The following is a 144,179-nucleotide window of genomic DNA, read 5'->3' on the forward strand; positions in this document are numbered from 1 at the left end:
ATGCCCCTATTTTAGGTAAGGAGTGCTGGCGTGTCCGGTGGTTCTACATTCTTAAAAGTCTGCCTTTGCGGTTAGGAAGTTGCTTTGTCTCCTCACACAGAGTAGACATCTGCTTTATGAGCGTCTTGTTCACGTGTAAATCAAAAACACGTTTAAGGCTTGTTTGATTGGACGAGTCTCCATTCAAGGTTAAATATTTGCTCTGCCTCCTTACCCCGCGGGAGACATGTGTTTGCGAGCGTTTTGGCTTGCATGGAAATCAGAAAGATGTTTAAGGCTTGTTAGGTTTGAGGAAACCTTTTGGAATATTCAAGTTGGAGAGGGAGAGGGCATGTTTGGCTCCCCCAATTTGAGCGCTTTGCACGCGCTTAAATCACATAGATCCTAGAGGGATAGAGGGATTAGAGTAGCAAGTGGGAGGGTATTATATGTTTATTGCCACTTAATATCTCTCTTTTTCTGTGTATTTTGTATAGGCAACAGTGGCCTCAATGAGAGTAAGAGTGTTTTATTGCTCATTGAAATTCATACTAAAGGAGCTTCCTCCATCGACAATTATTCCTGTGGGTTCTATCTTTTCACCAATTTGAAGGTTAATGGAGCACTTTTTATAGTTCGCATACAATGAAGATATCTGTTTGTTTATCACTGGAATTTTGGCACCTTTTTATTGATTGTTGCAGGTGCTGTACCTTCCTTTATACTATTCATGCGACAGTGGTTGACTGCATAACGGACACAGGTAACTACTATAATTTAGAATTGATCGCAATAGGACTGTACTATACTATATACAGGGTTTCTCTAATGGAAGATGTGGCCTTGTTGGTAGGTCCCTGTCGAGTGATTTGAAGGGATATACATATTTATATATGATCCTCTACCCCCATCTCCGGATTATTCAAACTCCTTTGTGGTCTGCCGGGAGTTTTTGCTCGTGAAAAATAGAGGTATTCTTACAACAATACCCTAGAGTGAGAGCTTTCATTGGGTGTTGAAACATTATTTTGAATGTGTGAGTTTGTGATATGGGATGACCTGTGTAATATCACCAGGATATCAATGTTTTACAGTGGGTGCCATTAGTAATGTGTAATTCTTATTTTTAATTTTCTCCATATTGTTTAGAGAACAAATTGTGGCTGGGAGATATCGCTTTTCCTGCAGAAGGTGGTTGTCAAATTCTAGTACCCACCGAAACACGTTGATGCTTTACAAGATTTGATACACTAGATCTCTGGGACATTTGTTAGTCGGTGAGAACTAAATATAAGAAATATTCGGACGTAGAACAAATGATTTGTTACAGACTGTTTTTTTTAACGACATGATACAACTGTCTAATGTATTCTCCCGCTGTGTTGTCTGTCTAATGAGGGTTTATTGACTATGAAATACTGTGTGATTTGTTTAATATGATGTATCTTTTTTATGCTTTCTTTTAATGGCATCCAACAAATTGTTGTTTTTAGTAATGACATTTTCTGTACTGTGTTTTTTTAAAGAATACATATTAAATTGTTTAAATAAATTTCACCAACACTGTGTATATATATCCACTATTTTTTAACTTAAATGTATGTTTTGGTGATATTGATTGAATATTGGTGTGTGCGTATGGGAGTTGAGTCATTGGTCTTGCCAAAGGGAGTTTTATTACCAGAACATTGTGTACAGATATATAGTCTGCTATATGCATTGACTATATCGAGTCCACTGCAGCTATCTTTTGGCGGACAACATTTAGGTCACATTATTTGTGCCAGGCGATGTTCTGCAAACTATATTCTAATACCAGTCATTCAGGCTATTGTTTCAACTAACTGCAACATGTATGGCTTTTAGGCAGTCACTTTTATAAAAAGCCTGCTGAAAACAGCACAATTTGGTACAGTCTTGTTGAGAATTTGAGATATTCCTCCAGTACCCCAGGGCTTGACTCATATGGTCCGGGCTTGCTTGCTGATCTTCTTGCTTCGTACAATACACTCTGTATTTTACGACTGACCTGATTCAAATTTCACTGTAACATGCAATTAGTATTAAATTAAATAGTGACTTCTTTTCATTGAGAATGTATAACAATATCTTTGTGTGATCACTCAAAATTAAGGGTAAATCTGGAAATACTTACCAGCAGGACAGAAACAACCAGATTCACATTTCTTCATGGCATCAGGTCTTCCTATATCGGAGCAAGTGCCCTCGTTGATATATCCACACTCCTGATACTCCATATTGAAGGAACAACTAATGGCTGTAGCGAAAAGAGGTAAAGAATGATCAGGGACTGCTTTAGATATTCATTAAATATCATAACTCATTGGCCATGTACATTGGAATTTATAGTTTAAATCATGTTTTTATGTGTATGCAGTACAGTGTTCTTGTAATGTGCCACAAAAATATAATTAAATGTTTTCATCAAATGCAAACCTCTGGCCATATCTTGTCACAGAGCTCCTAACTTACAAACACTTATTGTGACAACTTAAATCAAACAACAACAAATGAAGAGGGACACTGATTCTATAAGGTACATCTTATGTAAAAATCTTCTTACCTGCATTGACACAAAAGGTGTTAGGATGACACGGCAAAAAAGTCTAACCACTGGCAATCGCTCGGGGTGGCATTCCAAACCATAATGTTTCACCCACTGTGCCATTATTCACAAAGTCCCACGCAATTCAGCAGTGACCTTGCTAACCATGGGAACAGTCCATCCCAAACTGCAAGAGGAGGCCCCCAACCAGAAAGGATCAGAAACAAACCCAGACCAGTTTCAGTCTTGTTCGGCCTCATCAGTGAGGTTAGCTTGGATCCTATTGGCACAGTGAGCAAGGAACCCACGTTGAGCATACCCTTGGCCACTTGGGGCATAACATCAATGACACACAAGGAGGAATGCTTGAAACAAAGACAAAGTACTGGAATCTCTCAGTGTAGCTTTCCAACTCATCACTTGGAGCAGGTTAATATTGATTTGTCTAAGGCATGCCTTTGGCTCGAGTGGCACAGTGGCTGTAAAACAATGGGCTGGAATGCTACCGCAAACAATTGCAAGTGGTTAGACTTTTTCAGAAATTCATCCCACACCGTTTTGTTATTTATCTTTTACCAACACCATCAGTCACACATTTTCTTTTAAATGAAGGACCTATTGCATAAAAAAAGATCATATATGCAGATTAAATTGTGTCATTATGTGATCCAGAGCCACTGTCATTCTAACTAAACTGAAAACAATATTTAACTAAAACAGGAAATTATCTGAATGCATGCTTCAAGAATCACAAATCAGCAATGGTTAATTTGTTGATGGCTAGGGCCCAACCCTTTGATACGCCTTTTTTTACATTTAGGCAGTTTGCTATTCATAACTCCCCCCCCCCCCCCCACAAATAATAAAAGACACGTTTTTATCCTTCTGCCCCCTTGCCCTTATAGAGCAGGGAAAGTAAAGGTACTGTGAGTTGTGTTTTATCTTGGACGGGCTTGAGTAATTGGTCAAAATAATGGTGAAAATGTATTGTGCAAAAGGTTTGATTACTGAGATTGCCCCTTTTGCCTGCTTTCAGAAAACAGCATAGAGGAAATGTTAATTTTATTGTCTCCGTTTTTTCACCTTACTGAGTAGTGGTCAATATTTCATATGTTTAGAGGTTTACCAATCTACTAATAGAAACAAGCATAAAAATCTATTGGTAAACCCAGACAGTTGTACATTTCTGAAAAATAGATGACATTCTTAATTCAGCAAGTAGTGATATGTGTAAATCACTCAAGGTTTTCCCTAAAGAAACTGATTGTTGAATTTTTTTAATAAAGGGATTGAAAGTGGAACAAAAGAAAAACAGTCAGCAGGGTTTTAAGCTGTAACTTTTAGCTCTGGAAGCTGATCGACGTAGGGAATATACTACATTGTTCATTATCTTCCCAATCTACTTCCCAGGTGGCAGAAAGACTGAGGGGTGCAATGTGTGGTCTGAGGCAAGAGGTGTCCATCCTCTTGACCCTGTTAATTTCTTAGCCTCACTGTTGTTTAGTTAGTAGATTGGGCAGAAAACTTCCCAATTTCAACTCCCCCAGGGGGCAAAAGCAGTCTGAAACCTGAGGGTAGGGTTGTGCAGCCTGATACTAGGGCGGCCAGCCCCCACGCCAAATCATTTTTTATTCATAGCCTTGGTATTCCATGGGGCAAGTAGATTATGGATAAATGCCCAAACTGTCTTTCCAGAGGGTAAGAAAGACTGTTTGGATGACAGTGATCAGATTCAGCCTGATACTAGGACAGGCTGGTCCTCCGCCCTATTATTTTCTATCAATATCCATGGTGCCTGGTGTGTTTGTGAGCCGATAGAGTGGATAGATTGAAAGTAACCTCCCTAGCTGTCACTTATGGAGGTAGAGTGGCTATGTGAAACCTGGAAACGGGGGTTATGGCTCGGTGATAGGACAAGCCTTCCCAGGTGTCCAGTGTGCTCTCTGACAACTTCTGGCAAGGCAGACTGAAGATAAACTCCTCGAGCTGCTCATGCTTAGTAGTGAAGGAAGCTTGCCTGTGATTTGTTTTTTTATTAGTGTCTTCAAAGGGCTTGCAACCCCCTGATTCAAGAAGATTGGAGGTAAAATTAATGTTGTCCTAGTGTGGGCAATATCTATTCAAAAGCCATCCTCCTGCAGTGATCCATGATCAGCAATCCACAAAGGTGAGGCACCAAATGCGTTTGGTTTCATTTTTAATAGTTTTGCCATCCTGTGCAAGCTCGCCAGCATTCATAATACAAGAACTGGCAAAGCCTATAGGTCTCGTCTTAGATATCCATTGGCTCAGCTAATGGCTTATCATCATGCTGTATAGCAACAAAGCAAATACTATTCAACATAAAGAAAGGTTTTTGTAAAAATAAAAATAAAAGAAAGCACAACGATGCAGTAATTTTGAAGGCATGTGCATGCTTAAAACACTCATGAGCACCCACAAAATGATGCAGTCAAGCAGCTGTACCAATGAGTTAAAAAAATGTTAATGGGGTCCAGTAGTAATGTGTAGCAGAAGAGCAACATGGAGGTAGGCTGGGGTGGTTACAGAAGCATGCAGAGATGAATGAGAGCAACAAAGATGGGTGGGCATAGGAGGACACGAGTGGAAGAGGGCAACATGAAAGCACAAAGAAGAGAGACCGATGCAGGAGGGACAACATCTCACAGGTAAGAAATTAGGTGGGCGACAAAAGCACACAGGGAAAGGAGAGCGACACTCAGAAGGGGTAGATGAAATGCATGAGGGAGACAGTTTGTGTACATGGACTCTCAAGGAGTGTTTTAAAAAAAAAAGAAAAAAGTAGCTTCTAAAAGGTGAACAGTGGAAGGATACAAGTGCTTGTGTCAGGCTCCATGGGAGGGCCAAACACAAGAAGAGGAAGTGAAACCTGCATGCACTGATAAACGAGAAGCAGGAAAATTAGTGTACTGATGAAGCCGACTAATGGTAAGCACTGGGTGGGTTCTCAGCCCTCTGTAAGCTAAGAAAATGTTTCTCAAGTGACAGCACATGTACTGTGTCAGGCTAGACCTAAAAAGAGGAATGTGACTACTTGGGTCAGTTCCATGGTAACAACCTGTATTGTTGTGTTTTATTGGTAGTGTCAATGGCGGCATCTCAGCCTGTACCATAGGCCTAGTCAACCCCACTCAGTATACCACACCTGCAAGAACAGCCATGCAACAAAGTGTTTGTTAGAATCAACCACTCACACATTAACAGGGACTTCCTGTACTCCACAATAGCTGTCCATTGTGGGATCTGTTGCTATTTTCCCGACCTGGCCCTTGTCCAAGAGGCCTCTCTCACACCAGAAAAATCCCAATCTTCCTCTCCAGGGGGAGCAGAAATACTATTTCTGGTTGGGGGCATGGCCTGATGTCAAGGTTGGCTATCCCCTCCCCATAGCAGCTCAGGGCATCCAACCCACCACACTTCACCCCACCACACACCCCTCATTTTGCTTAAAACATGGGTTCTAGTGGCCCATCTAAAAAAGATTCCCAAGCTGGCATACATTAGTGAGAAAGGGAGATTCTCTTCTTTCCAATGATTCCTTTCCCATCTTAATTGGCAAGCATGCCCCCAAGCACTGGGGTACCATTAGCATAACAGATGGATTCAATGCCCTTGACATATTGATATGACCTCTACTTCAGTAGCTTCTGGTCTAAATCACTTCTGAGATGGAGATCACCACAACAGCATCCAAGATGCTAACCATTACCATGTTGCCAGTGGAGCCTTAATACTTACCAATATGGATCCTCCCACTCCAGAATCATTATTCCAAAGGACCACCCCAGAAGTACTTGAAAATGTATTAGCAGCCTCAAACTGTTACTATTTATTTTCTCAGAAATATATCATCTTTTTTTTTTTAAAGGCCAGGTGCTCCTGCCCTCCTAGAGTGTGGTGGAAAGTGAAGACCTTGAGTGGGGTGTAGAAATGGCATGGGAGAATGTGCCATATGGGGAGTCTAATCCCACGCAGCCTAGCCCACTCCCTATGTTAGCACAGATTTTGAAGAGCTAGCTTTTATTACCCCACTCACAACCTTGGACATGTGGGTGGAGCTGCCGTGCTGGGCACCTTACATTTCCCCCAAACACAGAAACAGGGGGGGGTAGGGTAGAGAACAAGACTTTGTTTTTGAATTGTAGATTTAATTTCACTCTGCTTCCTCCTTGCACAGGACTTGTCTCCTATCTGTGTACCAAGCAACTCCCTTGGATCAGAGAACTTCCTCAAAAGTACCTTGAAGGTCTCAAGGTAGAGTACCATCCATGCATTTACCCTCCAAGTCCCACAGCCTCCTGGTTAGCCAACTGCAGAACACCTTGGGCAGCAGAAGTCAGGGTCTCCCAGCTTCTGGATGTCACACTCTTGCAGGGCCAGTCCACAGCAGATCCAGGGGAGACCTAAAATATCCTACTGCCCCCAGCTGGTCGATACATCCACTGTACGCCAGAGACTCTAGATTTGCCAGCACCACTGGGCCTGAAGAAACAAATCCTAGTCCCTAGATTCCATCTTCAGTCTGAAGTCCTTGAATACATTCTTTCAGCACAGATCAGATATTTCTTGCAGGCGGGTATTCCTCTGGTTTCACTTCCCCCAGATCTAGACTGCTCTTAAATGTCTCTCCCTTGCTCAGGGGTTTTTAAGTGGGGTTGGTCATTTCTAGAAGGGATGCAACTATGCCCAATTCTAAGGTGACACATAGTCACTCCACACATGCCCCAACCCTCTTGCACAGCATTTTTTGACATTACATAAGGCAACTTAAAACTGTCTTGTGAAAGACCTCTCTCAGAGTCTGCAACATTGCCACTAAGTGCCACAGATGCCTGCTTTCGTCCCTCCAAAACTTTAGAGAAGCCCCTCCTGTGTTTGGCTTCAGAGGTCTGGCTGTTCCTCTTTGTCTCTGTGGGAGGCCAGATGCAGTGTGAAATGTAATTAGGAGACTGAGATTAGATCCCCACTCCTTCCTTTCCAAGAAACAAGCCCATGCACTGTCAAGCGGCTCTATTGTGGGGACAGGCCTTTGATTCTCCAGCTGACTAGCAGAGTAATTGCATGGCCCAGCAGGGGAAACAAAGGTCTGTAATCTAATTAGAAACTGAGCCCGAAAAAATTGACATATCTTGAAGTGCCACAATGTGCCCACATATGTGGAAATCAATGGCAAATCTTCCTTCGGAATCATGCTTTACAATACAACTGGTTAATTTACTTAGTCTTGAAGCCTAGCTATGGCAAACCTGTAATTTAATGTATATTTGACACTTAGGATATAATACAATTAAGCAAAGAGACTTTTGAGTGATCATTACAGATATATATACTCCCATTATTAATGCCCACCCATATCACTACGCCTGCCCAGATCAGCACCAATCCCAAAAGGGTCTCTTCTGTGACAGGCTACTTGTGCATAGATACCGGGCACACACTCAGCCTGTACATGCACATGCATATGTGTTCATGAGAAACCAGCCCTGAGTCTCCAACCCTAGCTGCGCAGTAGCGGATCTTATCTTAAAAGGCAGACACAGGCGGTTAGCCCTCCAATCCATTATAACAGAGATTACACAATTGTATATTAAAATGGTATCACATTTAGTAGCATTTTAATGTGTTTTATATTTATACTTTCTTTTAAAAATTGAAATAGAATAGTAATATGATAGACTTTAATATTATAAATATTTATTATGTTATTATTTTAGGGCTCTGAGGTTTAATCGGAAATTGGGTGTAAAGTGTTTGTTAATGATATCTTAATTTATTTACAAAGTATTATTTTTAAATGTATTATTGATTTGAATTGTTATTATTGAATGTAATAAATTTGATAATTTGAAAATAAAAATAAAATAATTGTGCTTATTAATTTTGCTTTGGATAGTTTTTTAAGTATTATAATTGTATTGTATTGAGGGAAATTGCGTGGGAAGACTAGTAATGATAGGAAGATTTAGTTATACAAATGATATTGAATATTAATGCTATTTTATTTAGTTTATTGTAATTGTTTCAATTGTCATAAATGTGTTAAACAGAAATTAAAACTTTAAGTAAATATGTAAATCTATATCGATATTATTTTTAAAATAAATGCATAACATTATTAAGGTTGAGATATATTTCATTTTATTTCCTTTTAGTTCTAAGTTTTAATAAAATCAGATATCATATGTGCACACAAATAATAGTTTTTTGCAAAATGCCCATAACATTAAAACACCATTCTTACAGCTATTTATAATTTTGTTTACTGCTATGTTTATATTTTCTAATGTTTAAAAATGCAATATTTAAAACAATTTTTTAACAACTATAAATTTGATAAAAACATTATCTGGAAAAAGAATATCCATGTCATCTCCCTAATTGTAAATACTTTACTTTTCCAAATGTTTGTTGGAGGACTAGTAATTATGCTCCTCGCTCCAAAGATATGTGCACTTTGCCTAATGCTAGTAGGAATGGGGTATAATAGCAAATCTGCCCACCCAATGAATGCACTTTCCCCATTGTAAGTAGGCCTGGGCCAAAATTCCGTTCCATTCGCGGAAATTGCGATATTTTGGCATTCTCGCGTTCCGCGGAAAGCGCGAAAATGTCAAAATTTCCGCATTCCGCAGCTTAGCGATAATTATTTTCTTGCTCGCGCTGTAAAACAATACATTCTCGCGCGCGCGCGATCGCCTTACCTGAATCCCTGCGTTCCCCGACAAGTTTTCTTGACCCGGTCGCGTTCTCCACGAGATGTTGGATTTTGGTAGCCATTTTGCGCTGTCTCGCGAGAGTTCGCGGCCGCATTCAAGTCATTTTTCACGCGATCACGTCATTTGTCGCGCGATCACGTCTTTCTTCTCGCGATCATGCACCGCGCGAGTATGAGAAGATTGAGATCTCGAACATGTCATTCTACATCGCGAGCCAGAGAATGAGGACGCGGGCACATGAAATCGAACGCGAACAGGAGAAAGAGACCGCGAACACGTCATATCCAACGCGACAGGGACAAAGAAGAGAACGCGATCATATCGTTTTTGACACGCCGGCGGAAGTAATGTGAAGCTGGAGAACTCAACAACGTAAAATTTACAATTTGGAGAGGAATATCGGCTCTAGCAGCATGAAACCATCTGCAAATACTGATTTTGGATGAAAAGAACTCCTTACATTCACATTTGGCTTTCCTTTTTTGTGCAAGGAGTCATTTTTTTTTTACAAGGTGGAGAGAGGGAGGAAGTGACACAGATTCTCCAACTTCCTGTTCCTGTCCAGCAGGCTCCTCCCAGTGCTTTGTCCATCTCCTGCTCATTCTGCCTTTGGATTTGGAGCTGGAAAGATCACTCTTTTTGTCTGCTGCATCATTGCAATTGGATTTCAGGATTTTTGGAATAGGATATTTTACAAGTAAGTGGTTGTTGTGTTTGATTGTGGGCATTGCAGTTGTTGTGTAACTACAATTTATTTTTGATAATTAATTATCATCATTCCTTTTTGTTTTTTAAATTTATTTTAATTTTGTGGGTTGTAGTAGTAGGCCCGAGCTAGCCATGGGCATGGCCTCATGGGTGTGTGTGTGCATGATGAAGCAACTGTTCCTTTTGTTTTTTGAATATATTTCATTTTCAATCACATTTAGGGCATGGATGGCATTGGATTGAGTTGGGGAAGTGTGTTTTTTGGGGTGGCCTTGCTGATGTTGTTGGGCCTGGACATGTGGCTGGTGGCCATTTTGAGGCCTAGGCCTGCAAGCTTGCCTGGCCTTGTCTGCCAGCAGGCCTGCTTTCATCCACTGCTACCAGAGCAGGTAGCCACAGCTTTAGTAATCTACTGTTTTCTGTGTGCTCTGTTGAATTTAGACATCATTTAGGGCATGGATGGCATTGGATTGAGTTGGGGAAGAGTGTATTTTGGGGTGGCCTTGCTGATGTTGTTGGGGCTCGCCATGTGGCTGGTGGCCATTTTGAGGCCTAGGCCTGCAAGCTTGCCTGGCCTTGTCTGCCAACAGGCCTGCTTTCATCCACTGCTACCAGAGCAGGTAGCCACAGCTTTAGTAATCTACTGTTTTCTGTGTGCTCTGTTGAATTTAGACATCATTTTGGGAATGGATGGCATTGGATTGAGTTGGGGAAGTGTGTTTTTTGGGGTGGCCTTGCTGATGTTGTTGGGCCTGGCCATGTGGCTGGTGGCCATTTTGAGGCCTAGGCCTGCAAGCTTGCCTGGCCTTGTCTGCCAGCAGGCCTGCTTTCATCCACTGCTACCAGAGCAGGTAGCCACAGCTTTAGTAATCTACTGTTTTCTGTGTGCTCTGTTGAATTTAGACATCATTTAGGGCATGGATGGCATTGGATTGAGTTGGGGAAGTGTGTTTTTTGGGGTGGCCTTGCTGATGTTGTTGGGCCTGGCCATGTGGCTGGTGGCCATTTTGAGGCCTAGGCCTGCAAGCTTGCCTGGCCTTGTCTGCCAGCAGGCCTGCTTTCATCCACTGCTACCAGAGCAGGTAGCCACAGCTTTAGTAATCTACTGTTTTCTGTGTGCTCTGTTGAATTTAGACATCATTTAGGGCATGGATGGCATTGGATTGAGTTGGGGAAGTGTGTTTTTTGGGGTGGCCTTGCTGATGTTGTTGGGGCTCGCCATGTGGCTGGTGGCCATTTTGAGGCCTAGGCCTGCAAGCTTGCCTGGCCTTGTCTGCCAACAAGCCTGCTTTCATCCACTGCTACCAGAGCAGGTAGCCACAGCTTTAGTAATCTACTGTTTTCTGTGTGCTCTGTTGAATTTAGACATCATTTAGAGCATGGATGGCATTGGATTGAGTTGGGGAAGTGTGTTTTTTGGGGTGGCCTTGCTGATGTTGTTGGGCCTGGCCATGTGGCTGGTGGCCATTTTGAGGCCTAGGCCTGCAAGCTTGCCTGGCCTTGTCTGCCAGCAGGCCTGCTTTCATCCACTGCTACCAGAGCAGGTAGCCACAGCTTTAGTAATCTACTGTTTTCTGTGTGCTCTGTTGAATTTAGACATCATTTTGGGCATGGATGGCATTGGATTGAGTTGGGGAAGTGTGTTTTTTGGGGTGGCCTTGCTGATGTTGTTGGGCCTGGCCATGTGGCTGGTGGCCATTTTGAGGCCTAGGCCTGCAAGCTTGCCTGGCCTTGTCTGCCAGCAGGCCTGCTTTCATCCACTGCTACCAGAGCAGGTAGCCACAGCTTTAGTAATCTACTGTTTTCTGTGTGCTCTGTTGAATTTAGACATCATTTAGGGCATGGATGGCATTGGATTGAGTTGGGGAAGTGTGTTTTTTGGGGTGGCCTTGCTGATGTTGTTGGGGCTCGCCATGTGGCTGGTGGCCATTTTGAGGCCTAGGCCTGCAAGCTTGCCTGGCCTTGTCTGCCAACAGGCCTGCTTTCATCCACTGCTACCAGAGCAGGTAGCCACAGCTTTAGTAATCTACTGTTTCTGTGTGCTCTGTTGAATTTAGACATCATTTTGGGCATGGATGGCATTGGATTGAGTTGGGGAAGTGTGTTTTTTGGGGTGGCCTTGCTGATGTTGTTGGGCCTGGCCATGTGGCTGGTGGCCATTTTGAGGCCTAGGCCTGCAAGCTTGCCTGGCCTTGTCTGCCAACAGGCCTGCTTTCATCCACTGCTACCAGAGCAGGTAGCCACAGCTTTAGTAATCTACTGTTTTCTGTGTGCTCTGTTGAATTTAGACATCATTTAGGGCATGGATGGCATTGGATTGAGTTGGGGAAGTGTGTTTTTTGGGGTGGCCTTGCTGATGTTGTTGGGGCTCGCCATGTGGCTGGTGGCCATTTTGAGGCCTAGGCCTGCAAGCTTGCCTGGCCTTGTCTGCCAGCAGGCCTGCTTTCATCCACTGCTACCAGAGCAGGTAGCCACAGCTTTATTGATCAAGTGTTTTCTATGTGATCTGTTGAATTTTTAGACATCACCTTCCTGAGAGTGTAGTGTGGCTGTACACAGTACTAGTAGTATAACATAGCTCTAGTTAAAAAAAATTCATAAATGGCTAGACTATCTTTTGTTTGCACTAGTACAGTACTAAGTAACTGAACCACAAAAACAAATGCAACATTTCACTGATGTTCTTCTCCTGTCTTCTTTGCTTTTAGGTGCACAAAAGACAGAGTAGGAGGTGTCATCGGCATCACCTGGCTACCCGTTGTACTGCCAGCCAGACAGAAGTCCTGCTGCGCATCACGCCCACGTGTGACCAGAACTTGTTGTGCATCTGCCTCCTGCCAGACGTCGGAATAAGATGGCCCCAAAGAAAGGTACCAGGTCCAGTACCAAGAAAGTTGCTGTTGAGAAGAAGGAACAGAAAAAGGAAGTGCCATTAACCACGACTGGTGGTGTGCCGGCCAAGGTTTTTTTTGGCACCAAAGCGTTGTCCGGGAACCAAGCTGGGAGCAGCACAGCGGTCCAGCAACCCCACCAACCTAGGCCCAAGGGCTTTACTGTCGCAGAGGTAGCCAGTCTACTAACGGGCAGCGATGTTGAAGAAATGTCATTACCGCAAAGTAGTACACAATCAAGTTCAACGCAGGCGCAAACTCAGCAGATCAGTGTGCAGCCGCCGCAACAAGAACAGCAGCAGCAGCCGCCGCAACAAGAACAGCAGCAGCAGCCGCCGCAACCAGAACAGCAGCAGCAGCTGCCGCAACCAGAACAGCAGCAGCAGCCGCCGCAACCAGAACAGCAGCAGCAGCCGCCGCAACCAGAACAGCAGCAGCAGCCGCCGCAACCAGAACAGCAGCAGCCGCCACAACAGCCCACCATAGTAGTTGTTGCTCCTGACGTAGGGGCATTTCAGGAAATCGAGCTTCCTGCAGACAAAGCGGAGCGAAGTCAAACCACTGTTTCAGAACATCTATTGTCTTCCAGACCACCAGCAAGGAAAAGGAGGCTTAGTCCATCATCTTCTTCTTCAAGCCCCGCTTCTGATGATCGTGATGACACTTGGGTCCCACCAGCTCGGTCTGAGAGTGAAGTACGCCACAAGACATTGCTTCTGAAAAGGAAGGTCCCAGAAAAACTTAGAGTTATGGAGGTAGATGTAGAAGAGGGGGGTGATGATGTTGATGAAGACGAGCCAGTCATCACGCACATTACTCCCGCCCCAAAGGGATTGGAGACCGACATTCTAACCCTATCCAGAAAGGCTGCTACTGAGGGGGATGTAGCACGGATCTCACCAACACAGGTTACACCACCACTACCTCCAGCTGCCATATTTTCCAAGGCCCGGCAGGGACCTACATCCAGCTCAACCACCTCAGTAGGAAGTGGTAGTAAAAGTCACAGTGTAGGTGGACAGGGTCACATATTTTCAAGCACCCCCTCAAGTTCATCTGGTGTTGAAAGTGGCACATCCAGCAGTGCCAGAAAGTTCTCCTCCCCAGTTTGGGACTTCTTTTCTGTTAGCGCCAAGGAGGAGAACGTTGCTATATGCGCAATTTGTCGGCAAGGTGTTTGGCGTGGTAAGCTTGGTACAAACTATGGTACCGGAGGACAAGCAAGTCATCTCAGAATACACCACACTATTGTGTGGGAGGATCACCTACTTAAGTTAAAAGAAAGTAGGAAAACTAAACCCTTTGAAGTTGGTCAGGAATCAGGGAGCGATATTATTGTGGTGGCAGGTGAAGAACAGGGAGGCATTTCTAGCCTTGTCTCCAGTAGTGCAGTCACTGCAGTGGTAACGCCCACATCCTCCTCAGTAACTTCAGAGTGGCACCGCAGTAAGAGCCATACTCAGAGTGTGGGTGAGACACCAAGGCGACCGGCGAGTACCTCAATGAGACAATCTGTGTCGTTGAGCCTTAGTGGGTTAATGGCACCACTAAGGAAAGTAAGCCAGCCTACCATTGACAGCATGTTTAGGTTGGAGGGGCAGTTCCAACGCAACCACCCAACGGCACGATTGTACAATGCGAAGCTGGCTAAAATGTTAGCGCTGGACCTTCTTCCTTTTTCATTTGTGGAAGGGGTGGGTTTCCTTGAATTTGTGTCTGCCATCTGCCCGAAATGGAAAGTTCCAAGCCGGTCCTATTTCGCAAGAATTGCTGTTCCGGCACTACATCATGATGTGCTGGAATTGGTTGGACAACCATTGCAGAAGAGTGCTGTGCACAATATCCACCTGACAACAGACATGTGGACCAGTTGCCAAGCCACAGATTACATGTGTATCACTGCACACTGGATCTCTTTTGTGGGGGTTAAAGATCAACTATCTGCACGAGGTGTTGTTGACACAGCTGCGATTTTTGAAGGTACTCGGAAACATGCAACTGTAGCCATGTTCGCCATGGAGAAATCTCATACGGCTGAAAACATTTTAGAAGAGTTTCGCACCAAGGTTTTGGAATGGCTGCAGCCCAGAGGGCTTGGTATTGGTTTTGTTGCCACAGACAATGGCAGTAATGTACTTGGTTCCTATTTCAGGGTTCCGTGTTTGGCACACTGCATAAACATTATAGTGCAAGACTTTCTGAAAAAAGAACCCATAGTAAGCAATTTACTGTCCATCTGCCGAAGAATATGCACTCATTTCAGCCATTCTTTTAAAGCTCGGAAGCAGCTCGGAGGATCATCCAACGTGACCGTAGGATGCCAGTCAAGGCACTCATCCAGGAGGTGGCAACACGTTGGAACTCAACGTATTACATGCTTGATCGTCTGTACGAACAGCACAGGTCACTCAATGATTATGTCTGGTACAGAAGCAGTGATGCTAGTGTTAAAGGCATGACCCTTCAGAGGGAGCAATGGACCCTAATTCAATGCCTCACTGAGATGCTGTCTCCTTTTGAGGTCTTCACACGTGAAGTCAGCAAGGAGGACTGTACAATGGGCCAAGCTATCCCATTGTTGCAAATGCTAGAGCATGAGCTGAATAATGTGTCTGAATCCTACAAAGGTGTAGAGGACAGAAGGCAAGCCCATGACTTGGTGGAGAGCTTATCCAGGCGCTTATCAGAAAATGTAAGGATACAAAATAAAATTTTGTCACAAGAACATTACATTTGTGCCACAATTCTGGATCCACGTGCAAAATTAGGACTATTCCGTTCTTTTTCCGACACTGATGTTGCCCGCTACAAAAGTTGTATAGCTGAAGCAGCCATCAAGTTTGAAAACGAAGGGCTGCTAATTAAAAGCCCGCCACATCAACCCACAACAAGTACTGATACTGAAGCAGGCCATGCAGAATCAAGTGCAACTTCGTCGGCTGAGGGCAGTGCGGTTGGCTCACAATCGCAACACTCACCATCACCATCGACTACAAAAACATTAACTGGATCATTCGGCCGAGTACAATCATTATCAGATTGGTATGTAAAGATGGGCCTTAAGCACAGTGCTGATGCACAGAAAAAACAGCACAAAAGCTTACCAGCAGCAACCCTGAACATTGAGCGGATGGTCCAGGCCTATCTGGACGACCCAACAGAGGTGTACGTTGATCAAAACCCAGTGCAGTATTGGCATAGGAAAAGGTCTGAATGGCCACAGCTCAGCAGGCTGGCGATAAGCTATCTGGCTTGCCCTGTCGCAAGTGTCTCTTCCGAACGTGTTTTCAGTGCTACAGGTTCCATTGTAACCTTGAGAAGGACCAGTCTATCTCCCAAAAACGTGGAGAGGTTAACAATGATCAAAATGAATCAGCACTTCATACCACCGAATTACACAATGCATGAATCAACAGAGGAAGATGAGGACAGCGGCTCAGGTGACGGAAGTATTGTGTCAGATGATTACCTACTACTGGAAGATCCCCCAGAGTTTGAGGACGAGCTATACTTCCCTGACAATTAGGCTCGCACTTACTGTCTTCCTCCCTTTTTTCCCCCTTTGTTTGTGTCTGTTGTTCCGGTTATAAACTTGTGAATCGCAACCAATGCATTATCACCGTCTTCTAATCTTCTAATTTAAGATACAAGTTTCAGGTGTCTGCCATTTGACACTACAGTCCTCAGAATCCAGCTCCTCCGCTCGATCATACTGCATCTCCTGGTCAATTCCATTTCCCTCATGAATGATGATTGGATGATGGTAACAACAAATTCAAACTTTCCTCGTCCTTCCAAAACAAGTGGACCATGAATCTGATGACTTCTATAGCTATCCTCCTTCAGAGCCGAGAGAGACTGGCCATTAACTGAAAATAAGATGCAACAGGTAATGATTGATGCCATGCATTGTCCGCAGAAAAGCAGACTGAGTGATGTAGATTTTGTTGTGTGTGTTGCGCATGAATGAATTGATGTAATTGTGCACTGCCACTAATCAACATTCTACAGAACACACTAATTTTCCTCTTCTGGCAAACAAGAAATGTGTACTTCTCCTGCATCTTGGTGATACATTGCTTTTAATTCAATACAGGAAGGGGACTCACTCAATCTGCGCAATGCAAATGACTGTGACTTAACAGCACCGTCCATCATGATGATGGCGAAAGAGACGGCCTGCAGCGTTAACGAGATGAGATGCAACAGGTAATGATTGATGCCATGCATTGGCCGCAGAATAGCAGACTGAATGATGTAGATTTTGTGGTGTGTTGCGCATGAATTGATGTAATTGTGCACTGCCACTAATCAACTTTCTACAGAACACACTAGTAATTACTAATTTTCCCCTTCTGGCAAACAAGAAATGTGTACTTCTCTCCTGCATCTTGGTGATATATTGCTTTTAATTCAATACAGGAAGGGGACTCACTCAATCTGCGCAATGCAAATGACTGTGACTTAACAGCACCGTCCATCATGATGATGGCGAAAGAGACGGCCTGCAGCGTTAACGAGATGAGATGCAACAGGTAATGATTGATGCCATGCATTGGCCGCAGAATAGCAGACTGAATGATGTAGATTTTGTGGTGTGTTGCGCATGAATTGATGTAATTGTGCACTGCCACTAATCAACTTTCTACAGAACACACTAGTAATTACTAATTTTCCTCTTCTGGCAAACAAGAAATGTGTACTTCTCCTGCATCTTGGTGATACATTGCTTTTAATTCAATACAGGAAGGGGACTCACTCAATCTGCGCAATGCAAATGACTGTGACTTAACAGCACCGTCCGTCATGATGATGGCGAAAGAGACGGCCTGCAGCGTTAACGAGATGAGATGCAACAGGTAATGATTGATGCCATGCATTGGCCGCAGAATAGCAGACTGAATGATGTAGATTTTGTGGTGTGTTGCGCATGAATTGATGTAATTGTGCACTGCCACTAATCAACTTTCTACAGAACACACTAGTAATTACTAATTTTCCTCTTCTGGCAAACAAGAAATGTGTACTTCTCCTGCATCTTGGTGATACATTGCTTTTAATTCAATACAGGAAGGGGACTCACTCAATCTGCGCAATGCAAATGACTGTGACTTAACAGCACCGTCCGTCATGATGATGGCGAAAGAGACGGCCCGTTAACTTAAGATGAGAAGTAACAGGTAATAAATGATGATAATTAATGGCATGCATTGGATACCTGACTCTGAGCTATTGGTCTTTGTGTTTGCGTTGTTTGTTGTGCACAAAGTGATGTCAAAGTGTACTAGTGTTAATCTATCTTTCTGTACACAATAAAGAATGACTCAAGTCAGTAATATTTATATTTCTACTCTTGTTGTGTTATAAAAATTACACTTGTACTGCAGGCCGATCTTCAGTCAGTAGAAGTATCAGAGCTGATGATGAAGTCAGGAGGATGTTTCATGAGTGGCATAAAACGGAAAAGCCTAAAGGTAAACACGTGAACCACAACCACAGCACACCCAAATGTCTGTGTAGAAGTTGAATAGAGTGTAGCGGTGGGATGACTGCAGTGCATTGATTTTACTAACTTTAACTGTAAAATGCTATGTCTGGAATGGATAATGTGCTTTGCGTTTATCCAACTCTTTGAGAGAAAAAAAAAAAGGACTCTAAAGTGTTAACGTAGGATGTGCTAATGGTAAGCACTGTGGGCCTGATCTCTCCTGTTACTGTTGAAGGTCTATGCTGGAAACAGACTACAGTAGAGATGATGCATATGCATACATGCCACCTCGGAAAGTGTTCTTGTTGCACTACACCATCACTTGTGCATTTGTTTTCACTTTCTTTCTGAATATCCCCTTTGGTTTTCAATCTAAAATTACAGGCCGGGCCTTGTCCAAAACTTTGTAAAACATTACAATGCATATTAATTACCTTACCAATCAATCACCTTTTTATTCCAGCCGGGCAGTGGCGAGTGGTGAGGCGACACACCCAAGATTGATGGACGAGAGGAGCAAGAGGAATGCCGAGATGCAAAAAACCAGTCCATATTTTTGACCAGGATAAGACAGTAACAGTATCCACTTTTCACTTCTTTTAAATAATTTGATTAATATCTTGTATACATTCTTTACAACAGTGTGTTCTTGGAGTTGTTGTTATCAATCATCATTACGTTTGCTCTGTGTTTACGATTCTTCACTACCAATATTTTAAATTTCTATTTGCTATCTGTTAAAGTATTAAGGCCGGAACAGAACAAGAAATAGAAGTGTATGTAATCCGGGTCTCATCATGCATGCATTTCCTTTTTTATACCTTAACATATGGAATGGATATGGTATGGTAGTCTTCAATGATTGTCGTTTGTTTGTCTATGTATGCATACTGTTTTTCTATGTCAAACCTTTCCCAAAATCCCCCTTCCCATCCAATCAACGGACCCTAACCCTCTTCCCCCGGGCTGTGTGACTTATTGTCGAGGTGTAACTAAATTAAATGTACACCAATACTTAATCACACACTTGCTGGGGCGGATGTGGTGAAAGCAACACTACTTCAATTTCAATGCAGAGCGATGATCTTCTTCTGCTTGCCCACCCATGAGTAGGATATTTCACAGGTTATTTTATTTAACAAAGGAACATATACCTCAGCATGAATTGCCGGCATTGATTGGATTTGTTTGTTGTCATTCCTCATATACAGCACTAACTGTTAGACTGTAGGCATAGCCAAGTCGACAAAACTATAGTTTGTAACTCTGTCTAGTAGGCTATCCTCATAATAACCAGCATTCAGTTTTTTTGTCAAATATTTGAGCATATAATTGTTGCTCGGTAAATTCTGTGATGTACTTCATTCAACTACTCCTCTAACAGTCTCTCAAAGGCGATTGACTATCTCCTTTTCTTTTTTTGGAAATGCTGCCACCCTGCCAGTGTATACTACTACTACTACTATACTACCACCACCACCCCAATCATGGCATGTATGAAAAAGGAAACCATCTTCACCATGCAGCCAGTGCTGTGCCACAGTTGGACATAAACATCAAGCACCGGTAAGAGAGAAGTTTGGGGGAGGCAGAATCAATAATGGACATGTTGTCAATGATGTCAGTTTCAAACACCACTCCAAAGAATGCATAGTAGGACCAGTCAATGAGTGCGGTGTGTCGCATCTATCTGTTTGTGTCTTATACAGTCAGCAAATTATTGAAATCAAACACACGCTATGGGCGGCCATGCACCAGCAAAGAAACAGTGTGATGTAAAACAGTTACCCCACCTACAAAACATTAACAACATTGCATGTAACATAGAAAAATATATTTAATTGACCCTAACAAATAAACTAAACCCACAAAAGCTAACCCACCCACCTCCCTAACCCCAACGACTGTCCATAGAAATAGAGAACGCCCAAACGAGTCAAGAACGAACAGGAATTAAAAAAGGGGCAGTGACAGGGACTAACTGGTGGGGCGGGACTGGAGGAGGACACGAATCTGGTCCTCTAAATGGGCGACGCGGCGTCTAAGGCCGCGGCAGTTGCAGCCACAGTGGGGGGGGGCACCGGAGATGGCACGGTGGCGGCGGGCAGCCGCCAGACGGTGGCGCAGTACCGCTGGAGGGCGGTGGCTGGGGCCCGGGGCACTGGAGGAGGCTTGAATTGCTGCTGCAGTCTCCTCCTCCTCCTCGGCTAGGACCACCAGCCGCCGGTATTCATGCTGGATTGCCTCCAGCTTCCGGCGCCGTGCCTTGGCGGCCAACTCCTTCCGGTTGATTTTCGGAGTAGCTGTGTATCAAAAAGAAAAAGCAAGACAATTGTAAAATATAGTCTTAATAAAACAGTAGGACAAGGTAATTATTTACACACATAGTGGCATGGTAGAGTAGCACTATAAAATAAAGCACAGTAGTACATAACATTTTAAATGTCGCCCGTCCTTCTTCCTTCCACCTGTCTTACACTTTTTAGTTGAACAGTGCACCAGGTGCTCTTCTCCATAAAACTTTCAAAGCGGAGTTGAAATCAGATAGATGAGGCCATTGGTTACTCAATACTCTGGCTCCTAGTCCTATACCAATTAAAGGGAATTCTAGTCTTCTAGTTCACTCTTCAAACGTCCCCAAGAACTCATACTTACTTACGACATCGGATAGCGGGCGGACTTTGTCCGCCCGCCATCCGACTGCTAAAAAAGGGTGGGGGTCCCGTGGGGACAATTAATTAGGATGATGCGCCCGGCACAGTGGCGGGTGCACCCTGTTATTTTAAATTTAAATTCTGGTTGGCTTTGCTGAAAGCAATGCTAAAATGTTGTGCTGCTTTTCCAAGCACAACATGACGGGCCTCGCACGGAGCCTGTCACGTTTTGCTTTGAAAGTCGGGGGGGTACCATAGCATCGGTAGGTACCCTCCATGGGGGCCCCCAAGCATACTCTGCAATGTGTGCATGCCTTTCCGTGGCGGACGGTAATGCCGCCACGCAAAGGCATTCCAAAATGCAGATTATATGGCTGCCGGTGTGGTGAGAGAGACACCACCGCCATATTGAACCCTTTTCCGCCTAGACATGTCTGAATATTTTCTACAGGGATGGCGGGAGGTTTGCCCCTGCTGTGACGGCAGTGAATTCCAGCCAGCCCGGCGGGGGCAATACGCCCACCATCCTAATGGGGCCCTAATTCACAACTTTACAGTATACATATACATACAGTACACCTTTGCAGTGAGTGTGCTGTCAAGTTCAACAATAGTTAAAGATTATGAATCTAACTTACCACCGCCTGCCACTGGTGCTGCCACTCCCCCTCCGTTGCTATCTGCAACTGCCGCATCCTCGCCCTCTGCGTCGCCTTCGCTGGCCCCAGCAATGGTGGTCGGTAGTGCGCCTAGAAAACATTACACATTTATTAGGCAACATATACACCTCCCCCCTATTGATCAGTAGCAAGGTTGAAAAATGAGTTAATACTAACATAAATCACTAGTACAAATCAGGTAGTAGTAGAGTAGACACTAAGTTATATGATCATTGTAGCATTTGCTTGATTAGCCCTAGCCATGCACATGTGACGTTACCTTTACCTTGCAGCTTCTTAAGACACCTTTGAGCCCACATGACCTGCCTCACACTGCTACTGTCTAGTCTACGCGCTGCGTACAGGCGGTCAACAAACATTAACAAGCCACTTTTTTAGGAAGAACTGGTGTACTACTGTTACTGTTAGTCCATATTGCTTATCCATAGATGCTACACTTTTTGGCACGGCTGAGAAATGCTTGCAAGTTGCAATATACTAACGCACACCATTTCATTTTTCGCATTACAGAGGCAAGATTCGCTTCTACGAACCAGAGCTTCTGAACGATGCACCAACTACCAGTACTAGGTTCTTCTGAGGTGAGGGGTCCCTTCACTCACATCTTCATTTATAAATGTATATAAACTAAATTGCTATGGGATGGTGGTGCTGCCTTCCACCACTTCAGTTATCATGATTTAATTCCCAACTGTATAAGTGTAACAATGTATATTGTTTTAATGTTATTGATTTGCCGGTTGGTGCTGCTAAGAAAACAGTGTACAGACCTTCTCAAATCGAAATAAAAATTTGAAACTTACATAGACTTTGTGGTATTTGGTGTGGAGTGGACTAACTTACACGATTGAGCAAATTAAAGTAAGGGTGTGCATGTGAATAGCTTCCACGACAGAGGTTGGGTGTGTTAATGTTCTGGGTTGTCTACTTGTTGGTTATCTTGGGGGGAGGGTTCCGAGACCTAATAGGTATGACAAGACAGTACTATAGTCAAGCAGTGGAATTGTGGTGGGTGCGGAATTTCTGATTGAGGTGTGCAAGGAAGGTCCAACCTACCATCACCAACATCCTATTTTCTGGTGCAAATGTATGTGCAAGATCCCTACAACAGTTGTATGTCCTATAGGGTATCATATCAAAATATTAAGAAATCTGGTAGGGCTGTTGCTGTGAATTTTCAAAGCCTAAACATCAACAAGAGTAAAAAGTAGTACAAGACAACAACCCAACGGATTGTATGAGCTACTGGTGAATATGAGTTTTATATTACAACCTTTCACAAAGAGTGGCACTGGCCAACTGGGCAAGACTAGCTACTACAGTACAGACAGACAGACTGATAGTATGTAGTAGTACTCAGTCATCATAGCGGAGGCAGGGATAAGCTTTTTGAAACCGTACAGATCGAAGGATAATTGGTGGTAAAAAAATAGCATTTGGAAACACACTATAGTTCGGGAGAAATGGGGCAGTAAAAGTTATGGAATAAGAAATATTATTAAAAACAAGAAGACTTACTGGGGCCAGCAGAGGAGCCCTCAGCGGTATCCTCCTCGTGGTGTTCCTGTCCCGCCGACTGCCCAGTCCCTGCCCGTCTGCCCCTGGGTGCTGATGAACAGGAAAGATATAAGAAAGAGACAAACATTGATGGATGGTGTCAACTTAAGCAAATACAATATTTTTCAACAACGGTCAAAAAACACTTATGTAAACAATTGCAATAACTACATTGACCGATCTCATCTGGTCAACATGTAATATCGGGGGATTCGCAGTTCGACTACTTAAGTTACTATTTATCAACAGTAATCCATTCTTCCATTCTGATTCCAGAAAACTAAGTTACAAGTAAGCCTAAGAATTAGTACAACGTACCACCCAACCTAGCCCACCTATTACAGGCATGCCAATTGTACATTAAGTATGCATTTCGACTGTATTCCTCAACAATGTGTATGATCCAATCATGGAGGACACATGAACATGACTACATTTTTTGTATACACCAAATTTTGGTTTGATTGATGCTGATCTGCTACTGCTAAGTAACTGCAAAGCCTACCTCCACTCATTGAACAAACTAGAAAGGTTCTAAAGACTGGCGTACTAGCAGCACGTCACGTAACTGAGTGAGGGGGGCATCACGCATACCACTAACCAATTAGAAGCTCATACAAAGTACCTAAACCTATGTATCAATCCGCCCCTATCTATTAGTGACAGGACAAAGTAAGGAGTGGACGTGAGTCACTGTAGCATTACGTAACTTAATTTCTCTAAAATAAACTCGTAAAGAATCACGCTAAGCAAGCGCAAACGGAAAGCTGCAAACAAGTAAGATTAGTAGTAGCGCAAAAGAGCACCTGTGTCATAATCACAGAAGACTTTTAAACGTTATTAACCTGGAATGTATTGCAAGCAGCAACATTCTAGCTGGTTGGAAGGAAAAAAAGATATTCGCAATATATAACATAGAGCAGAAGAACAGACACAAAGTTGTAATAATTAAATAGGTACTCACCAAGCCCCGGGACCTCCACTCCTAGCAGGTCCAGCAGGTCCTGCTCACGGTCCAGGATGTCAGACCACCGGTGCGTCAGCTGTGCCTGGGTGCGCCGGACCCCAGAGATGCGCGACACTGCCCGGCGCACCTTCCCCCACCGCTGCCGACGCTCCCGGAGGCCGTACCCGGACCCAGGCCTGCCACCTGCTGCCAGGGTTGAGGGGAGGTGGCGCTGCACAAAGAAAATTAGTGCAGCCAACTCTGCCTCCCCAAATAAGGCCCGTGCATGCACCCCTTGTGGGCGCCGCCTTCCGCAAGGAAGGCGGTCGCGGCTCTGGCTGCGCCGGCGAACAGCCCTGCCCTTGGACATGGTTCTGGGGACGGGGCGGGAAAGAAAAGGTAAAATAAATAAAGGAGTAAAGGAAATAAATAGCGGGCAATACAAAGAGAAAAAGTAGCTAAAAAACAAAAAAAAAGTACACAAAAACCAAAAATATAGAGGCAGGAAAATAGTTAGAGAAATAATAAGTAATAAAGATCCAAAAAAAGTGGCTATAAACAAAGGATTGAAAAGATTTAGGGAGGATTGAAAATCAGGCCCCAGAACCATGCAATAGAGTGGAAAACAAGATGGCCGCGCCCGTTGCGACCACGTGCGCAAGTTCGCGCGATATTTTCTCCCTGAGCAAGCAAAAAGCAACGCGATCAAGTAAAAGCGATCGCGAACAGGAAATATCGACCGCGAACATGCATTGCGCGACCCGGAACAGGAAGTAAACAACGCCAGAGGGCGGGACAAGTGAAAACAAGATGGCCGCGCCCGTGAGCGACCGCATGGGTAAGTTGGCGACCCGCGAACACGCAAAAAATACCGCGAACAGGCGGCAAAAAAACTTCCGCATCTTCGCGATATTTCCGGCGTGTTTGCGGAGATTTTCTGCATTCTCGCGATAATTTGCGGAGGTTAATTCCGCAAATTCCGCCCACCCCTAATTGTAAGTAGGAATGAATAGTGAATAGCAAATATGACACCCTCCTGTCCGAATTAGCCAATTAAATGCACTTTACCCAATTTTTGTGAGACTGGAGTTAAAATATAAAATCCGTTTACCCCCCCCCCCCCAAAATATATATAAGTGATTTGTAGAATGCTGGCAGGACTGGAGTTAGAATAGTACATTTTAACCCCTCACGCCCAAATATGTTCACTTTCACCAATGTTTGCAGGATAGGAGTTGAACAGTAGTTCTGCTTTCCTATGAATATATTTGTGCTTACCCTGAATGTTAGTGGACTACAGTTGAATATTAAATCAACCACCACTCCCCAAAAATAATATATGCAATTTGCTAATGTTAGCAAGTCTAGAATAAGATATCTGAATATGACCCTTCCCTCCTCCCACAATCAAAAACAGTTTCACAATGTTTGAAAAACTCGAGTTACAACAATAAATCTGACTCCCTTCCCCCCATATATATGCACTTCCCTCAATGTCAGTTTGTGAGAAATTGGCTTGATAGTTGACTGGGGTGTGAATCCTGATCAAGCAACAGCCACAATCCTGGGTAGAGTGAACCACAAAAAGTCACTAAATTGGCCCTGGGTAGCTTGGAACAAAAAACAGTCAGGATTAACTAAGAGGAAATGTGTAAATTATGTATGTAACACACAAACAGTAATAAAGTGAAAACACAGCACAAGAGAAATCTCACACCAATTTAGAGAAATAGAGTAAACATTTATTAAGTATTTGACTCGAAAATAAAAAAAAATAATTCAGTAGAATGTTTTCCAAATACTAGCGCCCAAAAGATCAAAGCGCTAACCGTGGACATCTAGTCACGTGAGACTGGGTCAAAGTCGAAGAATATGGCCGACAGAGATGGAGCACAGTTTGAATACAAGAAATGGATTAGGCCAGGTCAGCTTACCTTTGGACTTTAAAGAAAAATGTTCTGAGAAGGTGAATTTCATAGGGCCAAGACCGCAACCTCTGGGCGAATTTGCGATGAAGATTTGTACGTTCAGACTTAGGGCCTGATTACGAGTTTGGTGGTCTTGGAGTAGGCCGCTACGCCAGCGCCCTGCTCTAAAACCACCAAACCTTTATGCAGACCATGTTCCATATTCTGGGTAGAATCCTGGTGGGCGGTCCCGGGGCAGCGGTGCCTTTCAAAGGCGCATATGTGAATCTAAGAAAGGGAGCGCCATGGAACCCCCACAGCGATTTCCTGCATGGCATGGCGTCTAAGTCCATGCCGTGCTGGAACCGAGGGTGCAGACAGACAGGAGGGCACACCATGTACCCCCCTGCATGCACCCCCATGCACAGAGACACCAGGGGCCCCCTTAGTTTCCTCACCACCACACTTTTCATGGCAGGTGCCTGCCATGAAAAGTGTGGTGAGGAAACTAGAAATAGAAATATAATTGGCAGTGACCGCCAAAGTCGTAATACAGCAGTTGAACCACCTGTACAGGAGTCTCTAGGCAAAAACATTTCCAGGAGATCGGAAGCCCCTATGGTGAACGACGGCTACAAAGGATTTGCTGCTGCTGCACAGAAGTACGTAGTGAGAGCAGTTGCATAGTCAGGCCAACCGGCGAAGCACATTGGGCAGATTGATGAGCAGGTTGGTCCCAGTCTTCCCTCGGTTTTCAGAGCAGTTTTAGCCAAAAGTTCTCCATACTTTAAATTTTGTCTATCTAGGCACCATGAGCATCACAAACAAGGGTCCAGGACTGGTGGGCCACCACTTGGGGGTACAGGATTCACTCAGGTTGGGTCCAGGTGCGGGTTCAAGATGGTAGAAGGCTTTTATGTCCCTGTGGCTCTGAAAAGGAGTCCAGCATTCTGGCCCTTAAAGTCACTTTAAGGGCCAGTCCTCTGAGAATCCTTCCGCAGGTCCAAAAAGTGAACTGAAAAGTGTGTCTGAGGACTCTATTTTTATACCTGGTGCCTTCTTTGAAGTTTGGAGATATTTATAGAGGTGTTTCCTTGAAATGCTTTGAATTTCCTGACTCCCCTGCCCTGTCTCTAAGCTGGCTGCAGAGACAATGTAAAGGTGACAATCTCTTTGTGTGAAGGCAGAGGTCAGCCTTCTCAGTTGCAAGTGGGGCTGTGATGAGCTCCGCCCCCCATCCTGCCAGCAGATGGCCAACTGAGGAACCCTCTATTTTGTGACCATCTGAGAAGAATTCACAAAGTTTAACTGTCAACTATACCAAGTCATGTGGCCCAGGGGAGACTGCAGGCACAAAGGGATAATGGCAGGAAAATGCCAACTTTCTAAAAGTGGCATTTTCAAAATTGTAATTTAAAATACGACTTTGCCATTGCAAAGGATTTCTCATTATAATTTCATAGATACCAAATATGAAATGCTTATCAAGTCCCACTCAAAAGTTAAATGTATTAAGGCAACCCAATGTTATCCTATAAAACAGGTAGGCCTCACAGTAGTGACACTCAAATGTAGGAGTGTTTCACTACCAGGCTATGTAAAGCTTAAAAGTACATGTCCTGTATTTTTAATTACAGTACACCCTACCAAGGGCCTACCTCAGAGTGAACATATGTGTAAATAAAAGGAGAATTTAGAGCTTGGCAAAGGGGTTATACTGCCAAGCCGAATTGGCAGTTTAAAACTACATTCAGGCTGCAATCCAAGAGCTGGGGCATGTTTTAACTAGTAGCATTTAATTTACAAGCCGTAGGTATATGGTATACTACTCTACATGGGACTTATAACTAAGCTAAACAAACCAATAAGATATAAGCCAATTTTACCATGTTTAAAGGAGAGAACATAAGCACTTTAGCACTGGTTAGCAGTGATAAAGTGCAGAGCCATAACGCCAACAAAAAAGAATTTAGGAACAAAATGGAGGGTATAGGCAAAATGTTTAGGGGTGAACCTTCAGAGAGTCAGCCAGGTCCAACATAGTTGGACTGCAGTTAGAATAGTAAATGTAACCTCCCCCAACTATATTCATTTTTCCCCGCTGTTGATGGGACTGGCGTTACAAAAGTAAATATGTCCCTCCCCTGAAATATAACCACTTTCCCCATTGTTTGTTGAACTGGAGTTAGAATAGCAAATTTGAGCCCACCCCCACATACATGCACTTTCCCCAAAGATTGTTGCACTGGAGTCAAGCAAATTACACCCCTTCAGATATACACTCTTAAAAGATATGTATTTTGCCTCTAATGTATGGGTTTTCAGTTTGATTAGTCTTTGTCAAAATTCACATAATCGTTCGATGTCAATAAAAATAATTACATTAAGATTAATATTTTTAAGGATTTTAATATATAGGGTAAGGGAATTAAAACATCAACTTTTATTTTTAATTGATAAATCTAAATAAATCAAAAAACTTTGTTTAATTTTTAACACTTTTATCCCTTTTCTCAAAAAAGTAGGAAATTTACACTCAGATATTTACATTGACATTTGAGTGTATATTTATTATTTTTTGTGAATTCCAGGTTTTCATGTGGACTCGTTGGAAAACTGACATGATTTCCTTGTTGGGTATGCATTCTATTTGTATGGAGTTCCCTGTGATGGATAATTCAAAACAGTGGAAATATATTCCCTTGTGAAAATGAACGTTTTTGTTTATTTTTTCTCTATAATTATTTTTTTTTCTGCGAGGGAAATATTTTTTCCCATAGGAAAAATGTTTACCCAAACCCCCACTTTTCCAAATTTATGAGTGATCAATTTCCATTTCCACCCTGGAAAGGGTGGGAAAGAATTATCTCTGCACCCTTACAAAAACTTACACCTGCCAGGAATCTCTTTGAAATTTCTGGCAGACATACACTACATACATTTGCTCAAAAACCTGCCTGTATGTCCAAGTTTCCATTTGTGATTAGGACTCTATGTTTATTATTATGCTTGAGGTATTCACAAAAAAGTAGGAAATCTACACTTAGATGTATAGATTTGTATCAGAGTGTAGATTTACTACTTTTAATAATTCATGAAGTCCTCAAGGAATCAATATGGAAACCTGCATCTGGTGCATGAGAAAGCCTTTTAATTGAATGTTTGGCACTGGTTTCATAGTTCATAGAACTTCTCAGAACTCTATTTGCGGGAAATTGAGCTTCTTAAATGGATTATTAGCATTTTTTTTTTCTTTAAGTTCTGGGAAAAAAATATTTTCACAATAACAGTGCTGCTCTCTAGAGTTAGCAAACATGACAAGTTCATCCTTGCTTGCTGGTCCTTGAAGTAAGTATATATCAAAGAAACCACCAAAATGTGTGAAAATAAACCCATTCAGCATAAAGTTAAAAACCATGGGGCAGATTTAAGTTCCCTGGCGCAGCCCTGCAAATCAGCAGGGATGCGCCAGGGAAGATGTGTCACGCAAGTTTGCCCATGCGCCACCGGAGATGCGCCACATTTACAATGCGGTGCATCGTGGCGCAAGGACAAGCAGATGCGTGACGCATCTGCTGGCGTAAGGTTGGCGCAGTGCTGAAGTTGTGTCACAAGCGCGACACAACTCCAGCACTGTTCCAACCTGCCCTATCCCTAACATGGTGCGTCACGCCTTACGCCTGCTTGAAGCAGGCGTAAGAATTTGACACACCAGCGTCGGAAAAGTGACTGAGTGAAATCTTGTAGATTTCACTGCGTCACTTTTCTGAGGCTTTTTCCGATGTAACGCCCACCCTGCATACATTAAACCTGACGCGGGATTAATGTGGCGCAGGGCTTTACAACGAGACGCATCTCCCTAGATGCGTCACATTGTAAATCTGTCGCAGCATGGCGCTAGCTTTGTGTCGCCGCTGCGTCACAAAAGTGACGCAACAGCGGCGCAAAAGTGGCTCGCGGGGCTTGTAAATCTGCCCCCATGTTCCTCACTATTAATGTGAGAAATGTGGTTGTTGGTTGACTGGAGTGTGAGCCGTGGTCAAGCAAGTGCCACAATCCTATGCAGGTTGATCCACAAAAAGATACTAAATTAACCTGAGCTCATTTGCCTAGTAGTTTGGCACAGAGCAGTCCGGCTTAACTTAGAGACAATGTGTAAAGCATTTGTGCAACACTTCAAACAATGAAGCTGTGAAAACACCACACAAAAGAAGATCCCACACCAGGCTAGAACAGAGCTTAATTTAATATATAAAACAAGATCAAAACAACAAAAGTCCAATCAATAGCACTGGAGTTGTGAACTTTGAAAGAATAAAGTGGAAAAAAGAGCCTAAAAGCACAACTCACCAAACGTGACTATCTTGTCTCCATGGACCGTGTCAGAGTCGAAAGTACAGTCTGACTGTGATGAAGCATGGGTCGGATACAGACCCAGATTAGTCCCCAAAAGCTTTACCTTCTCAAGTTTTGTGACAAGACTTGTGTGCGTTGGAGAGGCTCATGGGAAGCCTTTTATGTCCCTGAGTCTCAGATAAAGGAGGTCAGCACACTCACACTTGGAGTCACTCTGGGGTTCTGAGTTTATGATGAAGCTGCAGCTCAATTATTTCTCTTCCCCAGGCAAGAGGGCAGCAGGTCAGTACAGCAGGGCAGCAGTTCCTTTACAGCAGCAGTCCAATAGAGTTTCAGTCCTTGTAGCAGCACAGTAGTCTTTCCTCCTGGCAGAGTACACACAGGTCTAAAGGTGCACTGAAGAATAGGTATGAAGGTCCTATTTGTATACCCTGGTGCTCTTCCTTTGTAAGGTGGGAGAAGCTTCTAGAAAGGTTGCGTGAAGGGCATTGAATTTCCTGACTACCCTGTCCTGGCTACAAGCTGTCTGCAGTGACAATACAGGGTTGTTAAGCCATTTGTGTGAAGGCAGAGCGCAGACTATTTAAGTTTGAGTAGACCTCTTCTCACCTCCGCACTCCCATACTGCCAGCAGATTGCCCATTGAGGCTCGCCTAATTCCTCTATTGTGTGACTGTCTGTAATGAAATAAGAAAATTGAACTGTCAGCTACACCCAGTCGTGTGACCCAAGACAGGCTGCTGACACATAGGGCTATGGGCAGGAAAATCCTATGGGGAGCAAAGTCAAGACTTATTTACAGATGGCTGGGTCTAAACTGGAATGGCGTGGCGTGCAAAAAAAACAATTGATTCAACCCAGATCTGTGACTGGGGTGAATGTTTGATTTGTTCAGCATTCTTTCCATCATCAGTTCTTTTTATATTTGTCACGTGGGATGAGTATGCCCAGATGTGGGTCCCATGTTTGCTATGCCACCAGAATCAAGCTAGACTGACTGATGAGGAGTGATGCCCCGAAACCAGTCCCAGGATGCCTGTTTCTGGTCCACGCAGTTCATGGTGTACTATTCCTCAAGACTGATTACCATATGGCTGGGTCTAAACTAGAATGTCGTTGTGTTAAAATAAATGATGGATTTAACCCCAATCTGTGACTGGGGGTGAATGTTTGATTTGTTCAGCATTCTGTCCATCATCTATTCTTTTTGCATTTGTTGCCCTAAGTGGTAAGGGTAATGCCCCGACATGGGTCCTGTGCTCGCTACGCCACCAGATTCCAGTTAGCCAAGCCGATGAGGGGGGATTCCCTGAAACCGGTCCCAAGATGGCTGTTTCTAGTCCAGTGAGGACCTGGCCTGGCAGTTCAGGCTAAACTGTTCCCATGGGGATCAGGGTCAAGGCTGATTTGCATATGGCTGGTTCTAAACAAGAATGGTGAGGCGTAAAAAAAAAATGGATTCAATCCAGATCTGTGACTCAGGGTGAATATTGATTTGTTCAGTATTCCGTCTATCATCTGTTCTTTTTGCAATTGTTGCCCTAAGTGGAAAGGGTATGCCCAGATGTGGGTCCCATAATTGCTACGCTACCAGATTCAAGATAGCTTGGCTGATGTGAATTTGATACCCTGAAACCAGTACCAAGATGCTTGTCTCTGGTCCAGGGAAGACCTGGCCTGGCAGTTCAGGCTGGACTGTTTCCATTGGGAGCAAAGTGAAGACTGATTTGCATATGGATGGGTCTAGACTGGAATGGGGTAGCATGCAAAAAATTGATGGATTCAACCCAGATCAGTGACCGGGGGTGAATGTTTGACTTGTTCAGCATTCTGTGCCGTCATCTGTTCCTATTGCATTTGTCACCCAAAGTGGGAAGGGTATGCCCAGACGTGGTTCCCGTACCCGCTATGCCAGCAGATTAAAGCTAGCCTGATGAGGAGTCATACCCCACAACCGGTCCAAAAATGATTCTTTCTGATCTAGGGAGGACCTAGCCTGGCAGTTTGGGCTGGACTGTTTCCATGGGGAGCAGCGTCAAGACTGATTTGCATATGGCTGGGAATCAACTGGAATGGTGTGGCGTGCAGAAAGACAATGGATTCAACTCAGATCTGTGACTGGGGTTAAATATGTTCAATATTACATCCATCACTTTTTCTTTTTGAATTTGTCCCCTAAGTGAGAAGGGTATGACCAGATGTGGTTCCCGTGCTCACTACGCCACCAGATTCCAGCTAGCCTGGCTGATGTGGGGGTGATACTCCGAAAGTGGTCCCAGTATGCTTGTTTCTGATCCAGGGAGGACCTGGCCTGGCAGTTCAGACCGGACTGTTCCCATTGGGAGCAGGCTCAAGACTGATTTGCCTATGGCTGTATCTAAACTGGAATGGCATGGCATGCAAAAAAAGATGGATTCCACCATGATGTGATACTAAGGGTTAATGTTTGATTTTTTTCAGCATTCCATCCATCATCTGTTCGTTTTGAACTTTTCAAAAGGGGTACTTTCAAAATTGTAATGAAAAATCCAACTTTACCTTGAAAGATGTTTTTTTCATTACAATTTCAGAGGTACCAAACATGATATACCTGCCTGCTCCTAATTCGGAATTACAGCTTATTAAAAGTAATAAGGAACCCCCTAATGTTATTAAATAGGAGGAGTAGGCCTCAAAGTAGTAAAACATGGATTTAGGAAGTATTCACTACCAGGACATGTAAAACGTAAAAGTACATGCCCAACCTTTTAGTTACACGGCACCCCACCCTATGGGCTGCCCAGGGCCTACCTTGGGAGTGACTTATATGTAATAAAAGGGGAGTTTAAGGCTTGGCAAGGGGATTTAAATGCCTAGTCGAAATGACAGTTCAAAACTGCATTTAGGTTGCAGTGGCAGACCTGGGACATGTTTTAAGATGCTACTTGAGTAGGTGCAAAACTAGTGCTGCAGGCCTACTGGTAGCTTTCACCTGACAGGCCCTGTGTTGTGTATATGATATACCACTCTACAAGGGACTTACATGTACTTTATATATGCCAATTGGGTATAAGCCAATGTAACCATGCTTGATCGAGTGAGCACTATCACTTTAGCAATCATTAGAAGTTGTAAAGTACATAGAGTCCAAAAAAACAATAAAACAAATTCAACAAAAAGTGGGGGGAAGGGGGAAAAGCTTTAAATATGACCCTGCAGAAAGGGCCAGGTCCTACTTGACCCCTCCAGCCTAAAACCAGTGTAGACTAATCAATACCTTGATGGACATCTCTGTTTAGGGAATAGAACATGGACATTGGTCCTGTACTGATGGAACCCTTGTCAGTTCTAGGCTCTTCTGAGGTCAGTTGGATCTCTCTCTTTGCACTCTGCTGAGCGACTGAACTAACCCACGAGGATCCCTTCTCTTCACCTGTGGACTTCATCTGTGCTTCACCTAACCCTAATTTGCTCCTAGATGGGATGAACGGCTGACCTCAATCTCCAAGCTGCCCTGACGCCACCGTGATGCTGCATTCGCTGCGGGAGGCGCGATTAAAGCTCCGCCCACCTCCCGCAGCATGTGGCGCTTGAGGCTTGAGAGCACCGGGATCGCTGCTGTGAGGGGAACGGCCCCTACTTCCTGCCTGCAGCCAAAACGCCGTGAGGGGAACGGCTACACAGGTTGCTACATGCCATGAGGGGAATGGCTGAACACAATCTCCCAGCTGCCCTGTCGCCACCATGACGCTGCATTCGTGACCAGAGGCGTGATTTAAGCTCTGCCCACCTCCCGCAGCACGGGACACCCGTCTGCGCTCATCAGAGCCTGGAGCAGACTGGTCTGGGTCACCCCTCTTTCGCTGGTGTTTTGCAAACTTTTGAGGTGAGAGCGCATATATTGGTTTAACAGCTGCAACGTAATCATGGGAAAGAGAGGGGGGCAGCCACCACTAAGCCCTGTCACTACCATCATTGATAGCATACTGGAAAGGGCTGTTAGTATTGTGTCCAACGAGATTGAACTGACCGAGAGGCGTCTCTCCCTCGGCATGGGGGCACTCACTCCCTCCTCCCAGTAGCTTGATGGGTACCAATTTGAATGCTACTTTATCCAATGGCACTAACAATTATTCCGAGGCTTCCCTTGATGCGCCCAGTAATGGTGTAATAACTGACGCTCCTTTACTAAATTCGATCCCTCTGGAACCCTAATCATTGGGGCGAAACGCAAAAGAAAACCTGCTAAAATTATTAGCGCACGAGGAAGCAACCCAACCATTCTAGTACATCTAGTACATCTCGTACTGCTTTGAGTTCATGGATATGCGCTTCTCCAACCCCCAAGACTGCTGTTGCTTCTGTGCACACTCCAACTATTGAACCTTGTCATTCTATTATCACTCAGACTGAAACCGGCTTGTTTTCCTTTGAGAGTTGCAGTTACGGAGAAGTTTCCATTAATCGTATTGTGGACACTGTCTTCGAGCGTGTAAAAAATCTACTCGACAGTCACTTTGCTACTTTGAGGGAACGACTGACCCAGCCTGAGTCACTTGGTACGATCTCAAGCACCCAGGACAGTTCTACCAAGCCTGTTATACCTGGGAGGACAACCCTAAATGCGCCATCTAACAATGTACACAATTCTAATCCTAATACCCTGTCCTGTGTACCCAAACCTATTCCACCCACCGATTCTTGTGGTGTTTGTAATAAAGTTAAGGATTGCTTTGCTCTTAAGCGTGGTAGTGCGGAAAATAGCACCTCTACCAATGGTGGTGTAGAAAGCTTATGTGTTAAAAACGTGCCCCAGCTTATTACTCCTGCCAGCACATCTATTGAAGCCCAGACCAGTGTTATCCCAAGAGGTAGCATATTATGTGAGGGTGGTCCTGATACTACATGCATGTTAAGTTTTAACAGTAGTAGGGAGGTGTTAAATTTACCCCCGGCAGCCTGCCCTTATGTTGTGGTCTTGGCGGGTGTGCCCCCGCTTAAGGTAAATCAAGTCAAAATGTGGGATCAGCTACGCAACAAAAGTGTTGACTGGCTATCCAAACACAAAGGGTTTAGGGCGTCACTCACCAATAACATCATCATGGTATGCAGAGTTGGTTGGGTGGGGCAGTCCCCAAAGAGTATCAAGGGGGATTGTATAGTCATTAATTTCCGGAATCCGCCAGTGGCTAAATCGATAATAATGGCACAGGAGGCCCATTCCAATATTGCTACTAGCATATGGGCCTTACCCTTGGGCTATTTTTATAAACCCTCTTTGAGAGCTACATTTCCTGATGCTCCCTCTGCCGCCCCTTCCCTTTCTCTACATAATAGGTTCTTGCCACTGTCTGGTTTGGATAGCCAGGATTGACAATCTCCCCCACCAGCACCATCAGTATCAACTGAGTCAGCCCAATTTCCAACTGTGTTCCCACCTTGTGGACTTGGCACTCCAATTGTGCTTGATGCTGATTCCAGTTTGAAAATATTAAGCTGGAATGCTGCGGGTCTGGCTTGTAAAATGAACTTACCTGACTGGTTGGAGCTTTTCCAAAAACAGGATATTTTAATGTTTCAGGAGACATGGGCCACACAGGAATAATTCCTGGAGGGGTTTGAATCTTTTAATACTGTAGTCCTTATCCCAAATTCTGGTCGACCGGCAGGAGGTCTCTCAATTTGGATTAATATCACGGCAGGTGGTTGTACAAGGGTCCTTGACACCAAAAATGATAAATTCCAGGCAATAATTTATAAATGTGGGGTTTCGGTTTGTTTAATTAATTTTTATAACAATGATTTTCAGAGTGTCCCAAACATGAATTTTACTAATTTGTTTAGATTTATTCCCTTCCTTCAGAAGTCTAAATGTGTCGCTAGCTCTGTAGGAATTTGTCTAGGGGGTGACTTCAATGTTAAGCTACCTAGCGGAATTTGTTCTGCTATTCATCCTACCAGTAGGGCACCATTATGTAATAGGGGGGCCCAACTATTAAATCATAAAAGTACTAATAATTTTTGGGATGTGATGGAGCTTGCTGAAGTATCTAAAAGAGCTAACCATATAGAACCTACGTACAGAGGCAGGGGTTCGGCCTCCACCATCGATTTTATTTATATCTCTTCTTCGTTAGAAAAATGTGTGTTAAAAGCTGAGGTTGTTCCTACTGTCCACGGGGATCATAACCCCATTAACCTAACTTTGAGTCTTGCCCCCAGGCCGACCTATGGCAAAGAGTGTGGCGCAAGGGATCTGTCCCTCTCCACTGATAACCTTGGATTGGTCTGGCGTGGTATAGATAATAAAGTCTTATTTGGTAAGATAGTAAGAACATATCCGCAATTAATTAATACCTGTCTGTCTTTTAAGGAACATCATTCTACGGTAGTCGCTGCTTTTACGCAGCTATGTGTGGGTGTTAAAACCTTGTTATCTAGGCCCATCAAGGAAACACATTCCGGCCTCAGTTGGTTCAATACTGATTGTTCCGCAGCCAACAGAGCTCTTCGAAGGACACTTGTTAAAAAACCTTGAGATAGAACCCTCATTAAAACACTTATACAATGCTATAAAGTAGCTATCTCGATTAGAAAGGAGGAAATAGTCTGGGAGCGTTGGGACAATCTCGCCCGCGCAGTTACGCTAAAAAATGGGAAGGATTCCTGGTTGTCCGTTAAAGATATGAGATCTTTAGGACACCCTCTGTCTTCAATCAGTTGTAATATTACCAGCGAGACATGGGTAGCGCTTTTTCTAAGATTTTTTCAGCACCAGTCTCAACTATAGCCCCTAATGAGTATGTAGCCACCACTAGGGTCTTGATTAATTTGGCAGAAGTAGAGGAGGCTATCGAACAGAGTCTGGGCTGCAAAGCCCCAGGCCCTGACGGTTTGCCCATCAACCTTATTAAAAATTAACCAGATTTTTGGGCGCCCTTACTACTGAACGTTTTTAATAATTTAACTGTTTCCACTATACCTAACACATGGTCCACCAGTATTATTGTGCCGATTTTTAAATAGGGTGATTGTTCCAATCCAAGCTGTTATAGGCCGATCTCCCTGATCGACAACACGCTGAAAATCTTGGGAAGGGTCCTGTACAATAAGATTAGGTTGTGGGCAGAGGAAGACCAGATTTTACATCCTTGTCAGTTGGGGTTTGGAAGCAATATTGGCACTGTTGAGCAGTGCCTCAACCTCAACTTGATTATTGGTAAATATACCATGGCTAACAAATCACCTATATACTTAGCTTTCATGGATCTTACCTCGGCCTTCAAATTTGACAACAGGTCACGGCTTTGGATTACCCTTTTAAATGACGGCTTGGACGAGTCCCTTGTACATTATTTAGCTTATTTACATAAAGACCTGCATGCCCGGGTGCGTATTAGCAGGGGTGGTGAGGTATCGAAAGATAACGAGGTCAGTAGAGGGGTCAGGCAGGGTTGTGTCCTGGTCCCTCTTCTTTTTATACTTTATATTAACGATCTGAATAAGACATTGGTAACACTCACCCATGATGTCCCTAGCATTAATGGCAACAAACTCCCCACCCTACTGTATGCTGACGACACGGTGCTAATGGGCGGCACCCCAAAAGCTTTTCGAATTTTGGTGCAGGGCTTCGTTGATATGCCTAGTTTGGACCTGTGCACCAATTTAAAAAAATCCTTTTTAATGGGGTGTGGGTCGAAGAAGTATTTTAACACGTCTATTTTTTTAGACTCAGACTGTTTACAAAGCACTTGCACTTTCCCCTATTTAGGGTTGGTATTTGCTTCTAATGGACTGTGGGCTGACCATGTGGCGTACAGTAGGAGAAAGTTTTCCAATTCCACTAATATAATACTTAGCTTGCCCCAGCCTAGGAATTCGGAGGTAGTATCTGCCATCCTTAAGATCTTTAAATTTCAATGCATTCCAACTGCCATCTATGGTGCAGAAGTCTGGGGCTTTATTAACTGTGGTAGCATCCAGGGGGAAGAGAACAGGTTTTGCTGTAAAATCCTGAGTGCTCCTATCTCCTCTTCACAGTACACCTGCCATAGTGAACTTAATTTGCAATGCATTGAAGATTATATCAAGGCTCGTCCTGCACTATTTTGGCTCACAGTCTGGAAGAATCCCGCAGCACAACTTACTAGGGAGATTATATCAGATTGCTTAAATGTGATAGGGGTATGGAAACACCCTGGCTAGCCGCCGTTCGTAAAAGCTTAGCTAGCGTGAATTATGAGTATTTATTTTTAAACCCCACTGATTTTGGTAGTATAAGTAAAAAAAAACTCCAACAGGCTTTATACGTATTATACAGAAAATCTAGATATGACAAAGAGATTCAGAAAACCTCTGTTGCGAGATAAATGCATGTTGAGAACATTTCCCACGTTCCATCTAGCTATGTCCTAAAACGCATTGGTAGTTGGGAAAGGGGTTTGCTTTTTCGGCTGAGGATCGATATAATGAAATTTTTGCTTTGCTTTCCTGTGGGGTACAAGTCTAACCTTGATTATTTGCCATGCCCCTGTAATAGCCGATACAAACAATCTATGCTGCATTTTTTATTCTTTTGTAGTTACTATTTAAAATACACCAAAAGGTTTTTGATACCATATTTTAAGGCTATACCTACGATTGATTATAAGGCAGCCTATGGGAAGGTTATTGCCTTGGAAGATGAAGAGCTAACCTTTTGGGTCGGATCCTTTTTGAAAGTTGCAGTGTGTACTCGTAACTCAATGTGTACTCCTTGAAATCTGTTCACTTTTACTTTTTAATTATATTTTAACTTTGATAAACAAACTTCTTGATGAATTTTGTCTTGCATCTGTATCTTTTTAATGTGTATTGTATTATTGGAGGACCTGTTTAAATTGGAAACTTTTTTTAAACTGTTTTTCTATTTATTTGTTTTCCCTCTGTTATCAGATTGTTCTCATTGTAATATGCCGTTATTTGACTGTACTTATATGGATATATTCTTGTATCCAAATAAAGATTTTGAATCTGAATCTGAATCTGATGGGATGTATGACATATTCATGCACGCTTTTACAACGTATGCCTTTACAACGCAGGCATTACAACAAACATGTCCTTACCATACATTCCATTACAATGCAAATTGTTGCAACGACTTGCTTTAGGGAAGCGCTGGACTTTGTAATATTGTATTTTACTATTCCAACTCCAGTCTGTGCAACAGTAGGGAAAGTGTTGGATTTAAAATCCAACAATGCGTTCCAAAAAGCAAACGACTAGCATTGTAATGGAACGTGTGGTAACGACATGTTCATTGTAGTGCCTTTGTTGTAAAATGATGGATTTAGGCTTAGATCTCTGTACTGGGGTGAATGTACGACATTGTTCTGCATTGTGTCCATCAATTGTTCTTTTTGCATTTGTCATCCCGAGTGGGATAGGTATGCCCAGACGTGGTCCTGTGCTCTCCATGCCACTGGAGTCAAGCTATCCTGGCTGATGAGGTGTGAAACCCCAAAACCGGTCCTAGAATGCTTGTTTACAGTCCAGGGAGGACCTAGTCTGGCAGTTCGGGCTGGACTGTTCCTATTGGGCGCTGGGTCAAGACTAATTTGCATATGGCTGGGTTCAAACTGGAATGGCATGGGGAGCAAAACAAAGATGGATTTAGGCCCAGATCTCTGTACTGGGGTGAATGTATGACATTGTTCTGCATTCTGTCCATCAATTGTTCTTTTTGTGTTTTATTGGCACTGCGCAGTTCTGTGAGCGTTTTTTCCCTCACAGATGCCTCCCAGTATGAAGAGACAATACCACCATAGCCAACAAAGTGGTGTGGCCCATTTCACCCCTGTATCAGACTTCTGTCCTAAACTCAAGGCAAACTCTGCACATTAGGACAGGAAGCAACAGAGACCACTGACAGCTGTCAGTGTCAACAACAAAGCCCCAGGCCATCCAAGGGTCTCTGTCCTCTGTGGTTTCTCAGAGTGGGGGCAAAAGCCCCAGGTGATAGGTACCCATTTCCCCCCTCCCTCCCACCTATCTTGGGGTGGTTGCCTGAGACAAGCCACTCATCCCAGTGATCGTACCCTGAGGCTGAACATTTGCCTTGCAAGCCAGGACTTCCGTGGGGACCACCACCCTCTCAAGAGTGATACCCACTGTCTGTGTTATGCATGGGTCTGCCTGGTACAGGTCTCCAGCCCTCTGTCTCTGTGACAGTGCTAGGACAACCCCCTCTCAGGTCATAAGCGGCCTCACTAGTGTCAAATCCTGGGGTGCTCTGTTCTCAGAGCTGGCTACCCCTGATCCACTGGTCCTCCCACTGTGTACTGTTTCCACCTCCTGCCCCTCCATCCGGGCCTCTGTACCCTTGCTGTAGAGTGATTGCCCCAGAAACTGGAACTGGCTGCGCACCTTGGGGGACTGCCCTAATCAACTCCCCTGACATTGGGGATCTCCAATCAGTGGATGGTCTCTTGGTACGGACCAAGTCCTCCTGCCTGTGGCCCAACTGGATAAAATACAAGCACTGGGGATGGAAATGGGGTACCCTGGGCTTCCACACACCACATCTTCCCCTCCTACACTTAGAAGGGACATGGGATCCCTCCCCCACACTATACTGGAACTCGTCTGGGTTACTGTGTACCTCCCCCTCCACTCTGTTGAGGGAAACCCTGAACCACCCCGATCACTCCCTAATGCCTTCCATACACTATCGTATAAACCAAGAGGTCAGTCTCCTTTGCAAGTTTCCTGGGGTCAGTAAGCTTGCAGTCAACCAGGTGTTGGCATAACTCTGGGGTACAGTGACTGAACATGTGCTCTCTAGCAACCAGATTGCACAGCCCCTCATAGGTGTTTACTTCATTACCCTTCGCTCAATAATCCAGTGCCTTACACAAGTAACCGACAAAACCCCCAGGAATTGTGAGACAGTTTCCGACTGTTCCTGTACTGCAACCTGTACTCTTCTGGGGTGAATCTAAATCTCTTGAAAAGGGTCTCCTTCAGGGTGGGATACCTTATCCTGCCCCCTTCTCTAGGGAAAGTATGGTGTCCCATCCATCACTACATATATGCCTCCAAAGGCCACCTCTTCATACCTCCTAATAGATCCTGTGCCCTCCTAGAGCTATTGCATATGCCTAAAATTACATGTCTATGTCATCCCCACCTCAAAGTCAGGCACCAAGCCCATGGGTATGTGGGCCCTTCCCCTGCCACTGGTTACTGTATTTTCACTGCTGCCATTCCTGCTGGGGTCTATCAGCTGTTTGGCCTTCAGATTCAGCTCTTTAAAACTCAGTACATGAGACAATATGTTACTCTCTTCCAAGGCTCTGTCATCCTCAGTCTTCTTTTGTTCTGCCTCCATGGCCAGTTTTTCATTGGCTAAGGCCCTCTCAACCCTCATCTCATGTGCTAAGGCTTTGTCAGCCTCACCTCTTCTCTCCTCTGCAGCCAGTTGATGAGCCAGCTGTCTGCATTGGATCCAACAGGGAACTCTATTTCTGTGGGCTTCCCCTCTCCTTTGGAGCCATTGCCAAGTCATTTTCCTCCTCCTCCTCCTTCTCAGGGCCATCACCCTCTTGGTGCCCTGGTTCTTGGGCCAGGAGTTAAAATGGCTCCTCTCTCTCTAGCCATAGGACTACTAGTACAAAGCAGTCCTCTTCAGCATCTTCAATAGGGTCATCACCCTATTGGACCTCTGTTGAAGCCTCTAACCAGCATACGTCTGAATGAACATACAGGGATGTCTGAAGGTCCCACTTAGCTGACCTCTTCCCCATAGTCAGCCCTTTCCTTTTGAGAAAAATTCCTTCAGCTCCCCTACAGTGTAACATGCTAGGCAGTTGAGATCCAGGCGCATTCTGGCAAGGTATCACAAGTGCAACAAATAAAGAGTCCCAATTATGTGAAGGCAAGTTAGGAATCTACTTTGGAAAAAAGACCAAATGGGGGAAAATAGAGAAATAAAAAAAAACGTAATGGTCCTAGATATGGGATGTTAGTGTGCATAAAATCACTGTATGGCACTGCACAAACACAAGTCCTGATCCTCACCTCTTGTCACCAGTGTAAGAAATCGGGTTGTTGGTTGCCTGGGGTGTGAACCCTGGTCAAGCAAAAGCCACAATTCCTTGCAGGGTGAACCACATAAGTCACTAAATTAACTTAGAGGCAATGTGTAAAGTATTTGTGAAACACTTCAAACAGTAAAGCCATGAAAATGCACAAATGATGATCCCACTCCAGGTTAGAGAAATAGAGCTTAATTTTATAAATAAAACAAGACCACATGGACAAAAATCCAACCATTAGAGTCGGACTTATGTACTTATAAAGAATAAAATGGAACATAGCACCTTAAAAGCACCAACCATGGCTATCTGGTTGCGTTGGACCGGGCACGAAATCAAATGTTCAGGCCGACCGCGATAGAGAGCAGGTCAGAAACTGTTCCAGATTAGTCCCCCTGATGTTTTACCTTCTTAAGTTTCATCCCAAGAGTCCCATTCTCATTGAAGAGGGCTATGGGGGGATTGTTATGTCCCTGAGGCTCAGATCAGGAAGCCAGCAGACCAGCCCTTGGAGTCACTCTGGGGTTCTGGGTTCAAATATGAATTTGCAAGCCCAGTTCTTCTTCTCCAGGCAGGAGGGCAGCAGACAATAGGTCAGCAGAACAGCAGGGCAGTAGTTCCTCTAGAGCAGCAGTCCAGCAGAGTGGCAGTCCAGGTAGCAGTACAGGACTCATTCATCCTGGCCTAGTATCCACAGGTTTAAAGGTGTACTGAAGAGTCTGCAGATCCTATTTTTATACCCTGGTGCCCTTTTATTCTGAAAAGTGGGAGAAGCTTGTAGAAAGGTTCTTTGAAGTGCAAGGAACTTCCTGACTCCTCTGTCCTGGCTCCAAGCTGGCTGCAGTGACAAGACAGGGTTGTTATGGCCTATGTGTGAAGGCAGAGCACAGGCTATTCAGTTGTACGTAGGGCTGTAGTCACCCCCACCGTGCCAGAAGATGGCCCATTGAGGCACACCTAATCCATCTACTGTGTGACTGTCTGAGAGGAATTCACAAAGTCTAACTGTCAACTACACCCAGTCATTTGTGACCCAAGACAGGCTGAGGGTGAAGGGCAGGAAGATGCTAACTTTCTAAAAGTGCCATTTCACAATTGTAATGAAAAATAGGGCTTCACCATTAAATAGGCTTTATCATTACAATTTCATAGGTATCAAATTTGAAATAGCTGCCGGCTCCCAATTAGGAATTAAAGTTAATTAGAAGTAATAAGGATTCCCTAATGTTATCCTATGGGAAGGGTTGGACTCACAGTAGTGAAAAACTAATTTAGGAGTCTTTCACCACCAGGACATATAAAACTTAGAAATACATGTCCAACCTTTTAGTTGCACAGCAACCTGCCCTATGTGCTACCTAGAGCCTACCTTAGGAATGACTTATAGGTAATAAAAAGGGAATTTAAAGCTTGGCAAGCAGGTTTAAATGCCAAGTTGACATGGCAGTTTAAAACTGCATTCAGGCTGCAGCCGCCGGCCTGTGAAAGGTTTTAAGGTGCTACTTACAGGGGCATCGCCAACCCCCCGCTTTAGCAGCTAAAGCGGGGGTGGGGTTTTTGAAGGGCTTCTTCTGTCTGCAACTGGCAGAAAAGACTCATAATTAACGTGAAAGGGTGGGAAGGTGAGTGAGTGAAAAATGGATGGATGGGCAGATTGATGTGCGATTAAAATGGTGATTGGGTGGGTGGTGATGGGGTGGATGGAAAGATGCATGAATAAATGAGTAAAAGGATGGATGTAAGGATAGATGAATAAAGAATGGATGAACGAGTGAAAGGATGGATATGCTTGATGGATAGGTTTGGATATCAATGGGTTGACAGCTGAGTCGAATTGCTACATGCTGAATTTTGCTTGAAAGGATGACAGCATGTAAAGGTGAAATGGCAGATATCAGCGGGTGGATGGAAGGAAGAAAAGATTAATGGATAGATACATTTTATCAATGTTCCAATGTCACAAGCCCTTTTTTTTAATCAAATTCAGGTTGTGGGTTTTGCTATTGACTTCCTATACCAATTCATGGTCTAAAAATGTTTCTGCTTCTACCTCATGCCCCATGGATTGCAACGCAGTGGAAGGTGATGAACATTTATTGTTTTTTCTCAGTGCTTATGCAAAACAGTGGGCCATTCTGTTGCTCCCCTCTGTTGGCTATTCGGGCTTGTTGACAGACTCCAAGCATGTCAGATAATAGGTGCAGTATTGTACATTTGGTATCAACAATCTTAAAACGGGACGTATTAGTGAAAATGCATGTTAGCAGACCCTATCTTGTGATGTTATAAAGGATTTCCCTGTTTTTTGTATGAAGTATCTAACTTTAGGTAAGCTGGGAAAACACAAGAAGCATTTCCCAAATTGCCCGATTTCACAACAACTGCCTAATGAGCACTGTGGAGCCAGTTTTGTGTCTATTTTGCAGACTCACACTGAGGTCATTGCCCTGTAGTATTAGAGGTAGCATAGAAGCCCATTGAAACTGAAGATGTTTTAAATGAATGAATCATGATTTCAAACTAAATGTATGCACTTTAATGAACTGTGGTCTTATTTGTATGTTCTATGTATTTTTATTGCTCAATAAAACCTGCCTGGAGGGCATAGTGGACCCAGTGTTGAGCCCATCCTTTCGACTCACACTGAGGTCATTGTCCTATGATATTAGAGGTAGCATGGAGCCTCATTGAAATTGAAGATGTTTTTGAATGAATTATAATATCAAACTGAAACATATGCACTTTAATGGACTGTGGTAATATTTGTATGTTTTATGTGTTTTTATTGTTTTATGCTGTACTTTTATGGTTTTGGAACCGAAATAACATTGATGATAAATGGATAGATGTTAGGATAGAAGAGACAAGAATGCTCTTCTAAGGAGGGTCACGATAACTAGCTTTGCTTGCATGGTGTCATAAGAGCTTTGGTTTCAAGTGGGCTGGTATTTTACATTTCTGGCTACTACCCTGGCTACTTAAATGGATGGCAAAATAAGTGCTGCACGCCCACAGGTAGCATTTCACTTACAGGCCTGGGTATATGGTACACGACTGTACAAGGGACTTAAAAGTAATGTAACTATGTTTAAGAGAGAGAGCACAAGCACTTTAGCACTGTTTAGCAGTGGTAAAGTGCAGAGAGTCCTACAGCCAACAAAAACAAATTCAGCAAAACATGGAGGGAATAGGGCAAAACGTTTGTGGGTGACCTTGCAGAGAGGGCCAGGTCCAAGAATTACCATTTTGAGTCTTGTTAAACCTATTCTTAGGTGTCAATGAACTACGAAAGAAAAAAGGATTTTAGAATATTTGAAATTATCTTACACTGCCGCTTTACATTTAAAATTTAATGTATAGTAACAGACATTGTTGCAACGAAAGACATTTTAAATATTAGCACATTATATATTCCTCAACAAAAAAACACATTTTTCCTAATACATTGACAGACATATCTGTAGTCTCATACAAAGAATAGCAAACATGAAACTGAAGATGCACTCAAATGCTCCAAACCTTTCTGAAAATAACAAACATCAATTATTAAATCATGTATTATGAAAACCACATAAGAAATAATTAGTAATATTGTGCTAAAGTGCCGTCCCATGTATCTATCTATCTATCTATCTATCTATCTATCTATCTATCTATCTATCTATCTATCTATCTATCTATCTATCTATCTATCTATCTATCTATCTATCTATCTATCTATCTATCTATCTATCTAATGTGAGCGGCTATCTTAGCTCCTCTGATATGCGATGCTGAAGAGTAGGAAACAATCTTAAGCTGTTTATTGATTCATTTATTTACAGATTTATAAACTGTAAACTAAACCAGAGGATATCAGGGCACTTTACATTAATTCCTAGAAAAGTTTCAGCTTTATCTTTTAGCAGGATTTAGATGATAGATGGGTAGAGTTGGAGTCTACTAAAATGTAAATTAACCAACTACTATTGTACAACTAAAACAGGGTCAGTGTTCAAAGTCTATATGTATTCAATGAATTATGCATGCAGCTCCTCCTGGAGGCAGGTCAACATGAAAGGGTAGAAAAACAATATATGACTCATCAGCCAAGCAGTGTGAGAGCAGTCAGCAAAGTAGATATTTCTGAATCAGGAAGCATTCGAAGTTCCTCTTAAGGACAACTGTACTTTTTTTAGACCAAAAAAGTTAAGTTTTCTACCAGATGTGGGTCCAGTGCTCACTACGCCACTGGAGTCAAGCTATCCTGGCTGAAGAGGGGTGAAACCCCGATACCGGTCCTAGGATGCTTTATTCCGGTCCAGGGAAGACATGGCTTGGCAGTTCGGGCTGGACTGTTCCCATGAGGCACAGGGTCAAGACTGATTTGCATATGGCCATGTCTGAACTGGGGTGGCGTGGTGAGCAAAATAACGATGGATTAAACCCAGATCTGTGACTGGGGGTGAATGTTTTGCCAATGTGCAACATTCCGTCCATCATCTTGTGTGTTTTACAATTCTGAATATGGCACTTTTAGAAAGTTTGCAGTTATTTGCCCTAAATATTTGGTGCCTGACTAAGTGTAGCCGGCAGTTGGTCGTTGTGTATTGCTCTCAGACAGTGAAACAAAGCAAAACAGATTTTGGCAGGGTGGGCCATCTCTTGTTTGATGAGAGGTAGGAGCTGTTACCTATCACACTTTCCCGTTACAAAGGCTCTACCTGAGCACCCTCACATAGGGTTTGACGTTAGTCTTTTCTGACCCCAGACAAGTTGGCCACAAGGCAGAGAGGCACCAAATTCTAAGCACCCCTGGGGGTGGAAACCTCCAGAAACTTCTACTACTACAAAGTGGGCATCAGATATAAATAGTGGTTCCTCAGACCCAACTCTTCACTACTCCTCTGGACCTGTGGTCTCAAATAATTAAATACATTTTACACTGATGTGGTGTGGGATTTTTCTTGTGTTGTGTTTTCACTTTATTCATGTTTGAAGTGCTGCATAAATACTTTACAAATTGCCTTTAGGTCCAGCCTGACTGCTTTTGTGTCAAACAACTAGAGGGTTAAGCACAGCTTAATTTGGAGTTTGCCTGTGTTTCACCCTGACAAAGAGGATGGTTGCTGCTTGAGTAAGGATTTGCGCCCCTCAAACAGCAAGCCCATTTTCAACACACTTCAGTACATTGAGATGTTCTAAACAGCACTGTCTCAGAGTCGAACTTTGAGGGGAGAGATAAGCATGATTTCTGTTTTAACAGGTTGTGCATCAGGTGGTTGAGAGAGAGCCAGGCTTGTGTGCCTCTTGGATTTTTGTCAAGGAAAATGATGTCTTGTTTAGAAGAGACTTTTAGGCAAAGTTTTGTGTTTTTCGTATAGAGGTGGTAAGAGAGTGCTTACAGTGTAAGCATTGTTGTCAAAAGTTCCATGTATAGGTTGAAAAGAGTCAGGGGTAAAATGGACCCATGAGGCATGCCTTGAAAAGCCTGTGTCAACTTTGAAAGTGATCTGTTCAGTTTAATGAGTTGAGTGTCATTGTTTACATAAGGGAAAATCCATCTTACAACAGAGTAATTTTTTCACATTTTATTCTTTAGAGTGCGTAGCAGAACGCTATGGTTTTCTGTGTCAAACACTGCACATAGGTCAAATAGCATGAGGAGGCAAGAGTCTCCCGTTCATTGCTCTATTGTTTGAGATTCAGTGAAACAACATTCCAAAATTTTTGCATGAAATCAGAGATTTATTCCTGGTCTGCGATTGTTTACATCTTTCGAGTCAGTTCCTTGTTTTTAAAGATTGGGGTAACTTGTCCCATTTTCATACAGGGTGGAACATCGCCCTGTATCAGGGAATAGTTGCTCAACTTGATTAGTAATGGGAAGAGGCAATTGCTGAGCTCATTGATAAAGTTGGTGGTGATGCGATCTGACATTTTTGCGGTTAGTCTCATATTGCCTATTATCTTGATGTCCTCACTCTCATTAACCTCTCTGAACTCACTCGATGAGGCAGAGTTCTTCAAGTGGAGTAAGTAAGTAAGACTCTTATAGAGCGCATGAATGCTGAGGCGTCCTGGCACTATGTTTAGGCAGGGAGCAGAAATTATCGGTCAGGGACAGGTAGATTCATTCCTTTGCAGGGAAGAGCCAGGTCTTTAGCATTTTCCTGAACCGAGGGCTTGAGTTCTGAAAACTTATGGAGGCTGTTAGTTCATTCCTGAGCTTCGATGCTCTGTATGAGAGACTTTGTGGATCCTGGGGACCTGAACTAATCCTTAGCCGATCTAAGCTTCCGATTAGGTATATACCACTGAAAATGTTTCTGTAGGTCCTCAGGCCCTCCCCCGTACAATGCTTTATGTACCAGGCATAAAGCCTTAAACTCAATGCGCTGCTTAATCGGTAGCCAATGTAGCTCCCTAATGCTACTTGAGATATGATGATTTTTGGTAATGTTGAGCAATACCCGCCCAGCTGCATTTTGCAGTCATTGGAGTTTTAACAGTTGTTGATTATCCATGCCCAAAAAGAGCGCATTGCAATAATCAATGTGGGAAAGGACTAAGGTGTCTATTACCGCTTTCCTAAGGTCTAAGGGAATGTACGGTAAAACCTTACGCAAGATTTTTAGCAGAAAAAAAGGATAAAGGTTAGGAACCCCCAGGTTCCTAACCTTTGCCGCGAGACCTGTTTCTGACAGCCACCAGGATAAATTCCAGATTGGAGGCCCTGTCCCAAACTCCATAGTCTCTGCTTTGGTCGTGTTCAGTTTGAGTACACCCACCCCATAATTTGCTTCAGACAACTACGGAATTTTCCTGCTAGTGTTTTGGGGTTTGAGGAAATGGAGATGACGATTTGCGTGTCTTCGGCATAGGTTACCAACGAGAACCCATGAGCCCTCGTTAGCTTAGCCAACGGTGTGACATATATGTTGAATAAAGTAGGTGACAGGACTGATTCCTGCGGAGCTCCACACGGAAGGGAAAACCTCTCTGATGTCTAGTTATCCCAGCAGACCTTCTGTGTCCTAGCAGAAAGGAACGAGGTAAGGAGTGTTAGAGCTGCCCCTGCAATTCCTATTGCCTTCAGCTGTTGCGTCTAAACCAGATTATTCACTGTATCAAACATGGCTGATAGGTCAAGAAGTATCAGCACAGCTCTACCACCTCCATCCACCTGTTTGTGTATTTCCTCCATTGCCATGATTAAAGCTGACTCTGTATAGTGCGTTGGTCTGAGATCATGCCGTGTAGAATCCAAAAGATCATTGTCATCTAAAAGACCAATTAGTTCTTGATTAATTGATTTTTCTAATATTTTTGCCGCCAATGGCAGGCAAGATCTAAGTCGATAGTTTTTCAAATCTAGTGGATCTAAAGAGAGTTTCTTTAAAACAGGTCTACTGCATGCTTTCTTCCAGAAAACTGGGTAAATTCCTTACCTAATAACATTATTTAGCAGCGGCGTTAGTTTGGTGCTGCTCTTACCTGAGGCCAGATGCATTATTGTGGGAGGGCAGGGATCAAACAGGGACCCAGACTTTGTGAATAGTAACATCTCATTCACTTTGTCCACCGTTAAAGTGGAGAAATTGATCAACTGACACGTCATGGTGCCTGAGATGAGCTCTTTCACAGGTTCGAATGATATCGGAACCATACCAGCAAGTTTATCGTAGATCGTTCTGATCTTCTCCTGAAAGAAATTAGCCATTTTATCACAAAGGGCTTGAACTGGGGAAAATTGATTCACCTGTTGCAGTTTGGACAGGGCGGTGATAATCTTGAAAAGCTTGCTTAAAGAGTTTTTGGCTGCTTCAATTTTATTTTTAAAATAGTTTGTTTTAGAGCTTATAATAGCTGCCTTACACTCTGCTAGTGCTAGGTTATAGGTATGTTTGCCTTGATCACTATAATCTACCCTCCATGCCCTCTCTGCTCTCCTGCACTTAGATTTAATAAGTTTAAGGTCTAAGTTGTACCAGGGAGCTGATGTTCTGTTGTTCTGGACTTTAGTTGTTCTTGTCGGGGCCTGCAGATCCACGCCAGATCTAATACAGCCATCAAAGTTATGTGACGCCTTGTTATTATCTGCCATTATCAGAGGTCTACTTTTAGCTAGCGACTCTGCAAGATACTCTTTCTTGATTTTTTTCCATGACCTTATATTGGCTGGAGGCTGTTTATTAGGTTGCATGCTGCTGTTTTCCCTAAACGGTCATTTAAAATGAATAGCCATATGGTCCCTCCAGATAAGGGGTGATACTTTGTCCACTATGATATTGGGGTTATTAGTGAATATACCATCCAGAATGCGTAGGGCCTTATGCATGGGCACTAAGACTAGCTGTGTTAGTCCATGACCTTCCAGGTTGTCTAGCAGAGTGGCAGTATCCACATACTTATTATTTTCCAGGTGGAAATTGAAATCACCCAATACCGTGAAAGTGGAATATTCCAGATTTGATTCCATATGGGCCAATATTCCTCGGATGAACGGTGGTGTTGGTCCAGGAGGACTGTATATGAATAGACCAGGAAAGGATAGAGTGTTGGAAATTGCAATGTTAAAGGTCGTAGCTTCTGCAGCTGAATAAACTTAAAAGAGGCTTTAAGTCTAGACATGCAGATGAATGCTAAGCAGCCTCCCTTGTGTCCCATTCTATACATACTGGTCAGTGGAGAGGAAGAATTTGGCCCTCTCCTCATTTACTTGTTGATATCTCTTCACATCTCTCTTGTGATGTGTCGCTGACAGAATTGCTTATGTGTAAGAGATGTTTTGGGAACGGCACCATGCAGAGAAAACCAGTCATTAACAAGAGAAAGTGGAAGTCCTGAACGACTGTTCAGAAGTCATCTGAAGGAATAAGAGGCTCGATCTGGAATAGAAGTTGTACTTGACAATTTGAGATGTGTGTCAAGAGAGAATATTAATATTATAGCTCAAGAGTCCAAGGTTGGAATGACAGCATAACAACGACAGTAGGTAGATTAAGTAGAATTTGAATTAAATGGAAAGTCGATGTAAAGAAGAATATAGTTTTACATTCGTGACAACTTCAATCTATCAATGGCAACCACATACTTTACTTTTCAAACAGGAAATATCCACCTCATGATTGTTTGAACATTGCCGTCTATTCAATGTTAAACTAACAAAGAGATATTCCACAATAAGGGATACTAAAAGAAAAAAAAAATGGTGGCTTTGCAGAGGCCTGGAATAAAGATGAACATTTTTACACGTTGTTAGCCTCTGGCATATTTGATCAGTTATCACCAACTACACTACTGTCTACACAGACATCCAATGATTATTTCACTAGTGAGAGAGCAGACTGCAATTACCAAATGAATCTCGATCTGTTTTTGTTATTTTATATATAAAATGTCATTTGTGTTACAGCACTGAATGCTTGCTTACTTCCTCCATGAAGAGGCATAAACTGCAATATACAGAACCACATCACCCAATTCCTGGCACCATAATGAGTCTCTTGTACTCTTTAAAGGGAAATTCTACATTAAATAACATTCTATAACTTTGATTTTTGATGTGAGGCATTATTAAATAACTGCTTTTATAAATACAAAAACATCTTACCACAGGTTTCTTTGGTTCTCCAGTTCCCTGGTATGCCTCCAGCTGCTATGCACTCCTCTGAATACTCAGCGATAGTACTGCATGCGCAAACTGAATTTGAGGCCTCGTGGCAGAGGCACAAGTCCTCAATACACGCTTTGAGGTATTGGGTAACGTCAACCAGGTAGTTGCATCCTCGCAGTGGTAAGCTGGTTAAAATCGCCACACAGTGTGGTCTCATCTGTAGCAGATGAAATGAAGAAATGTCAACATTAATTATTTGTACTTTAAAAGATTCTGTTGTGAAACATTATGCAAACAAATCTGTTTCCCTAATGAATCTATATTTTTCAAGGAGTTGTGTCAAGTCGGTATCAGTTTTTATGTTTGTGTATTGCCCCGCTATCACCATATTGCAAATGTATATTACAGATATGACAATTAGGTAGCACAATAGCATTAAAAGTACAGTATCAACATCAGATGGATTAATATCCCAAGCTATTTATCAAAATGTCACCAGAACCTGCATATTGTCTTTCATGTCTTGGGTTCGGAGACTATTAAATTGGACGTCTGGGAATTTCATTCTTTCGGGGAAGTCAGGGCAATGTAGATATGTGTGACTCAGAGGTCAGAGTTCCAACTGCGCTGTTCCTCACCTTTGGTCTCAGAGGAGAAAACCTGCAGTTCTCAACATTACAGATCAAGCACTCTTCATGTGTTAGGGCTAGGTTAACAAGGGGACAGGCAATATAGTAGCTGGAATGGATATGGATGCCTATGTGTGAGATCTGTTTGAGCCTTGGGTTCGTCCAGTACTATCACCACTACAACCTGAAGGTGTCTGCCTCCACCATTTCATCTTGAATGACTGCCTCAGTCTAAGAAAGTACCTCTTTTGACATTTTTTGCCCCCACTTTTTGCCTGGAACATGATGTGATTTTGAATGAAAGTGCACTGGGCCCCTGGTAACCAGATCCCCAGTACCAGAGCTCTTTTCTAAAATGCACCAAGATTGACATAACTTCAGCCCCTTTTCAAGTTCCCAGTAAATGGTACCCCTGGTACCTAGGGCATTGGGACTCAAAACGGTCCACTAGAGCTGCAGCATGAATTGTGCCAACCTAGGGACTCCTCACCAAGACCATGCACACTGACATTGCAGGCTGGGTGTCTTGGTTCAGAGAAAACTGAGGAGTCAATGTGGCACACATCCCTGTGTGCCATGCTCACAGACACTGCATGGGGTATAGGTAAGTCACCCCTACTGTAGGCCTTACTACCATAAGTCAGGGTGCACTATATCACATGTGTGGTCATCGCTGCCTGAGCAGATATGAACCAACAATAGCTAAGTCAATTCATGGATATTGTAAGTGCACGGGTAAGTCATATAGAGTACATGGGTTTGGCACCCACTAGTTCTGATTCTCCAGCATCACGATGCCTTCAATGTACCCAGGGATGTTTGGCACCAAACATCTTTTCTTGATAAATCCACCCTGATGTCAGCATTGGATTTATTAATAAATGCACACAGAGGGCACCTTAGAAGAGCCCCCATAAAACCTACCAAACACTGGAGTGGTGTCGGACTAGTCTTAGCCAGCCTACCACCACCAGACATGTTCCTTACCTCATAGGGTGAGAGCCTTCACTCTCAGAGGCCGATAACAATGCCTACTCTGGACGGAGATGCTTCACACCTCTTCCAGGCTGGAATGGCATTCCAAGGCGTGAAGCCTAAAAGGTGATGTTGCCTTTGAAATGCAACCCACGCATCTCCAGTTAGTGAAGGATGCCAAACCCCTGTCCTTCTCCACTTTTGGTGGGAGGACAGGTGGGAATTTTGTTTTAGAGTAGGAGGTGTGCCTACATTTAGCCAGCACCACCCTAAGGTGGGACAGGTGATGTGAACCACACTTTTCCAATTCCTTCATCTTGTGTTTGGACAGAATTAGTCAACCATGGTCAGGGTTCTGTCCAATACACAATGAAAGTTGCCATAGGAGGGTTTAGTCCCCCTAAATGTAGGTAGCCCATTGGCTTCTACCTGGGACTCCCTTTAACATCCCTACATTTAGTATTTAAGTGGCACCCCTTTACCTTGAACTACAGATTCGATGGACCTAATAAGAAAATGGACAAAGAAGAGCACCTGAACCCGAGAATTGAGTGCCTGCTTTGGACTTTGGTGCAAAACCTTGCCGGCCACTGCAAAGACTAAACCATCATGGTGTGGCATCTCGTTTTGCCACTCTAAGGACTCTCAAAACCCCAGAGGACCTCTAGCACTTTGTAAATTGCCCAAGAACTCATCTAGTTTGGTTGCCTTATGTGGGGGCTAAGGGTCTATAAGCCATACATTGGCAATTCCTCACAGATTCCTCAATGGCAGCTACACATATGTTGAGGAACTCTGAGTCAACCCTGGACTATACTTTAACGTCGCTATCCATATTTTGAGAAGTACAAAGCTCCCACATTGAGGTCAGAAGTGAAAGCAATCATCATCCTCAGATCTTTAAAATATAAAATATTAACAAGTCATGGACGGTTAGAGTATTTAGGCTCACAGAACCCGGGCAGTCACTAGCAAGGTGTAAGATAGAATGATCTATCCATGGAAAACTTTGAGAAATGGAAAACTAGCCTATCCCTACTTCAAATGGATAAAACTGACTCCATCTCTGATTGGGAGACAGTGCAGTTAGTCTTGTTAAAATAGCTAGGCCAACAACATTCAATGTGAAAAATGATGGCTACACATAAACATAATTGGTTCACCCCAGTGTTAAGGCAATTAAAGCAGAAATTGAATAGGGAAGCCCAAACACTTAAGTCCACTCAGGCAATGGGGGAACATCTCAAACAATTCCAGGAATTAAGATCCGAGAACAAAAAGGCAGTGTGGGAGGCTAAACAAGCACACAGGTCCCATGAATGGAAAATCATTGTGGAGGCCTTCAAGGCAGAAACAGCAAGCTTCGATTTAGTGCCCAGGGATAAATTATGGGCCGTCTTAACGGACTTAGGGGTCCCTGCCGATATCTTATTAATTCTGAAAAGATTACACCAGGGAAATTTTGCCAGGGTTAGGTGCGGAAGAGGGGGAACTCTTTTGGATGGTTTCCCCGTTGACAGGGGAGTTAGACAAGGTTGTGAGCTTGCACCGACCCTTTTCTGCCTCTTTGTCAACGGGGTCATTAGCCATCTTAATGAGCAACATCGATGCCCCCAGGTTGGTTGGCAGCAGGGTTCCTGCTATCATGTTCGCAGATGATACCCTGCTGCTCTCCAAATCCCCTATGGGCATACAACGGGTGTTGGACGGATTTGCGAACTTCTGTGTGAAGCGTGGATTGGAGATTAATGCTTCTAAAACCAAGTACATGATCTTCAACCCGCCCTCCTCAACACGCCCGAGTCCCTTGATAGGGTCCTCCAGATTAGAGAGGGTTTATACGTTCGATTATCTGGGGGTAACAATTAACCAGTCTATGACTTGGGATTCACACCGAACCAAGGCAAATTTGAAACTGATCCAGATGACGGGTAGCATATCTAGGATGACAAGAGGATTGACCTATAAGCCATTTGGTCCCCGCCTCCAAATCTATAAAATCCAGGCAAGAGGGGCAGTGACATATGGGGGTGAAATATGGGGGCATACTGCCGCCCAGAAATTGCAGGTTACGGAGAACAACTTCTTAAGGCAATTGGCAGCTTTACCATCTAGCACCCCACTCCTCCCACTGCGATTAGATCTGGGCCTAAGACCCATTACAGAGGAGTTGGGACTTAAACCCATAACTTTCTGGCGCAAAATATGGAGCACACCGGAACTATCTAATTATAGAGCTGAGCTTCTAGAGATCTTGCGTCTTCCTAAAGCCGCACAAATCCCATGGCTAAGATATATTAAACAAACATGCGAGTCACTAGGAAGACCGGATTTGTGGTTTGATCCAGGAAATGCATGCTGTAGGATCTCACGCAAATCTATCTCCAAGGTTTATTATGAGCATAACTTACGCGTCTTAATCAAGAGTGCACGGGAGGGGTCGTTATCTGAACACTTTCTGGGGTTTAAAGACTCATATCATCTAGAGCTTGCCTTTGATGATATCGGCCCTTTGAATACAAGGAAGTTATATATGCAATGGCGATATAGTACTCTCCCCCTCAGGGCGTACACAGACCGCTGGACATATCCCCAGCCTACAGTGCAATGCCCAGCTTGCGCTCATTCGCGAGAGACTATGCATATCATATTCTTTTGTCCAGCTTATCAAAGAGCAAGGAACTACTGGCTTGTCCCACTCCTCAAAAATCTTGGCTTTAGGCAGTATTTCCCAGCATTTAGAATTTTAAAAACAGATTTATCGGCCCCAATTGTATTTGCAGTTGCAAAATTTTTAACAGCAATGTGGTCTAGCCGTAACCGATGTATTAAGCTAAACATAGTTGAATGAATATTTTTGACGATTTTAGATCAATTTTTTATGATTGATTTTAATTTTACCATGTGTGATATATTTTTTGTACACCTGTTGCACTCTTTTATGGTCCTAGTGACCGAAATAAAGTTGACAAGATTGGAAAATAATTGCGGAGGCCTTCAAGGCAGAAACAGCAAGCTGCTCTGGTCCATTATTAATCAGATGGTAACCTCGGTCAATACAGTGGCAGAAGATAAGTGGGTAGAACACATCTCGGATTAACAACCGTGTTGCCCCCTCGGGCTTCCTAAGTAGAGCCTCAGGTTTAACTTTCATTGTGTTAAGGCAAGAATCCTTGCTTCTAGAAGCAGATGGGCTCCTAGACCGAAAGGCCAACCCACTGCATTATTTAAAAACGACACAGCGTTTTGGAAAAGCTACCTGGGGAGATATTATAACACCTGGCTATTGAAAAACAGGATCCCAGATTAATGGAAAGGGTAAATCATTCACCCTATTTACAAGAAAAATTCATATATCAAGCCAGATAGCTACCGCATGATAGAGTTACTAGCATTGATGCAAATATATTTGCTGGACTGCTAACCGTCGATTTGGAATCCTGGGCAACGGAAACTAACCTAATTACAATGAATCAAAGAGGTTTTCGAACAGCCTCAAGCACTATTGATAATCTGCCAGCCTTAGTCATGCTCATGCAAAAATATGTAAGTTAAAAATCTGCTATATATGCACCTGCTTTGTAGACCTGACCAAAGCATTTGACATGGCCAACAGAAATCGCCTGTGGCAAAAAACGTTCAGACTGGCACATGCTTGAGAAACTACTTTGAGGAATACAGCTTCCATATTTAGAACACTGGGTCAGGGTCACCCTCTGAAGTAACAGGGGTCTAACAACAAGAATCCAAATAGAGAGAAGCATCAAACAAGGGTGCATTCTGGACCCCTATGTTACTTAACCTCCATTTAGCCGACTTGACTGTCCAACTCAATTTAGTCCACTCAGACCCACCTAAAAATAGGCCGTAACCAATAACCGATAACAGCATTTTTGAATTGTCTGATTATATTAATCGGCCATAGGCCTAAAAAAACCTAATGAATTCTCTATCTCAATACTATATGACCAACAAGCTGATTATAAACTCGAGAAAACAAAGGGAGTGGTGTTTGGGAGCAGGGTTATCTGGAAGAAGACCTGGTATTGTGGAGGAAACCCTGTGATCAGAAGTGGGAGTTACAGCACCTAGGAATATGGTTGTATGAGTGCTGGTCCCATCGCTTGCTATTGAATGCATGGAAAACAAGGGTAGCATCTCAAATTGCAGCATTACGCCCCGTGGCTACCAAATTACAAAGCCCCTCCTGTCAACCCCTGGTGACAGTAATAAAAGCAAAGTTTTCGACCTCACTGACATACGACTTTTTATACTTTTTTTTTCAAACAAAGCCCAGAGCAAAGTTTTCCGTCTTATGTTTTTTCTTGCTGCAAAGCACCTCCCCTGTGCAGATTAGACTGGAATTTGGCCTCCAAGAACAGGAAGTTGAACATTAGAAAGCTTTTCTCAAAAACACTTCCTTACTTTTAAGCAGGCGAAAACATTGAGAGGACCATTATGGCAAGAAATCCCTTTAAATACGTCCCAGAATAGAAACAGCTGGTCAGCAATAAAATGAGCCTGAATCAAATATCTGAACGCGGAACACAGGTCTAGAATTCTAATTTGCCGCACCAGCTGATAAGCGAGTCCAGATCAGATAATCTAGACTAATTTCCTGATGTGAAGATAAAACAAAATGTAGACTGCTCAAACATGTATGGGTGACTATTAATACCTACAGGGCTCCAATTGCACAATCTTATGTGAATACCATCTCGAGGAATCACTTGAAAATCAAAGTCCTCCAAGCTAGATTTAGAATTCTGCCATCAATTGACGATCTACCAAAATGGCACCCACCAAGGGAGAACAAGGCCTGCAGGTTATGCCACAACTCATAAGAAAATGTTTCTTGCCCCTAATTTGTATATGTCCAATCTTACTGCCATGGTGCACAATGCTCCTCAGAAACCTTGTTAACTGAACTGATATTGGAAACTATGGACAAGCAGTTTGTTTTGCATAAAAGGATCCACCCCTACAAACTATAGCGTGCTTTGCCAAATTTCTTCTAAAAGTGGACCAGCTTTTAAAGCAAATCAACTCTGAGTTTGATTCAATTTGATCATCAGGGGCTCAAGAAAAAATTCTTCTCCAAAGGTGGAATGCTCTTGCTCTGGAAAGGTCCAATAACGTTGCACTTTTAATTCATGTTGTGCTCTAAGGAGCGGAGTAAGTAAACAAGACTCCGGAAGGTACAGTTTGCACATTTGCACAAAACTGCCAATCGCTGTGAATTGACTTAATGACAGAAACATGTCGATTAGAAATTTTCCTTTTCGTATTATTAGTATAATCCCCGTTAATACAATCCAAGGAAGAAAAGTCTTCAAACCGAATGTTCATGTTTTACAAGCAAGAACAGCTAAAACTTACTTTGATTGGGAATGTTGATCTACTTTTAAATGCACTCTAATTCTAGCTGCGCATAAAAAACCTTGTAGATAATATCGATTCTTCTTTTTAATCTCTGTCTTTTTCATTTATAAGATGGTTATACAGGGCTATACAAAGAAGTAATGTCCAAAGCGAATGATCAGGTTTTACTAGCTTGGATTGCTGAAACTGCCTCTATCTGGGATAGTTATTCTATTTTGAAATGTACTTTAGCCAAAGTAGTCTTGCAGATGATACCGCTTCTTTTTAATCTTTCCCTTCCTAATTTTTATCACGGTTATACAAATGCCCCACGTTTGCTGAACCGCCATCTTTTTTAATTTTACCTCATTTTGCAATGGTTTTCATTAACTGGAAAAATAAAGATTTGATTTCAAATGTGATTCTGTGGGAGGGGCCCTGACCTCCGTCCCTTGGTAGGTTTATGGCCGCTTCCAGGATCTAAGGGGCATATCAACAACAACCGGCGATAATTATCTCTAAGCGCACTTAGCGCTAGGATAATTATCGCCGGCTAGCGTGAATTTTTATCGCTGAGATAGCGTGCTATTAGCAACGCTTATCTCAATAGCGATAAAAATCCTCACGCTAACAGGCTAATGTGAGATTATCGCTGGAAACCCAGCGATAATCTCACGTTAGCTTGTTGATAGGGACAGGCAAACTTAGCCATGATATCCTCCTTCCATAGGATATCATGGCTAAGTCTGAAAAATACCAGACGTAAAAAAGCAGCGTTAACCGCGGTTAGCGCTGCTTTTTTTGTCTCTAACAGGGTTAACGACATTCTTGATAATAGGAGAAATGTCGCTTAGCGACATTTCTCCTATTATTTTACTCTGGAACTCCCCCTTTGCATCTCATTAGAGATGCAAGGGGAAGCGTAGAGTAAAAGGGTGCTTACATGCAAATTTGCATGTTAGCACCCTGTTGTTGATAGGGCGCTAGTTTTATCTCTCCTTTTTTGGCTTTTAAAGCCAAAAAAGCAGAGATAAAGCCCTTGTTGATATGCCCCTAAATTACCCTCGTGTTTTTGTGAGCTTTATAAAAGACTTAGGGGCATATCAGCAAGCTGGTGATAAAAAATTATTGCCGCTTTAGCGTACGTTTTTGGACGAAAAGCGGCGATAATTTTATCGCTTAATCAGCAAGGTCACGCTAACGCGTGATTCCTTGCTTTAGCTCCCTTTCCCATAACGCCCACCTTTGCATCTCTAATGAGATGCAAAGTGGGCGTTCCGTCCCAAAATAACTGAAGAAATACCGCTAACTGACATTTCTCCAATTATCAAGGGTATCGCTAACAGGCATAGCGATAAGAAAAGTAGCGCTAACCACAGTTAACGCTACTTTCCTTACGCCTGCTTTCACCCTGACTTAGCCATTATATCCAATGTAAGGTGGATATAATGGCTAAGTATGCCCTGCCTTATCAGCAAGCTAACGCCAAAATGTGTGAGATTATTGCTGGATTTCCAGCGATAATCTCACTTTTGGCTGTTAGCGCGAGGAATTTTATCGCTTTTGAGATAAGTGTTGCTGATAGCACGCTATCTCAGCAATAAATTTCCACGATAGCCGGCGATAATTATCCTAGCGCTAAGTGCGCTTAGCGATAATTATCGCCGGCCCTTACTGATATGCCCCTTACATAGTAGATGTAAAATCCTCATAAATTAAGGGCAAATAGAAGAACAATGAGTATAGTAGTTAGCCCTGATCACATACTCTCTTCATTTTTTACGCTGAGGTGTTCATTTTTCATCACATTTCAGTACACCGCCCACTTGCCATTTGATTTAAAGACCAGGCTTGTTGTCACTGAATGTTCAAGGAGAAGTGCCATATCTTATACAATAAATGGGAAGGAGAAACGTTTAAAAAAGAGATGGATGGTAGGTAGTAAATGCATTAAAACCACAGAGTTATGGGCTGAGATGCAGAAGCAGGACGCAATGCAATTAACATTATTTACGCTCTGACTACAACTAAAGTGTTAATCTGGTGTTGGGTAGAATCTCCCTTTTGCCCTGGAAGTCGGAGGCAAATTGCGTCCCAAATCGTTTTTGATCGAGTAATTTATGGAAGGTAAAAAAATGCCACAGATCGCAGGGGACATTAGTGTAAAACGCTGTTTTGAGCTTTATATTATTTCTTAATTTGTATGTGATTTCCAATTCGAAGACCTTGGTTACCACAGAGGTGGTCAGCCCGTTTTGTACCTAAAATAGGATCACAAGTTGGGCCTGTTGCCCCACATTTTTTTGCTGAAAATGCTAGGGGACGTATGGGCTATGCTGTGGACGGGTTGTGTAAGCGTGGGTGTGGTTCTTTGGGGACCTTTCTTCATATTTTGTGGGAATGCCCAGAGGTGGAGCGATATTGGCGTGGTGTGCATGAGGTCCTGCGGGTGGTTACGTGTGTGTCGCTACTGCCCGAAGCGAGGAGATGCCTGTTGAATGTGTGGGAACCAACCGACTACTCGGCGCCACAGACGTGGTGGGTGACTCTGGGATATATGGTGGCCAAGCGCGATATTGCTCAACTGTGGGGTTCCCAGAGGTCCCCGACTGTTTCGGCCTGGAAGGAAAATATGGACTGGTGCATGTTTCGGGAAAAGGTGGTGTATGTAGCGAGAGGTAAGCCTGGGACATGGGTGAAAGTATGGGGCCCCTGGAACGCCTACCGCGGGGGAATCTGTGCCCCGCCGTTATTGCCCGATCCATCGCCTGCCCCATCCCCTTAGCCGGTTTATCTCTCCGGTACCGGGCACTGAGTCCACCCAGTCCCTGTCCTGACCTTCTCCCCCCCTTGATACTCCTATGGATTGGTAGGGTCCCCCTTCTAGGGGAGCACATGCTGCTGTTTTCGATTGTGGGTTGCCTTGTGGTTTGATTTTTGTTGTTATTTATGTTAAAAAGAAACCGTTATGTGGGGTCCGGATGGTGTGGCCATCAACGCTGCTAACTCCTGTACATTTCCCTTTGCCGCAAAAAAAAAAAAAAAAAAAAAAAGAAAATGCTAGGGGAAATTACCAGAACATGCTAGTGCGCAAACCCTTAAACAGGTGAATTCAAGTGCACTTTGCATGTAATTTTACATTCTGAGATGTCAAACTTGGAAACATATCGGTGCAAATGTTGTACCTGCTAAATAGTGCACTGCCCTCTATGATAATGGTAATTGGTGGGTGTACAATTTACTCCTAGATTTTGTAGCACTGTTGTGGTCGCGCCTAAATTATTCAGCCCATAACCTATGAGGGAGCTTGTGCAGCAAGCATTATGCTTTTGTGAAGTGAATTAAACTTGTAGTCTTTTGCTGTATACCAGCGCATTCTCTGAAACTAAAACTATGAATTTCTCCAAAAAATAACAATCTGAATAATAATTCAAAGCTATGAAATACGATCACTGATAAATGGTGTATTAAAATTATAACAGGATCTTACGGTATTGTAGCAACTGGTATCAGGAGAATATGATACATCTTGACAGATTTCTGGTTGTGACTCCAGCTTCTGCAGGTTTCCAAACTCTACTGCACTCAATGCATTGCCTGTAGAAACAAATGTACAGAACACACTTACGGTAAAACTGGAAAACCGGTTTAACAGATTAATAAAAGACTGGCATCTTGATACCTTACGGATCGACATTATCATTCATATTAATATTACAAATGCATGTGCACACGTTATTGTAAATTGCAGAAACAGTACTGCATCACTACAGATCATGAAAGTTCAGGTTACACTCTACTATTCACACGTCAATGAGTGAGATGACAGCAGAACACTCAGGGTGTCTCGTGTTCTTATTGTTTAATGAGGATTGATTGCCCAGCCAACACGTGTTTCGTCAGGGTGTGAACGCACGACTTCTTCAGGTCTCTGTGGCAAATGAACTGAAATGGAATAGTAGAGTGTTACCTGAACTTTCATGAACTGTAGTGATGCAGTACTGTTTCTGCAATTTACAATAACGTGTGCACAGGCATTTGTGATATAGATTTGTGGACCTTGGTCGAGGGGTTCAGGGTCATCCCTTAGCCTGTAGCACCGTGCAACACTAACATCACATACACACAGAAGCGCACACGAGTAGGCACCATCGCATACCGCACAAATCCAAACCCTTCCCTTGCATCCAATCATTCATATTAATCAACTATTGAAGTCTACCAGAGTGCCCCAGCAGCTTGTGCTCATTGACATCTGTATCTGCCGAGAGGCCCAGCGAGGCAAAAGACTGCAGAACAGAGGGAGTCACCTTGCCATTATGCATGGCCCTCTGCCATCTTGTGTACTGCGATGCCAATGAGAGACTCCAAGGGATTTTCTTTAGAGGAATATGAAGCTATCCTTATGAGTTTCATGAACCACGACGTTGTAACTTTATGTTGATTCATCCATGGACACAGACCTCATCCATTTATTTATTCGGTTGCCTACAAACTTGAACTGGGTTGTCTTAATGTTGCCCCCTACTTCTTTTCTGTCACAGTATTTGCTTACTTCTGAAGTGCAATGAACATCTCCAAAGCTGGTTGCTAAGTTAGAATGTTGAACTAGTATATAAAAAGGCACATAACTGCATGATGTCTTGCCAATTTTAATCTTATATGGAGTTTGGGCCCTTATTTGTGGGGTTTTGGTGTAGGACAGCGCAGCAAGTCACCTCTGAGCTGCTGTACGTCAAATTAAAAGGGCAGGAATGCACTGTGTTTATCCAATACGGTGCATTCCTGACCTTCCCCCCTCTGCTGGATTTGTTTTCAATGCCTTGCGCCAACTCAGGCACCCTGGTACCATGATGCTAGGGTCCCTGTGTTGTAGGCAGGATTGTTTTTGTACAGGAAGGAGTCCCTTTCTGTACAAAAACAATCCATGGAGACGTTTTCTTCTTCTATGTGACTGCATATTGCAGCACACATAGAAAGAGGAACAAACCAGGAGAAATTAAGATATTTCTCCTTGTTACGCTTGCCCTAGGGCGTCATAACATTTTGACGCATTTCCAGAATAGTATGTTTATGTAAACCTAGAAATGCGTCAAAATCTATGGGAGCTGTGTGGGAACACCCACCGCAACGCCCATGGAACGCCTCCCTAGCGCAGAGTAAGGTGACGCAGAGATTTGCACTATGTTGCCGTGGTCAAGATTTATGAGCAGGGCCGGCTTTAGGGCGGTGCGACCAGTGCCACTGCACCGGGTGCTGGCTTCCTGGGGGCCCCGTGTTTGAAAGTTTATTATGCTTTTGAAGCACCTGCTGCAGCGTTTCTTTCCCCCGGCAATTACCAGGCCTCACATAAATGTCAAGGTAACTCGTGTGATTAATTATCTTCCTGGAGAGAGATCAACATTTCCTATAGATGAGATTTTGACTTCGGTGAAGTTAGTGCAGAGGGTTAATATGCCTGCTGCAAAGAATGTGTACCAAGTAGATTACAGAGTGCGGATGATGTAAACAGATCAGCAGATTACTGCTTTTAAAAGAGACATCCTTTTCTTACTCGCAGTTTATAACTTAAAGTTCTAATATAGGATAGTGAGCTATTAACTTTCATCCTAGAACTGCATACACACTGCAAAGTATACATTATTAGAGCATTGATTAATGTTGCAAAAAGGGTTAATTTGGCTAGAAATCGATTCTTATTTTTAAAGAAAACTCCCAACTATGCTGTTTCTTTTTCGACTCTGAGTTTGTGCTTCTCCACACCAAGCACTCTTAAACTATACTGCCTACCAGTATGGGTGACATGTGACTCCTACACTTTTAGTCCTTTGGCTTATGTAACATTTCCTATACACTGATTTACAGTCGTATGATTGATTGTCTCTGTGTAATGTGTGTGTGATGCAAAGTGCTCGGACACCCTACACTGGTATGAGTGGCACTGTATAACTAATTCAATGCATCTGAGAGGGTGTGGTTATGGAGACTTGGTCACTGTTAAAGGGTGCTAGTGAGAGAATCCGTGGTGGAGGTGTCATTGGGGGGCGCCAACAAACATTGTCGCACAGGGCGCCACCAGCACTAAAGCCGGCCCTGTTTATGAGGCCACTTAAACCCACGCATTATTGCTTTGCTTGGCTTCATAAATCTGACTCAGAGCCTTGCCTCACACATGTACCGCTTTGCGTGGTGCAAATGCCACACAAGGCTCTTATAAATATGCCCCTTCGTTTACAACAGAATCTTCTTATTTGAAAATAGTATCCCGTTTTTGATTTCTTGGTCAGTGCTTCATAGGTGCAGTATTGAGACTTGCGTGAAACCTCTTTAAGTAGCTTCCTACTCAGTCTGGCTGCAAAACGGACGAGGGGTGTTTCCTGCTGAGTTCAGTGTGGCACTTTATTTATAAACTCTAGGGCTTATGTATGAGAGTCTTGCTTCATGTTTGCACCACTCACAGGGGTACATGTGTGATGCAAGGCTCTGAGTCTGAGTTTGTGAAACCACACAAAGCCACATTATGTGGCTTTGAGTGGCCTCATAAATCTTAAGTAAGGCAACGCAGCACAAATTGCTGTGTCGCCTCACTCTGCACAAGGGAGGTGTTCCATGAGCATTGCGGTGGGTGTTCCCATGCGACTCCTATAGGTTTTGATGTATTCCCAGATTTACAAGGACTTGTCAACCTGGGAATGCGTCAACATTTTATGCCTCCCTAGGGCAGGCGTGATGAAGAGAAAAATCTTTATTTCTCTGAATTTTTTCCTCTGTCTATGTGTGCTGCATTCTACATCACACATGGAGGGAGGAAAATGCCTTCACTGATTATTTTCGTGCAGGAAGATGGCCCTTCCTGCACAAAAACAATCCTGCCTACAACACAGGCATCCTTGCACCAAGGTGCCTGCGTTGGCGCTACGCTGTCGAAATGGTGCCAGCACAGGAGGAAAGGACAGGAATGCACTGAATTGGATGCCCTTTCACTTTTACATCTGGCAGCGAAGCAGGGTGAATTGCTGCGCTGCCCCATGCCAAAACCCCATAAATGAGGCCCTCTGTCTTCATACATTTTGTTCTGACAAACAGTGTATTCTGAAGGACATGTAAGGTATAATGGCGCAGTGTCATCTGTACCCTGTGAAATGAATTCATAGTATTCGGTGTTCCCATTAAAGTCTCCACAGAGCCCGCAGGTCTTCTTGGCAAACGATTCATGTAGATGCAGCTGGAAGAAGACAACAGAAAAATTAACTCCTTAACATAGAGAAGTCAATTTGGCAGTATCAATACAATAGAGACAGTGTATAAAGAGGAATCAACTTTTTGTTTTCTGGAGGCAGACAAAACGGCTGAAAGACCGAAGATATTGTAAACTCTTAAAACACATTCCACACAGTGAGAACCAGTGGTTATCAATTCACCATGAAGGGAAACTAGTTGTCTCACAGTTGATCCCTGTCTTTAATGTCATAGACAGTTCTAGTTCTTTGGAATGTTATGCTTTATGTTACCAGCTGTTGAAATGTATTCAGTAATTCCATAAAATACTTTTTGAGGTGATTAACAGTTGCACGACAAACATGTCTGTGTCTGCTAATCAGTAGTGATTAGAGAGTGTCTTGTTTGTGGGAGTGGTGGTCAAAACATAGTACTCAACATAACAGTACTCTCTTAAATCTAGCTCGATATCCTGATTGCTAAAGCACATGTTGCTCATTGTAGTGCACCTCCTGGCATAACCTATGCCTAAGAGGTGACTGCCTTAAGGGAAATGCATGGTGATTGTCTTAACAGTTGCGTTCACTAGGAAGGGGAGCAGTTGGAATTGTTCAGACTCCCTATACTAATAGCCCTATCACTGGATAATTAATCTTGTTAGGACTACACAAATAAAATGCTTCTGAAAATATTTTAGTTTTTAATGCCATTTTCTTTAAGCCTGCTTTATTACGCAGATATGCCTTGACCCACTTAAGCGATACTAGCAGTTTAGTACTGGTAGGCGCACTCATAGTATGGTGCACTTTGAGTGCGCCTCCTAAGGGCCTGTTTGCATCTGCGCCTGTTTATAATATGGCATGGGTGCTGAGGCAAATAGATTCCCTAATTTGCTTGGGTCCACCCCCCAAGCAAATAAGGGAACACCCTCTCACGATAGTGCTGGTGCTAAGCTATCAGTACTACAGAAGGTGACACACAATCATCTGCGGCCCCTTCTGTAATACCTTTTATCCCCAATGCATAGAAAGCAGGTGCACACACCCGTTGAGCCCCCGGGCACAAAATATAAGATGGGTTCAAGTGTGCTAAAATTCTATATTTATGACAAATGTGAGGCTAAGCTGAATTCAGTGTTTCTCGAATATGGGTTGTAGAATTGAAATAATTTCCTATGGTTTAGACAGCAACAAATGAATGGCAATCGAATGTTTAATTTTGTCATCAAAATTACAGTTAGTGCTTCAGTAAGCCTAATCCATATGAGAAAAACAATTTCTGGCATGCTGAGTAAAATATATGCTTCCTACAACAACAGCAGTTTGTCGGTTGATTCCACAGTGTTCGAAGGCAAGCCCGTCTGCTACCATTCGCACCTCAACCGCGCCCAGCTCCAGGAACCCTGGTCTGATCACCGTCCTGTGATACTCTGCAGCACTCCTTAGATCACTCTTGGGTTAACAACATCAGACTCACCCAGCTTGTCACAGAAGCAACACACGCCACAAGACATACACTGGACCCCATCATCATCCCAAGCGACAACATCAAATGCAACCACACAGCTCATATGGACTGGGCACTCCATCATCCACTTCAAAATAAACACCCCTCAAGTTAACACCCCTACCAGGTTCAGCACTCCAAGCTGAAGCTGGAATAATATCACAGAAGCAGACTGGCTCAGTGCCCTCACCACTGATCAGCCTAGCCCCATAGACAACCTGGACAAGGACCCCAACAACTTCAACAATTGGATCAAGAACTGCACAGACTCCCTCGTACCCATCAAACCCAACAAGCATAGTTGATCAAACAAGCATGTCAGCTGGTACACAGAAGACCTCTGAGACACCAAACAACACTGTAAATAGCTAAAAAGGAAATGGAGAGCCAGCCACAAAACCACAGACATAACTACCTACAAGGCTGCACTCAGACACTATTACCAGCAAATTAGAGACTCTAAGAAAAAAGCACAAGTGGACCGCATTGAATGAAACTCTAACAACTATAAGGAGATCTTCTTGATTGTCATATATTCCACCTCACCATCAGCTACTGTCGACAACATTACTGTCTCCCAACAACTTTGTGAAAACCTATCCAACTTCTTCCACAGCAAAATCACAAACATCAAAAGCAGCTACGCGCACCAACACAACCCCAGAGAACTAATCGCTAACCTACCCACCACCAACCAAAACAGCCACCTGACCGAATGGACAACCCTCACAAGAAATGACATAGCGGCAATTATGCGGTCCATCCACTCAGGGGCCCCAAGGGACCCATGCCCCCACCACATCTAGAAACTGGGAAAATCACCAATCAGCACCACCCTGACCCACATCATCAACAAATCCATCAAACTTGGAGAAATCAACGCCCTCCTCAAGAAGCCCACAGCCAACCCAAATCAACTGAGCAACTTCTGACCTATGTCCCTGTTCCCCTACCCAGCCAAAGTCATTGAGAAGGCCAACAACAAATAACTCACAACCCACTTCAAACTTCACCATCTTCTAGACAACCCACAATCAGGATTCAGAAACAACAAAAGCACAGAAACAGCACTCATCGCAGCCACCAACAACATTCAAAACATCCTGTACTGAGGATAAACAGTGTCCCAAATCCTGCTTGACCTCTCCGTGGTCTACAACACTGTCTCTCACAACAGACTCATCAGAAGACTACACAAGACTGGCATACAAGAATCCAATCTCAGTCGGATCTCTTTCTACTTCAAGGGAAGGACCCAAAGGCCATGTTGCCACCCTTCACATCAATGACCAAGAAACTGATCTGCAGTGTCCCACTTGGGTCATCTCTCAGCCCCACTCTTTTCACCGTATACATGACACCTGTCGCCAGTTTCATCCGATCACAAGCCATCATTGTCATCTCCTATGCCAATGACACCCAACTGATCCTCTCCCTGATGAACAAGACAAACACCAGCAGAACCAACTTCACCAACTGCATCCCCATAATAGCAGTCTGGATGATATTCAACTTCCTGAAGCTCAACTAGTCTACAGCAACAAGACCTCCCCTTGGGATCCAACCCCCACAGACCGCACAAGAAATCTACGTATCATCCTAGATGGCAAGCTCAACATGATGGTTTAAAACAAGGCAGTGTGCACCTTTTGCTTCCACATCCTATGCATGCTGTGAAAGATCTTCAATGGTTGCCTCAGAACACCAGACAGACCTTCACACAAGGACTCATCACCAGCAGGCTGGACTAATTTCCAAACAACTCCTATACAGACTACAGACCATCCAGAATGCAGCTGCAAGATCCATACTCGACCTCACACACTGCACCCACATCACACCACTTTCCAGTGGCTCCCCAGTCAGAAGCGCATCCCAATTCAAACTTCTCACACACACATACAAAGCCCTATACAACACAGAACCAGAATACCTGAGCAGCCGCATAGACTTTCACCAACCCATTAGACACTAACACACACTTACACACATGCCCTGCATCTGAAAAGCAAAACTGGAGGTAGCTCATTCTCCTACATTGTACCCAAGACAAAGAACGACCTCCCTCAACACACCAGAGCTTCCGCCTCACTTATTGAGTTTCACAAGAAGCTGAAGACCTGGCTCTTCATATAAGCTCCTTGGGACTGCAAATCTGCACACCTTGCCCAAGTGTCTTGATACTCTCCTGGGTGATTAGTGAGCTACACAAATCAGCATAACATATTGTTACTGTGACTTCATAATAAACTCTCAGTGAACAACTAGATAACTAATGTGAGAAATGAAGGTGTTGGTAGACTGGGGTGTGAACCCTCAGCAAGCAACAGGCACAGTCTCTAGAAGGATAAACACAAAAAGTCAATAATGATATCAGTGCTTAACCCCGGGTTACTTGGAACAAAAATAAGTCAGGCTTTACTTAGAGGCAATTTGTAAGGAATTTAAGCAGCACACAAACAGTAACAAAGTGCTAGCACAACACATAAAAAATCCTACACCTACATTTTAATAAAGTACGTGACATAAAAATGGCAAAAATCCACTCAGTAGAAACAGATTTATGAATTCTTATGCAGGTCCCCATCCCAGCTTCCTGCTGGCTCTACCTCACTGAACTCCCTCACTTGGGGTCCCAACCTATTGTGCTGTGATTCTTTCTTCAATTTGACAGCTCTCTACCTATTTTCCATTGAACCTTGTGTTTTTCTGCAGTTTGACTGTTCTTTCCCAGTTTTCTATTTGTGACTTACGTCTTGCTGCTGTTTGACTGTTCTCTCCCTGTTTTTCCACTACTGTGCCTGTTTCTGTTTCTGCTTGCTCTCTCCCCGCGTCTTATCACTGTGCCTTGTACTTTCTGCCATGTGCTCTCATCCCACGCCATTACTGTGCCTTTCTACTGATTGTTCTCTCGATGCTCTCCATATCTGTGGCATTGCCTATCTCTTGTGCACTGTAGCTCAGCTGTTGATGTGACCAGTGTAAATTATTGTTCTGCTGGTTTACTATTTGTGACTTTGGTGTGTGTGTAATTTTCATATCCTTTCTGTGGTTGTTTTCTGCTCTGTTGCCTGCTCGTGTTTTTCTGCCGTTTGCGGCTGCTTTTTTTCTAGCTGCTGCTAACCCAGCACAGCACCCCACCTCCTCCTAGGACCTACTTAATGGAGGCCACAGCGTAGCAGCACAGAGGATGCATGCAGCTGGCGTGCTTCAGGCGTGCCAACGGCAAACCTGTCTATGCACATCTGAGCCTGGATCGAGCCCAGCAACAGGAACCCTGGATCATCCTGTCTTCTGCAGCTACACTGATTCCGAGTTCATAGCCTTGAACCCCAGATCCAGCAAAAACTACTGCTGCTGCACCTCTCAACGCTCAACAACAGGACCTTTCTCTCTTCTCCTCCAATACTGGAGCACCCGCACACGCAACTGCCACTCCCACGCCGACCACAACTACACCTGAACAGCTCCACTGCCTCCTGCTCAATGCCCGATCACTCTGAAAACATGCCACTGAGATCTGGGACACCATCATCTTCATCAACTCTAACATCGTCATGAGACCTAGCTCAACCTTGCATCTGCGCCCACACCGCCACTGCCATGTCCAACGGCTCCAAGATAATACACCGGGACCGCATCAACAAACACAGCTGGGGAGTCGCCATTACCCACAGAGAATCCATCCACTGCACCACAGACAACACCACCCCTATCATGGAACACCTCAACTTCCAACTAAAAACAGTTGGCAAGTCCACCATCAGAGGCACCCTGGCCTACAGACCTCCAGGTCCATGCCCTGGCTTCTGCAAAGCCAACCCTGAATTCATTGCATTGCAAGCCACCAACACCAAACACTACATCTTCCTCGGAGACCTTAATTTTCACCTCGACAACCCCAAGAAACCCAACCATGCCAACCTACTCCAAAGCATGAAGATCACCAGCCTCACCCAACTTGTCACCAACCACACACGCACAATGCTGAACACACTCTCAACAATATTTTCACAGTTGGTGACAGATTCACGTACAGGCATTTTACCAAGCTCATCTGGTCAGACCACGCAATCATCCACTACACCATCACAACAGTCCCCAGCAGCAAGCCCAAGTTGCTCTGCACCTCAACTCCCACACGGATATCACAACCAACCTTAAAAAGGCTGTCAAGAACTTCACTGCCTGGATCACCGACTGTGCCGACATAGTCACCCCTATCAAGCCCACCAAACTCGAGATCCACCAAACACACAAGCTGGTACACCCCGGAACTGAGTACCTTGATTGGAACTGTAAAAACTAGAGAGATGATGGAGTACCAGCAGGAACCCCACAGAGCACACCACCTTCAAACACTACCACCGGCTCCTGACAGAGACAAAAAAGAACATCTTAGCCAACAGCACTGAGGCGAGATACAACCACAGAAAAGAATTCTGCAGCATTGTCAAGGGAAAACATCATCACCCCTTACCAAGAACCTTGCAACACCCTGGCAGATTTCTTCCATAACAAGATGTTCACCATCTACAAACCCTTCGTACCCCAACCTGCTGCCTCTGATATCCTCAGCATCCTCGCTCCCCCAGACTCAGCCCCTGACCACTCGATTACTGCCTGGGATCAGCTCAACACTCACACCACTACAGCCATCATGCATTCCCTCCACTAAGTAGCATCCATGAACCCCTGTCCCCACCACCTGTTCATCCTCTGTAACAGAACCATCAACATCAAGCTCACCACAATCTTCAACACATACATCACATTAGCCCCCTTCCCAGAAGAACAGAAACACGCCAAAGTCAAGGCCCTCCTCTAGAAACCTTCTGCCAACCCCAACAAGCTCAAGAACTAGAAGCCAATCTCACTGCTCCCCTTTCCTGCTTAAGTCCTCGAAAAGGATGAACCACCAACTGAGAGAATAACTGGAAAACAACGATCTTCTGGACCCATCCCAAACGATATTCCACATCAATTGCAGCACTAAAACCATTCTGATCGCAGCCACCGATAACATCAGAGCCCTCCTATACCGGGGAGAGACGGCCGCCCTCATCCTCCTCAACCTCTCAGCAGACTTCGACACTGTGTCCCTCCACACCCTGATCAACAGGCTTCACTAGATCATATTTCAAGAGAACTCCCTCAAACCTTTTCTCACCGGAAGAGCTCAGAGAATCCCCCTACCACCATTCCCCTCAGAACCCAAAGACATCATCTGAGGTGTCCCTCAAGGCTCAGCCCTCAGCCTTATGGTGTTCAATGCCTGCATGTCCCCCCGACAAACATCATCAGATCCCATGGACTGAACCTTATATCCTACTCAGATGACACCCAGCTCATCTTCTCTCTGTCAGAAGTCCCCTCTAACCTGACGGTCAATGTCTGCTTCTGCATGACTAGCATCACCAAATGGATGCAAAACAACAGCTTTAAACTCAACATAGAAAAAACAGAAGTACTGATCTTCAGGAACAACATCTCCCTGTGGAACGGCTGCTGGTGGCCTGCTGAACTAGGACCCTCATGCACACATACAGATCACGCATGGAACTTTGGCATCGTCCTAGACAGCAAACTCACCATGAAAATCCAAATCTCCCGGTTTGAATCGTAGCCGCCAGGGAACTGGCGCAAACTCTACGAGAATACCATGAGGAAGCTGACGTAGAGATAAAACACCTCGGGTAATATGCCACTGCCCGTAAATATGGAGAGGGAGAGAGGCCGGGGAGGGTACTGGCACAGATACTGCGGCAACGAAGGGCTAGAACCACGATTCCAGATATTAGGTTGCAGCAAGGTGATCCTCCGCTCACGGAGGATCAGGTAGCGGAACAATTTCGGAAGTACTATGCGGAACTCTACTCTTCCCACGGTCACTGCTCTGATGAAAGCATAGAGGATTACCTGACGCATATTAAACTCCCATGGCTGTCCATCTGGCACCGCGAGTTCCTGATGCGGCCAATCGAACGTGAAGAGGTGCTACTTGCCCTCTCGGGAATGAGAGCCGGTGGTGCCCCGGGAAGTGATGGTCTCACAGTGGCCTTCTATAAGGCATTCCAGGACCTCCTACTCCCCCACTTACTCACACTGTTTGAGGATATATGCACCTCAGGAAGTATGCCTCCGACTATGCGAGAGGCGATACTGGTAGCCATACTTAAACCTGGGAAGCGGCCGGAGGAGTGTGCCTCGTACCGTCCGTTGTCCCTCATGAACGTGGACGCTAAGATCTTCACGAAGATACTCGCCAATTGTCTTAGCCCAGTGGTCACCTCTTTGGTGGCACCTGAACAGGCTGGCTTTGTTCCTAGCCGGGGAACTTAACCTATAACTTGCGAACTGTCTTCGCTGCTTTACAACATACCCGCTCGGAAGTCCCAGCCGTTGCGGTATTCTTAGACATGGAGAAGGCCTTCGACTCAGTTGAATGGCCTTTTATGCACCATATCCTGGGCCGTATTGGAGTGGGGACGGTTTTCCTGCAACTTCTTGCGACACTCTGCTCCTCCCCCACAGCACGCATCCGGATTGGGTCCCTGGTCACTGATCCCATACATATTTATAGAGGCACGAGGCAGGGATGCCCTCTCTCACCAATATTGTATGCCCTGACGGCAGAACCTCTGGCTTCTGCACTCCGTGAATACCACGGACACAAGGGTATACGATTCCCAAATTATCGCCTAATTGTATCAACGTATGCGGACGACACGCTTATCTATGTCAGAGAGCCTGAGACCCACCTTTCTGCACAATTAAATATAGAGCAGCATTGAAGCAGTTGCTCCATACTAGACTTAAATGTGCTGCCCCCAGAGTAGCACGAGTTCGCAGTTTGTGCACAGGCCACCTAAAAGGTTTACTGTGGTACAAACAAGGAAAGTGTACTAAGAGTGATGGAGGAGCCACCATTCCATCCACACTCCGGACCCCAAGTGAGCAGTTCTATGCACCAGCCCAAAGGCCAGCTATCTCAGGTCAACTGAGGCTCCACAGCACTGTGGTATCATCATTACAGTTATGGGGGAATTCTGCCTTAGAGGCGTTTGATCCCACAGATCATAGCTTCCCCCATTGACTCCTCAGCCAAACACATACACCAGGTGGCATATTTATGGGAAAGTCATGCAACCCAAAGCAGTGAATCACCTTGCTGTGCTGTGCTGCATGGCTGGGAAAGGGCAGGAATTTGCGTTATCTAAAAGAATACAGCACATTCCTTCATTTGTCTCTGTGGTGGTGCCATTAAGGCTGCATAGCGCCTATGTAGGCAACGTTGCACAATCGCGCAAGGGTGCCTGTGTTGCATGTAGGATTATTTTTGTGCAGGAAAAGAATCCCTTGAGGCATATTCCTTTTCCTATGTGGGCTGTAGAATGCAGCTCACATAGAAGGAGGACATAACAAGGACAAATAAAGATATTTTCACTGTTACTTCGCCTCTGGGAAGGCATATCATTTTAGGGCTTACCAGGTTTACCAATTCTGGGAATGCATCAAAATTCATAGGCATTGTATAGTAACACCCATACAACATCCCTGAAATGCCTTCCCAGGGCAGAATAATGAAACACTGTGATTTGTACTGCATTGCGTTACTTCAGATTTATGAAGCTGCTCACTGCCACAAAAAGTGGCCTTACGTGGCATCATAAATCTCATTTTGTTTAGTTGAGTAGCGCATGCACCACATTGCGTGGTGCAAGCGAGAAGCAAATGGGCTCATACATATGGCCCCAAATGTCTGACCCTGCTGTCCCTTTCGTACTGTGCAGGCTAACTATTGTAACAACAAATTATCAGTAGAGTAAAACTAACATGTCTCATGATGGCCTAAACTCAGCTCATGGGTGATCAATCCAATGCTTAGTGAGTTGTGCTTCACAATATTAGGAAGAGCTGAGAACTAAGGATCATAAAGCGATGACGCAATAAATGCTTGGCTGCTACAAGCCAGTTATCCTGCGGTAACTTTTCTGAAACCTCCTGCTCAAAACCCCAAAAATCAGAAGGCTCCTAGACTCCACCTTCATGGTCTGTTTCACACTGAAAAGCAAGATCAAGCAAGCGCTTGCCTTTCTGCTGCGCAGGAGGCTTCTGTCCTCCCTCAGCTCACCTTAGAACACCTTTGTTATCATTTGAAGCTGCCAGGCTGCTTGGCTTTTACCCTGCTGAGTGGCTTCCACAAATGGCAGACCCTCGAGCCAGACAGTCCAGGCAAGCTCTTTGCCTAAATGTACCAAATGTGCCCAGTCAGTCAGAGTACAGTGCTGACTAAAGTGGCCCGGGCAGATTTGCTTCCTAGTCTGCTCTCTGGGAAGCATGGCTCAGAGAAGAGGTCCCTTGAACAGGGCTGGAAGGCAGCCACAGACTCAGGCCCATGGCGCTCCATGATGGGCCAGCCCAGTCCTCGTGGAACCTAGAGAGAAAGACCAGAAGACAATACAACGGGATCCCTCAAACCTTGTCCTTAGTAATCTGTAGGAAGGCTGCCAGCCTTTCTTGTAATGCATGCACACCGAATGAAATGCTGCCATTGGAGCAAGCACTTCCTACGTCTAGGATCGCTGTATGGGCTTGAAGAGCCTAATGAGCCATCTTCAGGACATCTAGGTCAGCACAGCCATCACGATTGCAGTGCAGTGGTGGCTCTAACGACCCTGAGCAGTTCATCCTACATAGGGATGTCAGCTTCTCAACCCAGCCTGCTCTCTAGGAGCTCTCTAGGAAGCAAGGCTTGAAGGAAAGATCCATGATACAGGGTTTGAAGGTAGCTGGAAAATCAGGCCCTAGAGCCCCACTCATAGCCTGGAGGCACCCGGGTGAGAACAACTGGACAACAATCAAGAACATGACTACCTCCCTTTCTTGTAATCTGTGAAATGGGTGATTAGTGAAAACACACCCGACCTCCTGGAGCCCTGTCTGGGCTAAAAGGATCAAATGAGCTCATATAGGGACTTCCACGGCAGCACGGCGATCAGTGTGTGCATACAAATGTCTAGGATTCAGAGCGGCTAGATGCCCAGACTTGAAAGATGACCATATCATTACACCCTGATTTCTGAAAAAGCCTTCCTCTCACACTTGGAGGAAACAGGGACTCTGAGGGCCGGGGTTCTCAGACCCCGAGCAGATTAACAGGCAAGGCTCTATGGGGAGGCCTCATGGAGCACTGACCTGGGGACCAGTCAGACCTTCTGAACCAAAGTCCTGCGGGACCTCATCTGATGTACTTTGCAACATGGTGGACTTGAGAAGGCAGCCTAGGTTCAGGGGCTTCAAAACCAGAGCTGGCCCAAACTCTGATCTAGGAACCAGTCAGAGGTTCTTATCGTGGGCAAGCAGGGGGCGTCCCGTGGCCTGCAGGGGTCCATCAGTGAATTTTGAGACACAGTGGGCCGGGGAATGGAGTCCAGGGCTGGGGTCTTTCACCTGAGATCCTTCTGGGGTCTCTGGCTAGGGGCCTGGTTTGAGCTTCTTATCCTGGGAAAGCAGGGGAGGCCTCCCTGGGCTGCATGTCCCTGTCTGAGGCGCAGCAAAAAGCAGGAATGGAGCATGGTGCTGGGGTTTTCCACTCTTGAGCCCACTGGGGCTCCCAGCTGAGGCCTTATAGGAGCTTTGAAACCAAGGCACAGAGGGGAGTTCTCTTCAGACCTGCGGGTGCCCATCAGGTGCACTTTGAGACCTGGCAGGTCAGGAAACAGAGCCCAGGACAGAGGTCTGCCACCCGAGGGACTGCCAGGGCTCTGACCCAGGGCTCAATCAGAGCCTCTTTTATCAGGAAAGCAGGGAGGCCTCTCCTGGCCTGTGGGTTCCCATCTGCAGCACTTTGAGAAATGGCAGGCCATGGAAAGGAGCCCAGGGCTGAGGTCTGCCACCCTAGGGCCGGCCAGGGCTGTCACCCATGGCTCAGTCAGAGCTTCTTATATCAGGCAAGCCTCCGTAGAGCATGTGTGTCCCCACCTGTGGCATTTTGAGACACAAAATAAATGCCAACGTGCACACAATTATAAGCTGTAGAATCCAAATTACGACAGTTTATGGGTTGTGCTGCAAACGCCAAGGCGCCTGTCCAATGACGACTTCCGGTAAACAGCCAAACTATGGTGCAAAAAGGAAGAGTTCCTTTTGCTGGCGCGAGCACTTTTCAATGGGCTATTCAAAAGCCATTATCAAATTTCATCCGGTTTCATGTGGAAACATATAAACCAATAGTCGTTGTATTATCAAATCAATTTATTCTCAATAATGCTTGCATTCAAAAACTTCAAGTGAAATAGGTTCCTTGTCAAGCTGGGAGAGGTTATCCAACTTATCAATAGTTCAGCATTTCAACAGTGTACCCAATGCATTTCGGGTCCCGTTAGAACCCTTCATCAGGGGTATTCCTTAAAGCTGAAAAGAACAGAAAAGGCAATTCAATCACTAGTCCTCGTAATCAAATCGTAAATCTAAAACATCGAAGCAAAGCAAATGTATAGAAATACAGTCATAGCAATGGATTAGTGAATAAATCACAGTGATGTGATTATGGAATCGTAATTATGGAATCGAGTCATAACGGCTCCTTGAAGTGTCAGTATACATTTAAATCCTAACAAGCGGCAATGCGATATAGCCAACAATGAATAACCACGTTAAAGTAACAAAAAGCTGATGAAGGGTTCTAACGGGACCCGAAATGCATTGGGTACACTGTTGAAATGCTGAAATATTGATAAGTTGGATAACCTCTCCCAGCTTGACAAGGAACCTATTTCACTTGAAGTTTTTGAATGCAAGCATTATTGAGAATAAATTGATTCGATAATACAAGGACTATTGGTTTATATGTTTCCACATGAAACCGGAATAAATTTGATAATGGCTTTTGAATAGCCCATTGAAAAGTGCTCGCGCCAGCATTGTGAGACACTGCAGGCCAGGGAACTGAGCCCAGAGCTGGGGTCTTCCATCCATAACAAGCCAGGGCTCTGACCTGGGGCCCGGTCAAAGTCACTGAGTCGGCTATAGAACCTTATGTGTTTTTAGTGTTTATTTTAAGTACTAAACATCACCAGTGTCATTTTCCACCACCAATGTAGGCGTGGTAAAGGTACCCTAATTTCAATTATGCCTAGGGCTAGTATTCTGATTGTACAAACCCTGGGTGACAATTAAATCTAAAGGGGAAATTAATGATTAGGGTGGTACTCATACAGTCCTATATATTTTATTGATAATGATGGCTAATTTGATGTCTACACAGATTTGTTTTTGTTCATAAAGAGCCACAAGGCTTAATTCCTGGTCACAAAACCGTTGTCAATAATGCAACTGCCTTTATCATAATTGAAAGAACACAGGCTGATAGATGTTCATTGGCAATGTTATTATTTCTCAAAAAAAGTTTGATAATGTAAATTGGATACAACCCTGAGAAGTGATGCAAATAACGGGATTTTGTTTCACGTTACTCATTTGGCTTTGAGATTCATACATGTCCCTTAGAGTATGATTGCCTCAAAATAGATAGTTGTGGAAATAAATGTCCAATCATACTTCCTTACTAATATGTTTTTGTATATAATCTATAACAGGGAGAGGTGTGGCGCAGCGGCCGGAGTGGTTGGCTCCAGAGTGCAGGGCTTGCAGTTCAATCCCCGGCGTTGGCGGCAGCTCAGCTCAGCATCATGAGTGTCCGTGCAATACCTCACTTAATCTTCCCAATGGCCCCCAGCGCCTTGAAACCCTTAAGGGATGATATGTCTGCACATTACAAATATGAAATCACAGAGCACTTCCCCACATACAGTCTCTTGCAAGTATACAAATGTTTTACCTCAAGACGGGCATATCCATCCCACAATAGTTCAAGTCCCCACTCGGCAGTGAGCCTTATGGAAGTATCTTCTTTTTTCACCTTGAGACCAGGTCTGATGAAAGGTAGCTCGACTCTAAAAGAAGGCAGTAACAATATTAATAATTTTGCAAGAAAGGAACCTTCCAGAGGAACAATTGAGCTAGCTGGGTGCATGTTTCTGAAACAGTACTGCTGAGGAAACGTGTAACATTAAACTAGGAAGGCTTTAATTGTTTGCATGTTATTTCATTACTTTGATTCAATCATAATCACTTCACTACTTTAAAAAAACATCAACCATGCACACCCCAGAGACATTACCACCTGGAAAAAAAGTGACTTTTCCTTGTTTAGCGCCCCCTTATTTAGGCAGATCATAAAAGATTCTCCCACCCCATAGTTGGCAATCCTTTGTTGACTACTCAGGACTTCAATACAAGGGGGTGGCTGAGTCATATGTATTTAGGAATTGGGAATTTGAGTTCTGAACATAAAAGGGTTCTCTCCATGTATTGATTTGTCATTACACATTCTTGTCCAGTCATTATTACATTCTAAGCATTTAGCTAAGCATGCTGTTTATGCTACACAAAAACACCAGCAACATCACAGTAGTAAAGCTGCTTCATGCACCACTTTAATGCTCAATCCATCGGTACACAATCAACAGGGATCTAACAAGCTTCCGGAGACATCCCTGCAGCTGCCCAGCTAACCACCGTCAACTGGCCCAGCCTGGACCTACCTGAGCCATGCTGCTAGCCTCCGCTAGAGTGACTTTTGATCTCTAAGAGGTCTCTTCCAGGTCATGGATTCTTGGCTGGCTTCAGGGTGTATTACGACAATCTCAAATCTACATAAATCTGTGCTTCAGGTGACAATTCGCAATGTCCGGGCTCTTTGGGAACATGAGCAGTCTCCTTGCATCAGCACTGATCAATGTGTCAGCCACCAATGCAAAGTTCCGATGGTGACCTGCTCTTCTCTGTCTTGGATCCAACTCATGCTTCTTCACGGTCAATATGAATTTGGGACTTTGACGAGGTCCACCATGTGTGGCGCTTCTTGGTGATATTTTCACCAGAAACTTCCAAAATTTCTAACACTGATTCTACTGATTGTATTTTTGTCATTTTGGTGTCATTTTATCTATCAATATAGGATCTATTTTTGTTATTGGCTTTGGATTTTCCTTGTGTCTGTGTTCACTGTATCACTGTTTGAATGCTGCACAAATACTTTACACATTGCCTCTAAGTTGAGCATGACTACTTTTGTGCCAAGCTACCAAAGGGTTAAGCACAGGTTTGTTTAGTGACTTTCACCCTGACAAGGATTGTGTTTATTACTTGAGCAGGGCTCTCACCACTCCCAACAAATAACCACATTTTTTGCAATATTGCTGGTGGGAAGTAATAGAAACAAAGACATGACGGAGGAAAAAGTGAGAAGGAGGCAGAAAAATGACAGAAAAAAAACAGTGAAGAGCGCAAGAGAGGCAGAAGTAGAGCAGAAAGAAGCGAGAAAAGGACTGGTGATAAAGATGACATAGGGCCATATGTATCAAGCCTTTTTCCCGTTTACAAATGGGCAGATTCTCAGAATTGGGCCGTTTGCGAATTGGAAAAAGCCTTTTGGGATGTATCATCCCAAAAAAGCCATTGCAAAATAGAGAATTGCAAAATTTGCGATTCTCTATTTTGTGAATGCAATTAAGGAATTGCAAATTGTGATTCCTTAAATGCAATTCTGGAAGCACCAGAAATTTGCTATTTGGCATTAAGGAATTGCAAATTACCATCAACTTCAAGTTGCTGGTAACTTGCTATTTTTTTTAAGTGCCATATGTCGCACATACATGCCCTTAGGGCATGTAAGTGCGCAAAATGTGCACACATGCATATTTTAGGGGTGCAACAGGGTGTCCTTTTGGCACCCTTGCATCCTTGAAATTGCATTCTCAATTTGCGATTCTCTAATTGGTAATCGCATATTGAGAATGTCTTCCCATTCATTCCTATGGGCATCCTAGCCCATAGGAATGAATAGGAAGGTATTCCTTAATTGCAAATCTCAATTTGCGATTGGCAAATAAGGAATATGTAGGATTCGCAAAATTTTTAGCAAATCCTACATACATTGCATTTTGCGATTCTCTAATTGCAATTCGCTAAAAATCGCAATTTGAGAATCGCAAAACGCTTTTTTGATACATATGGCCCTTAGAGGTGAAAGTGAGTCAGATGTGGTGAGTGACAGCTACAGATGGTAATATAGAAGGAGTACACAGAGAGAAAAGGATTAGGAAAGACAGGTATGAGGAAAATGTGACACTGGCAAAATAGTGGTGCAGATTGCATAATCTAGTGTGAATACTTCTTCACTGCTTGCAGGCACCTGGGTGCGATGTGGACGTATGTTAATCAGAGAAACTTCAGGTATTTTGTGAACTCATAAACCTTGGATCTAGGGGCCATTACATGTTCCAAACTCCCTAGCAAGCCCCCAGGCACTCATCACTTCCTAATTTTAGGAACTATTTCAATAGCAGACATGGCCTAGAAGATCTGGCCTCAGAACAAATAGTGTAATCATCAATATAAGACAGTGGGTTAATAATTAGGGTGGGTGTGGGTTCACCACAAAGAATAAGATCACCACCTTGCCAGGGAAACATGTAGTCTCAGTAATATAAACCTGGTCTGCACAGCCTGGTAGAAGGGGAAACATCCATTATCACGCGAGCATTGCATCGCAATGCCTTTACATCGCGGATATTAAAACGCAAGTTGTTATAAGGACTTGCGCTGGATGGTGCTCTGTCCTAAGGAATAGTATGATTTACTATTCCAGCACCTTCCCTACTGTACGTAGACTGGTGTTGGAATAGTAAATCATACTATTCCTAAGTCCAGCGCCCTCCAGCGCAAGTCGTTGTAATGACTTGCGTTGTAAAAACTACGATGTAACGTACCGCAAACATTTTGATCGCGTTGTAACGTCACATATTCTGGTAGAAGAGCAGGCAGGCATTACTTAGGAAAATCTGTTTTTACAAGTAAAATTTAGAAAAATCAAGACAAAGTTCTTGAGTAAAATGACACCAAAATTGCAAAAATCCAATAAGGAGAAACAAACATATACATTTTTTAAAAGATTTAGGGCATAAAGCTTAAAGAAAAAGTAAAGTGTCGACTAGTAGTTACTTTTTTTGGCTGACCAGGATATAGGCATGATTTCAGACTGACCGCGATGATGCTTGCTCCAATTTTCCAATCTTCCCAGTCAAAGACTTCACTTTCGGGAATGGAAGTTGAAATTCTCCATTTGGTGTAAGGTTACAGGCTGTATCTGTCGAAGTCCTCTCTCAAAACCAGACAGCCGGTGGACAAGGTCTTTCTGATGGTGTTGATTTTGGAGGGAAAAGTTTCTAGCTGAAGAAATTAAAATGTTGGGGCTGAGAAAGTCCTTGTGTTGGATGGATATTTTTCATGCCTTCACCTGATCAAGATTTCTACCTTCAGGTTAAAAAATATTTATGGAGTCTAAAATCCTCCTGCACAGCAAAACTGAAACTGTATCCAACAAAGTTGCCTCTAAACTGGACACCTCCGCAGTGAGGTCCAGCTGATGCTCCAGAGGTCTTGGAAGTCTAAAACCTTTCAGAGTTCTGTAGCAGATTCTCTTCTAAGGCTCCCTGGATGTCATAGAAAGCACATACAGGCCAATAATCAGGGAGAGACTACCAGCAAGGTGCAGCCTATTTTCTGCTGGTCAGCTGGGCAATTCAGGAAAGAGGCCTCTCACATCGTGATGTGTCTCTGTAGCCGCACAGTAAACTGAGCATTGGAGCCTACATTTTTGTTCTGGGTACAAGTGTTTTTCAGAAGTCCCAGAGAGTGTTCAAGTGGGCTGGTGAAGTGCCAGCTTTATAGGTTTCACGAGCCAGTAGTTTGGGGTGACACTCTCTAACCAATAAGATAAAAAATTCCCAGGGGCACTTCTTCCCACTTTGCCAGCACATCCTATTTGCATCACCGAAAACTAAGTCACAGTGCACCATTCTGAGGCAAATCCAACATGGCAGACTCTTTCTGCCCCTGAAAGAAGCTTGCGGGCCAACCCCTCCTCTTCAGTAATACAACACTGGTTTTGGGACCATTTCCCCCTCCCACTGAGGTGGTTCTAAGCTGGTCACAAAAGGCCTACAGAACAAGAGGATTCTCTTTGGCAGTTATCCATTTACACTTAACTATGAATGGGCAGGTCTCACCCAGCGCCACACTGGCCGTAGCGGGCACCGGGCGTTACCCCGGTGGGCCGCCTAGGTGGGGGCCGATTTTGTGCCCCTGGGGGTCTGTTTTTGTTACCTGGGGCCGGAAAAATCGGCCCCGGCAAACAGTTTGGCGCACCCCCGCCCTCTCCCCGGCCGAGCAGTTTGCCAGGGCCTGTTTCAGTTCCTGGTCCGGCCCTGGTCTCACCCTCATCAATTAAGCTCAAGGATGCCATGTGGTTGTATTTTTAAAAAAAACAATTTCTGGGTTACTTTAAGGAGACAAATACTACAAAGCAGGTTAATGTCATAGGACCTATGTATTGATCCAGTTTTTGATGAGTGTAAAACGGCACTCTTAAACATATACAACAATATGTGTTACACATTATACATATTGTCGTTTAGCCTGTGATGTGTATGCAATGTTTAAAATATGTACTGTATTTCTCGCAACATTATTTTTAATTTGGGCCTATTGAGATTAGACCACTTCATGTGGATTATTCATGCAGGTTAAGAGGCTCTGAGTTCCATCTATCTTGTTAAAGCCGATTTCCACATGGCTAGTAGTTATGTTTGCTCTGTGTGACCAAGCTTGTTTTCAATGTTTTCTACAAGTATGTCTGGTAAGGTTAGTGGGGGCACTACCCAAGTTAAATCTCTCAAAGAAATAAACTGTCAATGGAGGATTCGGTGTAGTGCATTGTACATTAGGTGCCCTCTTAGTGGTTTCCTCTGTTCTCATTCTAATGCACAGTTTTGGACAGGGGCTCATACACTGCAAGATTATATAGTGTACCTCTTTTTGTTTTAAAATCCAACTCTCCATTGTCAAGGTTAAGCCACAGACGCTAAATGTGAAAGTCTGGTCTATGGTGGCCGATGTTTGATGGAGTACTCATATATATCTTATTTGAATTAGACTGTGTTTGATGTTTTTCATTTTCTTGAATTTTAAGGTTGCTTCTGGACATTCAAGGTGTTGTCACATACATACAATGATGTAAATGACACAGCAGTAAGGTTTGCCTTATTTCTGCGTCTGAGCCCACCTCATAACAAACATTTGCTTGTTAGGCTCATTATTGTCAATGGCTTCACATAGATTTTAGAATGTATTATTTATAATTAGTATATTAGTATTATGATCTTTAGCTGCTCTTTAATGGTGCATTTCTAGCTCAGATCCTATATATTCATTAAGATTGACATTTAGAGAAAAGCACGTGGCGTTGGATAAATACAAAAAGAACAACTGATGGACAGAATGCTGATCAATATCAAACATTCACCCCAGTACAGAGATATGGGCCTAAATCCATCGTTCTTTTTGCTCTCCATGCCATTCCAATTAAGACCCAGCCATATGCACTCCGTCTTGACCCTGTTCTCCAGGTCCTCCCTGGACTGGAAACACACATCCTGGGACCTGGCTGATGAGGGTCTTACTCCAAAACCAGTCCCAGGATGCTTGTTTCCCATCCAGGGAACACCTGGCTTGGCAGTTTGGGCTGGTCTGAAACCCCTAGCTATCCCTGCCAACAGCCTTTGCCCTAGGGCAATGCATAACCTAGATATAGGACAAAGATAACTGCATTCCCCGCATCTGGCTTTATGTGCGAGTTTCATATCTAATTTTCAATCACACATCCTAGCAAGGTGAAGCTTGAGACTCGTTACATTGCCTCCAGCTCTAAAGCAGTCCGTGTAAATGGCCCATGCACTGGCTGGGGGCAGGGTACACTCATGAGGGCTCCAAGTAGCTCAATACTTGGAGGGAAAAACCTTCTTTGAGTGGCTGCTGGTGTCACTACAGACTTCACCATGGATGGGTAGGCTAGCTGCAATGGCCAAGGCTTGCTGGTACAAATACGTACAACCCAAAGGGAGGCTTCCACCCTATACTCTGCCCATACCATTATGGTCAATCGGTCCCTCATGGAAGATGACGCATTTTTTGTATCAAACCCCCTAGGCTGCTGCAGGGTTTCCGGGCGACCTATATGGCCATTGTAAGCTCTGGGTATGTTAGGAGTTGGTAGAGGATTGTGGGACTTATCTGGTAAAATTCCCACATATGTTGCCTTGACGACTGCTCTGAGACAGCTATGGGGGCCGACTGAACCTGGGGCATCTAGTCTTCTGTAACACGTGAAGTCACCCAGGAATGGGAGGCGAGCTGGATTGCTCTTGTATGAGTTCAATGATGTAACATGATATTATAACCCCCCCCCCCCGAAAAATGTGAAGAGGGGCCACAAATTCTCCTATTTCTCACAGGTATTCATAGGCCTGGGGCCCCTCTCAAGGGGACTGAGAGCGACTCTGGTTGGGGTCACAACTCTCACTCAAATCAACAAGTGTTAGGGACAAAAGGTCTGCCAACAAGCACTTTATTCTCTGTGAGAAGCAGTAGGCCACTGCTACGGAACACGCTAAAAAGATATCCAGAACCCCGAGGCTGAAATGTACTCAGTTTAACTTCCTTCATCAAACTTACCTTGCTCCAAAGCGCATAGGACGCATATACCCAGATGTCTCTTTGGTCTGTCCCAGGTGTGGGCAGCAGGAAGCACATTTCTTTCAGATAGTATGGGAGTGAGAGGCTATAGCCAGGGCCGGCTTTAGGACAGGGCGACCGGTGCGACTGCACTGGGCACTGTCCTGTGGATGGAGCGCTGACCTCAGGAGAAGGTGCTGTGTTTTGCCCGGTGGTAGGGAGAGGATCGAGGAAATGGTCATGGTGTGTGGGGGCGCCAACAATTATTGTCGCACCGGGCGCCACCAGTGCTAAAGCCGGTCCTGTCTAGCACAGCAAGGCATCTCTGAAGTGGGGAAGACGATTTTACGATTGAGAAATAAGGATCTGAGCATGGACCCTCAAATGTGTATGTCAGGCTTAACATCCAAGGCGACAAGCAACAGATGCGAGTGTCGCTTTGTGGACCTGGCTCTTATATGACTTAAAAAGCAGTTGACAATGTAATGCAAATCTTCTACAGCACAACAGCTTCTGGCTCCTTGAGTTACAGAAGTGGGCAGTGCAGTGTCAGAAGCAATCAGCTCACAGAGTAGGCAGAGGAGCATACCTCCAGTGGGGTTACCCGGGGACAGTTATATTGCTAAATTGGAAGCTAAATGGTATGATAGGCCACCAATAGGGATGGACACAATCCATATAGAGGTGCCGCACACTCATCACGCACTGACAAGTGTTGGAGGGGCCCATTACGCAGTCGATGGTGGGCATACATTGCTGACACGGGTGATGTGTTGGAAGCCACAGGCAAGTGGATAGGGTAGGCATACATTTCTGAATTTGAAAATTGACAGGGTTGACTTTTGTTTCACATGCAACTTAAATCTGGGTGGGCTAGATGCCGGAAAGGGTTGTTTTTTTGGATCAACTTGTTAGTTACTATAAATTATGTAAGCAGTTTTCTTATTTGTTTTAATCTTTGCTTCTGGTATTGTAATGCAGTACGGCATTTGGCTTGCCATGTCTGCCCCTAGTCTAGTAACTGAAATTGCTAATTTTATCAGACTGTTACAAGGCCACTTCTGGGATGCGCCATCGATATCATTTTTTTTTTGTAAAACAAATAAGTGAATATGAAGGAATTGCACAGATGAATCTTTGATAAAGAGAGAGTAACAAAGCAGGCCAGGTAATCTTGGACATGTAATACTTGGATTATTGCAACAGTTTATACACTGATTACCCCAGAATTTCGAAAGTCCTGAGAGTTCAAAACTATAGTGTACCACTGTGGATTGGTTTCAAACGGCATGATCACACCATCCAGATGAATCTACGACCAACCTTCTCAGTAAAGATGATGTAAAGATCTGGGTTTTGACCTTCAATCTTAATGGACTCCAACAGATGTTCACTTATGGTCTTTTTAGACAGACAATTTAAGCATACATGATGTTGGACCTGGCCCTTTTTGCAGGGTTATCCCCAAACCTTTGCCTTCTTCCTCCTATTTTTTCTGATCTGTTTTTGATGGTTTTAGTACTCTGGGCACTTTACCACTGCTAATCAGTGCTTAAATTCATATTCTCTCGGTCCAAACTGTATTGGCGATTGGTTTATTAATGATTGGTATATTTGATTAACTAATAAGTTCCTAGTAAACTCTGTATGCAAAGCCCTTCCCAAACTTTGCATAAAATTCAATAAGTCGTAGGAATGATAGTGCTTCATTCTTGTTCAAATGCCTGTGACTGGTAGCCATCACTACCCTGGGAGCAGAGGCTCAAGTGAGTGGTATCAATTGGGTACAATGTTTATAGCCTTTTTTAATTTTCCCAAAACAATTTTATAATTGTTTGTTTAAAAACATCCATTCTTGCAAGGCTAACGCTGAACTTGATTTGTCTTAAGTCAAAAGGCAAGGATGGGGTCTGCTGCACTGCATAGAGAAGAGATAGAAGAAAGAAATCCTTCTCTCCAGAGTGCCTGCTACCCGACATAAATGAAAATGTATGTGATTGGTTAATAAGCAAATCTAAAAGTTGCAGTGTAAGGTTTAATTGACAGAATTCTTTGAAAATTCATGGTCGCAAAAACCTAATCTTTTTGAGAGGTACAGTAAGGCTGCTACCACTCCTGGAATGTGTTCTTTAAATGGAAACCTATTTAAAGGTTTTCTCTAGGTACACACTAAATATTTATTACTAAAAATATAACTTTAAAAAGCACAGTAGGCAGAACTGCACGTAGCACAGTGCGAACACGCGTAGCGTAGTGTTGCGTAGCGCTGCGGTCATTTTTTGCTTGCTCGCGGTCCTCAACGTCAAGTTGGCGACCGCGAGCAAGCAAAATGACATCCTGGCGAGACTTTTTCCTTGTTCGCGATCGCGAGCATGGAAAATAAACCTCCCGGCGAGATTCCCAACGCGAGGAGGTCAGGTTTCTCATTGCGAGGGGTCGCGTATGCTCGCGACTGCTCGCGATGAGAAACTACCAGTTCGCGTTGAGAAAGCTGCCGCTCGAGTAAAAATCTACTCGAGCAGCAGAAAACTACAGCTCGCACTGTGCAAGATGCCATTTTCAATGATTGCACAGTGCCGGTTGCTTGTCCGCACTGTGCAATCATTGAAAACAACATCTTGCACAGTGCGAACATGTTACTACGCAGTTCGCGAAGTGCTACGCGTAGCTCGCGTAGTGCGAACTTCACTTTGCGTAGCTTCGCGAAGTGCTACTTCGCGAACTACGCCCACCCTTACTCAAGACTAGCATTTGTTTGAATGTTGTGTGGTTGCCTATCATAAACTGTGTGTAATCAATTTTTAATTGACAGCAGCTTTTTAAATACTGTTTTTTAAACTATTGACCTACATACTCACAGCACTTTTTGTCACACGCTGGGACCTTTCAGCAGTATAAGTACACATCGCTATTCCCCAGAGCAACAACCACAATCCAAGTCACTAGCCCTTGATTATACACATAGACAGTTGAGGTCATCTCGTTAGTCAATTGAGCTTTCCCACCAGATCAATGCATTTCCAAAGATTAGTTTAACATGCATATATTTTTCATTTAAAGTATGATCTTTGGGGGGGCATGGCAAAAGAAGGCGGATGGGTAAGACACATTATGCCGTCCCTCTGCCTGAGGCTCCGGCCACACATACCCAAAAGCTTTCAATGATGAAAAAGAGGGCTCATTTCTAGTGGGCAAAGTCCCAGGGTCATACTAGGCACCATTTAAGCAAAATTTGGGGGCCGATAGTCCAGAGACGAATGCTGGCTGCGTTGTGCTGAGGCTGGACTCACAAGAAGACGGAGCTGCAGGCCTGTGAATGCGGCTCCCCGGTCTAGGCTGGCCTGCCTTCTGTAGGAAGCGGAAGCCATGGCGGATTACTAACGGCGCCTAGCAGAGACTGAAAAGTAGGGCTGAACGCTCGTGTCAAGCAGCCCCCACCGCCGAGTGAAGAGTGATGAGCGACCCGGTGCCACTCTCCCAGGCTGTATGCAGCCCGCAGTGGTGGGGAGCTTCTCCCAGCGGACCGTGGCGAGGTTCTGAGCAAGCCCGACTCCACCAGTCAGTTCCCGGGGGCCCCCATTGCCTGATCTTGACTAAAAGGGTGGTACCCTAAGGGACGCATTGGCTTCTTGAGGCTTCCCCCGGTGTGGAGTGCTTGGATATCCAGCTACCAGCCGCTTCATTTACGGGCCAGGATGGCCCTTTAGACTGAAGACGCTATCAAGCGAGCTACTCTTGGAGGCACTCTGGACCCGGATAAGTGCCTTCTCATATTGCTTCCATATAGCGCTAGTCAAAGTCTCCCTTACACACCCTTAACGGGCCTGGGCACAAAGTAACAGCACAAGCGATCTCGCTTGCATGTAACTTGAGCGAGGGAAGCCTCGGAGCCAGGGCCTGGCTGTAATCGCAACTCGTGTGTGGAACTAGACCCCAAATCAGTAACACTCATCACGGTTCCCAGCGCTAAGGCATTGAGGTAAGAGACGCCAAGCTAGGGCCCTGTGCTCTTCCTCTTTAATGACTGGATACGCACAGCAGGAAGCCAATCCCATAGCTTACTTTGGTGGGACCTCCAGTGATACCACTCATCAATCCCAGAGACTCCCCTTAGTGAAGCTAGGAAGTTCGATACCTCAACAGACGTCTGGTACTGGGGTCACGCTCCTCGACCTCCTAGCTGATTTAATGGCAACCCTTTCAGACATGCAACAAACTTTTCACCAATGATATTTTACTAAAGGTGCCTGAAGGGCCATGGTCACTAGAAGGGGGTAAGAAAGATCACTCAGTGAAAGACATGCTACTTAAAACTCCCGGTTCCCACGTCACCCTTGGGTACGGTAGAATCAGCAGAGCCTGATAGACATGAAGCTCCGCTCAAATGCGTTTTCATCAAAGCCCTGTTTACATCTCTACGAGAAAACCTCCAAAACATGAAAAAAGAGCTTTTGAGTGATCTTGAAGTCCATTGAGACATAGATGCCGTTGTGACAAAGTGTCCAAGCTAGAGGACCATGAGTCAAGCTGGGAGAAAGAGATCAAGCAACTCCATCAGGAAGTCCTCCGTCTTCGCAACCAACACCTGGACCTACAGGCCCATGCAGAGGACTTGGAAAATTGGTCGCGCCGTAATAATTTTCCCATTAGGAGCATTTCATCTGGCATTGAAGTCTCAGACATTACAGCCTTTGAGACTGACCTCTTTTGCACGATCCTTAATGAGCCTCCAGAATTCAAAACCTGACTGGATCGCACCCATGATGTGGGTCCCGAGAGATCTGTCCCAGCTCCGCCTGCTAATATTTGATGTGAATACATGACTTATCATTGAGAGAACACATCCTCCAACTTGCAATTCCAGGCCCATAAACCGACTCTTTATCAGGACCTGGCCGCATCTACTCTTTAGAAGCGCAGAGCCTTTTGCCTGGTCACTTCTTGTCTCTGGTCCACCGGCCTGTCCTACTCCTAGGGACACCTGTTTCAGCTGATTTTCCTGTTCAACGGGGAACTTCATCAACTCAGATCAATGAAGAAAGCATGCAAGCTTCTGGACATTAAGGCTACTATGCCAGATCGGTCACAGTCAGCAAGGCGGGATCGCAGACACCGAAGTGCCCACAGTTGGAGGACCATCAAGCACTCACCTTAAAGGCTCCACCTGGACCCAGAGACAATAGCCAAGGAGTTGCAGACTGTCTTATTATCGCTCAATGAAGACCCTACAGACCATTCTATTTCTCTTCCTTTTTCCTCTTTAGCGTATCGGGCGGTTTGCCTGGGGTGGGGAGAGGGGGCACTGGCCACCATACCCCATTCTCTCTCCCTTCTAGCCATAGGGCATTACGCTCTGGACATTGACAATACTTGTAATGTTCTCCTATATGTTTGTTTGTTGTTTAGTGGGTTGTTCATTTCCTTTTTACTCCCGGTGCCCCATTACATTAGATCTCTAATCTGCAACTCACCCTAAAAGTGACTTCCCCCATGGCACCCATAGCAGATTATGCACCCATAGCTCTGGGCTTTACACTTAGGTGCCTAGACTGCTCTTCCTTGTTTTTGTCCTGATGACAATGGATCTTAAGATTTTCACCCTTAATGCGAAGGGACTGAATAATCCGACCAAGAGACGTACCATCATTTCATATTTAGAACACTCAGGGGCTCATATCTGTCTCCTACAAGAAACACACCGTCTCATAGGTGACAACAAAAGGCTTCACTCAACGGCATTCCCCCAACCATACTTTTCATTCCTCTCTACTAAAACTGCAGGGGTGGCTATTCTCATATCTAATACCTTTGATGGGAAGATTTGTCCTAAGCAGGCTGAAATTAAAGGGAGTCTGCTGCCATACTCTGTTACAGTGGGATCTAAAAATTTTACCCAGGGCATGGTTACGCCACTAATGCCGGGCAAGAACCCTTTATCCGCAGCACCGTAACAGAATTGGCCAAATCATCGGACCACTGCCTGTTGATGGGGGGAGACCTTGACCTGGCTTTCGACACCCAGAGACAGGCAGATTGACCTTGGACTGGGTGCAGCTTTGCAAAACATATTGCCACCCCTCCCAGGGATGGCTACAACAACTATGGTAAGTTATTGGCATGGAGCGTAGCTCCATTTCCTCATTGAATTAGAAGCCATACTTCCCAGACCTCTGGCATCAATTTCTCCCACTCCTGACCTCAGAGTATCATGAACTCTCTTGTCCCAAATACGTACGTCTCCAGCGACTCACAGAGACTTATCACAGCTCTACCTAAGGGGAACACACACATTTTCTACACATTCCTAAGAGATTGGTAACTCTCTTGATTAATGCGGGTGGTCCCGAGGGGGAGAGTTGGGACTGACAGCATACAAGATGTCATTACTAATGGGCCACTTGTCGCTTTTTTTTTTGTAAAGCTAATAAGATTTAAACCATAATGTATGAGCATTATATTTTTTATGCACTTACCTATACCTGAAAGGCAAACAAAATAGTTGCAGAACATATTGTACTTTTTAGCTATGAATCTGAGCCCTGAATCCACACTCACTGACCAGCCCTCTTTGTACTCAGGATCGCAGTTCAGGTAAATGTTTTATGCACTTTGACTGCTGCATGAGGATCAAGTGTGGAAAATGTTGCAATTGGCCCAGACTAAAGAGCCATAGTAAGATGTGGGCAGAAAAATTTCACTTACAGAGATTGACTCTCCGCTAGGCCTGGGTGGAGTTTGCGGAGTTCTGCAAAGTGGCAAAAAAACTCTGCCGCGATACACGGAGTTCCGCGAGCAGCAGGGTGTGTTAGGATCATGCCATTTGCATTGATTTTGAGCGCCGGGTGTTTATCCCACACTGTAAAATCATTGCGAACGGCACCATGCGCAGTGCAATGGGGCAAATCTTCCTTTTTGCTGCTTGGGTTGATTTTCTACTCGAGTCGCAGCTTTCTCAATGCGAACAGAAGGTTTCCCAACGCAAGTGGTCGTGACCTGCCGCAACCACTGGCATTGAGAAATCTCACCAGGAGGTTGATTTTCCTCGCTCGCCAACTAGACCTTGGCGAGTGCAAGCGAGGAAGAATCTCACCGGGAGGTGAATTTTCCTCACTTGCACTCCCAACTTGACGTTGACGAGCACGAGTGCGGAAAAATCCCTGCTTTAAGGAGTTTTTGGGAACTCTGCATGCACACAAACGGAGAAGAGTTCACCGCTCAGGGTTACTCTCCTCAGCTTGTAATGAAGATTGGATGAAAAAATTATGATGAGTAAGTAATGAAAAACAGTCTTTACGTAAGATGTTGGGTCTGGATTTCAAATGTGTAAATGAAAACTCATGACCAATATCTCTAGTGCAAAGACTCACTAACTACCACAATAGAATGCAATTCTTACCAATCACTAAACAGAGCTTTGTTTTACATATATCCCATAAAATGAATAAAATAGACTTGAAGGGTCTATTGCTGCTGATCATACTGCGCTGGCCAACCAGACCTGTGCTAATCAGCAAACTCTCTGGCATGGAAGTGCAAAGTTACAGTGCTTCAGTCCGCTCAAATTTTAGGAATTTCATGTGAAAACTGTTAAATCTCATAAAGATTGTGAAGGACCACACAGGTTCGGCCTCTGCATGAAAAGCGCTACTTCTGTGAGCATTTTGTATGTAGGTGTAGTATGAGTTGACACTCGCGAGAAATAGCTGAGCAAGGTACTCACTCTCACATTAAATTCTTACAAATTTCCAAAACCGACTAATACTTGTGAGAGAAATTTTTGTGACTGCATAGGTGTACTAAATGTGTGAAATCCCCTGTGCTACAGGTTGTTAATTATCAGGAACTCTTCAGGATTACGTTTGCATAATGAACATTTCACACACCGTCACTGTCTGACTGACATCTAGAATGGGTTAGTTCCACAATGACCCAGAATTTAAAATTAACTGTAGCTCTGCTAGTAAGTTACTTTACATTAAAATAAGCATTGGCAAAGTCAATAGGTTTGGCACTGGCTTGCAGCCTTTTGGCAATTCTTGTAATGTTTTGCCTAAGTTTTTGCAAAACATTATTGTTCAGGAAGCTTCAAGGCCCTCCTGAATTTAGCCAAAAATATTGTTTTGGTCTCAAAAAAGTACACATTGCAATAGCACTCCCCGACACTGAAAGAAATATAAACTGAATTACTTTGTGTGTTGATGTGCTCCTTGTGAAAGTGTAGCAAGCCACAATTCATAATGATGCCCGTCAATGGCTGAAATGGGCTGACACATTTCCCCTTAATGCATGCTGAAGTGGGTGGAAGAAAAATGTGAATGACCGAACCACAGAATAATAGGCATAGTCTGGCTGGAAACCCCTATCAAGTAACTATGTCATACACATTCTTTTAGTAAAATGACAAGGTCTTGGCTAACACAGACTTTAAAAAGCCAATCTGCTAGACACTAGCTGTGAAGAAGGAAAGAAAGAAAGAAAGAAAGAAAGAAAGAAAGAAAGAAAGAAAGAAAGAAAGAAAGAAAGAAAGAAAAAGAGAGAGAAAGAAAGAAAGAAAGAAAGAAAGAAAGAAAGAAAGAAAGAAAGAAAGAAAAGAAAATGAATTACAACATCATTGGAAGGAGACAGGATCTGAAAAAGCTGTAATGTACCCTGTGCTCTCATGTGGTAGAAACGCTCCTGCAATCACATCAGGCTCTACGTACAAAGCCAACACTAAAGTAATAATAAAGTAAAAACAAAAACACTGGCACTGAAGGGATGTGCTCCTTGTGAAAGGGCTAAATGCAGTCACTCAAAGCAAAACTAGCCAGTGGCTGAAATAGGCTGACACAACAATAGACCAATGGATGAAAAGATCTGGCTGAAAGCGGCTATGTAAGTATATTATGCAGATATGTTCAGTAAAATCAAAAGGTCTTGGCTAATACCAGACCTAAAAACGAAGGTGGCTACAATAGAAAATTGGTTGCCTTTCATACCTAACATTAATACTGACAGGGGCTACTACCCAGTGGAAGCCATCAAATTAATGTGTAAGTCTCATCTGATTGCAGACTATGAAAACTTTGAAACACGTCATGTCAATTATTTTTCTCCAGGAATTATTGTTGAATTTGAAGAGGACCTGCATTCTGGTCAACCTTGCTGGCAATCTTGATCATGAATTGAGCAGGAATACTGATCTAAGACACTGTGTCATTTCGTTCTTTCACAGCTGGAAGTCTCACAAACTCTTGTATTTCATGGTGATACCTATAGTAGGTACTTTTTCATGGATTTCTAGTAAGTAGTTGTGATTTGCGCATGGACTCCTAAAAGTTGTTAGTAAGATCCTTCGATATAGAAATTTTAGCATATTCCATGAATAGGAACATTTTAGAAAATAAATTGCACTCTATAGTTTATACGTATGTTAAAAAGGACAGTGCAGGTTCTTAACTATAAGGCATTACCAGATGTTTGATTTTCTGAGTTTGAGTTTGAAAATGCGTCTACTATCAGACTCTGTAAGGTGTCCCTTTAAATTATTTAAATGTATCCTAAAGTGTCAATGATTATGCTGAAAGTTATGAGTAAACCAAGACAACAGAACACCCCATAGTACTGAATACATATTTTCTCACAAAAATGCATTTGATGAGTTTGATTTGATTTGATAGACTCATGTTTTCTTTTCCCTAATTAATTGACTTTTTTGTTTGTTCTAGTACTTCATATGGTGTTGACATCAAAACAACGGAATGGTCATTTAAAGAATCTCTTATTATATAACAATACTTGAGGACCATGCCAGCCATACCCTAGTCAACGCTATGAGTACGTTATCGAATGTAGATCTAGACTTACATGCTATGGTTCACAGAAAAGGAGGCATTCTTGAGCTCTATGAGGAATTCAGAAATGTACAAAGAGATGTCACTGATGATGGGGTAGCCGTTCTGTTCAGAACGACCAATCTGGACCTGGAAGTTGGTGGTGGCATTGTAGCAGTCTTTAGCAAAGAGGTATCTGCAGGTCCCCGGAAAGTAGAAGATCTTGCCATCAAAGGTCTTGTAGTGGAAGTTTCCCCAAGTGCTGCATACTCCATAATCTCTGACTGGTTCTGGTGACCCTGTGAATTCGATGAGAGGTGTTAGAAGCTTACCAGTAAGACTAATAGATCAGAATGAACGCTTCCCTATGACAAAAATAACGTGCCTATATAGGTCTTAGGCCGTAAAAAAGTTCATCACAACAGCAAATAAAAGTACACAGTTATTTTCATTGTTTTGTCACTCGGTTATACCAAGTGCACTTTTCTAATAGTGAGTGCTCCTGAGTCATTCCCTTTCATTAATTGAAAATAAATAGCAAATTTGCATGGGCTAAATTATTCTACTCAAGGACACATTGAACTTTAATAGAGGTATGTTCTCATCGGTTGTTAGGTACTTTAGCAGCAAATCTTCAGGTGATAAATGGCGGAGAATACCTTTTCTGCCAGCTGCTTACAAATATGGGAGCAGATTTACAAGCCCCTTGCGACACATTTGCTCCGCCGTTGTGTCACTTTTGTGACCCAATGATGGCATAAACAATGCAGCCAATTTACAACATGACGCATCTAGGGAGCTGCGTCACGTTGTAAAGCCCTGCGTCACATTTTACCTGCGTCAGGTATAATGTATGCAGGGTGGGAGTTCCCTAGCAGGACAGCCTTGTAAAAGTGAGGCTGTGAAATCTAGAAGATTTCACTGCGCCACTTCTAGGATGCCACTGCATCAAAATCATACGCCTGCTTGAAGCAGGTGTAAGGAGCGATGCAGTACAATAAGTATAGGCCTTAACATGTATTGCTGGAGTTGCGTTGTGCTTGCGACCTAACTCCAGCAATGCATGACTTTTGGGCCAACAGATGTGTCACAATTTCTGACGTATGTGTCAATCCTTGCGCCATGGTGTGTCGTATTGTAAATACGGCACATCCATGGTAGCACAAGGGTTTCGCAGGGAAACTGATGCATCTCTACAGATGTGTCAGTTTCTTGTAAATCTGCCCCATAATTGTGTCATTAGGAGTGTTTTGCTCTCACCCTATTGTTGACTTTTTGGCGAGCTTATTGCAGAGCGAGCAGCACACAAGATGCTCCTAAAAAATATGCTCCGATTTTAAGACATTTTATAACGTAAGCCTTGTGCACACGTGCCCTTCTACCCACTGCACACTCTCCTGTTTACCCCCAAATATAAATACATTTTTCCCATCAAGGCCCTACAGCGGAACCGCATTCGGTGTGCAATTTTCTTAGCAAATGACTTTAAGCATATGTTGTTATTATTCTTAGAGCATTTTCAATCTCTAAACCCTGTAAAAATTGATTTCCTAAAAAGAATGACCTTCTTCTGTATCATGAAGAATATCCACATTCCATTTTGTAATGGAATTGAAATATCACTTAGAAACCATATTAGGGCCTTATTATGAATTTAGCAGTCTTGGATTGGGCCGCCACAATAGCGCCCGCTCCATGACCACCAAACCCATACTGAGACTGCCTGCTGGATTCTGACTGGAATCCAGGTCGAGCGATCCTGTGGAGGCAGTGCCGTGCTAAGGCTTATATGTCAGCCTTTGCAAGGCACAGCAATCGGAACGCCATTCACGTTTCTACACGGCATAGACTGTGCAGTCCATGCACTGCAGGAACTGGGGGTGCATGCATACAGGGGGGCAGACCATGTGCCCCACTGCATGCCTCCCCAGGTGCAGAGGCAACAAGCTCACCCCCATGAAAACTGTGGCGGTGAGGAAACTCTTAATATGCTTGGCAGGGCTGCAGCGGCACCGCCAGCATACTGCAGACTCAGACCGCTCTGCCACTGTGGATCCCTGGAGGTTGCAGTGGTCCAGAAATACCACCAACCTAAGATTGCTGGAACTCCTTGAGCATGCAGGTGATTGCAAGAACACCAAGGATTCAAGAATAATCTAATGACAAATCTATAGTGTCCAAAATATTATCTTACTTCTCAGCCAGCGCAACTTAGTCAAGTTATGGGAAATATGAGTGCAGTGATTCATTCCCAAACCAAACAAGCGGCTGAGTTTTGAATGAGCTGATGTTTGATCCAAAGTTAGTTAGTACTCCTTTAAGAAAAGTAGTCAAGTAGTTGAAGTTTTTGGTTGAGAGAGTACACACCATGTCCAAGCAGAGTAGAAGGAGAAAAGCTTTCTAAAAATCGTCTTCTAAATATTCTAGTACCTTAAAAGGGTCATTAGAAGTAGCGTCTATGTTTCTTCCAGAACACAACTTCTCAAACGTCTTTTAATGATTTAGTATGATGCCAATGCCAATGCAATATTTCCTGAACTCTTAAATAAACATACCTTTTTTAGAGCAACCCATCCTCTCAACTTCCAAGTAGCCAGATTAAAAACCTGTAATGCCTTGAGAGTCAAGAGAGCATACCTGATCGGAAGAGAAGAGAGCAGAAATCAAATACACTGTTGTTCCTGTAGTTGCAATAGAGTCAGGAACCAAGCTCTTGTCCTGAATCTTCTGTAGCAACATCAGGAAATGGGGGAAAACTGTATAAAAGCCCTAATGTTAAACAAAAAGACAGGACTTATATAGCCCAAGCCTTGGCTTCCCTCGTCTCTGTACAAAAATGATGGAGTAGATGGGGAAGAAAAACGGGGAAGAAAAACGTTCCAGTCAAGGGAGACTGAAAACCCTCACCACTTGCTGAAATGTCTCCTTTACAAAGATGAAACTTCATAGTGTAAGTGAAATTTCTGCTTCAGCTGTCTGTCTGATGGTTGTCTTGACCCAAATGTGTATTGCAGGCAGAGACAGAAGGTGAACGTCTACCCAAAGTAAAATTGTTTGTGCAAACCACACCAAAGACTTTACTGTGGTCCCCACTTTTCTGTTTATGGAGCTTGTGGCTATCTGATTGTCTATCCTGATGACTACTGCCTTCCCTTCTATGAGAGAAGCAAAGAACTGAAGGTTTCCTTGTATCACTGATAATTCTCTCCAGCTCAAGGACTGACGCGCCCCCTTCTGAGAGCAATTGTTCTCCACTTCAGTCCCCTCCAGAATCACTCCACAGCTCTATTGACTTGCATCTGATGTCACAACTAGCAGGATTCGAGGCACTAGGGAAACTCACTTTTTTTGTTTGTTTGGAATATTCCTTTATTGATAGTTTGAGCGACAACATAATTGACAGCAATAAATACATTTGTGTGGTTAAGCAATGATACTGACATCAATAAATACAGTACGTTCGTTAAAGGGGCTTCATTGCATACATTATACATAAATCCCACACAGCTCTGCAATATGTGTGTGTACAGATTTTTGCAACAATTATAATAGTTACTTATTATAAATCATATCTGAAAACATCCACGAACAAAGTAAAATGTGGAAAAATGATTGTGTGACTGCTGGTAACCTCACTGTGGTATGTCAAAAGGGATAAGAAGGAGGGAAGGAGGCCGATTGCTAAAGAGCATTAATTAGTATCACCATCACTGTATATAGGGATGGTATTTTCTGGGGAGTGGGCCGGGGAGGCCAAGATGGCCATGCCTCTGGATTTCCAGTTAGACCAGTATCTCGTATACGCTCTGGGAGGAGCGCTTACAGATATAGATTGCACTAACCCCAAGTATCTGTGCCAGTTTGGGAGGTGAGATGAAGACGTTCAGCCAGTCCTTGCAGTCTGTATTGCTACCTGTTCTGCCATAAAGCCAGCTTGCAGATGAAAGAGCCACACACTAATGGGGGGCGGGGGCACCACTGACTTCCAGCACATTGCTATTATTCACTTGGCCAAGACCAATGCCTGGTCTAGAAATCTGTAGGCGGCTTTACGTACAAACGAATGGGAGGTTATTCCTAGGAGGTAATGAAGACCCTCTGTGTGGAGTGGAGTGCTTAGGGCTTCGGAGACTACTTCAGTTAACGTAGATCAATCAGCTCGAGAAATGTCCATACTATTTGGATAAAATTGGCCATGGTATCTTGGCATCGTGGACAGGAGCTCGAGGCTCCCCGATACAAATACGCCAATTTATAGGGAGTAAAAAAGTATGGTGAAGATAATTGAACTGAGATTATTTTAGTCTGGCATTCATAGAGATGCACTTTGGTACCGTTATTTGTGAGTTTATTGGATAGTGCCACGTCCCAGTAGTCACGGAGATCAGTGAGGATGGTGCCTCTTTCCACTCACAGGGAGTTATATAGTAGTGTGACAATGTGGTGGCCAACCCCATGTTTAGGCACGACCTGGAGGAGCCTGGGTGTATCTGGTTCGTCGTGTGTTCTATGCTAAACCGTATGTAAGTAGTGAGTTAGCGAGGCAAAGAGAAGGAAGGATCCCGGTGGTAAACCTTAATCCTCAACCCGATTCTCAAACGTGTAGTGGATTTTGTCTGTGAAAAGGTCTCCCCGTATTGTGAGACCCAAGTTTATCCATGCAGTGTCCTCCAGTCTGGAGCCAGGTCCACACGTCATCGCACAAAGAGATAATTCAGGAGCACATGAGGATGAGGACGCTTCTTGAGATAGGTATTCCAGCACAAGCGGGCTGTATTCATAAGGATATTTGCACTCCTTTTGGGGACCACTCTCTCCGACCCCAGAAACTATTCTGGCACCGTAGGTGGGTACATCCTGACCGACCAGTGGCCCAGTGATGCCAACCAAAAAGTAGGCCACTGTAATTGGGCTGCCGCATAGTAATATTCGCAATTTGGGGCACCCAAGCCACACTCGGATAGAGGGGCGTACATTTTATTAATAGTTAGTTGCTTCCTGCCATTACCCCATAGTAATGCAACCAGGAGTATTTGCAAGTCCTTAAAGAATTTTCGAGGTAATAGAATGGGAAGGGCTGAAAAAGGGTATAGTTATCTGGGAAGTATCAGCATTTTCGAAATATCTATGTGGCTCATAGGGGAGTGAGGCAATCAGGATTATTTGCAAGTCTTTAAAGAATTTTTGAGGTAAGAGAATGGGAAGGGCTGAAAAAAGGTATAGCTATCTAGGAAGTATCAGCATTTTCGAAATATCTATGTGGCCCATAGGGGAGCGAGGCAATGAGGTCCAGAATGGTGGTGATGGCCTTACCTATGTTAGCATCCAGTAAATCTCTTTCAGAGTGATAGACACAGATCCCCAAATACTTAAACCTATCACAAGTCCACGGCAGTAAGGTGTTCGGGAGTGCCCGTCATTGATCTGGGAAAAGAAGTGCCATTGAAAATAGTTGGGATTTATCCCAATTCATCTTTAAGCCCGAGGTATCCCCAAACTGCTCTAGTAATTCCAGAAGACTCGGAAGTACCATAGCATTCTCATGGAGATACACCAGGGCATCATCCGCATACATAGATATTATATACCAATGATTGTCTGCCTGTATCCATCTTGTGGCGCGTTGTTAGAGTGCACATGACAGTGGCTCTATTGCAAGCGCAAAAATAACTAGGGGTGGGGGCAACCTTGACAGGCGCCGAGCCCAATGTCAATGGAGTCAGAGAATGTTAAATCAGTTTTTACACGAGCCATGGGTGAGTTAAATAACAAAGCGACCCCTTTAAGGAATTTAGGCCCAATTTCGAAGCTGCCAAGTACCCCGATTAGGTAACCCCACCCCAGAGAGTCAAATGCCTTCTCAATGTTGAGGGTTGCAAACCAAGGGTGCACACCCGTTTCCAGAGCCCAGTCCATCAACATGAAAAGCCAACGCAGGTTCAGGAAGGTATTCTTGCCAGGGATGAACCCATTTTGGTCTTGATGAACTACATTTTGCACTACTAGGATCAATTGGTAGGCTAGTACTTTTCCAAGAATCTTATAATCAGAGTTCAAGAGGGAGAGTGAACGATGTGACCCTAAGCGTAGTGGGTCCCTATCTGGTTGGGTAGTAACACCAGCACCGCCTCTATAAGGGTGGGAGTATACCTACTGCATAAGCCTCAGTGCAGACCCGAGTTGTGAAGTGGAGTAAAACTCCAATGGCCAGCCATTCACTCCAGGGATCTTACCCCAAGCCATATGCTTAATTGCAACAGTGAATTCAGTTTCAGTAATTGGAGCTTCCAGATCTGGTCTTTGAGGGGCCTGAATGCGTGGAAGAGTCACTCCATCTAGAAAGGGTTGTATCAATGCTGGATTCTCCCTCTGCTGGCCTCTGTATACGTTAGCCTATTACACATGAAAAGCCGTGTTAATATCATCCTGTGAATTAACAATAAGTACAGTTTCATCTCTCATTGCAGTGATCGGGCCCTTCGCAAGTGGAGAAGCCACGGCAAGAGTCTACCTGCCTTATCTCCCTCTGCGTGCGTCCTTGCCAAGTGCTACATATAGTCTAGAGCTCCCAGCTTCTCTATGCGCAAGTCTAGCCTGTGCTAGCAGGACAAAATCGTCTGGTCTGTGGGAGAGAATTGTTCATAGCGTCGTATGCCCGTTTCAAGAGCACTGAGTTCTCAACTGAGGGTTATCTTGGCTCCATATACAGCCTTGGGTGTGCAACTATGAAGTACCGCCTTGAACGCATCCCACTCGATAGCAGCTCTCGAGGCTGAGCCCTCATTATCCTGAAAATGGGAGGTGACATTTTCTGAAAGGGTGGAGCGAAATGCAGCATCACAGAGAGCGTGCAAGGGAAGACGCCACTTAGGTATTTTTGGTCGTCCTCTTCCCCAGAGCAGTTGTAGCTGCAGAGGACAGTCGTCTAAAAGAGTGCATCTGAGGTATTCTGCTCGCATTACTTTAGAAAGGGCATTGTGATTACATTAAAATAGGTCAATCCTGGAGTACAGGTCATGAAGACCCTATTCAAATCAAAACTCCTTGGACTCAGGGTCCAGGCTGTGCCAGGCGTCCTGTACCTGAGTGTTGATGGCCCACCTCTGTAAATGTTGTGTAAGGGAGACCGATTGTGCCCCATGTATAGCGGGGCGGGAGCAGTCATAGGCTAGGCCTGGGACGCAGTTAAAGTCTCCCACAGTAACTGGGTGCCAGCGTATTACGTAATAATGCCAGAGTCAAGGAGTGCAGGAAGGAAGGCTGGTTAGCGTTGGGTGCATAGAGTGATATAAGCGATAAAGAGAGACCGTCCAGCAGCCCCTCTAACACAATGTACTTTCTGTCTGTGTCAATTCTGGTATGTAACACCTGAAGGTGCCACCCAAATTAGAACTCCCCTAGCAGATTTAGAGTATGTGGGCCCTACCAGTGTGCCCCTCCAATGCTTGTGCATGGCCTCTAGGTTGAGGGTGGTCAGATGCATCTCCTGAAGGAAACCTATATGAATCCTGTGCCTGCATAGGCATGCGGGAAATAAAAAAGAGAATATATGAGAAACTCCTAATACCCATTCCCATGCCAGTGCGCCAACGGCGACCAGCCACAGCACTATAATCCAATGTGAACAAAGTAATGTAACAATATATACCACTGGTATTTTACAAGCGGGAGTGGTTAGACATCGACTTCAGTGGCCCTGTGTGACTGTGTCCACAATCCTCAGCCATCATTTCAACATTAGCAACAGAGACATCTCAGTTGTAAGACTTACATAACAAGAGCTCCACCAAACATGGGTCTGCAGCCTATATTAAGTCTTCAGTTATCTGAGGTGTAACGAGTGGGCAGCCACCAAGCAGTTCAGAAACCTGTGAGGCAGTCACTTCTGGGGAACCAACAGGCAGGTTTTCAGTTTCTGATCTTGTTGGGGAGGAGGCCGCCAGGCATCGTTCCATGTCAACCATTGCATCACCCCTCTCCTTAGCTGCTTGCTCTCTAGTTGGGTCATGTGAGCGACTCCTGTTATGTGGTTTACAGTGCCTTTGTGTTTTCCATATAGGAGGGAGATCTTTCTCAATCACTGAAGAGGATGTGAAGCCTCTGAGTTCCAGCCAGGACCAGGCCTCCTCTGGTGTCAAGCAAAAGGAAGTGGTGCCCTTGTGTGCAATCCAGCACACAGCAGGAAATTGCAAAGCATACTTAATGCCATGCTCACAGAGACACTTCTTTACTGTTATTAAGGAGGACATACATCGTTGAACTTCTTAAGTAAAATCAGGATAAATATGCACGTGAGCATTCTCATAAAACCAACGACCTCTGCTACTTGCAGAATGTGGTCCCTGTACCTGTAGTTGAAGCGGAGGGCAACCACTGGTTGGAGAGAGGCTACTGGAGGGGGAGTCTCCCAGGCAACCTGTGGGCACGTTTGACAGAAAAAAGTATGATTGTTTTCCTTGCAAGATCGTATTCACAAACACGTCTTTGAGGTACAGTTCCATATTTTAGATTCAAGAGTGGATTTAATGTCCAGCACAGCTGACAAGATTTTGAGGAATCAGCTGGAGTTCTTGGAGAGTGTGGCCGCCAGGGACTAACTTGCAACATCAGTAACGTTTATAGTCTCCTCACCGCCGTGGGCGCCAGCGACCATCACCAGGGTTTTGTCAGTCTTAAGGTGTACCATTGCATGTGTGGTGTGTGGACAGGTTTTTGCTCGCTGTAGTGTAACAATTTGTGTGGGTGGTTACAAATACCAAGACATATCAGAGCCTGCGCTCGAGTAATGCAGGAAACAGCTGCACCTAAAGGGGGGGAGGGCCCACTGTTGGAGTAAAGGAGCCAAGGACAAGATCTCTACCTCCACTACCGGAGTGGGGTGGGGGGGTGCAGGACATTGCAGGACATTGGTAGAGAATCCAACATACAATAGTGTGACCAACGGTTGTCTGTAATAATTAGGAATCAATGTCCTGCAGAAAACACTATGGTTGCTGTTGTGTGTGCATTGCCCAGGGAACAGTTGTATGTTAATAGTACTGTTAGATATCCAGACCAGGAGGTGCACAGGCTACAGGTACTGAAGGTCTAGCAAATGCCTTAGAAAGACATGTACACACTTCCAGGGTCCTCCCAATGATAACACTCTTCGGGAGCAATCCGGTGGCAGCAGTCGCCACATCTGGGAAGAGCAGGGGGGATAAGAGGCCCACAGCACGCCAGTGGTGGTAAACAGTAGTCTGAGAGGCTCACTTATGTTCAGTATTTCATTTAGGAGTGAACGCCAAACTGGTGGGAATCCACTATAAATTGTTGTAAGGCCAGGGAGGAATATTGGACAGCCATACAGCGACAGTGCAGTTAGCTGGTGTGTGTTAGCCTCTGGGGCAACAGTGAGGGGTTTTCAAGACCGTTCCAGAGGTAGTTGCCATGGCGACCGCACTAAGAAAACTGCCTTGACAAATTTCAGTGGACGAGTAGAACCAGCGCAGAGAAGTGCTTGCCATTGGAGCAGTCAATGATCATAGATACAGTTCTTAGAGAGGGTGTGCCCCCCCCCCTACGGAACCTCCGCACCGTGCTTCATATGGCACCAATCTGAGCCCTGTGGGGTTGCCCAATTCACTAATAGCATGCAAAATAGTTCCTGGTGTGAGGTCACACAAGCAATTGGGTGGCAGAGAGCATGAGCACCACAAGAGAAATTTAGGTATGTTGGGGCCCTTTGCAGTCAGCACTCTTTAATACAGTATTACATCTGAAGGGTAAGGTAGACCTACTACACACATGGATCTGCCAACCAACCACAGCGGGCCCACAAGGAGAGAGAAGACTCAGCTGGGCACTCTGAGTTAGGTCGCAGTGCAGTCGACACTACAGTGATAGGGCCCACCCAACCAAGTCCACGGATAATGCTTCCACCACTGCTTCAGACAGTCAATGACGCACAGCCTGGGGGGATCAAATATTACAGGGCCAAGGAGAAATCTCGAGAGGGGGTGGCGGGCACTCGGGTGGCTCTGGGTAGCGCAGCTGGACTCTATGTAGAAATGCGTGTAATGCTTCAGCAGTTCTATAATCAGCACATCCTCTGAAGTCTCGGGCCGCAAGATGGCCTGGTGGGGCCGGCCCAGCTTATTCAGTAGCAACTGTTATTGTGTCTCAGGGATCCGAGCCAAGTTGCGCCAGCAGGTTTGGGCACCCCGCCTCAGAAGCATCTCTCGCAGACCACAGGTAGGAGCGGAATTTGTGATGCACTACAAGTGCACAGGTTCAAGCACTCAAGGCCTCCAATAGGTTTTGCTTTGCCAGACCTCATCTCACAGGTATCAGAGCGCCGAAGCAGAGCCTCCCTCTGACAAAAAACCATGTTGGGTGTTGCCTCCAAGTTGTGCGAGGCACTTGGTTAGCTTTGCAGGCATAAGTAAGGTGGGATTAAGGGGATAAATGCAGGATACTTTACAGGCCAGGTGCGGAGCTCTGTTCTACACATCCCTTGCAGCTGCCATCTTGGCAATGCCCCCCAACTATGGAAACTCACTTTAAAAGGTAGTATGCACTCTCTCACCAACTGAGACCCTAAATCAATATTTGGGATATCCGTTTCATTGAAATACTGTGCATCCAGAGAGCAATGGGCTAGAAGTGGTGAAGTAAAAGTTTGAGAATGAGACAAGCTATTGTACTACTACTGTGGGTGCCGCCAATAACCCCTGTACTTTCAAAACCATCCTGGTAGAGGCATGCTGGAGAGAATGTCGATTTCTCAAAGACTCTTGCATTAAGGCATTTGCTGCATTGAACAGAATTCCAATAAAAAGTTTTGGGGGGGATTGAGTGAAGTTTGCCTGCTTTAAATTCAGAATGAATCCCATACTGGTTACACACTAAGAAATTCTTCTCACATCTGTATGAGCCTTAGAAGGAGAAGAAGCAATTAACTGTTATGTAGGTAAGGCGTTGTTTGAATACCCTTCACAAGTAATAGACCTACTACAAGCCCAAGTACCTTAGTAATAACTCTAAGGGGTTTTGAAAACTCACATTGAAGGGCTTTGAACTGAAAATGCCGACCTCCCCCCAAGAACTTCAACTGCATTTGGCTCTTCCAATAACTCAGCATATGAAAGTAAGCATCCAGAAGATCCAGGGTCATTAAAATATCCCCTTTGGCAATCATCGGACTGGTCATAAGGTTTCATCTGATTTTGGATCAGAGAGAAAAATGAATAAACCCCCTTATTCCTTTGCAGATACAGTACTTCAATCTTGCAAGCAGATTTGAAAAATATTTTTAATTGGATTTATATCATCTTAAAACCAGGGCAGTGGATGTTATTTTAACTCCAAAGAAAAGCCTTTTCTTACTATGTGAGCACCCATTTATCCCTGATTAACTTATTCCATGTGTTGTAGTAGTTGTCAAACATTGCCCCCATTCTTTGCTGAAAATTCCCTGAAAGGTAGTTGCATCTTAATTTTGTCAGCTGTCTTTAGGATCAATCAGTTAAGATCTGCACAAATAGTTTTTAACCCGTAGAAAAAGCGGATTGTGAAAATAAAATAGTGTCGTTACCTCCACTTTTTTGCTGAATAGTTTTTCGACTGCACACTGAGGCATTGCTGCCCAGTGTCCAGTGTATGTGCTCTGATCCCTAAAAAGTGGCTAATATCTGAATGGCAAATTTTACTTTTCTTTAAGGCCTTGGTACATTGTGTGGAAATACACCTATTGCATGGAAAGTTAAATGTCACCCGAGGAATGCAACACTTATTGTGCCATCCACTAGAGCAGTGATACTCAAAGTACAGACTGGGGGCCACATGCGGCTCTCCTGATCTTTACAAGCGACCCTCTGACCAACAGTAGCACAGGGCTACGGTTTACTCGACTCAGCACTAGCATGAAAGAAATATGTTAAATATACAGCAAGCACTTATTTAAAGGTTAATTGCAGCTAGGGAAAGGAAGTAACTAGGCCCTTAACTTTAGGAACACCTTCATTTTAAAGACGGAACCTAGATATACATGCTTTGCTTCCCCTACACCCACTTTACTCCCCCCGCTGACATCAGTGCGGCCATCGTTCACACCATAGACCAAACTTTGCGGCCCCCTGGAAAATGTTTGTGAGTACGCATGGGTTCAGGTCTACCATTGTAGCCTCACTGCTGCAGTGCAAAATCTGTTGTACGATCAGTTAAACTAACACCCTTTGACTAGTAAAAATCTCCTTTTTAAATATTAGTAAGTCTTCCCTATGAAGCTCTTATAGCCCACAAGGTAGGGTGCTTGGTATTTAAAAGTGGGAATTGTAGAAAATGTATCTTACCAAATCTCTACTGTGGCAGGGCCCTAATAATATTTTCACTGAGGCAGGTCTAGCTGTCCTATGATGAAAATCAGATCACAAACACCAAATCTGTATGAGCCAGAAAACTAATTAAACAGTTTTTTTAAATTAGTGATAACAATCCAATTTGATTGCGAAATCGGATTTTTATTAAATTTGAAGGAAAGGTTACTTTTAAAAAGTTACCTTTTGCCTGCCTAATGTTTCTTGAGGCTAACTTGCATTACCTCATCAGCTTCTCCCAGACTGTGCTCAGCCAGGAAAGGTGTGAAAATCCACCCAGGATCTCCCAAAAGGAAGACCTGAATGGGCAGAGATTACTCCTCTGATCTTAATCGAATAAGGATGGTGAGGGGTGTGAGCATTCTGTTGACACCACAGTGTCAACTCATGAATGACAGGTCTGTCTGAAGCACATGCAAAAGTTTTGCTCCACTGAATATAAGCAATCAGGATGCCAGGACAATTGTTGTATATGCCCTATCTCGAGGAGAACCATCTTTTGGCCACCCATCAGGCGGGTTTCCGCCCTGGCCACTCCACTGAGGGAGTGGTGCTTGCGGTCATGGATGAACTTAAGGGGAAAGCTGATCTGAATCTCCCCCAAGCTCTGGTCCTCCTCGACTTGTCCGCTGCGTTTGACACGGTCGATCATACCATTCTTCTCGACCGTGTCAGCACAGCGGGCATTCAGGGCATTGCCCTTTCTTGGATCGCGTCCTTCCTTCAAGGCAGGACGCAAGCAGTTCACCTTTCCGGTTTCTCTGCTCCCCCTCGTTCGGTTTCCTGTGGGGTTCCGCAGGGCTCTTCCCTCTCTCCTCTTCTTTTTAATCTCTATATTCGTCCCCTTGTCTTCTCTCTTCTCGAGCTGGGGGTCTCTGTGTATAATTACGCCGATGACCTCCAGCTCGTCTTTGATCTCTCTTCTCCTCTTGTTTCCCTCCCCAAGCTCTGTTCCACTCTAGTTTTCATCTCTCAGTGGATGAGCTCCGATCATCTGAAGCTTAATCCAGATAAAACAGAGCTTGTCCTCACGGGTGGTCCCTCCAATCCCTGGTCCCTTGCTCATTGGCCCCTCTCTTTTGGCCCCCCCCTGGTTCCGGTTTCTTCTGTCCGGACCTTGGGCATTAAGATTAGCCATGACCTGTCCATGCAATTCACAAATCAGTTCCGTTGTCTCTTCGTGCTTCTTTTCCCTTCGTCTTATTCGTAAGATTTCTTGTTTTTTTTCTGTTGATGCCCTCAAAACCATAGTCATCGCTCTTGTCATCTCTCGCCTTGACTATGGAAATGGCCTGTACGTTGGCATCCCCGCCTATGAAACTCGTCGACTTCAGGCCATTCAAAACCAGGCGGCCCGTCTTATCTTTCGCCTACCCAAATTTTCTCACATAACACCCACTCTTAAGTCTCTTCATTGGCTCCCTGTTTATTTTAGATCCTTCTTCAAACTTGCCTGTTTGGCCTTTCGGGCTCATCATCATTCTGCCCCTCATTTCATCAATTCCCTCATCACTTCTCACGCTCCCAGACGAACTCTTCGGTCCTCATCACTTTCTTTGCTTCACGTCCCCCGCTTTCGCAAAACTCGCACTGGGGGCACCCGCTTCTCGGTCTTGGCCCCCCGGTTTTGGAATAGTCTTCCTCTCTCTATTCGTTCCATTCCCATCTACACCCACTTCCGTAAGGCCCTCAAAACTTTCCTGTTTTCTCAGGCTTTTCCTAGCTAGTCCTTTTGGGTTTCTTTGTGAGCTTGGATGAGTCCTCAGCGCCAGGAAGCCGCTTGGCCACAGTGCGCTTAATCAAATTCCCCTTTTCATTTCATTTCATTTCATTTCATTTCATGGTTGTTGAAGGACTCTTCGCTTGACCTTCCAGACTTCTAGTACCAGGAACATAAAAAAGCTGAATAGGATAATCTTGTGAAGGATCCCTGCTGACTGGTGGCAACTTAATCCGGACTGGACTCTGCTGTTGCCCTCTGCCTGACACCCTGAGAGTTTCTAAAAGTACCTCCTAAAAGTGTACTCATGTGGGTGTTTGGACACGAAAAAAAGTAGGGAACTTTTTCAACACTTGTGCTTCAGAGTTTTAATAGGACTGATTGCGAAAAGTATCTGACTTGAAGTCCACAGCATCAGACTGAATGTCAGGATTGTTCCATGCAGAGAATAATTTTTCCTCAGAAAATCTACTTGGTATATCCACCCTGTGCTCCATCTTGGTTGGCCCCTATTCGCACCTGGATCCCTGTCTACCCTGACTATTGACTACCATTGGCGCTTTGCATGTTTGGTGCTTACATTAGCTTAAGGCTTAAACTACTGAATCCTCTGACTGGACCTAACAAGATAGTATCTTTATTACCTTTGATAAACTCCAATCCACCCCCATGATGAATCAGGGAACACTTCTGTGTACTGATCAAGCACAACCAAATTACGACTCTTGGCGCTAAACCCTTTTTGACAGGAGAAGTTCAAAATGTGCACCCAAGGAAGGTCTCTCGCAGGTCGCATACTTTTGGCGCCTTTGCACGGTAAATATTTTTACCTTCGGACTTAGTCACTTTTTCGGAGCGCTGAATCTTCCAGCAGGGCAAGCTGAAAGCTGTAGTTGAACAGAGCTCAACGAGGCCAGATACCATCTCCACGATGCCCTGCTGAAAATACTTTGCTATTGTGGAAGATCTCTGAGCAGGAGTGGCCTGAATCTTTGTCCCAGCTGCAATGCATTTTTGTCAGATTGACTTGACATATTTTTCTCTGTATTCTGTCAGTTCTCCAGACAAAAAGTCTTGAATAGTATTCCAAGTCCAATATTTTAGGGTTAGGCCCGAGGAGTACAATCTAACACCAGCCAAGGGTTCCAGAACCTCAGGAGCAGCACTTGGAATTCAGGACCCAATCCAACAAAAGCCATCAGCAGTGTCCAGGGTAGGTCTAGTAGGAACTAGTGAGCTGGGTTCTTCTAGGAAAGACGGATTCTGGAAGCTTTTGCACAACTGTAGCTTAACAGGAAGTCAGCTAATGACCCTTGGGGTCAACTTCTCAGTTCTGTGGACAAGCGAGAGCAGGTACAGCTCTATTCTGGTGAGGGTGAACAAGGTGCCATACATATGCCTGCCACTAGCGTGTGTTTGGGGTGACTCCTAGCCTCTCCTTGACTAATTGGGAAAAAGTTCAAAGGGGTAACTCTACCCACTATTACAGCAGATCGCGAGAGACCTACTGCCTAAAATCATGACAACAGAACCTTTCCTCCTTTGTGCGGACTTCCTCTGCCCACCCTAGATGTGTGGCCAGGGAAATGAGCATCCCTCCCCTGTGGTTACTAAAAACTGGTTCTGGGGGCAGCTTCTCTCCCACTGGGGAGAGCCTGGCTGGCTAGGAGGACAACAGAGTGGGCAGAGTGGGCAGGCCCAGGTGTTAGTTGCATCTGCCTGTGGCACGGCAGTTTGAAGGGAAATGGGAGCCAGTTCACATCAAGGAGCTATTCAGCTACTGGGTGACAGTAAGAGGCTCCTGTAAGTTAGCTTTACAGGCAGACAAAAGGTGACTTTTGAAATGTACAGTCTGTCAAATATTCAGCCCGAATGCATTAAGGGATTGGATTTAAAAAAATGTTTTTTTAAATGGCCAAGAATAAACATTTTATTTGGTTCCTAGACAGAGATAAAAATATGTATTTTTAATATTAACTCCCAATTCTTTTCTACAGAACAGCTAAAGCTGGTGTAGATAATTAACCTTTTTAGGTCTTTTCACTGTAAGGACGTTTAACATTACATTTCTACATGTCCTTTTAAATAACAAGCCCCCTACTTTATGGCCACTTAAAGCAAATTAAGGGTAGACTTATTTATATTTAGAGAAGGGTTTAGGCCTATCAAAAGGAGTTATTATGGCATGTCAAATAAGCAGTGCAAACCTGCACAGCCAAATATTGGTAGAAGGCCTGCAGTCAAGGAATGGACCCAGTACATCTTCTTTTTGGGGACGTTTTACTGATGATGTTTTCATCATTTAGACAATGGGGAGACGCAGATGTTGGAATATTATCTGAATGTGAACTTGAATGCCTATAATGTACAATTCACTGCATGTTGTGATTACATTAGGATAACATTTTTGGATGTAGAATTATATGCAAGTGGAGATAACATTCAGAGTAAATTATATATAAAGCCACAGCAACTAACATCTTGACAGTGGATAGTTTTTTTTTTAATATTCTTTTTTATTGGCATTTCTCGTAACATGTGCAACAATAACATAAAGTGCAGTGCAATACTCATAGTCGAATCTGCTGGACAAATCAGAATACCAGTACATTTACCACAATCTGTGGGTGCCATCACAGTTCCTGTAACACAAGGGGCCAATCAACATTTACATCGAGGAGTACGGTTTAACGATATGCATTTTAAGGACATCACTGTACATCACTATTTTGAGGGCACCCCCCTCCCCAGACATGCAATACAATCTTGTGCTTCCTTAGTCATCTACATCCGCATAATTAAGCCAAATCACATAGGGTTCCCATATGTCTCTCGGACGGGATCTGGTCGGCAGAAGTTCCCAATAGTTTGTCAACTGTGCCCTACAGTACGTCACATTCACAACCCACTCCCTTTCTGTTTGAGTCCGGACTGCCACCCAATGTAGGGCCACCTGTCTTTTTGCCATTAAAAGTGGCAATTCCGGCAGTTTATGTAATTTAGGTGGTTCTGTCTCAAGGACCCCCAGTACGGATGCCAATGGTGTGCAGGGTAGGTCCAACCCAGTGATGGCTTTTATGTGGCGCAATATGGTGAGCCAGAAATTTGCTATTGGTATGCACTGCCATAGCAGGTGTAAGACGGTCGCACAGGTGCACCACAGTGCCAGCAACAGTCATCTTCACGGAGCCCCATCTTATGTAGTTGTATGGGAGTGCGGTAGAGGCGGTGGAGGTACTTAATGTGTATAAGCTGGAGAAGGTAATTGGGCGATAAGCACTCCAGCTGCTTACAACCAAGACTCTATTGTTCATCTGTGAGATTGACCCCCAGCTCCTCCTCCCAGGCCCGGCAAGTAGTTGGGATAATGATTGGAAATATCTTTTGTGTAATTCTGTAAATACGTCAGATAAGCTTCCGCCCTGATTCCACCGCCAACAGGTTTTCCAGTGCCGGCAGCATCGGCGGCGGGTTTGGGAATGTGGGGAATGTGCTCTTACATGAAGCACGGAGCTGATAATATAATAGCATATCTAGCGCTGTGGGCGCTGCGGGGTCACATATTTGCTGCAGCGCGAGGAAGGTATCGTCAGGGTAGGGGTCTCCGCCCACCTTAATGTTATGATTGGTCGCGCGCTCCTGTGCCTTGTGTTCCATAAGCGGGGGGTACAGCGGATTGTTAGGGAGTGGCATGGACGGGGCATATAGTATATCTAAGTGTGCCGGCTTGCGAAGACCTTCCCATGCCCATCTCATAACTTGTACCGTGTCTATTTCATCACGAGGGCGTTTGTAAGGGTGGAATAGTGATGTGGAAAATGAGAGAGGTGCAGCTCTGTCTACTTCTATGGACACGTGTGGCTGAAAGGGTGGAGGGTGCACCCAGAAATGTAAAAATTGTGCCTGTGCACAGTATGCGTAAAGGACAAAGTCCGGGGCTGCCATTCCCCCCTGTTCCTGCGGTAGTGTTAGAATCTCCCAAGCGTACTCGGCTGTCCCCCAGCCCACACCAGTTCAATCATGAGCGCCCTGAGTCAGTTAAAAAGTGGACCGGAAGTGGCAAAGGGATGTTAACAAAAAGATAGAAGAGTTTCGACAGCATAATCATCATGGCCACCGCTATCCGTCCCACCAGAGAGAGGAGAAGGGTCTTCCACCTTTTCACCCTATCCTCAATCCAGGCCACCACCTTGGCATAATTGGCCGTCCATAGTTCCTGCAGGTTGCTGCTGAACCATACGCCTAGATACTGAATTGGGCCCGAAGTCCAGACCAGCAGATAGTCAGTTGCAAAAGCGTAAGTTACGGGCGTAAGCGGGAGCAACACGGATTTGTTCCAGTTGATGTTTACTCCGGAGAGTCCACCATAGCGTACAACTTCGCATGTCATGGCCGACATGTTTTCTTTGGGGTTCACCATATATATTGTTATATCATCCGCATACATTGACACGGTAAGCGCTCTAGTTGTGAAGCCAATCCCTCTATTGGTGTGATGCTGCCGCAGACGCGCCGCCAATGGCTCTGTCGCAATTGCGAACAGTAACGGCGATAGGGGACAGCCCTGTCTGGTACCTCGTGAGATAGCTAGCGGCTTCGATATTAGTCCATTCACCCTGAGCCGTGGGTCTCGTGTATAGAAGCTGGATTTGCTGGATGAAGATTAGACTCAGGCCCATCCTACTGAAAAGTGGGAATAGAAATCCCCACTGAAGGGAATCGAATGCCTTCGTGGCGTCCAGGAGCACTGCAATTGCGGATACATGTGGGGCGAGGTAGTGCAGCTGCCCAAATAGTGTTCTGAGATTATGTGACGTTGATCTACCCAGCACAAAACCAGATTGGTCCGGCCGGACTATCAATAGAAGCAGTGGTTGGAGCCTGGTGGCCAGCAGTTTGGTCGAAAATCTTGGCACATTGCTGGGGATCCTTGTCTGGTTTAAGGAGGGTTATTATGATAGCCTTGTGCATCGATCCGGGAAGAATCCCCTCCATAATGCCTCCTGATAGACCGCCAAGAGGTGAGGGGCGGGTAACTCAGAGTATTGTTTATAAAATTGCAGAGTGAAGCCGTCCAGACCCAGCGCCTTGTCCGCCCGCATGCTGCCAATGACCCTACGCACATCTTTGACGGTGAACGGTATGCCAAGGTACTCGCGGTGCGCTCTGCTGAACCATATGAGCTCTATGGAGACAAAGTAGTCCTCCAGAACCGAGTCCGGTGGGGTTGTTTGAGACATGTATAGCTGTGCATAGAAATTGCACATAGTAGCAAGAATATCAGGTGGAGAGAGTACCAAACCGTTAGTGGGGGTATTGAGCGCTGTGATGAAGGTGGAGCCCCTGGGGGTTCGCAGGAGATTCGCAAGTGTCTTTCCCAGCCGATCTCCCTCCCCGTATCTGCGCGCTGTTGCATGTTTGTGCAGGAACTTTATCTCCCCATCAGCCTCTTACTGATAGTCAGGCAATTTACTAAGAATATGCCCCTGAATTTTGGCTGACGGCGTAGTAAAATACTGTTGTTCCAGAGCATGTAGCTCCGAGTCAAGCCGGTCCAGGCAGCCGCGGATATCCCGGAGCACCCTGGTTTGTCCCGCAATGCAGTGTCCTCGGACGACAACCTTTAAGGCCTCCCACAGCGTCCCAACTGTTTCCACAGACCCCATGTTATGTTCAAAGTATTCTGTGATCTGTGTGTGGTGCTCCTCCCTGAAAGCTGAGTCAAGTAGAGCATTGGGTGGTAAACGCCACCTGAAAGGTTGTCTGTAGGGTTTGGGTATTTGAAGGGTTAGAGTGACAGGTGAATGGTCCGATAGGGTGCGGGCATGATGGGTTTCCTACGACACCCAGGAGTGTAGGTCGGAGGATGTAAGCCAGAAATCCAATCGTGACTATGCATTATGTTGCTGCGTGATACAGGTGCCCTCCCGAGTGTTTGGGTGAAGGAGCCTCCATGTATCGACCAACCTATAGTCAGCAATTAATCCCTTCAAAACTGAGGCTGCCTGTGGGTAATGTGAGCGTGAAGTGCCAACCCCGTCTTCCTCAAGCGACTGCACCATGTTGAAGTCACCACCCCAGATTAGAGCAGCATCTCCTATGGATTGTATGTGATGCCCCATCTGCTGGAAAAAAGCGGGATCATCAACATTGGGCCCATAGACGTTGGCGATTAAAAGCCGTTGGTGAAACAATGTCCCGAGCACTAGCAAGTAACGCCCTTCTGGGTCACTGCCTACCTTCGTGGTCTGCCAGGGGATGCCCCTTTTGAGTAACGTTGCCACCCCTCTAGAGTAGTTGGAATAACAGGAAGTGTATACCTCACCCCATCTGTTGAACTTCAATCTAACACAGGCTGCTCCCCTCAGATGGGTCTCCTGTAGGAGGCACACTGCAGCGGACTGTCTCATGAGGTATGATTGCACCAGCCGTGTCTTCCTTTTTTTTTTTTATATATCTTTATTAGGTTTTTACAGCAGCAAGAATAATTGATCGAGCTCTACAAGTCGTACGTAGAATTAACATAAATTGAATAAGATCAGACCAGATTTCATTTAGAAAAACATTAAATTACAAAGGCAATAAAGAAGAAACAGAAAAAAAGAAATTAATCTTCTAAGATTGAATCCAATTACTAATAGGGGCCCAAATTTTTAAACCTAAGGCTTTCTTTTTCCTCCCCTTTAACCGATACACAGCTTGCTCTAACTGATAAATATTCAGCAATTTCGATTGCCATTGAATGAATGAGGGAGGATCAGAATCTAGCCAATGGGAGGTAATGCAGTATCTAAAAATAGACATAGATATAAATAAAAACCTTCTTCAGCAATTGACCACAATTTAACAGGATTTGATTGGACACCACAGATAACAAATTCAGCGGAGAGGATAACAGATGAATTCATGATATTATTCAAAAACATTTGAATTTCAGAAATAAATTGAGTTAGATTTGGACAGAAATAAAACATATGAGCAGCATTTGCACCAAGAAATTTACATCGACTGCATTTATCACCCCTATTAGCTTTCCATTTCATCAATTTGGCTGGAGTATAATATAAATCAAAAATACTCATAAATAATTGACTTTTTAAGGATCCATTAATTAAAACTAAATCAGATAGATATAAAGCATCAGATAAATTAACAGACTCTATGCCCAAATCCCTTTGCCATTTTAAATTAAATAAATCGAGATTGTCTTCCATCCGGGTTAGCATAGTCTGATAAATTATGCCAATTCTATTTTGTTTCTTACAACATTCGAGTATATCAATTTTCCTAATTTTATTAGTATATAATAAGTTCTTGGTGAGTAAAAAACTACGTATTTGCAGATATTTGAAAAAATCTTTTTGAGGTACATTATAATTTTGTTGCACGTACAAAAATGAAACAAATCGTCCTTCTTGATAGAGATCACCTAGACTAAACAAATTGAGTCTTTGCCATTGCTGAAGAATCTGGTCTGAAAATATTGGTGGCAGAATCAGATTATTAAATAATGGTGACACCAGCCGTGTCTTCCTGTGGTCATTTAGACGTACATTTCAAGTTAAACACATTATGTTAGACATACAGTTTGTAAATGTAATATATCTCTGTGGCAGTTAAGGTCCCTGCTTTTAAGTGTGTCATCAGTGACTCTCTGTAGTGTCCCTCCTGCTGTGTGATGGCAAAGTCTGGACGGTGAAAGGTATTTCCATTTTGCATAGTATCCAGCGAATATTGTGATGTGCACTGCAATAAACAAACAACAAACAATAACATTCCCATCCCACCCACCACCCACTCCAATCTCCCAATCAGGTTGAGTATCCAGAACTGACCACCCATTAATTAACAGAAGCCCCGAAGAGGAAAGTCTATAGGGAATCATCCCAGAGGGGGCGTGAGGTTGCCAGCATGCCGCCCTGTAGCATCGCAACAGGGTGACCGGGCATCAGTGGAACTGCCTAAAGACATCGGTATGATCACAATCAAGAACCTGGGAGATGATAATAGTTACTCCCAATGATACACTAAACCACTCATAAAACAGGATCCCTATTTGGGACAAAATTTAGAGGCATATGTACTAGCCATTGTCACTCAGCTGACTCTGTGACGAGCTGTCCTTATCTCGGCCTTTGTCCCGCTGTTGTCGTGCGTGTTGTTTCTCCGTGAAGAATAGAGGTTTGCCGTTGGTGTGAACACGGAGTTTGGCGGGGTACAGCATTGCATATTTAGTTCCAGTTTTCTGTAACAGTTTTTTTGCCGGGATGAACTCGCGACGAACCTCCTGAACTGCCCGAGTGAAGTCGGGGTAGAGGGAGATGGCATTTTTCTGGTATTGTAACTCCCCCTGCTCCCGGGCCAGGCAAAGAGCAGTGTCTCTGTCTCTGTAATTGAGCAGCCGAGCTAGTATCGGCCTTGGCAGGGCACCTGGCGGCAGGCGAGGACCTAGGGTTCGGTGAGCACGTTCCACCAGAAACATGGCAGACAGGTCAGTTCCAAACAAATCCTGAAGGAGGCCTTCGACGTATTTCTCCATGTTGGGTATATTTGTGGACTCTGGAACCCCGGTAATGCGTACATTGTTCCTCCGTGAGCGGGCTTCAAAGTCTTTGTTGCACGCCTTGATGACCTCCAGTACTTTTTCCATACGGAGAAGATGATCCTGTGTTTCCACCTGGTGATCATCTGTGTCAGAGACTCTAGTTTCTAGCGTATTCAGTCGGGTTTCATGCTTGTCTACTCTGTGTGACACTTGATCCATTCAGACGGCAAGGGAATCAATCTTGGCATCTATTTCTTTGAGGCAGACCTTTACGTCATGCAACATGGTCTTTATGTATTCCTCCTGCTCCGGTTCTAGCTGTGTTTCTTGTACGATTATCTGTGACAACAGCACGCTATCCACTTGCCTAGTGGTGCGTTTGTCAAAAGTTATTTTCGGTTGTTTGTTATCTGCCTTTCCCATCGCACTTCTGTGCTGCGGCAGTACCATCTAGGGTGGGCAAGCTCTCCAGTCGTGCTCGAGTGGGTGCAATCAATTATCAGTGGCCTCACCACCCTTTTGATACTACTGTCCAGTGGTGTCTCACAGTTCCAGTTGGGTTCCGTGCCAGTAGATGACAGGGGAAGGCAAGTCCACAGTACAGCAATCCAGCCTGTGACACGGGTGGAGGAGGCTGCCCCCCAAACCGCACCCCCAGGAGGCAGCTGCGCCCCACCGCAAAACCTTGCGCGGGAACCGCCGGTCCTCCACTCCAGCGCAGTTAGGCCTGTCCTTCTGTGCTGTCTTTGGCAAGCACAAGCTAATCCCTGCAAGTGCGCTGTTTATCTGTGCTGATGTTCCGACCGGGCAGCCGCAAGATTAGACTCCTCGTCACCCACCTCCACCACTCCTGTTGTGACTTTTCCGCAACACCACAGTCACCGCATCCGGGTGCACAGTATATGATCTGGCTAAATGGAAGGGTCCCTTGCATTGCTGATCAAGAACAGCTCTGACCCCCGGGTTCTTCCCGCAGAGCGGACCTGTGCAGTCCCTCTTTTTAGTGTCCCGAATCAATGTTGTGTTTGCCTCTCTCTGGTTGATGCGCACTGTTCACAATCGCTCCAATCACCCACTCGGAATGCCAGTAGCTGGGACTAATGGGAACACACTATGTCTGACGCCGAAGTTAGCCGCATTCACAGGGCCCAGTCACAGTACCATTACAGCTGGCGGCAACAATTGTAGAGGGGCCCTTGCCAGTCCCCGCAGCAACTCTCTCCCTTGTATGCGGCCTTGTACCTTCAGTGCTGCAGGATCAATCCTGGGCAACTCGCGCTGATTTCCTCCCAGTCGTCTGCGCGTCCCCGGCAGTGCTTAGATATCTCCCTGGTTGGGCGCTACCTGCAGGGCACCGCGTCCGCAGTCCCCCACTCCAGCGCTAAATGACGGCACAGTCCTCTATCTCCAGTGGGGAGGGGAGCGCACCAGCGGCCCACCCTGCAGCAGGCGCCGTCCGCCCTCATCACAATCCTCAACATGCCCCCCCCGGTGTGGCTCTTGTAGTTGGGTCCCACAGCAGCCGCGGGCCCGCCTCCACGCCAAGCTAGCCACCACGCAAGCAAGCCGGTGCAGGCCCCGGGGTCATCCCCCCTGGCTCCGCTCATCTCTCACTGGTGTGCGCCGCTCCACCTCAGCCTCCCCGTTCAGGTAGCTAGGAAAGCTGTCACCTGGTCCCAGCGATCAGTGCTCTCGGATCGGGGCGCTGCCTTGGCCTGGAGGCTTGGTATTTCACCACCGGAACCAGGCTGCCGATTCTCCACGGCGATCACAGTAGCTGGCGGTTGAGTATCGAAGCACCAAGTACCTCAGAGTGTGCAGCCCGTTCTTCTGCGTGTGTGCTCCATACTTTGGAAGAAGAGGTCGTTTTTTACAGGATAGCTGGCGGATGATGTGCTCGGCTGGCAGAGCCCCTTTACCAAGCAGCCATCTTGCTGCTCGGCTCGTCCATGCCCCTTGACAGTGGATAGTTCACATCCGTGGTCATTAATCAGAGGTATCCCATATGGGGATATGATCAGAATATATTCTAATTATAGAAAGAAACATCTTTTGTTTGATAGAATTGAACACTTGAGAAACAGATTAAAGGAACAAGGTTATGGGGATACGCAGGTAGGCAGAAGTATCACTTCAACACAGCACGCCAACAGGTACTTTCGGAAGGCTTTGAAGGTTTCTGATACAGGGGCATTATTGGCCAGCCACAAAAAAGTATATGCATTGCCCGTTGCCTCAACACATCAGGGTGTACCATCTGGAGAACTGGAGTTTTATATGTCATGGTACACAACATTTTTATCTGGGGGCAACAGGTGGAGACCTTGAATTAATATTGCATCAGACAGAAACAATGGATCAGTGGATTGGAAAAGGGGCTGAATACAGAGCATGAATTACATCACTTCTTGTAGGTTCTCTTATATAAAACTATAGTGGGAGCCCAGTAAGTGTGGTCATTGTGGACATGTGCATACAAATGAGGAGATGTTAGGGGCTGATGGTTTTGCATTTTTTACTTGGTGTGGTCATAACACCTGTACATATGAGCAAGTCCATTTGAGTTCATTCTTATATTTTAGGGAACATTAGTTCTGCATTGATAGATTGGCAATCGGCTTGAGATTAATGAATGATGCTGCATGCAATCAATTTTCAGCAGGATGGCTGATTGTTTTATATGGGAAGTGGCATTTAATAGTATGTTAATTTCAAGATGGATGATTTTATTGTTGCCCTTACACTGCAGCTGGTTCATTGGAATTTGATCAAGAACGGATGTAAATTGATTGCTCATTTTATATGCAGAATCTTTGATTTCGTGAAGGAATATTATATTTGCGTGGCTTACTAATTTTTAGTAAGATGGGAACAGTGTCATGCATGATTGAATACATAATGGAATGCATATTCCAAGATGGCGGATTTCTTTGTTGGCCTCTCACCATTTGATTTGGATCAATAATGGGTGACCCTTGATTTGCACGACTTGTAGATTGGATTGTGTTACTTTGTGTGATCTATAGTAGATTCTTTGTTATGATGTAGAAATAATTTCACAGTAAGATGAGGATAATTGTGATATGTGATGCAGACTGTTTATTCTAACACTGCGGACCTCTTTGAAGCTTTTTACCACAGCCGATTCTTTAGAATCTGACCAATAATGGATGAGTTTGAATTGGTATAAAGGGACCCGAGTGCAAGATGGCCGCATTGCTGTCAGTTGGTGCCAGTTGGAAGAGTGAGCATGGAGAGGTGGTTATAGAATCACAAGTAAGCTATTTTTGGGGTTTGAATATGAGTTACTATATGTGACTCAGATTAATTGGTGGGAGTAGTGACACAAGTAACGACGTGATATAAAAACATATGCTGTATTAGGTGTTTATCTATTAGCAATAGAACTGGGGACAAGCTTTGACCTATTATTGAATATGTGTCACTGTTTGGGGCTTCATACAATGGACGAGAGTAGTAGCCCTGTAATGGTGTGGTTTATGACTAATTGATGTCTAATGTGGGTGTGTTATGAGAAAGGATAAATACTGTATATTGTGATTGATGTACTAATAACTGACTGAAATTCGGTGGCCCTGTCTTATGGTTGGGTCCTTTTTGGGAGAGACCAGGAATATGAACCTGCTGGGCACATGAGTGGTCTACGTCATTGACAATAAGATGGGATGTGACACCCAGGATTATAGTCGTGCTGGTGGTTGGAGAGACCTACATCATACATAATACAACATTTGTGATTGAATACAAGGGATGCCTTATTAGTAGCTTTTATACTTTATGATATAAGAGTTATGAGACTGATTCATGATTAATTCATATGATGTTGTGTCAGTTTTATCATATTAGTGAGTTAGAAAGAGATTGTAGGGGGTAGTGAAGATTGAAGCATATGACAATTGTTGGTCAGCTGATTAAAAAAATCTCTTACCTTCCCGTTTTAGGAGAAGATTGTTTGTACTGTGCTACGAATAAAAGAAAACTGTATTTTGAGCATCATACCTCAGGCCCTACTATGATGAATTATCTTTGGGTCCTCCTCTTGAAATTATAATATTTGTATGTACAATATTGTTGTTTTTTTTTATCTAAGAATACTTGCCCATGGTGGTTGAATGTTAATATGGGTATTTTCAATATGTTTGGGGAAAATTGAGTCCAGTTTTGAGCATTTGTTATTTACTGATTTTAATAAGGTGTTGGTTATATAATGGGTTTTTTATGGATGTTTTTATTTGTAAATATATGTTTGCAAATCTTCTTTTTGCAGCCCTGATGAAGTCCCTCCCTTTTGTAGGATGAAACGCTTTGGTTGACTGAAAATGTGATGATGTGATGTTGGTCATGTAGAATACAATCGGATTATGCAGTAAACTGATCATCTGCACAATATTAGGAAACTGAATCTTATTAGCCAGTGGATTAATATAAACTGATGGGAGGACCTAAATGTATAGTTGAAGGAAAAAATTCTTTGAGAACTCTTCTATTGTTGTTTATTATACATGCGTGTGTTGTGGGGTTTTATACAGAAGAACCTCGGGGAGTGAGCCCCATTTTTCAATTTTGGTGATTTAGGCTTGTGCGGTGGCTATGACCGTTACTCTTTGTTTAGTTTTTAACCTGAAGTCATGTGTTGCCTGTCACTGTAGTGGTGGCACAAGTGCTGCAGTCCAGAAGGAATATTTAACCCACCGGGCCCTGGGTACACTCTGCACCAAGTACTTGGGACTTGTAGATAAGTTAATGATGCAAATTAGAAGTATAACAATTGGACGTTTCTCTGGGGTTGGAGCACATACACTGGGCACTACTCAGCAGTGTTCCAGTGTGCAGAGTCCAAAACCCAGTAGAAAAACATTAGCAAAAAGCTGTGGTGACGACACGCAAATTGGACAAAATGTGAAATTCTTTTACACAAGCACCCTGACATAAAAGAGAAGGAGGAACGGTTATTACTTTTTCATTTCTTTTTGACTTTCAGCGGAGAGGTTATGGAAAAGCCCCTTAACATGGGGGGTCAGTTCTATTCTCACATCCTCCGGTCAAGTCCACCTCAACGATTTTCAACCTACCCTCACATTCTGCATTTGACAATACTACTACTCTGTCAAGCTCATCCCCAGATACTAACCTTCTCTCATCTGCAGTCTCCTTCTGAGATAGAGCTATTCTAAGCCTGTCCACAGAGACAACCCAGAAGGCGAACAGCACTAGCATGGACCACAGGGTGATGTGGCTCATCTTGTCTCCCAGTTCAGGCGTACATCCCCAAGTGATGGACAGTGCTTCCCCAAAGGCAAGTAACCAGCAGAGTGCCAGGAACAAGATCACTAGTCATCCACTAACAGGTGGAAGTTCCAGTCTGGTGTCTGTATGAGGTCTCACTTGCTATGCTAAGGATTTGTAAAGTGCATGGCTACCCAACGGGCTTTCCTTAGGGCTAGAAAGGAGTCACTCACTTGTTCCTAAGATCCATTTTACCTCTTAGAGTGAGGTGTTGCAACGTAAGGTTGCAGATACCCTCCTTTCAATTTCATGAGTGCTCTCTCAGGGACTGTACCATGAAAATGAGCAGGTGCCTGTCAGTCCAGGACTTTTAAGGTGGACACAGAGTCCCCCTAAAGGGGGACAAACTCTTGTGGTGCCTTGGGGGACTCTGCCTGGCCTAAGTCCCCAATCTCCCATTGTTGTGACAGTGTGGCAGCATCTCTAGGTCAACAATGGCTTCATCAGTGCCAGTTTTGGGGTCTTCCCCTATCAATGCTGGTAAACTCTTGTTGTGTGGTCCTCCCAATATGGGTGGCTTCCTCTGTCTTATACTATTTCCCCATTACCTGTGCCTCTGTACCCTTGCTAATGTACAGTGTCCCCAGAAATCTAGGCTGTTCATGCATCCTGGGCAGCTGCTCTGAGCATGTATATTTTCAACTGTGGGAGCTCACTGCCAAGGATGCAGTCTAAGGGCAGGTGAGGACCGACAGCTTCCTTCTTCTGGGCTGGGCACGTATTCCTTCCCATTCTATGGATACTAAGGCCAGATACATTCCTGTCATTACCCTGCAAACATCACTTGAGAGATGCTGTTAAAAGGAAACTAGCCAATCCAACAGCATGGTCTGGCTGGCACCTGCATCATTCACAGTGGTGACAGGTGCCCCATTTACTATGATGCTGTAGAAGTGATTCTTACCAGCTTTAAGGATCATCAGCTTACGTTCTGGGTCTACTTTCAAAGTAAAGGTTATTAAGGCCTTCTCTGGGTATCCCCCCCCCCCTCCAAAGCTATGCTAGTTATTGCAGTGGAGTATCCACCAGTGATAACCTTTGGTCTGGGGCATGAGGCATCCTCTGTTCTGTGCCCTGGCTGATGGCAGTCTAAGCGGGCACCCTCTCATAGGGGTTCTTGCCCCTGGGTTCCCACTTTCCTGCTTGTCAGGAGTGGGTTGGGACTGTATCCTCTTCTCAGATGTTTGGGGTTCTAAAGGGTTTTCTTCTATAGTCTTATTTCTCCCATCCTTTCCCTAGTGTTGGCTTGGCCCCCCTTTCTTGGGATCATCCCCTGGAATCATTTGGGCACCCTAATGTTTACTGACACATCAGCTGCCCTTCCAACCTTTCTTGGGTCAGTCAGCTTGGAGTTCACTAGATGCTGGTGTAACTCTAAAAACAATTACTCAAGATGTGCTTTGCCATAACCAAATTGTATAGACCGTCACAAGTGCCAACTGCATTGCCCTTTACCAACCCATCCAGTGCCTTTCTTGAGATGCTCGCAAAAGCTGCACAAGTTTGTAGTGGCACTCTTTTTGTAATTTCTGCCTACACTCTTCTATTGTGATCAAACAACTGCACTTGTTTACCTATTTTATGGTTGTATGAGTCAGCTGCCCCTCCTCAGGATTGTAAGGAAATGACTCTTTGTGCATGATCACCAAGAAAATGTTGGACTGATGCCCCTGGTTTTGCAATTCTGAGAGTGCCCTGTTAACCAGACCTCAGTGCCAGTTCTCTGGCGGCACTTACAAGTGTATATTCAAATGGTTTATACCCAATTGGCATACATTAAATTACTTATAAGTCCCTAGTACATGGTACCAGGGTACCCAGGTCCTGTCAATGAAAGTGTTCCTCATGGTCAGCAGCACTTTTTGTGTCACCACAAGAGTGATAAAGTAAAACATGTCTTCAAGCCTGCCACTGCAGACTTTTTCATTTAGACTAATGACAAAAAGCAGGCTCCCCTTTTTAATATAAATAAGTCACCCCAAAAGTAGGCCTGTCAGGCCTTAAGGCAGGGTGCTTTATATTAAAAGCAGGACATGGAAGAGTAAAAGACCCAAATTGTCATTTTTAATGTGGAATGGGTAGTAGTTCCATTGGCAAGTACAGAGTTACATGCTGACAACTCAGCTTTGCTAACTGGGAATGGGACTACTAAAGGTGGTACAACAAGGTATCAAGAAATTTGTTACATTGTTACATTAATCTCAACTTGATGCCAAAGTCAAATTTCATGTAACTTTTGAGTAAGAGGCAACTTTAGAAAGTTGCCAGTCTGTTGACCAAGTTTTCGCTGTGGCCATTTGCAGATACAGACCACAAGACAGCCTTCTGACCTCCTGGGGAGAAGTGTGAATGAGTTTCAGGAAAGTAAGCTATAGAGGCCTCTCTGGCAATAAGCGACAAAGGTGAGGGTCAAAGGGGAAGCTGCCTTTGAAGGGCAAATGTTGGCATGGGGGACAGAGAGGGGAAAACAGTTGCCCAAACTGTTTTTCATGTGAGTGTGTAGCCATCAGGTAGACACACTAATAGTGTGGCCTATCAACCTCCATTCAGCAAGAGAAGGGTTCTGCCATCCTGGGAGTGGGAGGAATATTGCACTCTGGGGTATCTGAATGCCACACTTTGAGGAATTGATCATCAGGCAGAAGGGGACCTGGTAACACATTGGCTAGTAGTTGCCTCATTCTCCGAGGGAAAGTTATGGGCATAATATAGATTTTCATCAGCCTTGATGGACAGAAAATCTGGATTTTATTAAAGACACAGAGGCTAATATTATGCAATCCTCTTTTATAGCGCCACCCACAGCAGCACCTTTAAAGAACATAGAACACAACAAAGTTCTTTAGAACACTTACAATGAGCCAGAACATCAATGACTCTTCCTTCTTTTTGTGCGCTGCATTAAAACAAACATAAGTCTTTAGAATATCCACTTAAAAACCAGAAAAGCACATAATCTGGATTTGAGCAAAATCCATCTTCCTGCTTCATTACTGGCCACAAGCTGAAAAAGAACAAATAACCATTACTAACAAGGGTAGGACGAGGAGGGATAATATTAGCCTCCGTGTCTTTAATAAAATCCAGATTTTCTGTCCATCAAGGCTGATGAAAATGTACATTTTATGGCAAGACCGGAGGCTAAGATTATGCAAGTTCAAAGCCTCTCTAATAATAACGAACTTGCATGCATCACAGGCTTAAAATAGAATTTCCTAAAAACAGAGTCATTAGAGCAAACAGCACATCTCAGAATATCATGTAACGCACCTCCCAGCATAAATGCTTTTGAAGCCGAAACGCCCCTCACTGAATGTGCACCAAATCTACTCACATTAACACCAGCATTCCTCATCACCTCTTTCACCCATCTTGCCAAAGTTGGGTTTGAAACAGCTTTGTGTGGTTTTCTATATGAAATTAACAACTGTTTTTCATTTGCAGGACGAACAATTGAAGTCCTCTTCTCGTTCTCTTTTAAACAACGCACAAAACACAAACGTTCACGCCCATCAAAATATGGATAGAAAATGCTATCTGAATTAGTCTTTGTTCTTCTGCACAGATAAAAACAAACACCTTCTGGATTAAAAATGCTTGTTACCACATCTAAAGCCCTCACATCAGAAACTCTCCTAAAAGAGAGTAAACATAATAACATAGTCAGTTTCCAACTTAAAATTCTTAAATCTAAACCACTGTTGCTCCCCAAATTCTCCAAATACTCAAGGACTTTAGAAACATCCCATATAGACGAATACCTGTCCACTGGGGGCTTAGAAACTCTTACACTCTTCATCAATCTTTTCACCAAATGATTCTGACCCACAGAAAGTCCGTCAACCAGATCGTGACCAGCAGCGATAGCTGATCTATGCAGATTGATAGTTCTGTACGCTAAACCTGAGGCAAACAAAGATGCCAAATAATTTACCACAAAAACTACATCCACTGAAACGGGATCGAAATCCCTCTCCAAACACCAGCGTAACCATTTCTGCCAAGCCAATCTATACATCTTCCTTGTTCCTGGCGCCCAGGATTCTCTGATAAGCTGAGAAGACTCATTCAAAAGTCCTGGCACTTCCCAGACTCTCCTGAAATTTTCCATGCCATCAGACTCAACTGACTTGAAAGTACTAAATAGTGAGATTCCCCCAACGCTCCCTTCAGGATATCTGGGAATGTCGGAAGAAGGATTGGACAATCTATCGACATTTCCAAAAGGATGGGATACCAGACTTGAGATTTCCAAAGGGGGGTTATCAGTACCACCGCCTCCTTCCACTTGCGCACCAACAAGGTCACACTGGTTATCAAAACAAATGGGGGGAAAGCATAAGGACGAAGACCCCTCCAATCCTGCCGGAAAGCATCTATCCCAGCCGAGTCAGGATCTGAAAAACTTCTCCAGTTGTGTGTTCCACCTGTTCGCAAACAGATCCACATAACAAGGACCCCACAACTCCATTATTCTCAAAAACACCGACCTTTGTAGAATGCAGTCGCTGGAATCCGTTTGATTCCTCGAATACCAATCCGCCTGCACATTCTTCTGACCAGGTATATACTCTGCTTGAACCAAGATATTCTGATTCAAACAATAATCCCAAAACACTCTCGCAAGATCCGCTAGATCCTTTGATTTCAGACCCCATAACTTGTTCACATATCTCACCACTGAGACATTGTCCATTCTCAACAATACTGAGCACTTGGCTTTGTCTTTTGTAAAACTCTTTATAGCAAATGACCCTGCCAACAGTTCCAGACAATTTATGTGCAACTGCCTTTCCTCTACAGTCCACATACCTCCTTTCGAAGTAGCACCACAACGAGCTCCCCAACCAGATAAACTTGCATCCGACTCTATAATCAATTCCGGATTCGCTCCGAAAATTGCTTTCCTATTCCATGTCTCCATATTCTTTAGCCACCAATTGAGTTCTGATCTGGCCTCTCCAGAAAGAGTAATCTCCTGAGAATATTTCATTCCGCGCCTTAAGTGACTGCTCTTCAATCTTTGAAGAGCACGATAATTCAAGGGTCCTGGAAAAATAGCTTGAATAGTTGATGACAACAGACCTATACTCCTTGCTAACATCTAATGACAAAACCCTTCGAATTTCTTTCCTTATTTTCTTTATCTTGTCCATAGGTAAACTCAGCTGACCCTGAATAGTGTTTATCAAGAACCCTAAAAACTGCGTTTCCTGACTCAGGGACAAACAAGCCTTCTCCGTGTTCACTACAAACCCTAGACTCTCCAAAAGATCCACAGCTAGTTTTGTGTGATCATCCACTCTCCTCTTCTCCTGATCCATAATCAAGATGTCTTCTAAGTAAAGTATCACGCGTATCCCCCTCTCTCTCAAAAAGGCAACAACTGGACAAAGCATTTTGGTGAAGCACCATGTGGCCAAGGAGAGCCCGAAGGGGAGACAAACAAACTTCCATAACCTTCCTCCCCATCTGAACCTCAGAAATCTCTGGTGTTTTGTCCATATCGGTATTGTTAGATACGCGTCTTTTAGGTCTAGCCGAGTCATCCAATCCCCTGTCTGAAGGACATCCCTCAACATATGCATACCCTCCATCTTGAAATGATGGTACTCTACCCAATTATTCAGTTTTTTTAAGTTTATCATGGGTCTCATACCTTTTCCTTTCTTTTCTACTAAGAAAATATTGCTTACAAAAGCCACACACAATTCCAATTCCTCCACAATTGCTCCTTTCATTAACAACTCTCTTACTTCTTTCTCTACCAACTCTGACAGGGCCGAATCAAATCTTATCATTGGAGGGCACTGATTTTGTATTGGTTCTTCTATGGAATCTATACAATAGCCCAAAACCGTCTGCAGAACACATGGGTCCCCTGTTATCATATGCCAATTCTAGTAAAATTGGGCAAGTCTGCCGGCCAACTTTACATGGGTAACAAAACGGTCTAGTCTTACCTGATCTTCTTGATCTTCTGTTCCCTCATGAATTCCCTCTTTCCTTCTGAGGCTAGAAATTCCCGGGTTGGTATCCAGACTGTTGTTGATAGTTATAATTGTAGGGTCTAAAACCCCTCGAAAACGAGGCCCTTGTGATACCTTAGCCTAGGCCGGAAACTCAACCTCTACTTCTCCCGGCCCCGCCAAAAGCACGACGGTCAAAGACCTTTTTAATTTTTCTCTGTGACTTTTGCAGAGAACTAAAAGCACGCACATACTTGCTCATTTCTTTAATGAAAGCCTCTCCAAAAAGCATCCCATTTGCCTCCAATCCACCTTCATTGTTTGCTAGTTCAGCCAACTTGTGATCAATTTTAAGGAGGATACTCTTTCTCCTTTCCACCGAAATCGCGGTGTTTGCATTGGCCAACAAACACACCGCCCTTTGAATCCATTTCCTGAGCTCTTCTACGTCCAGAGACTTCTTCTCAACATAGGCCTCTTTGGCCATATCAAACATTTTTGTAAGTTGGCCAGTTAGATCCAGCAGTCTGTCCTGACACATCTTTAACCCTTTATCCAAACCCTTTTTTGGATCTCTTCCGCCCTTCCTGATAAACGCAATAATTTTTGCGTCTAGGTCGGGCGCCAAAGTAATTTTATTTGACAGACTTGGCCTAGGGCATTCAGAACGGAGCCTCAACGTATTCTGCATCAGGAGGAGCCGGGCTCCATTCAGGAGATAATGGGTGCTTTAACATCATTGGGTCAAACATTGACTCACCTAATGGATCCTTGACCCCAGCAGTTTCATCAGACGTATCCTTAGATTTTGCCACTGTATGTTTCCCCTTATCCACTATTTCAATATCTGAATCGAAGTCATATGAACAACTTAATTCAATCTCCGCACTACCCTAAGACTCATCACATAAGATGGTAGTATGTCTCCTACCACTCTGACCGCTATCAAGGTCCCCTTGTGTGTCCTTGACACTTCCATGTTTCGCCTGTTTGCAAAGACCTGAATCCGGATAGGCAGCTTTCGCCTTTTTGCTCCTAAAACCATCAGTGTCCACATTCTTTCTTTTCCTACTCACTTTCCCAGTCTTTTTTGCTAAAACTGGTCCTTCACCTGCGGACCAAAAGTGCTCATCCTGGGATGGATGGCCACTACCTCTTTTCAATTCCTCAAAATGTTTGTATCCAGTTCAGAGGCAAACTTACCCAACATAAAAGCGATCCTCTCTTCCATGCCCAAACTGGCCTGTGAATTTGCGTTTTCCTCAGACATATTTAAAGAAAAGTGAATTACCACAAATAAAACTCCTAGAGACAGCCAAAACAAAAGCTCTCTCACAATCCCAAAATTAACTGACATACAAACTAAAGACCTCAGTCACAGTCTGACTTGACAAAACGACCTGAAGTCAGCAATAGGCACAACCGAGGTGACCAAACACCACTAATCACTTCGATCTTAAAATAAAATTGCGAAATAAATATTTCCGACTTTCCCAAAAGTGATCAAAGACACCTTAATCAGACCGAAAGCGCTCCGACATCAAAACCCTCTTGCGCGAGCAGGTCTGTCAGTTTCAAGTCGACAGACAGCTGTTCGTTCCGTACGCACGCGTCACTGCGACGTGCAAGAGTACGCAAGAACGCGTAGCTTGCCTGTCTTCGCACTATCTCCTTGCCTGACTCAAGATGGCAACAGTGCTTTGTGACGCGCAGCTCGCGGCGGATAATCGGAACCGTAAGCCCGCATTTTCAAATATATTTAACGTCCCTCAGCATGATTTCTATTAAAATCCTCTTTATATTAAAAAAAGACAAGTTCACAGTACCGCAACAACCTTCACTCGCTGAGAATGTCCAACGCGCTAGTCGCAACATGTAATTAAAAAGGATTCACCCGACAATGCCGTGTCAAGTTTTAAAAGCTCCTGAAAGAAAAAACGGCAGCCTGAGCTAAACTCAAGTCAAAGCCTCGAAAACTCTTTACAGCGTACATATCTTATCTCACTTCCTTGAATATAATTTCAATAATACTCCTAGCCTAAAACACATAAATGTGTGATATTACGATCTACTAATGAAATACTAGTAAATGTGTGTTATTACGATCCACTAATGAAATAGTAGGTCATTTAGGCATCAGACATTCAAGAAATAAGTATCAGGCACCCAACTCATAAGAATCAGACATACATAACAATCAATCTGAAAGAGAGTGAACGCATGCAAGACTTATCTCATGGGCAGCAGCAAAAAAGAAGGAAGAGTCATGGATGTTCTGGCTCATTGCTAGTATTCTAAAGAACTTTGTTGTGTTCTATGTTCTTTAAAGGTGCTGCTGTGGGTGGCGCAATAAAAGAGGATTGCATAATCTTAGCCTCCGGTCTTGCCATAAAATAGTGGCACTCTTGGCGGCCAGACCTCAGATCACATCTGCACTGGATAGAGGACCAAAGAAATACTGCCCTGCTGTTCCCTGGGCCTGATAAAGAGAGGCTGCACCAAAGACTGCACTGTACCTGCTGCTCCTAGTCTAGCAACAATAGTACTGCACCTGCAGTGCTCTGCTCAAGATAAAGTAATCTCCTAGCCCCAGACAGAAGGAGTACACTCCAAGAGTTAGTTGGCTGCCTTCCTGTTACTGCAGCAATGCCACAAAGGCTGAATAAGCCACCTTGGCAAAGTTGGTAGCAATAATTGCTTGATCGCTACTGACAGCTGAATCAGCCCACTAGACTGAACACTGACACTCAAAAGTTACATCTGAGTCTGCTGGACCCAAGGGAGTTGTCAAAGTGCAGTTTGGTCTTCCAAGACAGACACTAGCCGCAGGTAAGAAGGGGGTCTGCTGGTTTCGCTGTGACCAGAGACCAGTGGCACCTGGTATTTGACTGGAGTCCACCTGGACTTCGAGGGACATCAACCTCTGTGGCCAAAATCACACCACTATGTTTGTGGACCATGGTGGGGTGCCAGGAAGAGCCTCTCTGTCGGAATAATTTATGTCTTTGTACCCTCCAGTGGACTTTGCCCATTTTGGTGTCTAAAAATGAATTCAAATAATATCTATTTTTCTAAACTGATATCAGATTTTCTTTGTGTTGCGTTTCTTCCTTATTTAATGTTTTGGGTAATGTTAATTGCTTTGCACTTGTTCCTTTGGGGCATATGTATCAAGTTCCGTTTTTGCAATTCTCAAATAGCGATTTTTAGGGAATCGCCATTTGAGAATTGCAAAACGGGATGTAATGAAAAATTCGCAAACGTATTGCGATTCCTTGGCATTCCTTAATTGCGATTAGCAAATTGCTAATCGCAATTAAGGAAAACCTTCCCATTCATTCCTATGGGCTAGGAGGCCCATAGGAATGAATGGGAAGACATTCTCATTTTGCGATTCGCAATTTGAGCATCGCAAAATGAGTATACAATTTCAAGGGTGCTAGGGTGTCAAAAGGACACCTTGTTGCACCCCTGAAATATGTATGTATGCACATGTGGCGCACATACATGCCCTAAGGGCATGTCTGTGCGTCACATGGCACTTTGAAACATGCCAAAAAGTGCTTTTTTCAATGAAATCGCAAATTAACACCAACTTGAAGTTGGTGGTAATTTGCGATTTCTTACGGCCAAATAGCAATTTTTCTAGGCTTCGTACATTGCATTTAAGGAATCGCAATTTGCGATTCCTTAAATGCATTCGCAAAATAGAGAATCGCAAATTTTGCGATTCTCTAATTTGCGATGTCCTTTTGAGATGATACATCCCAAAAGGCCTTTTCCCGTTCGCAAACGGGCCGATTATGAGAATCGGCCCGTTTGCGAACGGGAAAAGGGTTTCATACATATACCCCTTTGTTAAAGCCTGGCTGCTCGAAGCCAAAGCTACATAGGATTGAGCTAAAGTTGTACAAACAAGCCTGTTTGTGTCAGGTGCGTAAACAACCTGTGCCACGACTTCCACAGGAGAAGATGCTTAAATCCAAAATGGGTGCACAGAAAATGTTATAAATCTGTACTCTGCACACACAAGGGGGATAGGGAGAGAACGAGAGACTGCTGAGGGAGTCTGCCTTTGCCTTCACACACATTTTGTTACTTTAGGAATCTTCTTATCTGTATTCTAAGTATAAACGTGTCCTACGCTACAAAGAGTTAATGGCAGAACCTGCATGAGAACGACAAGAGCAAAATCATTAGGACTAACCCTACACTGCATTCGACAATTCTCTCATATTCATTCTCACTGCTCAACCTCTCCTCTAACCTGAATTACTGGTAGGCTTGCCCCTCTTATAGAATTAGCTTTGGAAAGTTCACTCCTTTTTCTTAGTTGCTATTTGTTGTTGCATAACCAAAAAGCAATTATAGCATAGGCAAATATTCATATAAGTTAAGCCATGAGTTCATAGATTCTCATCATGAACAATCCTTAAATATCCAAGAATGTGGCTGTAATAAACCACATACATTGACAAGTCAAATTAAAGTCTTGTAGTTTTTTTAAATCTTGCAGTGCGAGGAAATAGTCACCAAAATGAGAATTCTTACTGCCCTTGTGGTTCAGTAGAACAACTGTAAGGTTTCTCCCCAGGAATACAACTCGGAACAAATTGCTGCTGACAGAAACACAGTGAGACACTAATCTCCCAGAAAAGAGGAATACCCCTGGTGTGCACATCACTCTAAGAGGCGGAGTCAAAAAAGGCAGAATAAGTGATGTAAAGAAACTCCTTAGAACAAGTGCAATGCACTCATGGACGACAATTGAAGTACGCTGCATCTAGAGTGTAGGTGCTGGAAGAACACTAAAGCACAAGGGAAAAGCAGGTGCACTAGAGTACTGGTGTCATACTGCATACTGGCCACCATCTTGGGTGACAATATATTTGATGAAGGCAAGTTTGCGAAATAGTCTCTGCAAAAGCAACCTAAAATTGGGATGCTGCAACAACCATCAGGGGTACAAATTAAAATCAAATTTTTTTCCGCTTCGGTAAGTAACCTTAAACAGTAGCTATAGTCTTCCTGACATAGTGGACCCAGGTCAGATTTGAGAGTTTATTACACGGTGAGGTGGTAAAACTTGTAAACTTGGGGATTTATGGAGCGCAGTTGTTGCCCGAAGGCGTCCAAGCGCTAGGATAACCGTGACCTACAGAGAGCAGGGAAGGGGAAAAAAAAAAAAAGACAACGGTTTAGCAGGCAGATGTGAATAGGTGGGTCTTCAGTTGCTTGCGAAACATAGTAAGGTTCTGGGTGGCTCTAAGATGAAGTGGTAGAGCATTCCAGGCCTTAGCTGCGTTGTACATGAACGTCCTTCCGCCGGTTCTAGATCTTTTTATTCTTGGGACTACTGCTAGGAGAGTCTGGCTGGAACGAAGACTACGATTTGGGATGTAATGAGTGATCAGATCACGGGTAATGATAGGTCCCATGTCCCAGAAGGCTTGATGGGCTATACATAGCGCCTTGAACAGAACTCTCTGCCGGACCGGTAACCAATGGAGGCTAGTCAGTCCGGTCCTCACTGAGTGTCTGTGCGGGATTTTAAGTAGAAGGCGAGCTGCGCTGTTCTGTACAGTTTGCAGCCTCCGAAGGGTGTATTCTGGTGCACCCAGATAAAGTGCGTTGTTAAAATCAAGACGGGAGTGAATGAGCCCTTGAATGGCAGCCTGTTTGGCTTCCAGGGGGAGGAGGGGGAAGATTTTATTTAGCACTCTCAGAATGCCAAAACATGTGGCTGACAGTTTTGTGGCTTGGACATTGAAAGATAGTGAGCTGTCCAGCCATACCCCAAGACTTTTGATGGTGTTTTTTGGGGTTGGAGGCGGTCCTAGGCATGGGGGCCATAGGGAAGGGGGAAGTGCCGGCTCTGAAGGTCCTAGGAGCATCAGCTCAGTTTTTTCTCCGTTCAATTTCAGGGATGATGACGACATCCAGCTCCTCACTTCCTCCAGGCATTCTCTGAGCCCGCCTGGCGCAGTTCGAGATGCCTCCTGCGCCAATGAGACCACCAGCTGCGTGTCGTCCGCATATGAGATGATTTTAACTCCAAATGGGCGGACGACACTGGCCAGTGGTCTCATATATAGGTTGAATAGAGCAGGGCTCAGAGAGGAGCCCTGAGGAACTCCACAATTTAGAGGTCTACTGGAGGAAACTGAATCGCCATCAAAAACCCTGAAAGATCTGTTCCCCAGAAAGGATTCAAACCATGCCCACGCTTTATCTTTGATCCCCACACAGGACAGGCGGCTTAGTAGGGTGTCATGACACACTGTGTCGAAGGCCGCGCTTAGATCAAGGAGGATCACTGCCACTGATCCTCCCTGATCCAAGATTTTTCTCGCTTCCTCTACGACCATGAGGAGGGCGGTCTCTGTCCCGTGCTTAGGTCTGAAACCCGTCTGAGTGGGATCCAGTATGTGGTGGTCCTCTAGATAGTTCACTAACTGTTGGTTCACATATTTCTCCAAAACCTTGCTCAACCAAGGGAGCAGAGAAATAGGGCGGTAGTTAGCCAGATCAGACGGGTCCAGATTGGGTTTCTTGATCAGTGACCTAACCATGGCCTGCTTCCATACGGGTGGAACGGTGCCAGAGGAGATGGAAGAGTTTAATACCTCTCTGATGACGGGCAGGATGGTATGGGATGCTGCCATTAGGATGTCAGGAGGGGCAGGGTCTGCCGGAGAACCTGATTTGACACTGAGGGCTAGTGATTCTAAAGTGGGAAGGTCTAGTGGGGGAAAGTGAGTTAAGCTGTAAGGGGTGGGGTCATATGGCAGGCTATGGAGGTTATTAGGTTGAGTAGACAGGTCGGTGTTTGGGGGAGAAAAAGTTGAATAAATGTTGTTGATTTTCTGATAGAAAAATTCGGCAATGTCATTACATTGGGTGACAGATTTCTCGACATGCACCACAGGGGATGGGTTCGTTAGCTTTTTAATGATCTGGAAGATCTCTTTGGGTTTAGATCTAGCATTCAGGATTTTTTCGGCGAAATACGTCGACTGAGCTGCTTTTATTTGAGTTTTGTACTCGTTGATGGTTTCACGGTACCGGGTTTTGTTATCCGCCGATTTGTCTAAGCGCCAGCGTCTTTCCGCCCTTCTACAGAGACGCTTTTTTTCTCTGAGAGACTGGGTGTACCAAGGGGCGTTTTTTTGAGGCCGCTTCAGTACAGTCTTGCTCATTGAGAGAGTAGAGTCAAGAGTGTAGGAGATCCAGTTGGTATATGCCTGGTTTGCTAGGGCGGGATCATCCTGAATTTCTGGTTGTGAGCTAGCCAGTTTAGTGCACCACTTATCAACCTCAAGGCGCGTCCAGGCTCGCCTGAGTTTGGTGGTGGGAGCCGGAGGAGAGAATTTAGGTGTGGTCCATTTAAAGGGGATTAAAAAGTGGTCAGTCCAGGGTAGGGTAATGCCTGGGTCCACTGTGATCTCAGAACAATTTGAAAAAATTGGATCCAGTAGATGGCCTTTTTCGTGGGTGGGGGAGGAGACACGTTGAGTGAGTTGTAGAGCTGCTAGATCATCTGATAGGATAGCAGCTGAAAGGTCCGAGGGGGAGACGAAATGTAGATTCAAGTCACCCAACACGGTAAAGCTAGAGGAGGTGCTGACTCTGCTGGCCACATTCGATGGCAGAGTTAGAAGAAACTGCTTCGGGAGGCCGGGCGGGCGATAAATAAGGGTGCCTGAGAAGCAGATGTTAGGAGAGAGGTTGATGTTAAAACCCATGCTCTCGCAGTCCGAGATAGTCTCAGGAGAGAGTCGACAATGATATTGCTCCTTATGGATGATAGCAAGGCCTCCTCCTCTCCCTTTTGGCCGGTCTTGCCGTGTTATTTGGTAGCCGGTGGGGAGGGCCTCTACTATCGCCGAGTTGGACTCACTGGTAAGCCAGGTTTCCGTAAGGAACAATATATCCGGGGTGTGCTCTTCCATCAATAAGGCCATTTCGGCGCTATGCTTAGGCAGCGAGCGGCAGTTTAGTAGGAGCATTTGGAATTCCTGTGTGGCTGTTGTGCGCGAGTTATTTTTGAGAGGCGCAGAACAGGTAGGACAGGTTGAAGGAAGGTCCATGGCTTGGAGGGAGTGCCGAGGGCATGAGTTAACAGGAGGCCTTAACTTGTAGAGGGTTGCTAGCGTATAGCATCTTTGTGCTGACGGCTGGGGGGCAATGGGGGTGGCCCAAGGCCCGGACTCGGCGCGGACGAGCGCAGACGAGCTTGCCTTATGCGCGCCTTCGGCGTGCAATCGTCGCGCCCGCTGCGCTCGTCCGCTGCGCTTCCTATTCATGCACATTCTTGTAGTCTGAGATTCCTAGGAGGGCGTGGCCTCGGAGTGGGCGTGTCCTGCTCCGGGCGGGGAGAATGGGGTTTCCAAAAGGTGTAATTGTAGTCTTCCCAGCGCTCGTTTTACCGCAGGGACAGGTGCCTGCACACAGCAATCGTGTGTAGGCAGCAGGGGGAAAGTGCAGATAAAATTACAATTTTTCAGTTTTAAAAGCAAACGAGTGAATACAAATACAAATCTCCCGGCTGTGCCGGGAGATTTGAGATATAATAAACTGCATTTCCTCACAGCATCCCTTCCCACTGATTCCCAAAGTAGGGCTCCCCAGTGCTTCTGTTTCACCATGCACATTCTTAATGCTCTTTATTAAATAAAGTGGCAAACCATTTGTCAATGTCACCATCCCACCATAAAGGTAGGGTACTACCTGTTTAGGCAGGTGAGGCTGCCCTGTAGAAACAATGTGAGGTCCTTCGCCACTGGAAGGACAAACTCGTGTTAGCACTCTTGTGCGAAAAGAATCGCTTCAAAAAGTCAACATTCCATTGAACGTATTTCACTTGAAGGTTTTAAAACAACCTTCGCGTTGTAGGTATGTCATACCTACAACGCGATGGTTGATTTACGGAGTAAGCTCCGTTTCAAGCATTCACAGGGAGAATCCCCTGAAGAAGGGCTGGACCCGAAATGCATCGGGGAATTTTCTTTATTACCCCTGTGAATCAAACAATGGTTGATTTCATACATTATGATACTTAATTGTATTGAAAAAAGAATTCAAATAAAAGGATGGAATTTTCACTATCGGAATATGAAGTTCAATAAACCCAAGTGAAATACGTTTCATGGAATGTTGACTTTTTGAAGCGACTCTTTTCACACAGGAGTGCTAATACGAGTTTGTCCTTCCAGTGGCGAAGAACCTCACATTGTATTTAAGCAACACACCTCATGATCAGGAGGTGGTACTCCATAGCACCCACACAGCATAAATCGTGGTTTCAATTGCTTACTATTCAAAAAGGAGTATGACCGTTCTTTCTAATTTCCTTCTCATTGCCCTGTAGATACCTCATCATTGCTGCCTCACTTTTTGGCTTCATCTGACCTTCTTCTCTTCTAAGGTCACTTTCTTCTTCTCCAGTGCAATCTCCTTCTCCTCCAGAACTAGGGCAGCCAACATGGCTTGAAGCTCCCTCTCTGACTGTTTGCCCTGTAACTCCATCTGGCGAGCTGCAAATTGCGTGGGGCTCAGGCTGTGGGCACCTTCATTACCCACCCAGGAAAGTGCAAATGAGAAGCTACTTTGAGATGGAGAATCCTCTGGATCCACCCTTAATGGGGTTTCTTCAACCTCTTCAACATTCTCCTCAGAGGTGACCTGTAGCTGTTAGACATCCTCCCAGGCCGTGAGAGTGAGAGCCTTCACACAGTCTCATCCTCCTGATATTCAGGCTAAATTTAAATTGCCTGACTCTGCCGAGGGCTCTCAAATCCAACAATGTGAGAGTTTCCAGAGTAGCCAGACCCACCTCCACATTCCCTTTGACTTAAGGTGTAAAATTTGGAATCAAAAATAATTTGGAAAAATCCAAAATGTATCAATCAAAGATTGGATGGCAATTAAAAATTCAAAAACTCTCCTTGCTTATTGTTCAATTTCAAGATTTTTAATTTCAAATGTATTAGCTGATTGGTACTGCCAAGCACAAATTCTTGATACCACCGCTGCTGTGCAATGCAAGAAAGTGGATTGATAGTTGGGGTAATAATAATGTCACTGTTCCTGTTAGGTCCAGTAAAGGTTTGAGTAATTTAAACCTGAGCTCAAACCAAGGTAGCTATGGCACAGAACAGACAGGTTTGACTTAAGAAAATGAGTAAAATATGTTTTCCCCCATAGTTTCATATAGCGTAAACTTGACCCGAAGGTATCAAGTATCAAATCGCTTTACATGAGCACCAGTTGCGTTACACAGGACACATTCATTTTTGTTAGGCACAGGGAGATTAAGTGATTTACCCAGAATCACAAGGTGTTGAACATCATTGCCGAGACGAACACGGTTCCCCAGATTTGAGATCAGCCGCCCTAGCTATTAGGCTACATCCTCTCCCCATTAAGAAATATAAAACCAGTTCAATAGTAAAAAAAAAAAACAGCATAATAAAAACCCCACTCCAATTCGTAAAATAGAGAACATTTTCCTGAATAAAATGACAACAAAATGACAAAAACACAATAGGGGATTAGGAAATATGAATTTTCCAAGTGTTAAGTTCCAACTGCGGGCATCTGGTTGCACTTAACTGGTACCTAGGCATGAGTTAAGGTTGACCATGATTGAGTATGGTTCAAATACAGTGACCTGATTCATCTCAGTCGGAAGTCCTAGCGGGTCAAGGCTGCAGGATGTGGCCAAAATGGGTTCCACATGGCCAGTCACAGTGTAGCTCTCGACATTTGGTGAGGAAGCTTAAAGCAGGAGAGTTTCTCGAATCTTCCTTACCTATCCTTCCTCTGCGCCCTGGCCCCAAACCCAGAGCACCGATAATTAAGGTTGGTCCAAATTGAAGTCTTGACCAGAACTTGCTTTATCTTTGCATGTGTGACGGGTGAGACTATTCTTGATCTTGCAGCCACCATTATTAGATGAGGAGGCATGACATTCCACATTAGTTATAATTTACTCAGGGACTAGGACTAAAGACAAACCTAACATGTATTTCATATATATGTGTTACATTTACAGGCTAATATGTCAAGGTACTTACAAGGAAGGTGTCGCAGTTCATCGCTTTCGCTTGATGATTCCTCAGGTGGGGGAACAAAGCATTTTTTGGCTTGGACTAAAAGAATAAAAGAAAGCAAAATCAGACTTCATTTTCTTCAAGTCACTTCATTTTTATAAATTTTGTTTTATCATAATGACAGCCCTAAACCACGGCCGAGATTTAACATTGTCAGGGCTACTTGGGTTACTGGCATGATGGACCAAATTATGCAGTAAGGGGATCTAATTTAGGTGACAAAAAAAATCGAAATTATGCTGCACATTCTCTGTCCGTATTATTTATATAATTTTGAGATAGAAGCAACATTTTGGTGAAATATGCATATTTTGCAACTTATGTGGCACAGTCAGTAAATTCATAATTGTGAAGTAAATGCGGCAGCTGTAAAAATCGGCTACATTCAATTACTCTCACCATTGCCTATTATTTTATTAACTATTTATATATAAAAACATTCTTATTTCAATCAGTGCCCATTGTTAACTGTACTTTGAAGAATACCGCTTTTTCAACCTAACTGCCTCAAAATAAACATGCAATATGAATAATACATAATGAGTACTATGTATTATATGATCCTATATTGTCATCTCTGGGTTTTGGTAACATTTACAAACCACTCGTCCTTCCTTCAGCTTTGTAGTTTATGAATTCACTAGACTGCCTCAGTGACAACATTAGACTAGATCACAGTTACTCATTGTGGCTTAAGTTAACTTCTCATTTCATTTATTCGCAGCAGACAATCAACCATTATAGTTCATTATGTCACTTACTTTAAAAAGTCAACTTGTAATATGAAAATTCATGATGAGAAACTTCAGTATTATGTTCACATGTTGGCATCTTTGGTTTCTGTTGAGATTTACAAATTACTCTTTGCCTTTGGCCTCATGATATATGATGTCACCAAAATAACTGGATGGAAATAAATGACCATAGTATACATAACGCTCTTTACTTATTTTTATACTGCATGTTTATTTTGGGATATTTAATCTGAAAAGGCAGTTTTCTTCAAAGTGCAGCTAACAATGGACCCTAATTGGAATTAGAATGTTTAGATTTTTTTTTCTTTCATTATTTAATTGTTGATGATGGCTGGATGATGGATGTTGATGGATGATGATGAGGACTTGTGGATACATTGCTACCTCATAATTATGGGTTATGGCATCTGCCACATTATTTGAATAATTTGCAGATTTCACAAAACTTCACCAATGGATAAAAAATAATACTGCCAGAAAAAAGGATATCAATGCATAATAACCAACTCGCATCACTGTTGTTGAATTCACCCAATATTACCTCCCCCTTAACCGTGGGTCAGAAGTATGTGATCAGGAAAGCCCTGCAACCTAGGTCTGATGCAACTGATAGACAGATCACAGGTGGGGTGAGATCTAACCCTTAGACAAACGCACAAACAGGAAAGCCTTGATCAAACCCACAGATAGGCACACAATGGTCTTAGGAGATTGTCCACAATTAAACATCTTCAGCCGGAGAGGAGAGCGTTCCCAAAACACCATAAAGTCAAATGCCACACTAAGGTAGGAACACTCAGTCAATCAGAACACAGGACACCCACTATATGCAGTAATCACATGCTCCTCAGGCTGGACATATTCCCATATTGTGTCCACGCAAGGTTGAAACCCACCAGCACTTCTTATCAAATGACCAGATTTATGGTGCTGTGACTAGGCCCAGGTTTCTGTATTCAGAGGAATGTACGAATTACTTCATGACGCTTCATGTAATGTATTGAAAGACAGCCGAAACCAATGTTCTTTGTGACAGTCAACAGACCCTGACTCTGTTGCCTGCTCTGCCGACGACCGCTGAATTTACTTAAAACAACTGTTCCTGTTTTGCCAAACGCCTCTTGTCGAGCAACATTTTGGCAAGCCAACCAAAAGGGATTGGTTCTTTGAGCCTGACCGCAGCCGAAGGAACAGGACCTCATCTGTATGGAGTCACATCTGTGCAGCAAGAAGGGTGAGCAGATGCCACAATCAATTTGGAAGTTCCGCTCAATCCGCGGGGTGGAGGTCCATCCTCTAGCCGCTGTCAGTGGGTAAGAGACTACATCTGATCCTTAGTCCCAGGATTTTGAGTATGGCAATCTAGGATTACCTGAGCACCCTGCCACTGACAGAAATCTGACATATTGCCTATTTTATGTGTCCCAACTGAATAGTTGCAAGGCGGCCTCGAAGGCGATCCCGGGTAGGTCACCTTTTTTCGATGGTCAGCACACTAGGAAAGGTGAAGGTTGCTTGTCACTTGGTCCGCTGGGCATGAAAACATATGGTACGCTTGTTCCCTGGGTGTGATATAGGGGTAGGGCCTCACCACTTGGACCGCTGGGCATGACACAGATGGTATGCATAGCCTCTGGGTGTCATATAGGGCCAGCACTTCAATCTTATTTTTTTAGTCTAAAGAGGTTTTCTCAGTATTACCGGTCTCTTAAACACTGGTGGTAGTGTCTGAAATAAGTGAGAGGTGTTAGTTACTTGGACAACTGGGCGTGACACAAGCTGCAAGGGGTGAAACAGGGTGCAATTCGGACATTAGGGAAACATTTTATCTTTTGGAAATTAGGTGTAGCGGTGCTTGGCCAAGGAGGGGATGTAGTGGTCGAGTTATTTCTTCTTAGCCACATAAATTAATGGTGTTGTTGTACCAGATTTCAATTGATGCACTTTTTCTTGATGTGGTGCTGATAAATTATTGCATCTGTGTTCTATGTTGAATGGTATGTCCAGTTAACAATTCTATGTGCATATGAAAATCTTGTTGTTTGTTTTCATTTTGCTGTCCCGTTGGAAAAACAAATTCATAAAGTTTTGAATTAACCATGCACTTTCTTACAGGTTGTTATTTTTCCTATGTTGTTTATGTACTA

Source organism: Triturus cristatus, chromosome 3_1, assembly GCF_964204655.1.
Source record: "Triturus cristatus chromosome 3_1, aTriCri1.1, whole genome shotgun sequence".
Classification (NCBI taxonomy): Eukaryota; Metazoa; Chordata; class Amphibia; order Caudata; family Salamandridae; genus Triturus; species Triturus cristatus.